The sequence below is a fragment of the Episyrphus balteatus genome, chromosome 4, assembly GCF_945859705.1.
Source record: "Episyrphus balteatus chromosome 4, idEpiBalt1.1, whole genome shotgun sequence".
NCBI lineage: Eukaryota > Metazoa > Arthropoda > Insecta > Diptera > Syrphidae > Episyrphus > Episyrphus balteatus.
In genome coordinates, this window is record NC_079137.1 from 8649454 (window position 1) to 8793632 (window position 144179).

A 144179-nucleotide genomic window follows, 5' to 3' on the forward strand; every position below is an offset into this window, starting at 1 on the left:
TGCTGCTATATACATAGGTACTATATATCAAGTTATGCATTCGTACAAAAAAAAAGTTGAGATAACATTTTTCTATTTTGTTTAAAAAATTCAATTGTAAGTTTTAAGAAAAGGTCTATCTTTCAATATTAACGGTACCTGCCATAAAAGCGTTTTTTAAAATCCGATTCGCTCCGAAACTACTAATTCGATTTCAACGAAAAAAAAGCATTCATGTAATTTCAATATAAGCCAAAATTTTGAAAAAAAAATAATTTTTGGATTTAAAAAAAAATTTGAAATTTTTTTTTTGAAAAATCAAATTTTTGAAAACGGGACACCTTAATATATCAAATAACACTGCATACGTGTTTTGGAGGGCAATTTGATTTCGGATTTTATTCCTTATTTTTTATTCAAAACGAGTTTTTTGTTTTGCTTTTTTTTTTTATAAATACATTTCCCAAATTTCTATGTAAAAAGTCTTAAAAATTTAGCAACTTGAACTCTAAGAGCAAGTTCGTGCGACCCAGGCGTACATTTTATTTTTTTTTTCTGAGTTTCTCGCTCGCGTCTTAAGCGATTTTAACGAACATTTTTGCACAAAATCGTTCAAGTAACCTTAATGTCAAAATTAAGAAACAAAATTCATAAAAACTAATTTTTGTATTAATAAAAAATTTCGTTCTTAAGTTTTTTACACATTTTGCCGTTTTAGGAATCAGACAGTTTTATTTACAGCTCGCTTTTCAAAGTATTTGCATTCCACCATTTTTAGCTCATGGGACAAAAAGCTTTAAAATTGTCTCATCCTCGTTCTCCAAAAAGCACAATAAAATCCTTTTAGAAAAAAGGAAATAAAAAAGTCTCTATAGAATTCTCACTCATCCTTCATCACCATCAGTCATAAAAGTGAAACATAGAGACACAACAAAATAAAAAAAAAACGTATTCATGTTTTATGTTGTTTTGTGTAAACAGAAAACGCGCGACAATAGCATTAATCACACATCCATTAGGGACACGTCACACTTGGTCCGAATGTCTCTATTTCCATTTAAAATGAAGGAAAAATGTACCACAACATAAAATCATTTTCCTCTTTTCAAGTTTGACTTTTCTCCATTTCTGCCAGAAATAAGAAATAAATAATATTTTCAAGAGAAGAGAGATGTCCCGTCCCTAGAATGAATGTCAAGGCTTCCAAGCAGAGGTTATTTTCTGAGATATGGTCGGGGTATAGATGTTATCCTCTTCAATTTTGTTTACATTTACTAGTCTGTCAGAATTTTGTGCTCCCACTTGGTGTGTGTGTATGCAGAATGTGTTTGACATTTTGACAAGATTCTTAGAAATATAAGAAGTTTGGTGGTGATTCTTTCAAAATAATGATGTGGGAAAGAAGATTCTGAAGTTATAAGAAGCACCTATTTTAACATACAAATATATAAACGCGTGTCTCATCTTAATCACTGTCGTAAAATGTCAACTCGTCCTTAACACTGTGTGGAATACACATACCTACACAAACTATGCAACATTGTCGTCGTTGTTTGTTCATCAATCTTTTTTCTGTGCGGTTGTGGATGGTGAGTGTTGGAAATCACTCGTTAAAGTTTTCATGTACACGTTTATGTGTCATATTTAAGGACTTTTATAACATGCTTTTGCATGTGTGTATTTACGCAGAATTTTAATTACTATGACGCATCTTTAAATAGTCCTTAATTTTCGTCTTTAAAGAGTTTTATAGGACTTTATACGAATAATTAAAATTTGTGTTAAATTTTAAGTGAGTATCTGCTTAAATTTAAAAGATGTTACCAGAAATTCTTTCGGGACTTTTATTATTAAAAAAAAAATTACAACTAAATTGCACTTTAATTTCCTAATCACTCCTCTATTAACTAACATATTTGCACATTTCATACATTCAATTCATAGACCTTTTCATTAATATTAATCTCACTCACATCTAAAAACGTTGGCTCTAGATTAATTCACTGCACAACAAGGTCTTGGATGAATAAACTATACAGTACTTTTCCAAAGGTTTTTGGTGTGCTGAACTCGAATCCGGTTTCAAAAATATTCTATCAGCTCTAGTTTTTAAAATATTGATTTTAGAAAATGCAAAAACACGTTTTTTGGCTGATGAATCTGGTCAACAAAATTTGACTATTTTTATTATGAATAAACCGAAGTATACTTTTCCAATAGTTTTTGGTATGCTTAACTCGAAAATGAAGTCAGAAATATTCTATCTATCTTAGTTCTTGAAATATTTCCGTTTTAATTTTCGAAAAAAAAACGTGTTTTGGCTGTTTTTGAGGTTATGATATGATGTGAGGTACATTATTTCAACAAAATTTTTAACGGTTTCTATAAGAACTGTTTTCCTTCTTTGAAAATCTGTTTAAATCTTTCCGATATCTGTTTTGTCATCCGAGATATCTTAAGTTTAAGTACATGTGTTTTGGCTTATTTTATCAATAACGTTATTTCAAACTGCATAGTAACTTCAAATTAAAATATATCGGATTGTAAAAAAGATATCGCAAAGATTTAAACAGATTTTTAAAGAAGAAAAGCAATTCTTTATACAAACCTTCAAAAAGAGTGTTGAAAAATATTCCCTCACATTGCAGCATAACTTCAGAATCAGCTGTTTTTGCATTTTATAACGGTAATATTTTTAAAACGTCAACTGATAGAATATTTTTGAGTTCGGATTCGAGCTCAGCACATCAAAAACCTTTGGAAAAGTAGTGTTTGGTTTATTCATCATATAAAAACTTTAATTTTGTTGTGCAGTGATCTCACAACTGATCAAAATTGTATTAGCAAATTTTTATCAGTTAAAAATTGGCAGTCAACGAAGTTTAAATCGCCTATTGAATTTAGTGCAACAGAATAGATAAATTTGCATTTAAATTTCTTTTATTACCTAAAAAAAAAAAAAAAAAAAATTGCTCATACACCACAGTGACCTTGGAAGTTTCCACTCCCATCAAAGAATAAAAATAATGATGTGAAAATAGTTCCTGATTTTCCATGACTCTACGGTTATTTTTCCAAATGAAAATTTTAGACTTTTGATCAGATTTTTGGCTTGGAAAAAACATGTAAGAATTTCTCTAGATGTTTCGATTAGTTATGTAAAAAAAAAATCCTCACTTTATTTGATGTTTTTTTAAACTTATAGAAATTATTTGATTCATTAAAAACTGTTATTCACTACTGAAAAAACAAACATTGATTTGCATGTAAAGGAGTTATATATTAGATAATAGCAAATAATGTGAGAGACAAATATAAAAAGTGCAATTAAGAAATGATGTGTTACATTAATATCGAATTTATAGGTATTAGCTGCACAAATTGGCTATTGTCAGCAATGAACTAATGCAATGGAAAATTATTATATCTAGAGTTTACTCAGTCAATATCTAGACAGTAGAAGAAAATTGTTCAAAAAGTTTGAAGCTCAATTGGAAATTGTACAAAAGCCGAAGAAGTTTATAATGATTTTTAAAAATTTCAATCTCATTGCAATTTTTGTAATTATTTTTGTTAATCATTTTTTAATGACAGAAGCTAAATTTAATTCAAAGTCCTTGAATTTCATTGAAAATATCAATAGTTTTGAGCATTTTGAAAGCATTTTTATTTTCAAAACCTCTCAAGACCATTTAACGAGTAGTTTCGATGACAAATTCATACAAAACCTTTCAACTAAACTTGGTATTCCAGTGATTCTTTCAACTGAAGAAATTTCACTTTATTTGAAGGAAAATTTCAATGATAACCTGCTAACAATTGTTCAATATAATTCAAGTGATTTATTTCTTCAGCGACTTTCAGAATATCTTAATCATCTTCGATTCTGTAAAATTATTTATGTACTCAATAATTCTTTAAGAACTGATTTGGAACTGAAAAGCCTTTTTGATTTCTGTTGGAAGAATAAAATGATCAATGTGATAGCAGTTTTACAGGATTTCACGACTTCTTCAGCTTACTACACCTATACTAACTTCAAAAGTCTTAAGATTGAAAAATTTATATGGATCAATAGAAATTCTAAGGTTTTTAAAAATTATATGCGAGACCTTAAAGGATCCATATTGCCAATTATATTTGGAGGGCCAGAACCAGGTGTTATTATTTCAAAAACTGATACTAATGATGTTGTTATTGGTGGAATCGTGGGAAATATCTTCAAAGCTTTTGCTATGAGGCTAAATGCTAAATTGAATAGTTCCAAAGTAAGAACCTCAATTTCGTGGTTATATATGCAAAAACTTGTACTAAATGGATCAATTGATATTGCTGCAAGTGGTGGTATGATTAAAAATTCAACCAAGTGGTTTTCTTATCCGTACAATGTATTCGATTTTGGTGTAATGCTGCCCATGGAACAAAACATCAAAACTTACAAAATGTTTGCATTTCTTTTTCATTGGGAAGTTCTCGTTTTAACCATTGTTGCATTTATTTTGCTATCCGCGTCGTTGGAAGTAGTTTATCAGACTTCAGGATCGAGTCAGTTTATCATTACTCATTTCTTCTTTAACATAGATTGTTTTTGTGGAATACTTGCACAGCCGTTCACTGAAGCACCGAGGGCTTCATGCAGTACAAAAATCCTCTATTCACTAATTTTTGTGTTGGGTATTATAATAGTTACTTTGTACGATGCATTTCTTCAGTCATTTATGATTGAACCTCCAAGAGAAAAAATGATTAAATCTTACGATGATCTTCAATTATCAGGATTAAAAATCTACACATTTCAAGGTTTTGTCGAGGAAATATTTTTTAAATTATGGCAGAATAATAAAAACTCATTCAAGTCAGAAATCAATTATGAACAATTTTTAAGAGTTCGAAATTCTTTGAACACCAATTACGGATATGTACTCAATAAAATTCAATGGAATATCTATGAAATGCATCAAAAAGTCTTTGGTCAAAAATTATTTCGTTGGTCTGAAGAATTGGTGCTAGTGAAAAATATTTTAGCAGCAATTTGTATAAATGAAAATTCAATTTATAAAAATGCTTTAGACTTTCATATTTTGGAAACACAATCAAGTGGATTGATTGATTTTTGGACAAAAAGTTCGTTTTACGAATTAGTTCGTTTGGGAAAAATGAAAAAATTAGATATTGGTTTTGATATGGAATTACAATCACTTAAAATTGAAGATTTGAGATGGATTTGGATAGTGATGGGACTGGCATGGTTGATTGCTGTTTTATGTTTTGTTGGAGAAATTTGTATTTTTAAATTGAAAAATTAATGAAATATTATATAGAAGTAATATAATATGTGTAAAAAAAAATAATTATTGATGTTAAAATAATGTGAATGTTAAATAAATACATTTTCGACGTTAGTGTTATCTTAACTCGAGGTTAAATATAAATCAAAACCTAAATTTTGTTGTTTATCCAAAAATGAATTTTTATGAATTATTATGAATCGGTTACGTCATTTACGAGAAACTAAGACACCAAGAAAAAGATTCTATGGTAGGTATTTCGCATTATTTAGTTAATTTTCTCTGTCTTTCACGTTGATTATTTTAATGGAACAGTTTTTGACAAAATAAATTTTAAATCACAAAATTTCAAAAAGTTCACTTTCACTTGGAATGTCAAATCGAATGATTACTTTCACAAGAATACATAAAGTTGCATTCAATAAAAAAAAAAAAAAATAGTTGCTCATACACCACAGTGACCCCCGAAGAATCCATTAATGTAATGATTTTCTGCCAAACTAAAGATGCAATATTTAACGAATTTTGTTATAAAAAACATTTATATAATTTTAATACAAATCAGAAATACAATTTTGAAAAAAAAAAAAATAATTTTTGGATTAAAAAAAAAATTGTTTTAGTTCTTGATTTGTAATTTCTACAAAATGGCATAGCTTTTTTTCAAAAAATTATTTTGGTAGGTATATATTTTTTTTTATTTATTATTTTTTAAAAAAAGTATTTATTTATATTTATTAATTTATAAATCGGCTCAAATGATTTTGTAAATTTCTTAAATAATTTCACTGTACAAGTTTTTTGAAAAAAAATTTTTGAGACAGGCGCGCTATTAACTGTTTCGCCCTATTTCGGACCCGAGAAATCCATTGGCATCATTAGTTTTTCGATTTATCGGTACGACTTCGAACAAAATTTTTTTTGAAAGTTTTTTCAATTATTTTTAGATTTTTCCACTGTTTTTAGTCATTTTTCAATCAAAAACAATTATTATATTGCTAATAATTCTGCTCAAACGTTATTTGCTACATTGTTAACAATTTTGAACAATTTAGTTGAAAGTTTAGTGATTTTTTTTGAAATTTTTTTAAAAAAATCGGAATTTTTTACATTGTTATCGTTTTTTCGCTGTTTTTGTTCTCTTTTGTACAAATACATAGCATATTTTCCATTAAAAATTAATTTAACTGTTAATTTAGTGTTGGTTAAACTTCGACAGTCTATCATTATCATCGATAACAAAAAGAATATCGAGTATATCGATCTTTCACAAAACTATCGATAGTTTCAATACTTCCAAATTATTTTACCACAAGGCTACCGATATTATCGATAGCTTTGAAATTAATTAAACACAATTTGAACTACAAGTTAAGTTTTCGTTTGACATTGGATGTAAACAACGAATTAACATAGTGTTTGGTAGATATCGATAGTTTCCATTGTCGATTGTATCGATAGTTTTAAGAAAAAACTATCGATAATATCGGTAGCCTTGTGGTATAATAATTTGGAAGTATTGAAACTATCGATAGTTTTGTGAAGTATCGATATACTCGATATTTTTTTGTTATCGATGCTATCGATAGTATGTCAAAGTTTAACCAACACTAAATTAACAGTTAAATTAATTTTTAATGGAAAACATGCTATTTATTTGTGCAAAAGAGAACAAAAACAGCGAAAAAACGATAACAATGTAAAAAATTTCGATTTTTTTAAAATTTTTTCAAAAAAAATCACTAAACTTTCAACTAAATTGTTCAAAATTGTTTACAATGTCTTTCTACTGGTAGCAAATAACGTTTGAGCAGAATTATTAGCAATATAAAAATAATTGAAAAAACTTTCAAAAAAAATTTTGTTCGAAGTCGTACCGATAAATCGAAAAACTAATGATGCCAATGGATTTCTCGGGTCCGAAATATGGCAAAACAGTTATTCGCGCGCCTGTCAAGAATTTCGACTTGCACAGTGTTTTCATTTCCATCTTCAAAATAATCTGCTTGCATTGATGGTTGCCCACAAAGGCTAATATTGTGTACGTACCTACTTGCTGATAAGAACTGATTTGAGTTGCGTTGTCTCATATTAAAACGAAGACACATGTTCACAAAAACAAAAACAAAAACAAAGTTAATATATATTTATTTATCTGTTACTAAATAACACAAATAACCTTAGTCTAAATTTTTATTTTCCAACTAAATCAATTTCGCTATTTTTCCATTTAAAAATACAAATTTCTCCAACGAAACACAAAATATCTACCAACCAGGCCAATCTCATAACATACCAAATCCACTTGAAATCTTCAACTTTCAGTGACTGTAACTCTTTGTCAAATCCAAAATTGAACTTTCTCATTTTTCCAAGACGAACTAATTCATAAAATGTAGTTTTCGTCCAAAAATCCATCAATCCACTAAGTGGATCAAGTCTTGATTGTGTTTCCAAAATATGAAAATTTAAAACATTTTTATAAATTGAATTTTCATTTATAGAAATTGCTCCAAAGATATTTTTAAACAACACCAATTCTTCAGACCAACGAAATAATTTTTGACCAAAGACTTTTTGTTGTAGTTCGTAAATTTTCCATTGAGGTTTATTGAGGACATATCCGTAATTGGTACTGAAAGAATTTCGAGCTTTTAAAAATTTTTCAAAATTCATTTCACTTTTAAATAAATTTGAATATTTTTGCATGAGAGTAGGCCGACGTTTGTTTAATATTTCATCGATATAACCTTGAAAAGTGAAAATTTTCAATCCTGACGATTGAAGGTCATCAAAGGATCTTATCATTTTTTCCCTTGGAGGTTCAGTCATGAAAGATTGAAGAAATGCATCGTAAGAAGTAACTATCATGTATCCCAACAAAAAAATTAATGAATAGAGAATTTTTGTACTGCAAGAAGCCTTTGGTACTTCAGAGAATGACTGTCCAAGTATTCCACGAAAACAATCAATGTTAAAGAAGAAATCAGAAATGGAGAAATGCCGATTTGATCCTGAAATCTGAAAAACTACTTCCAGCGACGCAGATAGCAATAAAAATATTACAATTGTTAAAACAAAAGCTCTCCAATGAAAAACAAATGCAAAGGTTTTATAAGTTTTAATATTCGGCTCGATAGGCAGCATTATACCAAAATCAAATACACTGTACGGATAAGTGAACCAATCAGATGAATCTCGAATCATTCCAACATTTCCTGATATCTCAATTGATCCATTTAAAATAAGCTTATGCATATTGTTAAACGAGATTGATTTTATAATCGGTATGTCTAATTTAGCATTGAGCCTTTTGGCAAAAGCTTTAAACATATGACCCACATATCCTCCGATTATCGTATCATTTTTAACGCCTTTTGAAATAATCATTCCTGGCTCTGACTTTGCAAACAAAATTGGTAATATGGATTTTTGAAGGTCTCGCATACGATTTTGAAAAACATTCAATTTCTTCTTGCTCCATATAACTTTTTTGATTTTAAATTTCTTAAAGTTGGTAAAAGTGTAAAAAACCGAAGAAGTCGTGAAATCCTGTAAAACTGCTACTACATTGATCATTCTATTCTTCCAGCAGAAAACAAAGAGGCTTTTTAGTTCCAAATCAATTTTTGGAGAATTATTGAGTATAAAAATAATTTTACTGAATCGAAGATGATGAAGATATTCCGAAAGTCGCTGAAGAAATATATCATTTGAATTAAATTGAACTATAGTCAGCAGGTTTTCATTGAATTCTTTCTTCAAATAAAAGGAATTAGCTTCAGTTGAAAGAATCACAGGAATACAAAGTGAAGCTGTAATCTTTTGTATGAAATTGTCGTTTAAATCCGTGTTGAAATGGTTTTGAGATGTTTGAAAAATGAAAATGCTTTCAAAATGCTCGAAAACTTTGATATTTTCGATGAAGCTCAACAATTTTGAATTAAATTGAGCTTCAGTTGTTAAAATAATTGCAAAAATTGTAAAAATGTTGATCGTTTGGTAATTCATTGCGAACTTTTTTAGTATTTACTATTTTCAATTCAGCTTAATGTTCTTTTTAAACAATTGACGTCTTATTTCTATTAATCGTCTTTGAAAACTGTAGCGAACTCCTGTTGTAGTAGTTCATCGTTGCCATTATACTAAAGTCGCTAATGCTTTTTAATGGAAATATTCGATTTGAAATTTATCAGTACATAATTGCTGTGATTTAATTGATTTTGTGCATCGCTTTCTTTTTGTTATATGTATAACATTTTCCATGTGTGCATCTACATTTTTCCATTAGGAAGCTAAAACGTTTAATAAATAATGCATCAAAATGAAATATAAATTAAAAAATTATAAAATTATTTTCCTTCGTAAAGATGAATCTATTCACTGTTTCACATTTAGCTTTTATTTGACAAGATTTTTTCTCAAAAAAGGTCAGTTTTTCGGATCGGTACTTTGTAAATTGCAGCATACTAAAATTTCATCTAAAAAAATTACGATGGATACGTTTTCGAGATATAATTTTTTAAAGTTTCTTAGTATTCGGGCTATTAGTACAGGTAAAATAGGCATTTAAAAAAAAAAAATTGTTACACTCATGAAACTAGGCAAAAAGTTTGCTTTTAGGATATGAACCAAGTACGTAAAAGTCTATAAAACCAAGTTGGGTGGAACAAGAGGGAGGGGGTGAAGGTCAAAAATATAATGAAAAAAATTGTTTGTCGAATATCATCATATAACCCATGTTTTTAGGTTATTTTTTGATGCTGAATCTAATGACATTAAAATAAAGTCAATACGATTGCTCTAAGAAAAGTTATTAATGATTAAAAACAAGAATGCTTGTTTTTTGACTTTAACAGGTAAAATATAACCGAAACCCATGTGAAAAACATGCTACACTGATAAAATTCGGGATGAAGGTTTAAGATAAAGCAGGGACAAAGGATTCACATAGTTTTTATAAATATTTTTTGGTTGAAAGGGTGTTTTTTGGGTGGGTTGAGTTGTGTGTGAGAAAGGTATCATAACAGCTGACTTGTATTTTATTAATTTTGGTGAAAACTTGGTGAAAAAGTTTTGTTTGGTATAAGAATTAAGAATCTATAAAGTGTACAAAATTATCTTGAGTGAAAGGGTGTTTTTTTTTTAAATATGATGAAATTCGGAATTAGTACCACAAAAAGTGGGAAAAAATTATTACACCAATGAAAATTGGTACAAATGTTTGATTTATAACACAAACCAAGAATCTAAGTAGTCTATAAAAATATTTTAGGTTAAAGGGTGTTTTTTTTTTTTGGGAAAATCCGCGATAAGTCCGATCAAATCAATAGTATAAAAGTTACCCTTACGAAATTTATTAAAAATGTTGTCTTTCCCATGGAAATTACGAACTAAACTAGGCTATACATTTTTTTTATGCGAAAGAGTGTTTTTTTTTAGGTGTAGAGAAAATATGGGTATATTTGAAAAAGTGTGTAATACTAGAGTAATATTAGTGGTACCCTATTGAAATTCAGCAATTATATTACTTTTAAAATTAGAAACAAGAATCTAAAGTGTTTATTAAAATATCATGGTTAAAAGGGTGTTTTTTTTTTGGAGTGAAAACAAAAATGATGGGTCACCCTCATGAAATTTGGTAAAAACATTGAATTTGGTATGAAAAGCAAGAATAAAGATATTCCATAAAAAAAATTTAGGTCAAAGGGTGTTTTTTTTCGAAGAGACAGTAAAATCTATAACTGGTCCCAAAAAGGCAATGATCCATTTTATTTTTAGTATGGATGACAAATTAAACGTTTATACTTAAGTTCTTAGACGTTTTGCACGAATCATTGGTTTTTTTAGACCAATAACAGATTTTACTGTCTCTTCAAGAAAACACCCTTTCACCTAAATTTTTTTTAATGGAAACTCTTTATTTTTGCTTTCTATCCCAAATGCATAAGGGTTAATTTTATTTTTTTTCTATAACTTAAAAAAAAAACACCCTTTTAATGGTGTTCTTATAGACACTTATAAGGTTTTTGTTTTTAATCGAAAAGTAACATAATTCTTCACTTTCAATAGGTTACCACAATTTCTCTACACCTAAAAAAAAACACCCTTTAACATGAAAAAATGTATAGATATGAATTTTCAGTCTTGACTGAAGAAGTATTGTGTTAAAAAAAGGCACCATTACATTTACCAACAAGTACTAAATTGTATTTATAGTTACTTAATTACTATCCAATTAACACCTAATGATAGAAAGACCAAAATATTTTTACCTTACTTTACTTCAGGAAACTAACTCATAGCTCACATTTTATTTTTTATGTAGTGTAAATCGTATTTGTCCATGTTCAAATCTATTTACACAAAAAAGGTGCTCTCTCATGACAATCATTAGTGTTAAAGAATTTATTAATAATATCGATTAAATATAAAAACAAGTAGACACAAACAATTTATAGCCCTTTTTTTAAAAAAAAAAGAAAGCTTTTCAGTCATAAATTAACCCTATACAAAGGGTGTTTGTCCTTCATCACGGAAACAAAAGTCAATTCATCATGACCTACACGTGTCACAATTTTAAACTAATTTTTCTTATTGCAATTCTTGGTGCAATAATTTCAAAAACTTTAGAAAACAAATTAAATTCAAAACTTTTAAGTTTCGTTGAAAATATTAATAAAATAATGCAATTTGATAGTGTTTTCTTTTTAAATAATTTCGATGATGAATTTATACGAAATGTTTCAAATTTACTTAGTATTCCAGTGATTTTGTCAAATTCGGAAGATTCTTCTTCATTTTACCTGAAAGGACAATTTAATGAAAACTTTTTAAACATTGTTTATTTCGATTCAAGTGATTTAGTTTTACACAAAAAACTATTGAAATATCTTCAACATCTTTGATTTTGCAAGACAATTTTTGTACTGAAGAATTCTTCAAGAAATGATGAAGAACTGAAGAATTGTTTCGAATTTTGCTGGCAAAATAGAATGGTTAACGTTGTAGCAGTTTTTCAAGATTTCTGGACTTCATCGGCTTATTATAGTTACAGCAATTTTGGAAATTTCAATATTGAAGAATTCTTCTGGAACAATGGAGATTCAGTAATTTTTCGTGATCGAATGCGAAATCTTCAGGACATTACATTACCAGTTCTTTTTGGAGGAGTCGAACCAGGAGTTATAATCTATAAAACCTCAAAGGGTAAAGAGAAAATCGGTGGTTATGTGGGACATCTTTTTAACAGCTTTGCTAGAAGACACAATGCCCGATTGAACGCTTCAAGTTTAACGACTTCGATTTCTTCGTACGCAATTCATAACCTTATTTTAAATGGAACCATTGAGATGTCAGGTGGAACTTTGTCGATAAAAGATGATTCAATAAAATGGTTTTCTTATCCGTACACAGAATTCGATTGGGGAGTGATGCTGCCAATAGAGCCTAGAATTCCAATTTATAAAGTCTTTGCATTTGTTATTGAATGGAAAACTTTTATCTCAATCATCTTGGTATGGAAATTGCTCTCTGTTTTACTTGAAACAGCTCTTAAATTCTCAGGAAGATATAGAAATTATTCCTTGCGTAATCTCTTCTTTAACATCGATTGCTTTCGTGGAATACTCGGAGAGCCGTTTTCTGAGGCTCCAAATGCTTCCTTCACAACGAAACTAATATATTTGCTGATATTTTTGCTTGGAATGATGATATTAACTTCATACGAAGCATTTCTTAAGTCTTTTATGACTCATCCGCCGAGACAAAGTTTTATTAAATCCTTTGATGATCTTCAATTATCTGGTTTAAAAATCTACATCCTTCAAGCTGATATCGATGGGGTATTGATTAAACAAAGACCAAATCTCATCAAAAAGTATTCAAATGTATTTTTCGGTGAAACCAATTATGAAACTTATAAAATCTTCAAAACAACTTTAGATTCAAAATATGCATTTGAAATTACAGAAATCAAATGGAAAGTTATTGCAAATCAACAAAATTACTTTAATCGACAGCTATTTCGTTGGTCTGAAGAATTGATTTTGATAAAAAATTTGCTAGCAGCTTTTTCGATAAATGAAAATTCAATATATAAAAATATTTTAGATTTTCATATATTAGAAACACAATCAAGTGGATTGTTGGATTTTTGGATAAAAAGAGCATTTTATGAATTGGCAAGTATGGGAAAAATTAAAAAATTAAATTTTGAAGTGTGTTCTTCGAAGCCACAACGAATGAAAGTTGAAGATTTAAATTGGATATGGAGAATGATGGTAATTGGTTTTGTGATTGCTACTTTGTTTTTTATTGGAGAAATTTGTGTATTGAAATTTAAGAAATGGTTGAAATATTGTTTAAATAAATGCTGGTTTTTATGAAATATAATTGTTGGACAAGTTTAATCGATTTGTGAATTGTTTTTTTTTTTTTATTATTATTAATACCCTTAGTCTGATAAAACCAGATGTAAAAAAAGGTAGATAACCACACGAAATTTATTAAAAATGTTGTCGTTGCCAAGGGAACTAAGAATAAAATATGTCTATAAATGTTTTTCATGTGAAAGGGTGTTTTTTTTTAAGATGTAGAGAATATGTGGGTAAATATGAAAAAATAATAATTTATAATAATGGTTACATATTGAAATTCAGCATTTATGTTAATTTTCAGAGAAGAAACAAGAATCTTAAGTGACTATGATCAAAAGGGTGTTTTTTTTAGTGAAAACAAAATTGATGGGCCACCTTAATGATGTTAAGTAAAAACGTTGCATTCGGGATAGGAAACAGAAGTAAGGAGGTTTCATAACAAAATCTGGTGAAAGGGTGTTTTTCTTTTCGAAAAGACAGCAAAATGTGTAATTGGTCCCAAAGAGCCATTTTTTTTTTTCAATTCAATTTATTTTTTTCAATTGTACAAATAACACTCGGTCTTTTATAGTGCTTAAGATAATGGATAATTTTAAATTCCAGATTATAATAGATTTTTGATAGATTCGCTTTTTGGGAGCAATTGCAGATTTTATTGTCTCTTCGAAACAAAACACCCTTTCAACCAAATCTTGACTTATAGGTTTTATAGACTCTTTTGATCATTGGTTCTTTTTCCAAAAGCAAACTTTTCGCCAGGTTTCATTTTTTTGAAGTGAAAACTTCTTTAGTATCGTAGTGATTTGAAACAAGATGAAACGAAAACGCGACACGACTTCAACTTGTTATAACTTTTTTGTTTTAATAGATAGATGAATAAAATTTGTACTGTAGATAGGTAATTAAATAAATTATAATTGTACAAAATTTCAATTAATTTCATATTCAAAATTCGGAGATAACGGTAAAAAGGTGTTCTTTTCCAACACACGTCATTTCTTTTGATCTAGTGCACATACAAATTTGATTTAACTTTGATACGCATGCTGATAATATGCTACAAGTTACACAATTTTAAATTGAAACAAAAATTTAAAAATACCTCAAAACACTTGTGGAGATCTGTTGGCGATGAACAGCTACCAGTGTAGGAAGTACCGTATTCTCAGTCTGGAAATACGACATGGTTGACTTTAAAAAATTCTAACTTCTCTTGTAGACATCTTTAAAATAAGATTTATATATCATTATACAAGGTGAAACAATAAGCTTTCACATGGTATTAAATTTTTTATAGGTTGTTCGGGGAAAAATGCATTTAATAGCGTGAGAAGATAAAAATACGTGTTTTTCGCGTTTTTGAAGTTATACTTCTTATGGGAGGGTGGGTATGAAAATTTACTTTTTGACAAGAATGTCAAAGGGATTATGACGCGATCACCCTGGGTAGCAGGGCTGTCGTTTCACCTTTAGAGTACGCAGTACTTTAGTATTTAAAAATGCAGTACGCCACAGTACGGCAAACATAAAACACACAACACGTAGCAAGTTACATGTTTCATGTGGCAAGTTGCATGTGGCAAGTTGTATGTGGCAAGTTGCATGTGGCAAGTTGCATGTGGCAAGTTCTATGTGGCAAGCTGAATGTGGCAAGTTGCGTGTGGTAAGTTGCATGTGGGAAGTTGCATGTGACAAGTTGCACGTGGTAATTTCCATGTGGCAAGTTGCCAGGGTTGCAAAAAGCTAACATTTCAGCTCAGCTCACAGCTCAGCTCAAATTTGAGCTAGGTACCATAGCTTAGCTCATTTGAGCTGAGCTGAAAGTGAGCTGAGCTGAAAGTGAGCGCCCCAACTTCCAACGCCTATATCTCGGAATTTTGAAAAAAAATGAAAAAAAAATTTTTGATGCATAAAGGTAGCGGGGACTCTAACCTACATTTGGGTACAACTTCCATCCCTGTAGGTACACGCGTTCTCAAACCAGGAGAACTTAAAGGTAAAAAAAAAGTTAAGCCCGATTCTGAAAAAATAGGCATGATGTGGCGGTTTAACATGCAAGGCGATTTTTTAAAAATCTGACAATGTGCAAAGCGTAGGCCCATGACACAAGCTATCATTTGGCATCACTCCCAAAAATTGCTCTCAAGCGGCTTAGCTTCCAGGAGCGTTCAAAGATTCGGGGATTTTTCGAAAAAAAAATTTACCCCAACTTTCAAACGCTATTTTCTCGGAATTTTGAAAAAAATCGAAAAACCGGATTATACCACTTTCGGGTAGCTGAGAATATAAGCTTTCATATGGCACCACTCCCCTGTCTCTAGATCAAAGCCTTCCAACGCCTATATCTCGGAATTTTGAAAAAAAATGAAAATAATTTTTTTGATGCCAAAAGGTAGCGGGGACTCTAACCTACATTTGGGTACAACTTCCATTCCTGTAGGTACACGCGTTCTCAAACCAGGAGAACTTAAAAGTAAAAAAAAAGTTAAGCCCGATTCTGAAAAAAAAGGCATGATGTGGCGGTTTAACATGGAAGGCGATTTTTTAAAAATCTGATAATGTGCAAAGCGTAGGCCCATGACACAAGCTATCATTTTGCACCACTTCCAAAAATTGCTCTCAAGCGGTTTAGCTTCCAGGAGCGTTCAAAGATTCGGGGATTTTTCGAAAAAAAAATTTACCCCAACTTTCAAACGCTATTTTCTCGGAATTTTGAAAAAAGTCGTAAAACCGGATTGTACCTGATTTTTTTTATGATTAAAAAAGAAATATTTTACTAAAAAAATAGAAATATATTTACTATTCCTAGAAAGATAATCTACGTCTGTAAGACGTATGGCGTGTAAAGAACTGTTTTATCTAATTCAATTCAAATTTCTGGGTTTTTGTTAAATTGATTTGATTTATTATATCACTTCTTTAAAATAATCTAAGTAATGAGTTAAATAAATATGACAAAAAGTGTTAACATAAGACCAAAAATCTTTTTTAGAATCATACGTCTCTGAGACGTATATTATGATTATCTTTCTAGGGTTAAAAAAACCTAGAGAAAGATCACAAAAAATTATCTATATTATATTATATTATAAAAATATCCATGTGTTAAAATAATTCCATTAATAACTGAACCAAACATCTTGAGCTATGGTGTTTTATAAAAGTTTAAAATATCTTCATATTTCATTATACTTTCCAAATAAAAATCAATGTATCCTCTCACCCATCACAGCTCAGCTCAGCTCACTTTACTTTAGCTCACCCAACAGCTCAGCTCAACCATCAGCTCAGCTGACTTTCAGCTCAGCTCAAATGATCTGAGCTATGGTACATAGCTCAAAAGTCAGCTAGCTCAAAATTTGAGCTGAGCTGTGAGCTGAGCTCAGCTCACTTTTGAGCTTTGTAGCAACCCTGCAAGTTCCATATTGCTACTACTAGTGCTGAAGCACACACAATTCTCATAAAATAACCATATCGCACATTTTATGCTCAATTCATTTAGTTTCGTTAAGCGTATACCGTACGTTCTGAACCGCACAACATGTGTAAATTTCACAGAATAAATTGAAAACTACATGGACGCAAGGAGGATGAAAGAATTAATTTATTGTTCACTTGATAAAAATGTAAAAAAACGATGTGTGGATTAATTAATTTAATAATAGAAATTAAAAATATCAAATGAAATTCATTTACATATACTGAATGAGAAGTATAACTTCAGTCGCGTGTACATGTGTACACACACTCTTTTTTTTTTTATGGAAATTGATCGAGTTCAAAAAATTCTAGCTCTTTTTGTAGATGTCTCATAGACCTGGTCGATATATATATTTTGAGCTAAGACAAAAAGCTTTCAGATGATATAAAATTTATATAGGTTGTCATATAAAAAACATGGATTTGAAGGTGATAGAATAAAAATATGTAGATTTTTTCTATATTTTTTTTTTCAAGAAAAATGATTTTTTAAGGTTTCACTTCTACCACGTGTGAATTGCACACATGATTTTTTTTTTTTTTTTTTGCTATTGTTTTTTTTTTTGTCTTACTATTTTACTGGTACCTACTAGAAACGAATAACCATTCAAAAACTTTCAATTTGAATTTTTTTTCCGATTAATTTTTCTCGACAAATTTCCATTCAGAGAATTGTCATTTAATGAATTGGTATTTGAAAAAGCGTTTTTAGATTATTTTTTTTTGACGTATTTCCATTCGATGAATAAATTGTTATTAGAAAACTTTTTTTTCGATGAATTGTGTTTGAAAAATTGTTTTCAATAATGTTTTTCAACGAATCGCCATTCAATAATTACTAATTTTTTAATTTAATTATTTTTCGACGAATTTTCATTAACTAAGAATAATTGTGTTTCTATGATTTTTTTTTTCTACGAATCGCTATTCAAATTTTTAATTTTCACAGAAATAGAATTGCGTTTTCATGAATTGTTTTTGATGAATGGTTATTCAAAAAACTGACTTTCGAAAAACTTTTGTTCGATTAATTGTTTTTTGTTTGAAAAGTTGTTTTCGTTGAGTTGCTATTCAAAGAATTTCAATTCAAATTTTTTTTTCTACGAATTTCTCTTCTAAAAATTGTTGTTCGATAAATTGTTTTATTTTTTTTTTTTTCAATGATTTGTTTTTGAACAATTTTTTGTCGATGAATTGTTTAACGAATCGCCATTCAAAGAATTTCAATTTGATGAATACCTACCCTTGAAACATTTTTTTGATTAATTTTTTTTGCGACGAATTGTCCTTCGAAGAAATGTGTGTCGATAAATTATTGTTTCGATGAATTGCGGTTCGAAGAACGATAAATTGTGTTTAAAAAAATGTTTTCGATCCTATTGAAGGAATTTTCATATTAGTACAGGTAAAATAGTACATAAAACCAAGACAAAAAAAATCGTTACACTCATGAAACTTGGCAAAAAGTTTGTTTTTGGGATAAGAACCAAGTACAAAAAAAGTCTATAAAAAAAAGTTGGGTGGAAGGGTGTTTTTTCGCGGACAAGAGGGAGGGGGTGAAGGTCAAAAATATACTGAAAAAAATTGTTTGTCGAATATCATCATATGACACATGTTTTTAGGTTATTTTTTGATGCTGAATTTAATGACATAAAAATAAAGTCAATACGTTTGCTCTAAAAAAAGTTATTAATGATTAAAAACAAGAATGCTTGTTTTTTGACTGTAACAGGTAAAATATAACCGAAACCCATGTGAAAAACATGCTACACTGACTAAATTCGGAATGAAGGTTTAAGATAAAGCAGGGACAAGGGATTCATAAGGTTTTTAAAAATATTTTTGGTGAAAGGGTGTTTTTTTGGTGGGTTGAGTTGTGTGTGAGAAACTTATATTTTATTAATTTTTAAAACTTGGTGAAAAAGTTTTGTTTGGTATAAGAATTAAGAATCTATAAAGTGTACAAAATTATCTTGAGTGAAAGGGTGTTTTTTTTTTAAGAAATGATGAAATTCGAATTAGTGCCACAAAAACTAGGACAAAATTGTTACACCAATGAAAATTGGTAAAAATGCTTCATTTATAACAAAAACCAAGAATCTAAGAAGTCTATACAAATATTTTAGTTTAAAGGGTGTTTTTTTCAGAAGTAAAGAAAATATGGGTATATTTGAAAAAGTTTGTAATACTTGAGTAATATTAGTGGTACCCTATTGAAATTTGATAATTATGTTACTTTTAAGATAAGAAACAAGAATCTAAAGTGTCTATAAAATATCATGGTTAACAGGGTGTTTTTTTGAGTGAAAACAGAAAAGATGGGTCACCCTAATGAAATTTGGTAAAAACATTGATTTTGGGATAGAAAGCAAGAATAAAGAGATTCTATAAAAAAAAATTTTGGTGAAAGGGTGTTTTTTTTTCGAAGAGCCAGTAAAAGCTGCAATTGGTCCCAAAAAGCCAATGTTTTTTTACAATATTTAAATTTTTAAACTTTTTCAAATTATCCATGTTGATAAAATAAACATTTTCAAATTCAGCTTGCCTTAAAAGTTACAGACAAAAACTCAAAAAGTAACAAAAGGAGTCGAAAGTTTTTATCGTTACGAAAATGGGTACCTACAACCTTATTATATTAGATTTTGAAGAATTTTATCTTGTTATCTTAGCCAGAAAGTGTAAAAAAATTAAAACTGCTAGGATTCAAAATATTTTGAATTTTTCTTTCAGTAGGAAAATTTTTCTGTAAATAGAAAATCGATGTTTTTTGAGCTTTAACATCTGAAATGGCACAGAAAAGTTATTCTAGGGTTTCCTCTGCTTATTTATTCAGCTTTCAGGTGTCGGTTTTTTTGTTCAGATTGATCATTTATTATTCGAAAGTCGCGATATAGTCCGAATGCTAGGTATGCTTTGAAAAACAACGATAAAAAACTTTGAAAAATCATATCTCTGTATTTTTTTAAATGTAATTTCCGAGTCCCTCAGGTTAAAGTAAAGTTAGAAAAAAGAAGTGATATTGAGTGTCCATTTTGGCTGAAAGCCAGTCAAATGGATAAATTTAGTAGAGACATCTACAAGACACACATGTGTCTAATAACCCTCGTGAAGAAATTAAGAAACCATACTTTTCAATCTATTTCCATTCACTCCCTTAATGCAGTTACAACATTTTTCTTTGAAGAAATTAACTAAACTGACAATGTGCTGTAAATTGTATTTGTATTTACACAAATAGGTGCACATGCCAATCATTAGTGTTAAAGGAATCGATTGATTACACCAAAAACAAGAAAAATACGTTAATATAGCTATTAGCTATAGGGTCTTTGTAGTTCTTTTGTCTTCGTTGCGGTAACAAGTGAATTCGTCATGACTTACTCGTTAAACAACTCAAAATTTATGTTTCTTATTACAATTCTTAGTGCAACAATTTCGAAAACAAACGCAAACAAATTAAATTCAAAACTTTTAAGTTTCGTTGAAAATATCAATAAAATCGTGCGATTTGATAGTGTTTTCTATTTGAATAATTTCGATGACGAATTTATACGAAATGTATCAAATTTACTTGGTATTCCTGTGATTCTGTCAAATTCGGAAAATTCTTCTTCATTTTACCTAAAAGGACAATTTAATGAAAACTTTTTAACCATCATTCAATTCGATTCAAGTGATTTAATTTTACACAAAAAACTATTGGAATATCTTCAACATCTTCGATTTTGCAAGACAATTTTTGTACTGAAGAATTCTTCAAGAAATTATGAGGAATTGAAGATTCTTTTCAATTTTTGTTGGGAGAATAAAATGGTCAATGTTGTAGCAGTTTTTGAAGATTTCTGGACTTCTTCGATTTACTTTAGTTATAGCAATTTCGGCGGCCATTTTGTAATTGATGAGTGCATCTGGACTGAGAATTCAAATATTTTTCCAAATCGAATGCAAAACCTTCAAGGATCAATGTTGCCAGTTCTGTTTGGAGGTCCAGATCCTGGAATCATAGTTTCACACAAGTCCAACGGTGATATGTTTATTGGTGGATATTTGGGTCATTTCTTCACTGCTTTTGCTAAGAGCTACAATGCCAAACTGAACTTCACGAATGTTAATACAACACTTTCATCTTTTTATATTGCAGAACTTGTACATAATGGAACAGTTGTTAATATCGACATAGCAGGAGCTGGTCCATCACTTTTAGAAGTTCCTTGTCAAGGATTTACGTATCCTTACCGAACTGCCGATTGGGGTGTTATGTTACCCGTTGAGCCTCAAATCCCAGTTTACAAAGTTTTCGCCATTGTTTTTCATTGGGATATATTCTGTTTGACAGTTGTGATATTTGTTTTGCTGTCAATATTCCTCTGGGCAGCTGGAAAATACTTACATCGAACTTTCAAAACCAGTGATATTTTTGATATTTTTAGTGGAATCCTGGGAAAGCCCTTCAACGAAACTTTGAATGCGTCTTACAGTACAAAAATCATCTACTTGATGATTTTCTTATTCGGAATTATTATAAGTTCAACTTCATATAATGCATTTCTGCAGTCTTTACTGACCAATCCTCCAAGGGAAAAAACAATAAAAACATTCGAAGAACTACAATCAGCTGGATTGAAAATTCACTTACTCCAAAATGAATTGAAATTATTGCTCAGGATAAATCCAATTTTTATGGAAAAATATTCAAGTGTTTTTGAAGGTCAAACAAATTTTGCAGCTTACACCAAAGCCCGTGATAGTTTAAATCCAAATAATGGCTATTCAGTAAATCAACCGAAATGGCAAGTTTATCGAAATCAACAAAATTTCTTTGGTCAACAAGTATTTCGATTGGCTAAGGAATTGTCTCCGCTGAGAGGATTACAACATACAATTGCAATAAATGAAAATTCAATTTTTAAAGAAATTTTGAATTTTTATGTTTTGGCAACACAATCAAGTGGTTTGATGGAATTTTGGACGAAAAGAGCATTTTATGAGTTACTTGATTTGGGAAGAATTAGAAAGTTAAATTTTGGATTTGAAGAGAAATTACAATCTTTGAAAGTTTCTGATTTATGGTGGATTTGGATATCGATTGGTTTTGCGCTTTTGTTAGCTACGTTGTGTTTTGTTGGAGAAGTTTTTATATTTAAATGGAAAAATAGACGAAATATTATGATAGAATATTATTAAATAAATAGTTTTTATTTTTAAATATTGTTTTAATATTTATAAAAGAGTGAGTTTTTCAAATACCTGGCAACCCTGTTCAAATGCTGTTTCTTTCGCAAATGTTCTTCCTATCAGGTCAGTCTCGACTTTTTTGAAGACATCTATGAGATTTTAATCATGATCTTGATATTTTATTATTAAATGTAACTTTGGATGAAAATATTTCGGTGACAAAACCTTCTAATAGATTTTTGTTTTTGGGGCTAATTAGAACAATCAATTCCCCTTTTAATGATAAGTAACATGACGTGTTTCTTTGAAAGTTTTTAGCAGCCTTCACTGTTTTAACACATTTACCTAAAATATAAAATTGTTAAGGAACGTCCACGAGGGCAACATACATTTTATAGCACATTTTTACTTGAGTAAATAAGGCCTTACAGTCAGTTTCATTATTTTTTCCAAAGAAGAGTAACAATGAAACAAAAATTTTTAAAATTATAACTTTGGATGAAAATATTTCAATGCCTAAGGGTTCTAATAGATTTCGGTTTTGACTACCTATTAGTAAATTTAATTTTGCTTTCAACGATATGTAACACTATGTGTTTCAGTGAAATATTGTAGGAGTATTCACTGTTTAAATACAATTACCCAAAATATAAAATTGTTAAGGAACTTTCGCGAGGGCACCATACACCTTATTTTGAGTGAGTTAATATAGCTGAACATTCAATTTCATTCTTTTGTCCCTAAGAAAAGTAATAATGAAACAAAAAATTAGAAAATTATAACTTTGGATGGTAATATTTCAATGCCTAAAGCTTCTGATAGATTTCTGTTTTCACTTCTTAAGAGAAGATTTAATTCTGCTTTCAACGATATGTAACACGATGGGTGTCTGATATAGCATAAAAGCGAATCGACTGCCTTAATATATTCAGCTGAAAACTTCAAGCTCTTAAATAAGGCCACCATAAGCCTTATAGGACATTTTTACTAAAGTAATAATAGCCACCACAGCCACACAAAAAAAAAAAGTTCTGACCTGGGGTTTCGAATATGTTAATCGTATGTTTTTTGGGTCGCTATAACGAATCCGAAGTTTATTTTGCCATATCACGATAGGTTTTTGAGATAACCTCAAAAATGTGTGATAAGAACTTTTTTTTTGGTTTTGACATTTTTTGAGGATATTTAAAAAACCTGACGTGATAAAGCAAAAAAGACTTCGGATTTGGTTTAAGCGACCTAAAAAACATACGATTAACATATTCGCAACCCCAGATAAGAAATTTTGTTTTTTTTTTTTGGTTTTGACATATTTTTGAGGATATCTCAGAATCCTGACGTGATAGGGCAAAATTGACTTCGAATCTGGATTCTGCGACCCAAAAACTATATGACTAACATATTCACACATCCAGATCATAGAAAAAATATTTTTTCATGACATTTTTTGAGGTTACCTATCTCGAAAATCTATAGTGATACGGCAAAATAGACTTCGGATTCGGAAATTTTTGTAACATTTTAAACTTTTCATTTTAATTTGGTTAGATGAAATAATGTCAAAAAATATTGCTCTCCATATTCTTGCCAACAGAAATATTTTCCCATTCCACGAAAAACGAGCGATGCATCAAAATATTTCTCGTTATTGTTCACCGAGAAAATCCTTCGTAGCCTTAACTAAATAAAATTTATGAAATTCCAGAAAAAAATTCTAAAAAGTAAATTCTCTGCATAATACCATTCCAAAAAAATTGGCAAAATATTTCCTCGCAAGTTTCCAAGAAAATTTTAATTTCAATTTCAATTTTATTGAATAAAAATAAACTGAAGTTCTTCATGAAAAACTAAACGAAGTAGGTACTCTGTCTCAAGGACTCCTCAGCGAAATGAAAATGAAATTGGTATTCGTCCAGGAATCTTATGACAAACACGCCATAGGGTTTTTTTTTTGGCTTGCTTTGCATCTATTGACTTCGACATGATAGGGATTTGGAATTGGAGAGAGAGACAGTCGCATAGTTGATTTTTCGAATAGAAGTACAAATTGAAGTGGTGTATCATTCTTTTTTCCAATGTTTTCAGATTCAATTTAAATTTCCATATTATTTTGTACAAAACTTACCTTTATTTGTCTATAAAATATACTTCTAAACCCCATCCCGCCATTTTTGTACATAAACAAATGCAATTCTTTTGTCGTTTGTGTTGGGGGGCTGAGATTATATGCGATAGATGATGCGCTCGAATCAAATTACTCTGTCTGCTGCAAGGATAATGTAATTTTTTACTTCCTTTCCGGCAATTTGACAGAGAGAGAGTTGCTGCCATCAACATCAGTGAACAAACATCACAACAGATGGCGTTCAATAAAAAAAAAAAAAGTCAAAGTCGCCTCCGAAAAGTTATTCCCTTTTTTTTCATTTTATATTGCAAAATTAATAAGCACACGAACTTTTCGTATATTTTAAGGAAAATCCTGAAGGAATCTTCTTCTTATGGGAGTGTGTGGGCAAACGACAGCAGGCAGAAGGAACTGAAGTTCTCACTGTCTCTTTCTTTCACTGATGGTGGATGTGTGTTGTTCCTTTATGCTTTCATATAGACTCGAAGTTAATATTAAATTCCTTTGTTTGATAAGATGAATTGCGTGTGTGCTTTATATTCTCGCGAAAATATACACAAACAAACATGAACACAAAACAGGTGATTCATCAAAGTCTTCTACATTCAAATTGAATAACCCTCCAGGGTTAAGTAATCTGAGCGCGAACCTCATACAAATACTTACCAGAAACATTCATACACACATTTATGCGACTATAAACGATGATATACTCAAGCTTACATATAGGAAGGTATTCACCGCGGAAAGGACCTTTCCAAAGTCCTTATATTCAAAAGCCCTACGTACAGGATGTTTTTCATTAATCTTAGAAGTTTGTTGGGCGCCATTTTCTTACACCTTGTTATTATTTTTATTTAGGAGTTTAACGGCTTAAGATCCTTGCCTTTTTTTTTTCTTCGCAAAGCAAGTTCCAATAACACTGGTCGGCAACGAAAATGGAGCTTGAACCAAACCATACTTTTCTAAAGGACTTTTGTGTGCTGATTCCGAATCTAAAGTCAAAATTTCACTGGCACATCAAGTTTTCGAAATATTTAAATATTAACAGGTCAAAAACGGGTTTTTGTGGTACTTTTGGAGTTGAATTTCATCACCGTTAAATTATTTTTCGCAAAACTACATAATATGCAATATTTAAAAGCTATATTTTATCGTTTTAAATACGTTTATTTTTATTTTCAAAATTATTTTTTTCTAAAAGATATTTGGTATAGAAATGTATGATATCTCAAAATCTTGGTGGTTAAGTTAACTTTTGGTTTTTGAAGCAGATTTCAGTTTTCGACTCCAGATTCCGTTGAAAAAATAGCAAAATATTACGGAAAAATAATAATTTTAGATCAAATGTCAAAAAACATTTAATTTAAAATTAGTTTTTGGGACTTTATAGCTAAAATTGTGATGAGCAGAGCTCAAAAACTAGACGTGATGGAAAAAATTTGTAAACTATTTTGAATTCAGCACACTCAAGTTTATTAAAATCACCTTACAGAGTTCTTGCTCCCGCCTTTTTTTGTTTTTTTTTGCCGACCAGTGTAATCAGATTTTGTATGTAAAAAAGAAGAAGTAAAAATGTTTGCATTCGAAGCCTTGGGTAATTGCTTGAGGTTTCCAAAGCTTATTTTAAAATAAGCGAATCACATTCTTCGATTTTAACCTCTTGAATGCAGTTTAAATTAAACTTAACCCAGGCTATTGAAGGTCAATTGCGTGTGACAAATATTTGGGTTAATATGTGATTTTTTTTTTGAATCGCATGAATCGCATGAATCGCAAAGTAAGATTTTGGCTGAATCACATTAAACGCATGACATTTTTACAGTAAAAAACTAAGCATAAGACGATTCCAAATAACGTCAGCTTTTAAATTGAAACAAAATCTGACCTGCATTTGCTTTGTTTTTTGAATCGCACAAAGCACAAACATTTGTAGTTTTTAAATAGAACAAAATTTATGCTTAAAAGAACTCAGAGCTAGAGTCATTTGCCTATGAAAAAAATTGGGACAACTTGGAGCTTCTTTTTTGAATCGCGCAACGTGATTTCTACTTTGTAGAATAGAACAAAATGTTTGCTTAAGTGAAAGCAGAGCTAGAGTCATTTACACATGAAGAAGTTGGGACTACTTGGAGCTTCTTTTCTGAATGGCGTGAATCGGGCAACATCATTCCTAATTTATGTTTAAGAGAAATGAGAAATATATTAACTTCATATCGTGAGGTCACTCAATAAAAGGAAAAGTCGATTGACTATTTTTGAATTACGTGAATCGCTCTTTTGACTTTGTTTTTATAAAAATACATAATATTAGCAATAGTTAATTTTGGTTTTTAACTTGAATGTAACTTAAAATAATCTTAATTAAAGAGCGTCAACATTTGAACCATTTTCAATTTTTTCTAGCTGAATCGCTCGAATCGCGTGAATCGCAAAATACGATTCTGGCTTTGTTTTCGTGATATGATTAGCATAAGTCGTTTTCAAAATCCTTTGTCTTTGTCTTTTAATAGATGAGTAACTTAGGTTACCAAATACTTTATTTTTGAATCGCTCTAATCGGACACAAAATTTTTGTGCACGTACAAATAAATTGGGAACATTCAGTGCTATTTTATCTGAATCGCGTAAATCGCTGAACCTAAAGATGGAATATCTTGCTCACTCTGAGTTTATTTCTGAATTGCGGAAAGGGCGTTATCAGGGCCCTAAAAAACCTGTCTTAACCAAACTTAACCAAAGTATTTTAAGTAACACCCTGTTCCACATTAAGTTCACAAGTTTCTAAACAAGAAAATGTTCTTAAAAGATTCATTATTAGAATGTCTCTTGAGAGAGAGAGAGAACCCAGAGAAACAGCAGCCAAAATCGTGTGTCGGTCGTCTTGAATGCGTGTGTCCTGTAAACATATTATAAAAGGGAGAAGTGGGATATTGAAGTGGATGGCGTTTTATTGTAAATATAACCTAGCCTCAAGCTAAAGTATAATGTTCGTCGTGTCATCTTGAGAAACTATATAGAGGGTTCTCTATTCTAGTTAATTAATAGTGCTTCGTATCACAATTAAATGTTTATATGTCTATGTCAAGGATTCGTCGTCTATCGCCCAGTCATTATAAATGATGAGCGGTAAGCGAAAACGGGGATAGTATAGATAGACAATATAGGAAGACCTCTATAAATAATTTTGTTTGCGGGTTATGGTTGATATAGTATACGTCTACATTGTTCCCTGATGTAATTCAAATGCCAAAATATTGGTTCGGTGATAGATAGTTTTGTGGTGGAAATATAGTTTCCTCAGAGGTTGAGTTTGTGATCGTATTTATAGACATGAAATCGGATCATCATCAGGTGCGAAAATAACAATGAACTGTTTGGTGGTGGCTGTATTAAAAAGCATTAAAACACAAGTTTTGAAAACAGCTTCGGGTATTTGAAAGGAGAACCTTTTCTCAGCAGCAGAAATTTAATGAATCCGCGAAGATTTTATTCTTTTAAAATTTATGAGAAAGGAGCTTAGTTTTTGCTCATAAGTTCCATCATTTCGTTTGAGCGAACTCACAACCAGCACCAAGCTCAAGCGACGAGTTCTAAAATTCCTAAATTGTTTTTGGAACTGCCATCTCTAAATTTGATAATCGCAGAACCCGAGTAAAAATAGAAATTGAATTTTTAAAGAAAAAAAAATAAAAAAAAAATCATGACCCCGCCGCACCACACCTGCACCACTGCCATCTGGGGGAAAATTTCTACGCACCACGGCCCACCACGACTGCAACACATCCGCACCACTTCATTTTGTATTAAAAATTAGTTGCACCATGATACATAATTTTGGATTATTAAAAAAAAAAAACATACTACCGACGACAAGGAGATTTGAACCTGAGCATCCAGAGCACTTTCAATTATTAGAAGTCCAACCACTCGGCCACCAAGTCATGTTTGTACGAACTGGAAATTGGTTGCTTAAGTCAAAGTAACTTTGAAGACGACTTAAAAATTTGTATAAGTACTAGAATATAATTTTTGATCATGGTGCGGCGGTGTGGTGCATCGAATTTTTCATTCAAAATGAAATGGTGCAAACGTGGTGCAGTCATGTTGCGGCTGTGGTGCACCGAATTTTTTTTTTCGGATCTATCGTACCGTTTCAGCCAACTTACAGAGAGCACGGATATGACAAGAAAGAACAATTAAGCACAATAAATCTTAATTAATAGCCTTCGCACCAAGACCTAGCTTGTAACTAAGAGTCTGAGTTATACATACGTACCTACTTAAAAAAAAAAAAATTACTGGGAAAAAGATGGCAGTAAGCAAATAGGGTCTAGCAATTTTGTAAAGGGCAAGGTCTAGTGACCTACACTTTTAAATATTTCTTTGTGCTTTTGATCGGAGAAAACTGTTGTGACTTACGATTTCTTTTCAATTCCAATTGGGCCTATTATTAAAAACATTTGCTCACAACAACATGCTTTACGAAAAGGCTTGATTCAAACAAAGACCTCCGGCGTGACAGCCCATCAAGGGCTTCCATCAAAACTTGATTACAACAAATTAAATTTTCTACCAGAACGATTAAACACAATCCTCTTAGCTTAATAACACACACACATACTCCTCCTTAAAAAAAAAAAAACGAAAACCTTTCAAATCGTCAAAGAAGTACCCCTCTAAAAAAAAAAAAAAAAAATCTTCCAAAAAATCTCTAACAAAATAACTAAAACAAACATTTATTACCTCCAGGAAAAGTAAACATTCAATTAAATTTAAATGTTCTTCAAACAGATCCTCTTCTTATGTTCACTGACCATGAAATCGTGTCTTTTTTTTACAAAAAAAAAACACAAACATTCCTTTTACTCACACAAATCAAAATCAACCAAACCCTACTCCAGTCTTCTTCTCGCTCATAAGTTAACTTTTTTTTGTAAACTTAAAAAAAAAATAACATTTCTGTTAAAAATTCCTGAAAAATCAACCCAGACATTCCCTAACCATTTTTTTGTATATATCTTTTATGTTTGCGTCCACCCTTAAAATATCCACCCACCATAGCAAAAAAAAACCAGGCGGGTGTATGTGTTGTGTACCTACCCATCAGGCCAGCCTTCATCTTCAATTTTCTGTATAAATATTCTTCTGTGCGTTCAACAGCGTTTTATAACAAAGAATATCAACACCAATGAACAAGGATCGTTCAGGCAAAGAGGCAAGGCACCCAGCCTTATAATATCATTGTCAGGGACGGATTTGATACAAATATTATAGAATATCAATTAATTGAAACCGAAGGGGGGCTCTAATTGTTTTTATCGACGTTAAAAAGCTATGTCTTGAAGAAACAAATTAGCGCCCGATTAATGGGAATAAGGGCCCTAGGTCAAATAATAACTTAAAAGGCCCTTATTCCACATTTACTTCATTTTAAATGAAGACAACTTTTTTAGATCGAAAATTTGATTTTTTTTTTAAATTTACTTAGGGCCCCCTTTAAAATAGGGCCCTTGGCATGTTTCTTGAGTATTTTCATAAGGTCACATAAATTATTATTCTAAAAAATGTTTAGATTACGAGAAGGGAGAATTTGAAAGCTTCCCTGAGTTATGAAGGGCCCTTTCAAGTTCCTTGCTCTGCTCCTTCAAGAATCCTCCACTGAATAAACAATCGCCACAGCACACCAACCGTCATCAAAAATGAATCTTAAGTTTGCAATTGAAAATAACAAAAGGACATGTGACGAGACACAACACAGGAGATGGAGGCGGCAAAAAAAATTGGGGGGTAGGTTTACCGAAGCTACCAGACCAAACCAAACTAGTTACTGACGGCGTGCTGGCTGGCGTTTGGGTGTGTGCTTCTTGATACGGTTGATACAAACCATGATGACGATGATGGTTAACAAAGTTGCGAACCACTTGAAAAAAAATTCGATTATCCTTTCAGTGGTTCTTCTTTGGCAATCGAATCCTTCCAACTGTTTCATTTTTTTGTTCTTTCCCCTCTCCTCCTTTTTCGTGGCTCTGTGTTGTTTTTTTTTTTTTTTTGAACAAAAAAAAAATTCTTGTTCAACTTTGATGTTCGGTACTACAATTTCGATTTGTGTTTCGTATCTTTCGCACAAAAAAACACACATTCACTTCATATATTCATGTCCTTTGAAGGACCAAAAAAATAAAAAAAAAAAACTGTTCTCCCTGAGACAAACCTTTTTGGACGCAAAAAAAAAAAAAAAGAAAAATACAAGAAGGATTCGTCCAATGTAAACGTATACCTTGTTCAAGTAAACATTCGAAACGTTCAGTATAGTGGGAAATTGTGTGTATTTTTCTTCTTATTTCGTAGAGAATCCTTTAACCATTCATTTTCCAAACCCACTCACTTACATACTTTTATACATACAAATATATGTGTATAGAAACCATGTCAATGTTGTGTGTGGAATATCATATATATACGAGTGAAAATCCTTCGGGTGGTTCAGTAAATGGAACAACAAACGCTCAGAGATTAGATTCCAATTCGTTATATGTGTGTGCCTTTGAATTGTTTCTCGTTTTTCAACAACCCAACTATACCATCCCCGCCCCCTTATAAACTGTCTGTTTATATTTTTGGCAAGAAGAGAAAAGTGTGGGTGACTTGCAACCACATGGCAGGCAGGACGATACCGATAAGGTGAATTATCAACACAAATATTTTAAGGACTTTTTAAGTTGTAACAACTTGATTGAATGAAATTCATTAATTTTTATAAAAAAGTCAAAAAAAAGGCAAACTTTGGGTCTTGATATCAAGGTAAGTTTTAGTAGTACAGAAGTTTTCGAACCTTTAAAATTGTAGCAAATTTTGTGCTCTATAAAACTGTGCTAAATTTTTTTTATAAAATATACCAGAAAAAAAACTCAGGCTGAAAAAACTGAAAAAAGTCATTATTTCAACGATTTTGATTAAATTTTATTCAAAAAATTAAACTAACTACCCGAATTTTTTTTTCTAATTTTCCCTCAAAAGAAACAGGTGAAGGCTTTTGAATAAAAAGCTTTAAAATACAAACTTTGGGACTTAGTATCAAGGTGAGTTTTAGTAATACCGAAATTCTAAAACCTTTAAAATTGTAGAAAATTTTGTGCTCTATAAAACTGTGCTTAATTATTTTTATAAAATTTACCAGAAAAAAATAGCAGGCTGAAAAACTGGAAAAAGTTATTTTTTTGATTAAATTTTCTTCAAAATAGTTTAAGTTACCCGAATAATTTCTATCATGAAACTTCTAATTCCCCCTCAAAGAAAACAGGTAAAGGAACTTTAAAATTCTAAAGTAACCACCTATTAAAGCTAAGGGCGAGTGGCGGGAAATATGTAGATATTGTGTCTGTCATCGTATGAGCGCATCCTTTTGAATATTGAATGCACCCAAGACCCCAACTCTACTATCAACACAAATACCTCCTCTGTTATGGGTGAGTTGTTGTAGGTACCTGTATGTAACAGATTTCCACTAGCAGCGAGTTTCACGGTTTCGCGGATGAAGAGGATGATGTAAAATACGCAAAAAAGAAAAAGTTTTATTTTGTAAAAGTCAACGAGGTTTTTGAACGTTAGCGTTCACTAAAGTTTCATTTGAATGTGAGAGGGGGAAAGGATTTTGAAAATAAAACCCACCCCAAATATCCTTTTTGGACTTTTGTAAATCTATACCTTACTCTACCATCGTCATCGGACGGTCGCGGTTGCCTGGCTGCAGTAGTGAGCGAGCGCGAAAATCGATTTGCATTTAAACGCTCAAATGGTGTGAAGGAATAATGCATATGGCAAGTGCAGGGATTTGATCACTTGCGGACTTTTGAACTGAACTTTTGGTGGTTCCACATCTAGAGCCAAGAACTTAATCTGGATGATGACAGTATATAGACAACGAATATACATACATACATATATTGGAATAGGAAGTTGTTGTATAAATCGGCATATGAAACGTAGACACGGTCATGAATTTTTAAAAAATGTACACTTTATCAAATGGAAGCAGTTTTGTTTCATAGGGACTTATGTGTTTAGTGGTTTTAGTGGTTTTTATTGATTTCAAATTATTCTGAACTATTATTATAAAAGGTAGCATGCGGAACCTATACTTTTGGTCAGTTTAAGATATATAGGAAAAGTTACTACGGAAAAAGTTACAATGGAAATGTCCCAGACATGTCCCAGGCATGTCCCAGGCATGACCCGGGCATGTCCCAGGCATGTTACGGGCATGTCCCAGGAATGTCCCGGACGTGTCCCGGACATGTCTCGGAAGTGTCCTGGACGTGTCCTAGACATGTTTCGGAAATTTCCCGGACATGTCCCCGACGTGTCCCGGACGTGTCCCGGACATGTCCCGGACATGTCCCGAACGTGTCCCGGACATGTCCCGGACGTATCCCGGACATGTCCCGGACGTATCCCGGACATGTCCCGTACGTGTCCCGGACATGTCCCAGACGTGTCCCGGACATGTCCCGGACATGTCCCAGACGTGTCCGGGACATGTCCCGGACCTGTCCCAGACGTGTCCCGGACATGTCCCAGACGTGTCCCAGACATGTCCCGGACATGTCCCGGACGTGTCCCGGACATATCCCGGACATGTCCCGAAAGTGTCGGGGACGTGTCCTAGACATGTTTCGGACGTGTCCCGGACATGTCCCGGACATGTCCCGGACGTGTCCCTGACATGTAGCAGACGGGTCCCGGAAGTGTCGGGGACGTGTCCTAGACATGTTTCGGAAGTGTCCCGGACGTGTCCTGGACATGTCCCCGACGTGTCCCAGACGTGTCCCAGACGTGTCCCGGACATGTCCCAGGCGTGTCCCGGACATGTCCCAGACATGTCCCAGACGTGTCCCGGACATGTCAGGGACGTGTCCCGGACATGTCCCAGACGTGTCCCGGACGTGTCCCGGACATGTCCCGGACGTGTCCCGGACATGTCCCGGACGTGTCCCGGACATGTCCCGGACGTGTCCCGGACATGTCCCGGACGTGTCCCGGACATGTCCCGGACGTGTCCCGGACGTGTCCCGGACGTGTCCCGGACGTCTCCCGGACATGTCCCAGGCGTGTCCCGGACGTGTCCCGGACATGTCCCATACTTTTCACGGACGTGTCCCGGACATGTCCCAGACGTGTCCCGGACGTGTCCCGGACATGTCCCGGACGTGTCCCCGAAGTGTCCTGGACATGCCCCGGACATGTCCCGGACGTGTCCCGGACATGTCCCAGACGTGTCCCAGACTTGCCCCGGACATGTCCCAGACTGTCCCAGACGTGTCCCAGACGTGTCCCAGACGTGTCCCGGTTGTGTCCCGGACATGTCCCGGACGTGTCCCGGACATGTCCCAGACGTGTCCCGGAAGTGTCCTGGACGTGTCCCGGACGTGTCCCAGACGTGTCCCGGACGTGTCCCGGACATATCCCGGACGTGTCCCGGACGTGTCCCGGACATGTCAGGGACGTGTCCCGGACATGTCCCAGACGTGTCCCAGACGTGTCCCGGACATGTCCCAGACGTGTCGCGGAAGTGTCCTGGACGTGTCCCGGACGTGTCCCAGACGTGTCCCGGACGTGTCCCAGACGTGTCCCGGACGTGTCCCGGACATATCCCGGACGTGTCCCGGACGTGTCCCAGACATGTCAGGGACGTGTCCCGGACATGTCCCAGACGTGTCCCAGACGTGTCCCGGACATGTCCCAGACGTGTCCCGGACATGTCCTGGACGTGCCCCGGACGTGTCCCGGACATGTCCCAGGCATGTCCCGGACGTGTCCCGGACATGTCCCGGACGTGTCCCAGACGTGTCCCGGACGTGTCCCGGACATATCCCGGACGTGTCCCGGACGTGTCCCGGACATGTCAGGGACGTGTCCCGGACATGTCCCAGACGTGTCCCAGACTTGCCCCGGACATGTCCCAGACGTGTCCCAGACGTGTCCCGGACATGTCCCAGACGTGTCCCGGTTGTGTCCCGGACATGTCCCGGACGTGTCCCGGAAGTGTCCTGGACGTGTCCCGGACGTGTCCCAGACGTGTCCCGGACGTGTCCCGGACATATCCCGGACGTGTCCCGGACGTGCCCCGGACATGTCAGGGACGTGTCCCGGACATGTCCCAGACGTGTCCCAGACGTGTCCCGGACATGTCCCAGACGTGTCCCGGAAGTGTCCTGGACGTGTCCCGGACGTGTCCCAGACGTGTCTCGGACGTGTCCCAGACGTGTCCCGGACGTGTCCCGGACATATCCCGGACGTGTCCCGGACGTGTCCCAGACATGTCAGGGACGTGTCCCGGACATGTCCCAGACGTGTCCCAGACGTGTCCCGGACATGTCCCAGACGTGTCCCGGACATGTTCTGGACGTGCCCCGGACGTGTCCCGGACATGTCCCAGGCATGTCCCGGACGTGTCCCGGACATGTCCCGGACGTGTCCCGGACATGTCCCGGACGTGTCCCGGACATGTCCCAGACGTGTCCCGGACGTGTCCCTGACATGTCCTGAACGTGTCCCGGAAGTGTCCTCGACGTGTCCCGGACGTGTCCCGGACATGTTCCGGACGTGCCCCGGACATGTCCCATACGTGTCCCGGACATGTCCCGGAAGTGTCCTGGACGTGTCCTAGACATCTTTCGGAAATGTCCCGGACATGTCCCCGACGTGTCCATGACGTCTGGGACATGTCCAGGACACGTCCCGGACATGTCCCAGACGTGTCCCGGACGTGTCCCTGACATGTCCTGAACGTGTCCCGGAAGTGTCCTCGACGTGTCCCGGACGTGTCCCGGACATGTTCCGGACGTGCCCCGGACATGTCCCATACGTGTCCCGGACATGTCCCGGAAGTGTCCTGGACGTGTCCTAGACATCTTTCGGAAATGTCCCGGACATGTCCCCGACGTGTCCATGACGTGTCCCGGTCATGTCCCAGACGTGTCCATGACGTGTCCCGGACATGTCCCGGACGTGTCCCGGACGTGTCCCGGACGTGTCCCGGACGTGTCCCGGACATGTCCCCGACGTGTCCATGACGTGTCCCGGACATGTCCCGGACGTGTCCCGGACGTGTCCCGGACATGTCCCAGACATGTCCCGGACGTGTCCCGGACGTGTCCCGGACATGTCCCAGGCATGTCCCGGACGTGTCCCGGACATGTAACGGACATGTCCCGGACATGTCTCTGACATGTCCTGAACGTGTCCCGGAAGTGTCCTGGACGTGTCCCGGACGTGTCCCGGACATGTCCTGGACGTGCCCCGGACATGTCCCATACGTGTCCCGGACATGTCCCGGACATGTCCCGGAAGTGTCCTGGACGTGTCCTAGACATCTTTCGGAAATGTCCCGGACATGTCCCCGACGTGTCCATGACGTGTCCCGGTCATGTCCCGGACGTGTCCCGGACATGCCCCGGACATGTCCCGGACGTGTCCCGGACATGTCCCGGACGTGTCCCGGACATGTCCCGGACGTGTCCTGGACATGTCCCAGACGTGTCCCGGACATGTCCCAGACGTGTCCCGGACATGTCCTGGACGTGCCCCGGACATGTCCCATACATGTCCCAGACGTTTCAAGGACGTGTCCCGGACATGTCCCCGACGTGTCCCAGACGTGTCCCGGACTTGTCCCGGACATGTCCCGGACGTGTCCCGGACTTGTCCCGGACATGTCCCGGACGTGTCCCGGACGTTTACTTTATGTGGAATATAAATTTAAAGATTTTCTAGAAACTGCCAATTTCCTTAAATTTTCTCTTATTCTATTGAATTTTAAGAATTCATTAATTACCTACAAACAATTTTAATCAGCTTATAATTAAATCAAACTTATTCCTTATTTTCATCTTAGGCTAAATTATTTCCCACCAAGCTGCCTCGATTTATTTTCTTAGTATCCACCTTCCCATCTTCAACTAAGCAGCAAAAATTTCACTTGTTTGTTTTTTTTTTTTCATTTTTGTATATCGCATCTGTCTTTTAATTGAAATTAACAAAACTTTACAAGAAAACCTATGGCAGGCTGCTGCCTCCTCTAATATCGTTTGCTTCCATCCTGTCTAATTTAATCCCCTAGAACTAATTGCCTCTTAGCATTCAAATTTATTCCAACATCTCATGGTAGAACTGAGCTACCCTCCATTCTTACCAAAATAACAAAAAAAAAAAAGTGGAATATTGGCAGCATTTTCAAGTAGAAAATGAAAAGTTTTTCTCCTTAATTTTTGGCCCACTCAAGTGCGTTAGAGTGTATCTATACAATTGTATAAAGTATGGCAGAAACTGACAACACTCTGGCTGATGCTCTCTTAACAGTTCGACGTAACTTTTCCACTTGACTTAACTATCCAATTAGTTGAATTCCATTTCTTCGACAACAAAACAAAAATAAAGAATATATGCATAAACCTTCTATTAAATGCTCGAAAATGGTATTCTTCTTCTGAAAATTAATAATATCACTTTTTGTGTGATAGTTGTTGTGTGCCTTTTTGCCACAACCAAACCGCTTTTCTTCCCCCCTCCTACTTTACCCAAATCTGAAAAAGAACTAGGCTCATTAGAAAACAATTGAATGGACTTACAGCTGAATGCCTGTCTGTCTTTCTTCCAAGAAAAAGGGCCAGAGCTTGGAAGTACTCATTCATTGTAATCATCATTATCATCATCATCGCTATCAACCCAAGTCGAAGAAGAAGAAGACGAGGTTGGATACCACACAAACACTAATAACTTTCATGCAACAGCTGGTGCAATCCTTACGACTGTTTACCACACACACAGCCACAGCACACTTCAACAATCAAGACCAGTCGAGTGAAATATTAAAAGAACAAAAAAAAAACTACCCCATTTTACCCCAGTCTCCCCTTTCTTATAACTACAACTTTTCTATATACACACCAACCACAGGAGCAGAGAAAAGAGATGAAACTCCTTGAGAAAACTTTCAAACAATTTTAATCTGAAACTATGCTTGTCATTTGAGAAAAGGATGCGTCCTTATTCTTCAACAAAAGGCTCTTCCCGCACATGGTAGGTGCTCCTACAGGAACAAAAAAATAGGAATTGTTCACTATTTTCCTTCCCCCCTCACCTCTTCTGTGTGCAAACAGAATGAGTAGTATTCTTTACAAAGAATTTTAGAAAAAGGATTCAAGGCCTTACAAAGACCCACCATCCACCCTTTCTTTTTATGTGCAGAAGCAGTAGATATTGCATATTGTACTAGTTTTTTTTTTTGGGGGGGGGGGGGGGGGCTTGAATAGGGGAAACAGTGGTAAATAGGCGTGTATAACAATACACCTGATCCCCATCAGTTGCATATTCACAAAATGTTAGGGATTATAAATGGCAGGATAAACAGGATATGTAGAGCGTGTTCTTTCAATGAAAAGAATAAATATATACAGGGTGTCCCACAGTCACCGCCCCAAATGAAAACCATAGATTCCTGAGGTCATTTTAAGTCGAAAAACTTAAGAGGCAATTTTCTCGTTTTCGTCCCGTTTTCGAGTTACCACGGTTTTTATGATTTTTGCTCTCTTGTCCTTTAACTGGCCTTATCTTTGCCAAACTACGTTTGATTTGAAAGATTTTTTTTACAACCAATCAGGAATTCATTACAGTTTAAGTTTGTCTCAAAACTTTTTTTTCTGCGGATAACCGTTTCTCCGCCATTTTGCATCAAACACAATTTTCTTCGTTTTTTAAGTTGTTGTTTACACTTTCATATCAATTAAGTAAAAAAAACACGTTAATAAGTATTACTTTTTTGTGCTTTTTATTAAAGCCCAATTTATTTCCATAAAAAAAATAAGTTTTATTTCATAAAAAAGGCTACTGAAAGTAATAAAAAAAAAAAATAAACAAACTGAGTGAATAAAAAAAAATTATTTTTAAATAAAAAAATAATTTAAATGAATTAAAACTTTTTCTGAGCTTTGTCTATTTGTTCTTTTCTTAACCACAATAGCTCAGAAAAAGTTTTTAATTCATTTAAATAAATTTTTTATTTAAAAATAATTTTTTTTTATTCACTCAGTTTTTTTATTTTTTTTTAATTACTTTCAGTAGCCTTTTTTATGAAATGAAACTTATTTTTTTTTATGGAAATAAACTGGGCTTTAATAAAAAGCACAAAAAATTAATACTTATTAACGTGTTTTTTTTACTTAATTGATATGAAAGTGTAAACAACAACTTAAAAAACGAAGAAAATTGTGTTTGATGCAAAATGGCGGAGAAACGGTTATCCGCAGAAAAAAAAGTTTTGAGACAAACTTAAACTGTAATGAATTCCTGATTGGTTGTAAAAAAAATCTTTCAAATCAAACGTAGTTTGGCAAAGATAAGGCCAGTTAAAGGACAAGAGAGCAAAAATCATAAAAACCGTGGTAACTCGAAAACGGGACGAAAACGAGAAAATTGCCTCTTAAGTTTTTCGACTTAAAATGACCTCAGGAATCTATGGTTTTCATTTGGGGCGGTGACTGTGGGACACCCTGTATATAAAAACCTATAGGGTAAAAAGGGAGACTGCAAAAAAATAGAAGAAGAAGAGATCGAGTGTATATGTTTGAGGAAAAGCTGAAGGAAATCCTTTTTGCAAGGAAATAATACTTTTAGGAGGAGACGTGTGTGTATGCCCACATTTTGTTGTCTAGGCTAGGCAGGATAGACAATTTTTTTTTTCTGAGATATTTTTTTTTTATTTTATTTTATATTTTAGGCAACTTGTGTGTGTGTTTGTGTTCATTCAATCGGATATGTTTTGTATTCAAGTGGAAGGACACAAGTTTTCTAGCAAAAAAAAAAAAAAAAAAAAATACAGATATGGTAGAAGAAATGAAGAATATTCCTTTGCTTTTTAAAAGGATGCACAGAAGCACACTGTATGCAAATTTTGGTATTTTTATTTATTTATAATTCTTTTTTGTTTTTTTCTGTTTCGAAGAAACAGAGACTGAGAAGGTTGGTTATATTTGAGAATGTATGTCTTTTTGGGCGAAGCTTTAGCTTTGTATTGGCTTAGCTCTGTTCTATATTTTTTTGAATATCTAATGATGGGACAGCTTCTATCTCCAATACTTTTTGTGTGTATTTTTTCTTGCAATGAATTTCTTGGAAAATTTAAAATCTTAAAATAAGGAATATGTGTTTTTGGAAAATCTTCAAGACTTAAAACTGCGAAATTGACGTTATGTACAGTTTTTTTATCACAAAATGTTGACAATACGTATCAAAATAATCTCTAAAAGTTTCTAGTTGCATTCTAAAAAATCTTTTTTCCAAAAATCTTCAAGCTTCTATAAACCAACTTCTCATGCAAATTACAAAAATAAGGATCAGCAGCAAGTCTTTGGATACATGCACTAGGTCTTTGTAAAGTCCCATTTTAGAAGGAAAGAGAAGCTCGAGTTTGAATAAGGTGTTTGGAAGATTTTTGACAGGCCCCTTACCTACAATTCTTATGTGTAGAAAACAGAGTTTTCAGTTAGTTTTTATGGAAAAAAACTAACTCAAAAGGAAAGAATTGGCTCCAACAGAATGAAGTCTGAATCAATACCTTTAAAATCATATACATATTATTTATGAAAACCATGGATTCCTGAGGTCATTTTAAGTCGAAAAACTTAAGAGGTAATTTTCTCGTTTTCGTCCCGTTTTCGAGTTACCACGGATTTTATGATTTTTGCTCTCTTTTTTTTGACTAAAATGATATGAAAGTGTAAAAAACAACTTAAAAAACGAAGAAAATTGAGTTTGATGAAAAATTGTATAGAAACGGTTGTCCGCAGAAAAAAAAGTTTTGAAACAAACTTAAACTGTAATAAATTCTTGATTGGTTGTAAAAAAAATCTTTCAAATCAAAGGTAGTTTGGCAAAGATAAGGCCAGTTAAAGGACAAGAGAGCAAAAATCATAAAAACCGTGGTAACTCGAAATTGGGACGAAAACGAGAAAATTAACTCTTAAGTTTTTCGACTTAAAATGACCTCAGGAATTCATGGTTTTCATTTGGGGCGGTGACTGTGGGACACCCTGTATATCCCTTTCCAATAACCCATATGAAGTAGAAATTCAATTGGTAGTTTGACGCAATTTTTACAAAAACTTATAATATTTACCTACAGAATCCAAAATGAAAATTCAGATCAAAGCAATTGATGAAATATGTACGAACACACGAAAATGATATTTTTTTTTACAACTTTTTTTGAAATAAGGATAATTTCCTTTACGATCATTCTGGGTTATAATCTACAAATCTCATATACATAACAATTTTTGAAAGCTTGCCGTTTCAAAATTATTTCTGAAAATTGATTTTTCGATGTTTGACTTTAATATTTTATGACAAAGTCACGATTCACTCATGGAATTTTGAGTAGATACGCATTTGAAATCTTCTAAGGCAGTTTAACAATTAATTTTTCATATTTTTTTTCAGAATTTTAACTTTGCAATTTTTTTTGAAGTGAAAACTTCTTTAGTATCGTAGTGATTTGAAACAAGATGAAACGAAAACGCGACACGACTTCAACTTGTTATAACTTTTTTGTTTTAATAGATAGATGAATGAAATTTATACTGTAGATAGGTAATTAAATAAATTATAATTATACAAAATTTGAATTAATTTCATATTCAAAATTCGGAGATAACGGTAAAAAGATGTTCTTTTCCAACACACGTTATATCTTTTGATCTAGTGCACATACAAATTTGATTTAACTTTAATACGCATGCTGATAACATAACCTTTAATTTGATATATCACACATAACGTTACGTGCTCTACAAGTTACACAATCTTAAATTGAAAAAAATTTAAAAATACCTCAAAACACCTGTGGAGATCTGTTGGCGATGACCAGCTACCAGTGTAGGAAGTACCGTAATCTCAGTCTGGAAATTCGACATGGTTGACTTTAAAAAATTCTAACTTCTCTTGTAGTAGGGGAGCCCGAGATGCTAAATTTGCAGTTACTCGAGCGCCATGGGGACCTATTGGATTGCGAAGATTAGGTTCTAAAACGAAAAAAAGTATATGGAAGTTTTCCATTTAAGTGGGGATAAGAGCTTATAAACACGTTAAGAAAATGTAAAAAAAAAAACTTCCACATTTAAATACTCGAGCGCGTCAGATATTAATAGGGTATACTCGCATTGACTTTGTGATAACCGATAAATATTAATCTGACGATAACACAGTGGTGGGTGGCTATAAAAAGCGGTAGAAAGAATTTAAAAAAAAAAGTTATTCGAGCGTGTCAGATTTTGAGAGGGTACGTTCAGTGAACTCCTAATAGTGTTCAATTTGAATAACTGACGATTTGGACGTGGCCTACACTTATAAATCATTTTTGAAAATGTAAAAAAATATTGTTAACTTAAGTTACTCGAGCGCGTCAGATTTTTCTACTGTAGGTTCAGCTCGATGTTGGAGTCACCCTAAATGATAATCTGACAATTATGTTAAGGTGTATTGCTAATCTGACAATTTAAAAAAAAGTTAGACAGTTTTTGAATAAAACAATATTTTTTGTTTTTTTCTGGTTATTACCTACTGGATGTAATACAAAATTTACATTATATACATATTATATACAAAGGTCAATCAATAATAATTTAATATTCATAATAACTGGATTCGTCTTCCAGGTTGGTTTCCACTTGTTCAACTTTGTCGTCATCTCGTGTTTCTGTAAGCAAAAATTGTTATGATACTTATACTTTATAATCTTTCTTTCGTATGATATTATATTATTAAAAAGTAAACGTACCTAAAGTCATAAGTTTTGCTCGTCTGGTCTTTAACGAAAGAAAAAATACCCCAAATCTAAGAACATTACGTAATAACCAGACGATCAGAGCTTCTATATTTATTAAAGATAGGGCTTTTTCTATAAAGTTAAGAATGTCACGTTATACCTCGATACAAAAATTTGAGTGTTAGACCGGACTGGATATTCTCCGATAGTAAATTCCATATAAAACGTCTTTTGGGGCTTTGACACGTTATTTTTTATCCAATTTAATGAATTCTTTAGATTTTTTTAAGTCAATCCGTATCCACATAATAAGTGTAAGTAAATAAGACAAAAAAAATTAAGATATTTCGACAAAAACGTTAAAAACTCAGCAACACGAACCAAAAAAATTGTATTTTTTTTTTACTGTACGTTCATGCTTTATCGATAATTTTGGCTATATTGCCCCATGAAAACCGTCAGATTATATGTTTTTCGTGTTCCTGATAAAATTCCCTTCAGAATAAAAAAAAAGTTAATCGCGCTCGAGTATTTCGAGGTGACGATTTTTTTTACAACTTTGTGCCTCTCCCATTTTCTTATGCCACGCTCAAATTGTCAGATTATTGAAATATACACTTTTCTAGATGTACTTAACCTACCGTTTCTTAATCTGACGCGCTAGAGTATTTCCGAGGATAGATTTTTTTCTACTAATCTGACGGGCTGCCCACAACGCAGACCACTGTATCAAGCTTTTATATTTGGTAGGAGTACATTACTGAGTACAAGCTTTCTCCCCATATGATTTTCTGACGCGCTCGAGTAACGCGCGAAATCCCTTCCTGGGCTCCCCTACTATTGTAGACATCTTTGAAAAAAGATTTATAGATCATTATACAAGGTGAAACAATAAGCTTTCACGTGGTATAAAATTTTTTATAGGTTGTCAAACAAAAAAATTGATTTAATAGCATGAGAACATAAAAATAAATGTTTTTTTGGCTTTTTTGATGAAATTTCTTCGAGTTTAAAAAATTCTAGCTCTTTTTTTAGATGTCTCAGACACCTGACCGATATATTTATTTTGAGCTAAGACAATAAGCTTTTAGATGATATAAAATTTATTTAGGTTGTCATATAAAAAACATGGATTTGAAGGTAATAGAATAAAAATAGGTAGATTTTTTCTATTTTTTTTTTTTGCAAGAAAAATGATTTTTTAAGGTTTCACTTCTACCACGTGTGAATTGCACACATGATTTTTTTTTTGTTTGTTGTCCAAACATTTTTCACAAGCAAATAGGTATTTATTAAATTTTAAGAAAATGTTTGTCAACAGTTAAAAACGACATTAAAAAAAATTTAACCAGTCGATTCCAAAAAATTGAGTTTTAAAGTTTTTTTTTTTGTTTAAAATCCAAAAAAGTTTCAAATTTTTTTTTGAGGTTTTCATATTAAGTGAAGAGAAATTCTTAATTTGTGTGTCCTTATTTTGCAGTTTCTGACTCTCCTCCATTTTGTGCATCAATCACCTCCAACTGTCATTTCATTTCAATTTCAAAGATATCATTTATTGAATTACACGAATATGAAATTTTTGTCTTATATCTATCTCTTCCCTTCAAATAGTCCTTACAAATAATATTGTTTGCTAAACTGTCATCTAAAAGTCAAGAGTCTTTGCTTAGTGATTCATTCGATAGCCGCACTACACGAATGCGAAATAAAGAAGCTGCTTTCAGTTAGATGGAAATACACAATTTTTTTTCATTTTTGACCCGCACTAAACGATTGTTAAAATACTAACTTGTCTTTTGTTATTCCCTCTAAATTTTTCGTATATAGTCTCACCTTATGAATGTAAGTTTTCCATTCTTAAAAAAAGCTTACTTGAGCCTCATGAGCATGAATGTGAAATTATCACAAAGTTTCATTTCATTTACCTTAAGAAAATCGAAAACCCAATATGGAAAAAAAGTACATTTTGTAGGAGCTCTATTGACTCTGAGTACCTTAAAGTTTAAGTTTTTGAAGAAGTTGCAGCAGTTTAATTGTTTTGAATAAAAAAAAAACAACATTTAATTTTTTTAATAAAATTCTTTAATATATTTTCTAATTTTTTTTTTCACCTCTTACTTTTTTTTATACTCATAGTTCCTATAATTAAGATTGCTTATGTTCCTATAAAAGAAATACTTTCTTAAACTTAATAACACAAAAACTAAAAAATTAATTTAGTTTTATTTATAAAGAAAAAAAAAAAGTTCGATTAAATCAAATATTTTTTTTTTCTTAAATTTTGTTTTTATAAAATTAAATAAAATTTAAAACAAATTGTTCTGAACTGATATGGTTTTTTTTTTCAAAGTTTCTGTTAGTTTTTTGTTATAAGCTTTAATATTTAGTTGCACAGTTTTTGTTTAAATATTTTTTTTTATTTTATTTTCGGTTTTTTTTTTGTATTAAAACAGAAGGCTGAGAAAATAGGTTACATATATTATATTTTTTTTCTACTATTTTTTTTAATCATAGACACTTAAATATTTTTTCCTGTTTTTTTTTTTTTTTAATTTTTAATATTTTTATGTATATAATTTATTTGCTTTTTATTTAATTTTTTTATGGATTTTTTTTTTATTTTTTGTTAATATCTGCACTCTTATGATTGTTCTGCTGTCGGACAATTTATTAGAATATTTTTCTTTTTTTGTTAATTGATTAACTGCAATGGGGTTTTAATACTATCTCAGAGATTAACTCTTTTTTTTTTGTTTTTGGATGGGAGGATAGAACCAATTTTGGCGAAAATTTAAACAAAGTTAAAAAACAATTTTAAATAAAAGTAAAATACAATTTTTTTATAACAAATCGAACTTCATATTTTTTTTCGCTCTGATAAAGAGTAGGATACATTTTTTGTGCTCATTTAATATATCAATTGTTTGGTTTTTTCTTATCTAAGCATTTTTTTTTTTATTTTAATTAATTTTTTTATTTTACAATTTTGTTTTTTTAATTAAAACTAATTTTTTGTTTTATTTACAAAGTACACAACCTAAAAGTGGTCAGGATTTAATTTGTTTTGGGCATTAAATTCCATTTTAAATTATTTTTTATTTTACAATTTAATTTAAAATTATAAATTAATAGAAGCGTTGAATTAAAGATTTTTATTTTATATAAACTTTTAAGGAAAAATGGCATGTGTTTGTTAGGTTTGCAATGAATTTGAGAATTTATAAAGGTTAAAGTTTTTTTTCACTTTGGGTTATTTTTAATGTTTTTTTTCTGGTTTTCAACTATAAAAAACAGTCTTCAATAAGCCTTCAACAATTTTTTAAAATTTTTGTTTTTTTATATTTATTTACAGTGAAGAAATTTAGTTTTTTGTTAGGAATAATACAGGATTAGGAGAAAGGAACACATTTAAAAGATTTAACAGATTTTATATGGATTTTTTTTTTGTTATTTAATTGATGATATGTTAAATATTGATATAGTTTTTATTTTAGAATTAAAAAAAAAATATAATAAATATAACAATAATAAAAACAATATAGAATAAAATAAAATACAAAAAATACAAGAAAACAAAAAAAAAATACTTAAAATGAAAATAAAAATTTGTAAATTTGAATAAGTTTTGAAAAGTTTTACATTCAATTCGCAAGACTACGTCTGTAGTCTTGAAAATTTGTGAAGTATTTGCTAGGGTTATAGATAACTAAAGTTGGAATTGGCTTAAATAATTTAATTGAACTCAATATGAGTTCAATTAAATTAATTCAAATTGCTTAAAATGTAGCTTTGGTGAATAAAAATCATTTTGTTATTCCACTAATTTGTATTTTTCATTAATAACATACCAGCTTACATTTACATTAGAAATCCATTCCATATCAAATCATTTTGATATTTTTGTGTCAAGAGAAAAATCCCAATTAGACTTGTGCCCCAATAAGAGTTTTATAGAAAAACATTTTTCAAGCTATTCAAAATCAAATTTGAATTTTGTATTGCATATTTTACGGGTATCGTCAACAAAAATGTTATTCTTTGTTGCATACTTTAAGGATTTATAAGAAATAGATGTTTTACTCAGTGAATATTTTCATCGAAAATATTTTTAAATAGAACCCCTTGCAACAAAAAGTATGCAACAAAATTCATCGATTGGTTGGTTCTAAAATGCTGCATACTTTTAGGCCAGTATTTATGAATTTGCTTATTGATGGTATTTGGCTAGGTGATGTTGTTGTTTGTAACGATTGAACTGAAATTTTTTTACCGTTCAGTTTTTTTTGTTGTATATTTCTAGGCTCATTCATTCTGCTGGATTTTCTTTATAAGCCTCAAAACTTCCACACAAAAAAAAAAACAACATTTTCAACAACTTGGTAACTCAAATAAATACAAAAAAACGGGTCCCATCCTTGCATCAGTCTGATCGTAATTAACTCCATAGACAGCAAGAAATTCGAACAGTTCGTCAGATAAAAATCAAATTCAAATTTTCATCTTTTTAGTTGTTTCTACATTTTTCTATCATCAAATTTCTATTTTTCGCTGCAAGCACACTGCATCTTGATAATTTATTAATACAGAGATACACTTCCTTGTGCATCATCAAATTTAAGTTTTTGTATTTTTTTGGCTATTGTTCTCCAGATGCAATATAAAATAAACGCAATGTTTAACGGTGTTACAAACTTTCAAAGGAAAACTTTTAAAAACCTCATTTTTTCAATACTCCCAAGAAACTCTAAAACAATAGAAACTGAAAATTTAAAAAAACTAAAATTAAAACAACTAAAAATTTAATTTTTTATAATTTGATTTGTTTTATTTTTTCATTTTGTTTTTTATTTTTTTTTTTTCGAATTATTTATATTAATTTTCTTAAAAAACTAAATTAACAAACGAAAAAAAAAAATTAAATTTTATAATATTTTCTCCTTTCAACTTAAATTTTAAAACAATTATTATTTTTTTTTTTAAATTAAAATCTACAAAATTAAATGAAATAACTTAAACTTAAAAAGTCTTCTTTTTAATTAATATTAAATGTTTTTTAAGTTTTTATTTAATTCCTTAATTTTAAATACATCACAATGTTGTCACAACTAAAATGAAATTCTTAATTTAAAATCTAAAAAAAATAATACAAAATAATATTTACAAAAAATAATGAAAAAATAAATTAATAAGGTACAAGAATAAATAATTGTGTTGATGGATTTTTGTAATAATTTTTTGGAAAAGGATATCTACTACAATAAGCTCTCACATTTCTTTTAATTATTTTTTTTTTATTTTTTTACTCATATTCACATATTTAAATATTTTTTAAATATTTTTTTTTATTTACACTAAAAAAGATAAAAGAAGAAAGGACACAAAAAAAGAAAAATCATGAAATAAAAAGAAAAAAAAAAGGATATTTACAAAATGTCAGAGGAATTTTAATTTATTTCATTGTTTCCTCATTAAATATTCGAAGAAGGAACTCTTGACTGTTTTATTTTTTTTTTTTTATTTTTTTTTCGTTTATTTCATTGAGGCTTTTGCTTACTTTTGCCATTTTTACTTTATTTTTTTCTTTGTTTGTTTTTTTTTGTGTTGTTGTATTTACAGGATCACAATATGTACAAATGTCCTTGTTTTATCTTCTCTCCACATCTCATTTTCGTTTTCACAAGAAAAAAAAAATTATCCTTCCTTAAGTCTATGGTTTTTTTCTCTTTTTTTTTTATTTACAATTTTGGATCGACTCCTTACTCGATTCCAACTCTTCTCACGCCTTGGCTGTTGTTGTATTACAGTTGACTACGTCTGTGCTGGTTGTTGTTGGTGTAGTTGTTGTTGCAAGGACTGTTGTTGGCTGTTGGATAGAGTCCGAGTTATTATTCGGACTTCGATCAACATTCATGTCCTTTGGACATGCAGACGATGATGTTGATGTTGATGATGATGATGATGTGGATGTGGTGGATGTTTGTGGGGCAGGGAGTTGTTGGTTCGATGATGGTTGTTGTTGTTGTTGCTGCGACTGCTGCTTTGACTGTCGTCGATTCCAGCCAAAATTTAAAGCAGCCGTTAGTTTGTTCTGACCACTGCCATTGCCACTGCTACCACTTCCTCGAATTCCCCCACCCACACCTCGACCAATTGATGAGGCCGGTGTGCTGCTGTGATGATGACTATATCCCGAATCGGAGCCAAAACTCGAATCACCCCCGCCGCCAACGCTGCTTCCTCCTCTCGAGTACAATTGATGGCTGTGCTGCTGATGATGATGGTGTCCTGTCGCTGCTGCTGCATGATGATGATGATGCTGATGTGTGTTCGGTCGATAGGAGCCCATGATCCCTGCGGAACTCGTATAGTCTGGAGCAATATATTCTGGATATGATAGTGGCCCACCGCCACCAACCAGTGCCGTCGCATTGCGTCCAACTGTGTTCGGCAGCAGCTGATGTTGTTGCTGTCGGGCACACGAGTCGTAGAGGTATCCTTCATGGAAAATAGGTTCCGCATAGCCGTAGGTCGGTTCAATGGGATCCATTGGAGGAACTATTCGTCGGCGGTCAATGCTTCGTGGATTCGTCCTGGAACGCATCGAACTCAACAAGTTACTGGCTGCATAGTACGGCTGGGGATAGCGATTCGGATGATTGACTATGTTTCGTTCACGGAAGATTGTCGCCACCGCCGAAGCTGGATGGTGGAGTTGATTGTTGATGCGATTACGCCGTTCGACTTCGTTCTCCAGCGTATTGTAGTATTGGGCACGATTGTTGTTAATGTTGTTTGTATTGTTGTTGTTGTTTAAGTTGTTATTCAGACTGTGATGGTGGAAGGTGTTGTTGTTGTAGGCCAATGACATAAGATTGTGATTCCTATTATCGTAGAGATGATTCTGTGCCATTGGCACAGCCATCATATCGCCGACTAACTGTTCTGACCCCGCTGATGTATTGAACTCGTCCATGCTCGAACTGACGGCTACCGCTGTTGGTTGCTTATGGCGGTTATTTTTGCGATTATTGTTCTGTCTGCCGGTTGTGTGCCGCAATACGCCTGACAGAATTCCAGCCGTTCGACTTGGTGCATTATTGTTTGTTGTTAGCGATGAGGAGGCTGATGTTGATGTGGCAGCAGATGTCACTGTTGTAGTGTCATTGTGTGTATTGGATGAAGACGAAGATGATAATAGGGAATTTCGTTCTTGACCGTTGCCATTGTTGTTGTTGTTTGGTTGCGACCCACTGATTCGTTCGTGGTAGATTGTTGAGACAGGTATTGTTGATGCTGTATCAGAGATGGATTTGTTAAAGGATCTCTCACCGGGTAGGGAGAGTTCATCTTCGGCAAAATCATCATCGGAATGCAGTGGTGGCTCGGATTCAGCGTCAGAATCACGTCCGGGACCGAGTTCTTCGTAGACATTGTCATTGGAACGATATGGATCGGGTCCGGGTGATGATGAGACTAGGAATGGTGGTGACCTCGTCATTGGATAACCGCTGGGATAGTGGATTCCTTTTGAATGATGCAACATCTGAAAGAGAGAACAGAAAATGGGGGAAATTAGATTTTTGGTAAAGAAACATAGAGACTTTAGTGATGTTTTGGTGGTGGTTTGATTGTGATGGGTTCTGGACGAAAACGAGTCTTTTGAAATGAAATTTTGTGAAAACAGGAATAATTGAAAAGAGCTGTTTTTTGTGTTTTCCTTTGAAAATTAAAATTTTTAGGTGAAAACTAGACAAATAAAAGTAATTTTTGGAATAGTAGTCTTATTATTGTCTGTATGATAAAGTTCTCTCAATTTATTTGTAAAAACTAACTTTTGGAGAGTTCCTAAAATTTTGGAGAGTTTCCTATTTTTAATATTTTTATAAAGATTTCATAACATTTTTTTAATTTTTGCTATCACTTTCATTCTTATAAGAATAGATACTTGAATAATTAGGTTTTTTGTATTAAAACTAGTCGTTTACTTTTTGGAGAGTTTAAAATTAAAATGTTCTTCATAAAATTTTTACTTTTTAGTCTTACTTTCGTTTTTTTTTAAGCAAAGTGGTTTTGACTTACATATGTATGTATGTATTACTTTTGGAGAGTTTTTATTTTTTTTTTTTTAGAATTGAATTTTTATATTTCGGGAGAGACATTCTTCTCTTAAATATCATTTTTAACACATTTGGTAACGTTTTCAAGGTTTTTATGATGTGATTGAAGTAAATTCTTAAACAAATTTGTGGAGAGTTTATAAATATGGAGAGTTTTTAACAATTTTGGAGACTTTTAAAAGCATAGCCCTGAGTAACCATTGAAAACTTAAACATTTTTTTCTAGAGATTTTTTTTAGATTTTTTTTCAATTTCGTCGAGTTAATGTAGAATTTTGCATGAAATTGTTTTGAAAGAAATTGAAATTTGTTGGAGAGCTTTTTTTTCAAAAAAATTTTAATCGAAAACCATCCCCTTTCTCTTCTTTCAAAAAAAGAAGACAAAATCGGATTTGAATTGACATATTTATATCTGAGATCCTTTTTTCCTATCAAAAATTTATCTGAAATATTCGTATCCTACTTCCTTTTTTCTTACACTTCCTTAAATCTCGTCCTGTTTGATGCAAGAGTGCACAAATGACATGAACCAAAAAAAAAAAAACAAATCTACTTGATCCTTGCATTAAAAAGCTGAGAAGAAAAAAATCACTTCTTTGTATCGAGTTTTATGCTTTCAAGGATTTGAATCAATGTAACGTTTTTTTTTTTCACAGATAAATCCCACTTGTCATGTCAATTGAATTTTTTAAACAAACATTCAATTTAATAAGTGTCAAATAATATCCTTTATGTAATTATTAGATTTTTTTATTTCTCTCTACTTGACATACATTTCCTCTTGGAATTGTATTTACACATAAGTCGACATTAATTGCACTCGAAGGCATATAACAGAAAAAAGGCAAATACACAAAAAAATAAAAATTGCATTGACAGGACATGTGAAGACAAAAAAAAATCAATTAAATCGAATTTGACAACATTCACAGGATTTGCGCTGAGAATGAATTATTTAAATATATTTATTTTTTTTTTTTATTTTTTGCTGTAAAGGATATTGGGTAGGTATGTTTTTTTTTTACATCCCTCTGGTATCAAATTAAATTAAATTAAAACGAGCGAAGGAGGACAAATAAACCAACTCAACATGAGCAAAAAAAAAAAAAAATGGATAAGAGCATTCTCGTTAATCATCCTTAATCACAAGCGTCATCGTATGCTCCTGAATGTTGTATAGGTAGGAACTACTACTCACAACAAAATAATGTATATCGGAAGGACATTGTCGATTAATGCAATCGCAGGATTTATTTATTTTTTTTTGTAATTTTAAAACATCAGTTTTGTTGATATTATTTTTTTTTTACATGAAAAAGGGGGAAGACAGGATATACAAAAGGGGTTGGTTGGTTTCGTTGATAAATAAATGTCAACCCTTATTTTTTTTTTTATATGTAGGTTATTTTTTAAACATAAACACACAAACTGGTTGATAAAAAAAAACACACACAAACACATTGATAAATTTAAATCGTCAACCTTTTGTCCTTTTTTTTTGCTTTGTCTTTTCGATTAAAGTTCTGTGTCTATTTTGTTTTTTTTTTTAAGGTTAAAAGTGTGCTTAAATTCAATAAGCAAATATATACACGGTTGGTAGTGTCAATATCCTGTCAATATTTACGATATTATCCGCACAACAGTTTGTGTTTTAATGCTATCCTGTCTTTGTTGATTGATTTATATATATTTTTTTTTATTCCAGAAAAAAAAAAATGGGGTCAGGATTTATATTATCCTTTTTTTAAATCGAATTTTAAATCATTTTTTGTTTTAAATTTAAATTAAATTAAAATTTTCCTGATAAATCATTTTTATTTAAATAGAAAAGAAAAGTCGTTTTCCAATAATTTTGTTTAAATTAATTAAAGGAATTTTCTAAGAATTAATTCTTTAAATTTATTCATGTATTTTTCTTGTTTTTTTTTTTTTTTTTAATATTCACCATATAATCAATGCAGAAAAACACAAGGACAAAGGATAAATTTTACAAAAAATAAAAAAAAAGCAGGAAAATTTATTAAAATCTCTCTCCACCCACGACGTAATATGGGTTCCTCATTAATATTCAAAAGGCTATTCGTTGCAAATAAAACAAAAACAAGGACTCCAAAAAAAGGACATAAAAAGACGAAACAACAAACACAATAAAAAAAAAATACACGTTGGCGTTTCATATTATTTTCCATTGAATAAAGAACATAACAATGCAAATAAAGTGCGTCCTTTATTCCTGTTTTTTTTTTTTTTTTGTTTTTTTTTTATTTTATTTATTTTCGTGTCTTTCTTGTTTCCAATTTTATGTATATATTTTTTTTTTCTGTTCAAAGCTATGTTATCTCTTCAAAAGGACATTTTTTTCCTACATAAATATACATAAATCTAATCCTCTATAGAGAGATAGATGAAGAAAAAAAATATATATTTTCAACAATTAAAAATAAATAACGATGTCCTTTTTATTCATTTGTCACTGAAGGATAAAAGCTTTTTCTTAAATTCTTGTCTCCTGTTTTTTTTTTTTTTTTTTTTTTGTTAAATTACATCATTCATCTCAACTCATGCAGATAGGCGACTCTCGGCCTTATGTTAATACTTAACAGAGACACAGTAAAAAAATAAAAAAAAAAGGATTAACAGGATTCTCAAAAAAAAAAAAAAAAAAAATAAGTACAGGTCTTCATTAAAGAGAAAAGACGAGGAAAACCCATTCATTTGCATAAACTGGTTGTACGACAAAAAAAAAAGGATAGGATAAGGATGTTTCCCCCTTTTAAAAGAAGGAACGTGTGTAGTATTAGCAACGGAAGAGGAAACAAAAGGCCACGGCCGTTAAAGAAAAAAAAATATTTTTTTTTTTTTTTTTTTTGAAAAGCGACAGTAATTGAGTATGAAATGTGAGGGATTTTATGTCATCACTTTCTGTGAGCTCCTTGAAGAAGGAAGAATGCACATTTTTATTCATTTTTCATATAAAACATATCTAGGTTATGTGAGGAAAGGCAACGCTAACGTATTTGTCAAAGGGGTTGAACTTTCAAAATAAATTGTCTTTAAATGTTTTTTTTTTTTTTTTAATGTGATTTTAAAATCCTTGACAAAAGGAAATTTACACGTGCAGAATCGGTAATCTTGATGATTTTTGTACTTTATCTGGTGTTTCCTGAGATTTAATTAAATGTTAGGGCAACGAAGACTTGTGAGATGGTGAAATCCGTAACGGAATTGATGGATTGGGGTAGAGGTAGGTAATTAAATAAAAGTAAACGTTCAAATAAAAAATACTTTGAAGGTCCTTTAAGTATTTAGATTGAAAATGTCGAGTTGAAGTTGCCTGAACAGCCAGGGGTTTAAAATTATTTTTTTAAACAAAAAAAACTAAAAAAATAGGTACGGTATAATAAACAAAATTTTTTTTGTTTAAAAAAAAAAAATTGTTGAAAAATAAATTTTTTTTATGAAAAAAAAAAATATTTTCTTGTAAAAGAAATTAAAATAATTGAATACTTTTTGAAAATGTTTTTTTTTCTGTTGAAAATAAAAAAAAATATACCAGTTTTTTTTTTTTTGAAATCTTAGAAACAACCTCAAGGAAAGAAGTCATTGTAAAAAACAAAACATTCAAACAAATTCTATTCTTGGCTCGAAAAGTTCCTTAACTTTGAGTGTTATTTTTGACACTTTGATGAAAATTCTGTGATACTTCCTTACCGGAAGCCATTTTGTTATTCCAAATAAAAATACAAAAACAGAAACAAGAAAATTGTTATTCTATTAAAAGGTTTTTCTCAAAAAATCTCGTTTAAAAATATTCTTAGTGTCTTTTAATTAAAGGTATCACAAGACTGTCATTAAAAATAAAAAATAATGGGAAATAATTTTTTCTTTATAATTTCTCTCCCCTTCAACACCTGCCACTGTCACATCCTGTCAAATCAAATTTCTCCCACAAAAACACACAATCCCTACTTCATTATCAAAGTAAAATACATCAAATTGACAAATAATTTTTGATCCTTAAAATCCATGAATGTCTCTCTTATTTCCTATCATATTTCTTATACACACCACACCATATACAAACAAGAAAAAATTAAATGACAAAAAAATAAATAAAATGATAAATTCAATTTCAAAGGAGCATTATTATAGCTTCCTTTTATTTATCTGTCTTTACCTCCTTTTTTTCTTTTCATTTTCTGTACTAACTATAAATTTCAATGTAATGTGATATTTTGATATAAACGAGAAGTGTGTATATAGGCATACCTATAATAATGTCTTTATAAAAAAAAGAGAATCCGCGTAAAAAGTCATTGACAAATAACAAATAAAAATATACACAAATATCCTTTGTCATAAAAAAGAAAAAAAAAAATGAACAATATCACACACAATAATGATAATAATAAAAATAATAATCATAATAATAATGATCATGATAAAGACAGCGAGAAGGAAATGTGATTCCTTGACAATTTGTATATTGCAAAAAAATACAAATAAAAATGAAAATAAAAATTAAATCAAAAGAAATGATCCAGGACGAAAATAATCATAACAATAAAATCGAATGAAAAAAAAAAAAAAATAATAAAATAATCATACTCATAGAAACTCATCCGTGTGTATAAAAGATATGGATACACGAATTTAACGTACCCATTATCCTTCTCTTTATCCAATCTTCTTGAACGATTTTATCTTTGCTTCTTTTTTTTTTCTCATGAATTCAATGAATTTGATGTTTTCAAAATATCAAATTTCACCTCTTTCTTTACTTGACTGACAACCAGATAGACATACACAATGACATACACCATTCAGAAGGAATGGAATATTTTGACAGGACCTGCCTAAATGTTTTGATTTCTATTATATCACACACATAAACACATCTATCACAAGAAAAAAATAAGAAGGATTTAATCGAATTAAACAATTAAATTTCGCAGAAGAAAAAAAAGGATATATCATCGCCACCGGATATTTGTGCTCATTTTTCAAAACAAAATTAAAAGGATATTCCACAGAATATATCCTTATTTTAACCTAAAACTATGGGTATCACAGAAAAACAGAGCAATCTTCTTCTTACAAAATCAAACTTGTGTCCTTCTGTGATGATGTATTATATAGTTGTTGTTTTTGTATTTGAGAGAAAACTAACCACAGTTTCCTAGAATATACTATATATATGTATATAATATTATCCCTGCAGCTACTTTCTAACAATCACAGATAACCCATTCATCCAGTTATCCTTTCAGAGAAAATTTCACCTCCTCCTACAAACCAAAGCTTTTCCTACATTTACACTCTGAATAAGGATATTTCTCCATTCCATATCATATACATGAAACCCACTCGATTAATAATTACAATTGCAATTAAATCCTTGTGGTCTTCTGTTGTGGTATGCAATTTCCATTGTGAACAATATGCATGTATGTGTTTTTGGGTTATATTGTTATAGTTTTATTCAGAAAACATAGAAATAGAAACATATACTGCGTGTTATAATTTCTATAAAACGAAAACAATGAAAAGGGATTGGGGGGATCAAAATCTTTTTAAACTCTGAATGTTTGATTGTTGTTGTTGGGTGGCTTGAAAGGGGTTTCTGCTGTGTGCATTTATCTTGAAATTGTCTTAAAACCATGATTGACCAGATAGATTTCTATTTTGTATTTATATATATATAATTTATATATATTTTCCTCTTTCTCTTTTTACTTTTGATGTTTGTGATATTTTGATATAATTGAGTCTCCGTCTCTTAAGGGTGATATATATTGTCTTTTTCAAGGTTTTTTGTAACTATGTACAACTAAAATGGCTACACAAAAAGGATATCATCAATTTTGATTAGGACTCTTGTAATTGCCTTTTCTATATAATATCTTAGATATCATTTTCAGCAAAACAAGTGGTTTGAATGGCAATTTATAGTATAATATTTTGAATTGATATTTTGAATGAAAACAAGATTTTCATTTCGAAGAAATTATTATGTCAAAGACATACAAAAAAAAAACTATTATCGATTAAAGGATATGTTTTTAGGATAAATCAATCTATTTTCTTTGAATGAGTTAATGGTTATGTCATTTTACTGAAATATAGGTCAGAATATTTGATTATCTATATTTGTTTAATTTAAATGACCAATATTTGTGGTGATAAATTTAAGGTATCACAAAAGTTAAGGTATTCAGTACTGTGTTTTAGCCTTATGATTTAATGGTTTGTGTGTTTTGAAAAATAGTCTTTTATAATTTGTAAAAATATTTTATTTAAAAGAGTCTCTAAGGTATCACAGAAACGTATCACAAGAATTATAAAGTCTGTATTTGATAAAAGAATGACTTATAAAAGATTCTGTTGTGTTATTTAAACTTTATAGGTATATCACACAAATTGCTGTGTATCACAAGTATTTATATTCATGTAATTGATAAAAAAAAATCCGAGTAAGGAAAATATAGCAAACTTTGGTGTTTTTTTTCAAAATTTTTCTTTGATTTTTCTATGTGATATCACCGAAATATATCATACAGTAAATTGTGAAAGACAAAATTATTTTGAGTTTCTCGATACGGTTTTCTGATACAAGTAAATTTTAAGGTATCACAGAAATGTTAAGCGTTTCCTACTATGTATCACAGATAAATTAATAATTAAAATTAAAAGATCTCTTGACAAATTCATCTGTGATTAAACAACAGTAAGTTCTTGTTGGTTTTTAAGATATATTAAAGGTATCACAGAAATATCGAGCCTTTTTTGTAATATATCACAAATTTATCAGAACTTTTTTAAAGGATCCCTTGACAAAATCATCTGCCCTTCGAAAAAAAGCTAGTTTTTATTGATTTTTCAAGTGATATTCAAGGTATCACAGAACTTTTCACCTTATTCTCTGATATATCACAAAATTACTAAAATTTATTCAAATGATCTGTGAGCAGATTGTACAGAAAATCATCTTTAATAGCAGTAAAGGAAATCTCGGTACATTTAATAAATGTTTTTTGAAGGTATCACAGAATCAATCATCACAATCATTTTTAGTTCGTATTTAAAAAATCTGAATCTTACCTCAACATTATGATGATGTCTCATAACCAACGGCCGATGTCCTAAATGCGCATCCGGATCTTCATATGTCACCGAATGTCCACCCGGCAATCCACCGTTCATATGTGGACCACGGGTTGGTGTCTTGCAGGGTAAAAAGTTTTGAACTTTTCTTTTATTTCTGAAAGTAAACAAACAAACAAAAATTAAATTAAAATCACTTTTCAATATTGAAGATATACAAGAATAGAATTAGTATTGTCCTGACAAAACATTTAATTTCAAAAAACCCTCATGTCCTTTCTATTCGACGTAGATATTTTTTGTAAATTGTATGTCCTATGATTTATGTGTGTAATATAAACACAGACTGTATATTAAATTTGACTTTTCCCTTACTCTCACTCCATTATTGTTGGCATTTTGAACGTAATATTAATTTGCATGTCATTGTTGGCATTTGAAATGGAGTATTACTATCCACCATAACATACAATGTAGACGCATAGACGACAACAACATGACGCACAATATTGTGATTGAGGGTGTGAGTTGAAATGGTGTGTTTTTTTTTTATTCGTTAAAAAGTGTATGTGTAGGTATATCTAAAAATTCAATCTTTAAATGTGAATAAATATTTAAATTAGCAGCGACAACAGCAGAAGTTTGAATTATTGACAATATACAACAACATCAACACAGAACACAAAAATCACACAACCCTCTTCAATAAAAAAAATTTGATTTTTAAATAAAACTCCTGTCTCGCACAGAATTCATTTCAAAAAGTGCCAACTTCGTTTGAATGCAAAAAAAAAAAGAAAAGTTGAGAAAAATTTTATTTTCAAGGGAAATGAGAAATATTTTAATTAATTTGAAAAGATTGACGAAACAAAATCGAAGAAAGGCAGAATCAAGAGGTTTTTTAAAAATTATTTTTGTTCTTTACTTCAATCACAATGATTTTTTAGACAGGTTAAATCGTTTGTATCCAGTAAGATAGATTCTTTTATAGACATTTGAAATCTATTAAAAAGTACTAATTGTGTTGATATTTGTCAAAAATATAGGTTGTGGAATGTATGTGGATCGTAAGTGTATTTTTTTCTTGCAGATATTTTTAGATATTTTTAAAGCTCCCCATGAAAACTATGTGCTTATGGCATAGGTGAGAAAACAGTTTTAATTTTCAGTGATTTAGAATATAAGTTGTTGTGGAACGTATGTGGATCGTACTTTGTTTTAATAATAGCTTTTAAAGCAATTTTAAATGTTTCAAAGAAACAACTAGATGTAATAGTCCCTAGAAAAAAAAATGTTGTTTGTCTATGATTTGCCAAATCTTTTCTTGTGGAATGTATGTGGATCAGTGTGGATGTTTTAATCAGTTCTAAATATATCTCAAAAGCCTTTTTGAGTAAGGATAAACGAAAAATGCATTCTTTTTTAATGATTTTCAAAAATATTTCATGTAGAAGATAATACAATCCACATATTATGTGGATCATAAAAAATTCTTTCGAAAAACTTGACAAATCAATTTGGTTAACAACATCAAACATGTTAAAACAATTATGTACGTACAAAATTCGATGACATTAAAAAACCACTTGTGTTATGAACAGGCTTCTAGTCAATTTTTTGGATAAAATTTGTTAAAAAGCAAGATGTTTATAGAATTATTGTTTGTTTGATACTGAATAATTTAGCCGAAAATTTTTTTTAGAAATTCCAATTTTTGAACAAGTTATGACCTGTGGATTCCATGTGGATCGTAAGTTATAATTTTAAATTTGCATAAAAATAGAGTAAAAGACTTTTGTAAACGTATTTGATGGTCGTTTTCATTTTGCTTAGCCAAAAAGGTCATTAATTTTAATAAATCAAAGTCCATTGGATAGGACATGCGGACTTTAGTTCCTCTTCATTTCAAATGGACAACTACTACTCTCTGATGTTTTGTAAATGTTTTTTTTTTTTCTTCTAATATCTCTATTGAATTATAAAGACTAAGTAAGATAAATCGTTATCGAATGGCACCATAGAGATATATCATTTTCTTTTGCCCTTATCATTCACCCACACACATATCCTTGACTACTTGGCTTTTTTTTTTCTTCATAGAAACATATCAGAAGAAAATCAAGGATGGGAGTGGGAGAGGTAAAATCACAACATTTTAATTCCATGTTTGGCCATAAATCACCCATAAAAGAAAAAGCAAACAAGTGCTATTCTTAATTTTCAATTTTGTGAATATACCCTTGGTGCCAAGGAGCAATAGCAACAGCAGCAGCACCACCAGGAGCATTGGAAACAAAATTAAATAATAATAGACGATGGAATATAAAATTAACTCGTAAGTGAAATTGTTCACTTTTTCGTTGTCGTCATCGTCGTCTTCGCTGTTGTTCGTGTTCTACATGCAATTTATTATCCTTTTCTTTATTTTTTTTTTTGTTCTTCCTCTTTGAAAATACAATGTATCCTTTTTGACATCCTTACTCACCGGTGTATTTTCTATATTATGTTTTATAGAAAGAGGGGTTGAAGAGGGCATGACACGAGGTGTATTGTATATTTTTTTTTTTTGAAGGAGTAAGACAATTTTAAATTGTATTAAGCTATAACAAGAAATTTTTTTTTTCTTCAAAAAAAAAAAAAAAACTCATACTCGCGTGTTCATGTTTTCACATAATATTTCCAAATACCTCTCTAAACATTGAGAATATACTCCTACTACATCCAAAAAAGTTGAAGATTTTGCTATTTTCTTAGCTCGCGCGAGATTGTTGGTTTTTTTGAGAAGGATGAGAAAAGTGTCAGAGAATATTTAACACATAGGATGCATGACTCCTTGTACTCCCCTTTCTCCCCCTCCCCTATTCCTTGAATTTGAATCCTTCCTTCCAAACTTTTGATACAGAGTATTCGTTATTCTTATATTCCCTGATGAGGTTAAAAGTGGGGAGGCATGTTGTAGAATGTATACCTTGTTACCTTCTCTAAGAAAAGTTATCCTTTTCATATATGAATATGGCAGGTTTCTCCCTCTCCTTTATTTTTTTTTTTTTTTTTTTTTGAGGACACATTTTCGAGTGTATATTTAATTAAAAATGCTTCAGATACTTTTTTGGCAATGGCGTGGTTGGAGCGCCAGAGTTGGTGGAGGATAAAGGAAAGGAACCATTGTACTCGCTCACTCGCAGAGACTATATGTTGTAGAGAAAGGTTTTATTATAAGTGAATTTGAATATTTTGCATTCATGTGGGATGAATTATTAAATTAAGGAACTCTTTGGAGCGCGATAAAATATAAGAATGGAAATATACACACATATACAACTACCTTTAACAATTTATAATAATGTACATGGAAGTTTAACGAGTTTTTTTTTTTTAAGAGACAGAGAAAGACAGAACAAGTAGGTAGATAAAGCTTACGCAGTGCGGAATAACGATGATAAATTGTTGATGGTATAAGTAATTGGTTAAGACAACTTTTGACAAAGAACACTTCTTCTTTTTTGAGTTGTTTTTTTCTTCTTTTCTTTTAATCATTATTTGAAATCACATTTTCACTCAAGAGGTTTTTTTTTTTGTTTTCATATAAATTTTTATTATTTTTTTTTAATGAAAAAAAAAGGAAATGAAAATAATGTGGGTTATAACTGAGATTGAATTGAAAAGTTTTTTGAGAAAACAATTTTGTTTTGACATTTTGAATATAACTTCAAGTTGAGTGAAATTTTGTACATGAATGATGGTTGGTTGTGATGCATTAAGTGACATTTGAATTGTGTGGAACGTATTAATTTTTTTTTGGCTCGATCCTTGAATACAAAAGGTCTGAATCGTATAATGTATATAAAGAAAGGGAAATGAATATTTTTTTTTCGATAAAATAATGTTTGTGGAACGTATTTCAAAGTAACAAAAGGTTGTGGATAGTTGTGGAATGTATTGAGTCTTCTTATGTTTTTACCTTCTGGCTTCAAAAAGAGTTACTTCCTTGCAATTGAAAATAAATGCTTGAATATATCCTTAGGCTTGATTCGGAACAATTGTGGAACATATTCATTTATATAGCTTTCCAAAAGATCAGCACTAAATTTAGAATCAGAAAAGTCACGCCTGGACTTCAGAATCAACTTTTTTCTATATATCCAGCATTGTGGAACGTATTTACAAATAATAAGTTGAATAATAAATACTTGTGGAATGTATTTAATTTGCATTTGTATATTATTTTCTTGAATTTAAATGGCTCGAAATTTATTCTTACTTAAATTTTGATAGAAACTTCTGGTGGAATAAAAAATGAATACGTTCCACAGAATATATTTTATCATTTAACTAATTTCTGAATAAGAAGCTTTAGAGATCCAAACACAAAATTGAATAAATTTCAATTTTAGAAGAACTTAGCTAATTTTTAAGTGATTTTAAAGTGTTTGGAAGACATAAGAAAGGAATTTGTCCAAACAAAGTTTTCTTACTTTAAGAAAGTCACAAAAAAAAAAAACTGAAGATGAAATTTTAATAGCATAAAAGTCCACTTGGAAAAAACAAACTTTGCAAAGTACTTACCCAAACCCTCAAGAAAAAAATAACGAAAACAACAAAATTAATTGCCAACAACTACTTAAACAACAAAATTCCATAATTTCTCTTATTCTTCCACTTTACTCTCGCCCAACTAAAGTAGGTTCAAGTAAGTAAGGGTACCTGTCTGTTGCGGTAGACCAAATCAGCTTATAACATAAAATCCCCATATTAATTTCCCGTCGGGAAAATTTGAGAGAAAAAACAAAATAAATGCCAAAAAAATAAAAACAAGAAAACCATCAACCCTCCTCAGCCATCGTTTTAATCATAACAAAGCGTATTACACTTCATAACATTACATTACACTTACTACCAACAAAAAAATAAAAAAAATTAATACCCCAACCCGACAAGTGGATCCCCCCAGTTGTTCTTGAAGAGCCTTTCCCTGACGAACTCTCTCTAGCTCTTTAAAAAAGCTGTTAAAGGGCATATGTCGAGAGTTCTTTTATTTTTCAACAAAAAATATGAAATAAAAGCCACTTCCACACCATGAATGAGAGACGGAACAAACATCTTCTTCTTTTTTTGTCCCGCAAATTTTGTTTCCACCCAAAAAGAAGTGCAGATTTTTCATTATAACTCAAGCCTCAGCCCTCTCAAGTCTCGCAGTCTTCAACCGCCTTTATTTTTTTTTTTTTCTTCCCTACAATCTATTTTGTAACTTCCTCTTCCCATTCACTTGCGTTACAAAATATTAAGATACAAAGACAATAATTGAACGTTACTTAATAGCTTGTAGAAAGACTCTACAAGGCAACAACAACGCAACGTTGAGGACTTGCCTTTGCCTTGCCTGGCTTGGCTTGGCTTTGCCTTCGTATGCTCATGGCTCGTTGTTTAAATGGTTGCAAGAGACGAAAATATGAAAAATTATGACAACATTATTCATAAATTGTTTAAGACAATGAATAAAAGTGTGAGTGTGTGAGAGAGAAAAAGGAGGGAAAAATGTATGTAGGGAACATTGGTTGGGTCCTAAAGGCATTCAATGCTGCCGCCATAAATGGCACCCATTCTCCACTTCTTCTTTATACATCCACTCTTTTAAAAACCCACAGACTCGTCTATAGCCCCCGAGCTTTTGCTAAAAGAAGCCAAAAAGCTATTATGCGGTACACCATGTTAGTTGGCGGTGGTTTTTCAAAAAGGCTCCATATTCTGTTCAAGCATTCACAAGAGGCGTCAACTACCACCAACCAACAACAACAAAAAACAACAACAAAAACGACAAGAATGACAGCAAAACGATGATGATGACTATACAACGACTTTGACTAGGACTTAGGACGACGACGACGGGGAGTACTTCCGGTTGTAAACATTCTTGTATTTGTGTTAGAAATTGTTCAGCAATAAAACGGGTTAAGGACATGAACTCTCTCAAACATAAGTCAAAGGACACTCTCATCTACATGATTTTGTTGTGTTGTGTTATGTGATACTCTGGTTTTCTTTTTATATTCTTTCCTTGTTTTTTTTTTTATTGTAGAAGGCCTCTATAAAAAATTTGCCTTCTTTCTAATCGATTCAGGACGTGTCAAACTGTATTCGACTATACTGAAACATTGAAAAAGGTTACGCAATAAAAATAAAATTTCATTTTTATGACACCCCGCAGGATATTCAGAGGTCCATTTTGGATTTTTTTTTTTTAAATTCTTGGACAGGACTAGGAATTTTTTGAAGAGAATTTATATTAAGTTAATCTTTTCGAATTTGCAGAAAATAAAAGGTATGCACTTAAAAAATTCAGAGAAAGAATCCTAAGGACTTGCAGACAAGAAAAAAAATATTTGATAAAATTAATGATGGACAAAATCCTATCAAATATTTAAAAGGATATCTTGGCTTTCTTTTTTTTTTCAAAACAATTTTAACGATTATACTCAAATCAAGAGAAGAAAAAATCGATTTATTATCCTTCACCAGATCCAAGGATATCGTCATTATCAACAGAAAAATCAGCGAAATTTTGATGTTTTCTTTTTGATTGTATGATTGTGTGTGCCTTTTTTTCGATTTATTCGTCCTTTTGCGTGTATATTTGCACAATTTAATCCTTTGAAAGCAATGTTCAAGCCCTAAAGGCATATTTTTTTTTCTTCCTGTTATTTTGATCACTAGCACACGAGTGAGAATGTCCTTAATTCGATAAAAGTGGCAACACAAAAGAAATGGCTTTGAAAAAAGGGGCAAAGGGAGAATAACATTAAAAAAGTAGCTTGCATGAAAAAAAAAATAATACAAAAAAAAAAAAAATAATGCAAAGTAGAAAATCCCTTTTTTATGCTTTATTGAAGGCAGGAAGGATATTCCCCTAAAGGCAATTCTAACATTATACACATATCTAAGTCTAAGGTATATAGTATCAAAAGACATGAGGTGTGTATAAAAAGTTGAGGCTTTCAAAGAAGAAGAAGAAGAAGAAAAAGGAAACGTTTACTCATTTGTGTTGTTAGTTTCTGGCAAAAAAAAAAAAAAAATAACTTGTTGTTGCTTCTAGTCTTTATCTAGTCTACCATCATCAGCTTCAAAGATGATGCTTTTTATAGACTTTTTTTTTTCTTCTCCTTGGTCTTTTGATATGGTGATATGTTATATCTTTTTTTTTTCATTTTATCCTGAGGATATATCAGAAAAAAAAATAAATTACACAGAAGCACAACATTATTGATATGTAAAGAGATGTTATCACTTGTGATTGATGTTTGAACTAAGGGGAATTGATTTTTGTTTATTTTTCAAATTTAATGTGTGCAAACTGATAGTGAACATTGAATTCCTTTTTGAGTTTATTATTATGATATAGAGCTAAGGAGGGGGTTAAATAGGTATTTTTGATGGAATTTTATGAGATAGGAAGCAAAGATAAAGAAAATAGAAAGAATTTTTAGGAATGAAGCACATTTTTTTTTAAAGAATGTGCTACAAGTTCTTTGGCTTAAAAAAAAATATATATAATCTTATAGAAAGTGAAGAAAAGTTTTTTATTGAAAAATATACTTCCATTGACTAAATGAAGCACATTGTTCTCTTTGAAATGTGCTAAAATTTCTGAAAAACTACTAATTTTCCATTTCATCACAAACTACAGAAAACAATTTAAAATGAATGATGTAAGATTTTTGTTTTCTCTCTTTCATTAAATAAGGAAGCACATTGTTGTTTTCAAAAAGTGCTTATATTTTTTCAAAGAAGCACATTTTGAATCGGAATTTTATATTGTTTTATCTAAATTCAGCCAAAATTAAGTAAATAATGTGATTTTTCATTAAAATTTAAAATATTTGCTGAAGCACATTTATGTCTTCAAAAAAGTGCTTCATGTGAGTGCTAACTCCTCAATCGGACCACAAAAAAACTGGAGCCCACGCATGTACTATTTTCAGATATTTCAATAAACAATATTTTTTCTATTTTCCCCCAAACAGATGGTTTGAAATGAAAGTATAGTGTTTTGTATTTCTAAAATGTGCTTCAAAACTCGTACATATAAAAAATCTCTCAAAATGCTTTTCTATTTTAAAAAACCCTCATGCAAATAAGTTTAAAAACAATTTTTTTTTTCTACCCATCGAATGCAGTAGTGTAGTAAACCATGATACAAAACTTCTTTCAACACCATGTCAACATGGGTTGAAAAACTTTTTGCTTATCGACAAAGCTACTTCAAAGTTTTAATCCATTTTTATTTTTTTTTTTTTTTCTGTTTGTCCTTCTAACTCCTGAGTGTATATAATTCCCACAAACCGATAAAATGACTTTTGAAAATTAACTTTTTGCGGATATCCACGAAAGCAATAATGAATCAACTCTCTCCCACACACAACAACTGGTGTGAAATAAATTACAAAAAAAAAACAACAACAACAAATAAACAGAATCAAGGATTTAGATAAAAAAAAAAAATCAATACCTACAGATCCTTCGTCCTTATTAGGAAACACTCTTACTGCGATATACTTTTTTCCAATTGAGGATTTTTTTTTTTAAATTCGAAAGTAATATTTATTGTGTCATTGGCTTTTGCTCGTTATCCCTAAAAACAATTGTTTACTTCAACATTGGTTTTGTTGTTTTTTTTTTGGCTTTAGATATATATTTTTTTTTTTTGTTTTAGTCCTTAAAAGAATGAAGAAGTAGGTTTTTAAGAGGATTTTTTTTTCTTTTTTTTTTTTTTTTGGTTTCAAGTCAAGACAATATTTTTGTGGGAGTTTGTGAACCATCATCAACAGAAAGTGAAGAGGAATTCCACTTCAATTAATTTTGAGTTGACAATTTCTTCAAGAAAGATTGTGCTTTTTTTTTTCTTCATTGATTTGATTGAAAGCAAATTTTCTTATTTGTTTTTTTTTTTTTTTTTTTTTTTGTTTTTGAGTAAAATTGTTGTGCGCAGATAAAAAAGTAAATAAATTAAAGATAAATGAATTATTATTCCTGAAAATGATGATGATGAATACCAACTTGATTTTGAAGAATTCTAAGAAAAACAACAAAAATTCTTCAAAAATTTTCTTCCAATTTGTCAATTTGTTTGTTTTAATTTTGTCATTTTTAAAATTTTTTGGATTTCTTGGAAATATAATCAGCGGTTGTGATATTAATAAATTTTTGTTATATAATATTATTTGTCTAAGAAGGAGGCTGAGAATAAAGCAATTTAACTTAAGAAGCACATTTTTTTATGTAAAAAAGTGCTTAAATTTGACTTACCTAAAAGAATATAGTTGGAAAATCAAAAAGATTGTAATAAACACATTTTTTACGGAAAATTTTTGGCATATATTTTTACAAATAGAAGCACATTTGCATTTTTATAAAATGAAAACAGACCTAGGGGAAAAAAAATTTTTTTCGAAACTTGGTACCTAAAAACTCGGTTCAATTTGAATATTTTGCCTGTTAAATTTTCTGAACATTTATTATTCCGAGGAACCAGTTTATACAACTAGATCGACAGTAGCAAAACATTAACAAGCTCTTCGTTGTCAAAATAAACATTTTAAATTTTAAATTAAAGACCTTCTGTTTAAATTAAAAAAAAAAAGATTTTCTAATAAATTTAAAACCATAAATTATTAATTTAAAAATCAATAAATTAAATATTCATGACAACATTAAACAAAAAAATAAAAACACATAACCCAAATTATAATTCAAACACTATAATTATTATAATAAGATCAACATTTTCAAAAAAAAAATACATATTTAATATTTCTATTAGTGAATAAAAATTAAACCAAACAATGTCATAAATCTTAACCCTAAGGCTTTAAAAAATATTCAATTTTCCACAAAAAAAAAAAACAATAAATATATTTAATTAAAACATGAAAACTTTGTCGATAAAAAAAAAATCCAGTAAGCTTTGCATAGCTAATTAAATGTTTTTTTTTTTTTAATTTTTTGGTTAAAAAAACAAAACAGGTTATTTTCCATGAGTTTTTCGATTTAATTAAAATAAATTTAAGATTCAATAAAAATATTTAGTTTTTAAATTGCCACCAAATTAAAAATGCATAAAAAAAAACACATTCAACTGAATGTAATCACTTGCATTATGACTATCAACTATGTATATCTCGATTAATTTATCAATGAATTTCAATTAGTAAATCGGTTAAAATCTCTCAATTAATTGTTTTTTATTTCTCTCTTTTTTTTCATGTAAATTGAAAAATTATTTTCCAGTTAAAAAAAAAAAAATATCATGAATATAATAGAAAAAAAAAAAAAAAAATGTATCTAATTTTAATCGGATATAGATACAAATGCTATGTAGACTTTTAATCTTCTTATCGTGTCGTGTCGGCTTTAACCTTTAAGAATACAATGAAAAAAAAAAAAAAAAAATATAACATAAAAACGTTTCACAACTTGTCACAAAAGAATCTATACCCATGGATATGTTAATTTGTTGTAGTTAAGCTTTAAGAGTGTGGGCATTCATGTCTTGAAAAATTAAAAAAAAAAAAAATCGTACCACTTACATAAATTTCTTATTTGTTTTTAATAAACCCGCGGATTTATTTTCTTTGTAGACAACTATCTCTTAAAGAGTTAAGACAATAAAAGATCGTAAAATCACCATGACAATAATAAATCTTTAAACTTTATAACAAAAGCAACAGACAAAAATGATGATATATTTAAATTAAAATTATATCACACAAATCTTGAATTGGATTTTTTTTTTTTAGATTTTTGTGAGCCCTCATGATGGCCTTAAAAAACGCCTATTTGTCTTGTTTACATGTCGTCTGAATCTTATACAAAAAACAGAAACAAATACAAAGCTATTTGAACTAGGTCTTTAAAGACTGGAAAAGCGAAAGTTATAAGCTTCTTTTTTCTCTAGAGATCTGTAAAATATCGATTAACACACTATTTTTAAGTGTTGAATAGATTTTTCTGTATAGGAAAAATATACTTTCATCGATTAATTCCACAGCTATTGAAAGAATACTTCCTCATTATAATTATTCACCTGTTTTTTTTTTTTATATCATTTTGTTTAAGTCAAACTAATTAAAAATTTATAACTATGCCCTATCTTCATGAATCAGTGTAAACTCGTAAAATATAATACTTTGTGATCATAAAATATATCTCATCGTATTTTTTTTTTTTTTAAACCTATTTCATGCAGAGTTTTCTTTAGTTGATTAGCATATATAAAAGATGCATTTAAGACCTCACAAGTTGATTAATTTTAAAGCAACAAACAAGATGTAAATTATATAGAAAAACAGAAATGAAATATGAAACATTAAAACAAAAAATTGCATAAAATATAAATTTATTTTTTTTTGTTTTTTGTTTTGTTTTAATTTAATATTTCCGATCATTATTTGAACCCACAGATTTGGTAGAATTTGACGGAAAAAGAAATTAGATATGCTTTTTTGGCTATGAATTGTTTGTATACTTTTTCTCAAAAGCAAATTAGAAAAAAGATAGGTATCACAAGAAAAACTTAAGAATTTCTTTTATCACAGAATTAGTTACGGGAAATTAATGATATCACAGGATTTTGTGATAATTATAATTAAGATATTACAAAACATGGTGATATCACAATTGTCTTTTGCAAAAATGTTTTATCACAAACGCATTGTGATACTTCATCTAAGGAATAAGTTTATCGCAAAGATTTATGAAGAATTACAGTGGTATCACAATTTAAAAAGGTATCACAAGAAGATAGATCAGTTTTCACTGTTTTGTCTAATTTTCTCGAAGGATTTTATAAATATCACAAGAAATGAACAAAAGAAAACACTCTATCACAAGAATATTAAAACTTAAAACATTCTGTGATAAAAAAAACTTAGGTTCCAACTGATCACAATTTATTGCAATCATTAAAAAAAAAGCATCACAAAAGGTTCAAACAAGATTTTAGCAATTAAATTATAAATAATATCACAAGAATTTGAGTCCGAAATTTCCAATTTCCAATGCAAAGTTAAAGCTTCTATGATATAAAATACTAAATTAAATAACACATTATTTTTTTATTTTTTCATTTTGTTATAGTTTCTAGAATTTAAAATTAAAAGAATGAGAAAAAATACCAAACTTTTCAAATGAAAAAAAAAGAGATAAAACTATTGCATCCATGGATAAAGTTTTTGCACGTAAATAAATTTTAAACGAATAATAAAAAAAGATGATAACATGAAATGAGATTTTTATTCTGAAAACAACATTAAAATTCTATGTTTTTTTTTTTTTTTTGTGGTTTGTTTTTCATATATAAGACAAAAACATCATAATAATGACAGAAATATACTCTACTCTCGAAAGAGGATATAGAAAAAGGAAAAAAACAACACAAAAAAGTGTTATGGTGGTTCATATCCTGTGTGTTTGAAAAAAAAAAAAAACATAACATAAAAAATGCAGTCATCATAATCACACACAATCATATCCTTGTGTGTTCCAAGTAGGTCTTTAGGGCATTGCAATCACACATATTTTTACACCAACAACAATTTTCTATTAAAAGATTAAGTTTTCACAAAAAAATAAAATATAATACGAAAATTTAATATCCTCATATCGTCGAGACGGAAAAATATGAATAAATCATTTTATTATTCAGTTTTGTGCAGTATTCTTTTATTTTTTTTTTTTTTTTGTTCTTCTTGTATTATATCCTTTTGCAGAGGATCCATGATGATGATTGTATGTGCTTTTTGTTATTTGTGGAAAGAGATTCAGTCTCAAATGTGGGTCATATTTTGGAGTGAATGACTGACTCCTTGTTCTTTTTCGTTTTCAAAAAAAAAAAAAAAAAAAAAACAGTCAGATATGATTGTACTACACTCCTACTGTCTTTCATCGTCCTTTTGTCCTGATGTGTGTGTGTATATATGCGTGGAAATATTGATCCAATTGCAGGAATGACACAGGACATATACAACGAGAGCATAACGAGTCTACATGGTTGGGAAAATTCAATTTTGGAATGAAACTCTGTTCGATTTTTTTTTTTTTTTTTTTTTTTTCTAAGAAAAATCCTGTAAATACAGGACTTATGCAGATTGGAAATGTTTCATGTTCTATTTTCCTGACAGTTGGGTATGAGTGTTTTTTTTTATTTCTATTAAGGGGCATGTGAATCCTGTCCTCAATTGATAAGATGATCCTTGTCTAGACTTTATTTTTACAGGTTTTCTCTAAGTTAATTACCTAAATACTATTTTTATTTTTTCTTCTCAATTAAAGAATTTTTTTTTTCTTAGTGAAAGTGTTGAACTGAAGAGTTTTTATCCTTCTTGAAGGAAGAAAAAAAAATCTAACGAAAAAAATCGAATTCAGTTGAGAGGCGATTAACTACTCAAGATTTTTAATGAAAAATATTACTCGAGTGCAATAGTTTCGCGTAGGGCTCTTCAAACTTTATATAATTTTTTTTTTTTTTAAGACACTCGAGGGGTTACTTTGAAGTTTGGAGAATTTTTTGATTAAATTGAAAATAAGTTGAAAATACTTTTTTTTTCTACTTGAAGTTTGAAGAGAAAAATATTGAACAAAAATTATTTTTTAGACTAAATTAATCATGTAACTCTAGAAAAGAATTCACAAAATCGTCCAGAAAAATATTAGTGCCTTTTCATTTTGATTCATAAAAAAAAAGACTCCAACCAACAATTCTCCGAAAAAAAAAATGACATTCTGTTTCATTAATAAACTCATATTTCCCAGCCACTTTAATGCACATTAAACCAATTTTTATTTATACGTAATATCTCACAGTTTTTTTTTTTTTTATTTTTATACCTGTGCAAATTCCATTAAATTTTTCAGGCCTACGACATAGCAGACATTTTTTTTGTTTCATGGAACAAAAATATTATTTTTTTAAAAATGGCAGAAAAAAAATTAAATAATAATAAAAAATAATCTGGTTAATTTACAACAGTGTGTCTCCATTTAAGTCGATATTAACCACAGGTATAAAAACAAAAAAAAAAAAAACAAAAAAAAAGATAAAAAGCCACACATCCTTCGTGAACCTGGATATTATAGGTAATTTTAAATTTTACTTAAATTTTTTTTTTATTTTTAATAAGCTGACAATATTTTTTTTTTTTTTTTTTTTTGAAGAATTTCATGTGGGAGGTTGTTTTCAAATTAAAACAAAATTATGTAAATAAAGTTGCCAATTAAAAATTCATAGCAAAAATAAAAAAAAATACAAAAATAATAATAAACATCATTTCGTAATAACATCTGTCTGATGGAAAAGTGGTAGAAAGTGATTATAATCTTTCACACTATGTATATAGTTAATGTATTTAAAAGTTTGTTTTTAAATATTATTTTTAAATATATATAAATATAAATACAATTAAGTAGTGGTTTCATATTGTCATGATAAGCTTAATTGTATTGTGATTGATTATAATAAAGATATACATTTTGAATTTTTTCAATAAATTTTATTTTTTTTTTTTTTTTTTTTTCAGAAAAAAAAACTCATGAAAAACACCTGTTAGGGGTAAGTGGCTTTTTATTAATTTTTAAAATTTACATAAAAGACAGAAATTCTTGGAAGAATATATTAATTTAATATTTGAAAAATTTCACATTGGGCGCCAATTTATTAAAAACTTCTGATTTTGTTGTAAACCAAATTAATTTTTTCAATAAAAAATCAACAATAGAGTCTTCACGTTGGGCGCCAGTCAATTTTTTTTTTTTAAAGGAACGTAATTGTTTTTGTTAGTTTGTTATGAGAGGTAGATTCGTCTAAAGTCCATGTGTTGTAGGGTATTGAATTATGTTTTGCAAGTTTCAAGTTGGGCGCCACTTAAGTGAAACTTATGATTCTGTAAATTTGAACATGCTTGTATGCAAAAATTAACACAAAGCAAATGTTATTTCACTTAAAATTGTTAAATTAAGTTGAGTTGAGTAGATTAGGCGTTGAGCGTAAAAGTGGCGCCCAACGTAAAACACAACAAGAATTAATTTTCATTCTAAATGTGCCAATAAAAACTGTACAGTATCAATTCAAAGGGTACACATTTCGATATAATATAATTTAAATCACACAATAATATGAAGGTGATTTTTTTTGCAAACCTTTCATAGAAAATAAAGGATAGAAGAACAAAAAAAAAGGTTTTCCTAAAATTGTTTGTAAGTGTTCGCATTCCTAAATCTTTTTTCCATCCGTTTTTCTAAATTTCCCTTTGAATTGGTATTTTTCTTTTTTTTTTTAAATTGATTGAATTGTATTTATTTTCATTTGAAATTATTTTAATTTATCTACCACAAAAAAAAAAAAAACAAAAAAATATTGTTTTTGATATTAAATTAAGAATTTAATAAAATAATATCAAATTCAATTGAAAAAAATGTACTCATCTCTTTTTGCACATAAATTCAATTCATCATCAAAAAGAGAAGGAACAAAAAAATTTGTTACATGAAATCCTGTGATGATTTCATGGGATTTACAACCATTCACTTGTTGGCAATTTTTTTTTGATATATTTTTTTGTTTTTATTTTGAGGTTTTTTAACAGAAAGAGATTAAATGGGCGTACAAAAAAGTAATAAAATTTTGTATTTTTCATAAATGTTTTTTTTTTTTCTTCTCTTGTAAATACATAAGTAGGTTAAAATTGAAAACCGAATATAATTGAACAAAACAAACAAAAAAAAATATAAAAGGGGAGAGGGGGAGGTAAGGAAAAATAACAATATCCAACAATTTATGAACAAAAATATTGAGTGGATTTTTTATTCAAATCGAAAAATAAAATACAATGAGTTAGATGTATATTTTTGTTTGTGATATTTAATCCATTTGAATTTTTTAAATCAATCAATCTACCTGGAATTATGAAGCACATTTTTTTGTACCTAATAGATTTAAAAATTTTATTTAATTTTTCTGTGTTTGATTGGTTGAAGTTACATTGTTTTGTTTACTTGTTAATTGCAAAAAATGTGCAACAATATTCACATGTTTGAAAAATCGAGTTAAACAACAAACCATTCAAATTATTGTTAAATCTATGGAGCACATTTCAAAAATTTAGTTCGGAATTCTTCACTATCAAACTATTCATACAATTTGTTTCCATTATTATTTGTTATTTTCAAAGTTATAGAGATTTAAAATGAAAAGTTTTTCATGCAAAGTGTTGAAAACGGACTAAAAATCTGCAGCACATTTCAATAATTCATAAGTTTTGCTTCCAAATCGGTCAGATTTAATTTAAAATATGAAAATTAATTTTTTCTTTGAATATGAACACAAATGTCCTGAGCATAAGTTAGTAATATCCTTTTAAAATTCTAAAAGGCTCAAGGATTATGTGTTTGTGGGGGGGGGGGGGAGGGGAGGAAGGGTTCAGAAAGCCCTTGAGTACATTTTCTTAGGAAAAATGCTTCTTCTGATCAAAAACATCAAGTAGACCTTCTCAATCAGGTTTATTTGCAGGTTAAATGGTTTCATAAATGACTGCACTTATATGCATTTCTTGATAAATTCTCTAAGAAACTTTATGATGTTTTGGACTTGAATAATAATTCTATAAATAAAATTCAATTTATATTTCTATATGATTTCTTTTGAATCTTCTACAAACTTTAACTCGCCTTTACTCTCATCCATATATAAAATAAACATAAAAAGGATATTTTTTTTTGTATAGAAAATCCTTTTGTCTGCTTTCGACATTTATTTCTATTATTCATGTACTCGAATATGTTTTTTTTTTTTTCATCTCTTCTCTCTATTTGATCATATATATTTACCTGCCACCTTTTGTATTTTTTCTGTATTTTTTCTATTTTCCTATCATTCAATTTGAGATGAACGAAAATTCTTCCTTTTTTTTGGAATCTGCCAAAAACTTCAACTCAAGAACCCATCATGGGAATATTTTTTTTTTTTTTTTTTTGAATTTGTCTTGAATTTTATTTGTGTTTTGTAGCAAAACAAAAAAAAAAAAAAAAACTTAAGTGAGGGTAAAATAAAACTCCAATAAAAAGAATCTAAAAAAAGAAAGGATGCGAATATCCTGAATCAATTTTTCAAGACCGTAGAGAAAAAAAACCATATCATGCGAACGAACGACTAAAGTCAGCTTAAATAAAAATCAATAATACACGAGAGTAGAAAAGATAGAGCTTGTGATAGCAAAAAAATGGGGGGGGGGGGCGGAATGGGTGCTAGTAGTGTTGGTGTGTGGTGAGATGATGTTGGGTAAAGGATATTTTTACTTCTTCGTGGTTTTGTGTTTTCTTCTTGGTTTAGTTTTTTTTTTTTTTTTTTCTTGTACATTGTCGTACGTATAAAAGTCCTAGAGATCCTAGAGAGATGAATAAATAGGTGTATACGTGTCTGCTTTGTTTGATGATGATGATGATGCAGTAGAGGATTCCTTGGTCTTCCTTTTCTAACACTATAATAGTAATTCATCCTTGAAGCGAATGCGTGCGTAACGACGTTGAGTTATAAAATAAAGTTACAAAAAAAAAAAAAAAATGGTCGCCGGAGAATGATGTATTTATATCTCGACTCCTTTTTTTTTTTTTTGTTAGGATTACGACTATCATGGTGATGATGAAGAAGATGGGTCTTGAGTTTTTCTACAAAAAAAAAAAAAAAAGACCATGGTTGGCACAGAGATATTGGCGTTAAATGAATGAAAAACGTTTTTTCATCTTGTCGTCTTCGTCCTTTTTCACTCTTTTTTCTCTTGGAAGGATTCAATGGAATTTATTCACATGTGTATGCGTGTTTGTCTGTGTTGGGCGAAGCGAAAGGGGGTGGAGATGTATAAATGTTGACCTAGTTTTATGTCATTGTCTTCTACTGTCAAGTGTACTGTACCTACTGCTCTGAATGCTCCTCTGCCATAGGGTAAGTAGTCGTCACTATAGTCGTATAGTATACATATGTCTGTGTCTGTAATGTATATTTATATGGCACTATGCATAATTATCCGGTTGAGTACAGATTGCTGATGTGTTTTCGCAATGGGACAAAAATACACTTTTACATAGTATATTTCCATATGAATGAGCATTATGTTGTGTGGTGGTATAGCTACACTGTTGCGCTTTAAAAGCAACAATTTTTAATTACTGCAAGTAGTGGGTGCTATTTTATTGTTTTCCCAAGTTTTTTCCTCGAAGGCATTAAAAATGTTACACACATCATATGAAAAATGTGTTAATGCTTCTCTAGTTGATTGGATGGTTGTTTGTTTGTTTGCACAAGTCTTAGAAGTTCATATAATGAGGTGGGTTTTTTAAGTTGAAAAAGACTATTGAGAACAAAAAAATCAGGGTCGAATGTATAGAAATGGATGTATCTTTCACAATTTTATAGAAAAAGTCTTAGTATGACATATCAAATAAAAGGTCATTAAGCCATCTTTACAGAGAGTATAATAAATATATATTTTTCATAACAATTTTTTTCAATAAACTGGACCAAACATATTTTTTCAAAAAAAAAAAAAATATTTTTTTTTATTAATTTTTCAAAATGATCATACAAGATATTAATTTAATCAAATAAGAAGGCGTTACCAATTTAAACCCCCTTCAGTAATTTTTGTTTCCCCTCTGTTTGCATATTAATCTTTTCAATTTAACTGTGGTATTTCCTTTTTTCTAATAAACGACGATGATGTATATATTATTATTTCACTGACATAAGGCAGAGGTAGTGTATCATAAATCTATCATACTGAAAGCGAGTTACAGCTACAGGATCGGCTGTGTGCACAGAAACAACACAAATTTAAGTCACGATAAACAAAACTCTCGCGAAGCCACACACAATTTAAGTACACGCCTTTGGATATAATTTTTTGTTTTTTTTTTTTTTTTTTAACCCCGCATCATCATAGTCGTGTTTGTTTGAGCCTCTTTTGGCATCATATGTAATTTATACACTCAAAGAAATACTTTTCCTTTTCATTTAAAAAAAAAAAAAATTGAGTAGTTTTTTGCTTTATTTTTGTATTTGAGATATTTTTGATAAAACAATTTTATAAAATTTTTAAAGTCATCTTTTTCGATTGAAAATTAAATTGTCTAAAAAAATTTTCTTAATAAAAATTTTCAAATTTGGTTTAGTTTTTGAGTTATATAATAAAATTATTAAAATTTGACTACTTTTGGGAAGTTTTATTTTTTTTTTTTGTTTTAATTGAGTAATATCCAAAGTATGTTCTACTTCTATTCAATGAAATGATCTCCTCTAATATCATTTAAAAAAAAAATGGATATTATAGACCAAAAAAAAAAAAAAAAATTTTTATTTTTTTTTGTATTTTATTTTTTTCTCCTTTAAAGTTTTTATAGAATTTTCAGAAATATAAATTTGAATAGGAAATAAAAAGTGTCTTTATAGAAATTGTCAAATTCGGCTTAGTTGTCAAGTTATACCACCAAATATAAAATGGTTGTCATTTTGATAATTTTCAAAAAAAAATTTTTTTTTTCAAACTTCGTTTTTTTTTTTTTTTGAGTGTACCTCCATCAAAAAGATCAGAAAGAGTGTGTGGCGTGCCACGCCTCCATTTTTTTCCATCCATCCAACCACACACAAACATCTTGATATCCGCGAAAAAAAAAATATTTTTTTTTCTTGTTTGTCCTTATAGCGAAACGCCTTCCGCGCGCACAATTATTTATTTTGCCAGCACAAAGCAAAAACTCAATCAACAAGAGTACGCGAGTATCTCATATAGTAAACTATCTTTTAGAGGGATTGTGTGTGCAAACTGTGTGCTGTAGATACTTTTTGGCGGCATCTAATTGAGTCATTTTTACCAAAAAGCATGAGAGGATATACGATGAAGTTATCTGTGCTGTGAGTTGCTTTGCGTGTGGATCAACAGTGAAAAGATAGGGGAGTAGAAGGGAGGGGGAAGACTAAATAATTGCTATTTCTGACGATGTGATGGGCAATGGAAGAAAAAAAAAAAAAAAACAAAAAAAGAAGAAGAATAACCCAAGATGTGGTCTTCTTTCATAGTCTTCACACATGTTTAACATATTCAATGTGTGGAGCTGCAATTCATTATCTACTGCCTTCGACTCTCTTGTGATGCTTAAATAGGCTTTAAGAAAATATATCTATCTTAGTTTTTTTTTTTTGTGTTTTTTTTTTTTTTTAAACTCTGTGCGGTGTTTTAATTGCATCTTTACGCAAAATTGTGACATTTGATGGCAACGGGCAATTTGTCTTATTTGACAGACGCGTTGAGGCTGATGTGAGCAGGCTCTATATAAGGAGGAAAAAATATAGATTGGCTTAAAGAAGTGTATCTTCTGTGTGTGATGGAAAATAAGATAGATGTAAAAAGGATGGTGTTTCGAAGGCAAATTGCTAAATGCGAAAATGTAGTGATCAATCTTTTTTATATGGCTAGTGAGAGTGAATTAGTGAATTGGAGTGCCAGCAGGTTCGCAATATAGACCGGTTTTGTTTTTCATCATTTCTTGTTGTTTGGATTTTTTGCGGATTTTTGATATTTATAGGAATTGTGTTATTGATCTGTGATTAATGATTAAATGGCTTTCACCGGTTCAGTTTTTTACATTTTCAAGCTCTAAATAGTTAAATTCATAAGGATAACGTTGTATCTTCAATAATTTATTAACTTTAAATACCTACTACTTTGGAAAGACCCTTTTTCATGGGGTCCCACTAGGTTGCATCTTAGGACCACTTCTTTTTATTTTTATTTTATTTTAATTATTTCATAAATGTATTAAAAATTATCAAATTTTTACTTACTTCCACACAAATAGCGATGATATAAGTACGACTAGAACTAATAATAATGAAAATACAGCAATTATCGCCGATGTCTGTAATGATTGACTGCTATATAGACTAGCATCCAGAATCTGAAATTGAAAAAAAAAAAAAAAATTAGAAATTAGAAAAAAATATTAAAGGATTTTGCTTAATTTAAGAATTTATAAAAAAATTTTCACAAAACTTTCTATAAAAACATCCTTCCGAAGGATCCAAGTTTAATATTTTCCTTCCATGTGGCTATATAAAGGTTATTTAATATTTAGAAAACAAATATTCCTACTCCTACACACATTCATATTGATGGGAAAAAATAGCAAAACATGTGTGTATTTTGTAGAAAAGTTTCGAAGCCTATCGATTCATCATTCGATGCATATAGAATATATATAGGAAAATATAAACAAATTGTTTAACAAGGACGAAAAGGAGAATATTGAGATCCTTGTGTAGGTGGTTATAGTCAACGTCCATCCACAAGTTCAAAAACCCCAAAAACAAGGAGTCTCATTTCTATACCTACTACGAACATGATTTTCAACATGTTCAACTTTTGGATTAAAGCCACCTACTCTTTTCGATCGATGATGGTGATGATGATGAGGATGATGATTTTCAAGGATATTTTTTTAATATATGTTCGTATAGATAGATAAAGAGGGTGTGTATAGTCAAAGAAAAAAAAATCAATGCTACTATGCATATTGTACAGCATCTATATCTTCCTAGATACAAGATTCATTTTTTCCTACTTATTTTGTCTGCTTTTGCAATGAAAACTTCATGAATGCAGCAAAGTTGTGTTTATTTTTTTTTTTCTCAGTAAAAAAGATAGTCGATAATATTTTTTTTTTTTTTTTTTTTTTCATTTTAAATAAAAGTAAAAATTCATTTCGCATTTTCGTACAAATATGCAGCAATCAAATAAAATGAAAAAAAAAATAAAAACTTTTCAGAATGCATACAAAAAAAAAAACTTTCCCAAAATGAAATGCATTTAATTTAAAGAGAGTTTTTTTTTTGCTTTGCCAGCCAATAATGTAAAAACTTTTCCCAATGAATATATTTATTTTAATTATTTGTACAATTCAACTGAAAAAAAAAAAAAAATATCTGAAATATCAAATAAGGTCAATTTTTTTTGTTGGTACATTTGATAAAGAAAGAAAAAGTCTTTGTGATTGAACTTTTTTTGCCATCACTTTCAATATAAAGTTTGGAATTCAATATAACCTTCAGTCAACTACTACAACAGTTTTCTGTTGAATCAACATTGATTTTTATTTTTATTTTCGAATTTGTTTGACCCATGAAACTGTAATATCACAAGAATTGTTGTATTTCTGTGATATTTGGCTTTTCAGTCGGCCTTATGAGTCTATTATAGGTTTTTCAATTTGAGAGCTTTTTAATTAAAAAAAAAAAAAAAATATAACAGAAAATTGTTTGTGATATTTATAATATTGCTGTGATATGTGAATATATTCTTGTGATATTTTACTAATTCAACTAAAAACTTTACGAAAATTTGAGAAAAGAAATACATTCATCAATAAATAAGTATAAATTTCGTGATAATTGTGAAATTTCATCTTTTTGGCTTTTGATTTATACTCATACTGTGATACCCTGTACTAAATTATTTATTTTATATTTAAAATTGTGATACCTCATCTTTTTATGTTTGACATAGTCCAACTAATTACAAACTGTTTCATTTCCCCAGAAGAAAGTAATATCATTGTTTTTACACAATATTTTCTTTGTGATATTTTCTTGAATACAAAATTAATTAATTTGTTTTTCCTTTAAAAATTGCATTTTTGTTTATTCTATTCTAAAAAGAATAACAATACACTTCTAAGAACAAACTAGGTCAATATTAATTTAAAATTCTTTTTGTATTTTTCCCACAAAGCCCTACTTGATCATTAAAATGAAATAATACATTTTTCCCAGAAAAAAAAAAAGAAAAACAAATAATAATTCCATTGTGGTATTCTGACTTTAATTCATTTTGAAAAAAAAATGTAATTTTCTTAATTGAAATTCAATTCTCTTAAGCTCTCAAAAGAACATTGCTACGTTTTTAATTTTCATTTTCATTTTTACTTTGTTTCTAAATATAGTAGGTCAAAACTATAGTTTTTTCAACTTAAAAAAAAAAACAACAAAAAAAAATTAAAACTAACTTTCAACAAAAGAAAAACATAGCTCAAAAGAAAAAGTTCAAAACGGCGACGACGATAATATTACAAACAAAAAAAAAAAAAAGAAAAGAGTCTGTTGCAATTTCTATTTTATTTTTTTTTTTTCATTGAGTATTCTTAATGTGCAGCGAAAGCCAGTTGAACTATGGAAGGAGTCCTCAAAAAAAAAAAAAAAAAAAAAACAAAAAAAAATAAAAAAAAAAATTGCAGTTAAAGGACGAATTATTACCCTTAGTCTATTTCTCTTCTCATTTGCTCCCTCAATCGCAAAACTTATTGTAGATTTTTCTTTAATAAGTCTTTCAGACTTTCAGTCTTTTTTTGGTATTAATTTTTTTTTTTTTTTATTTTGCTCTCAAAAAATCTTTTCTGTCAGACTTATTATTATTATTATTATTTTTTTTTCTTACTTTGTCTTCATTTTTTATTTCTGCGGTTAAAGAATGCATATAATGACCCTCGCACACAGTAAGGGGGGATACTTTCTAGGGGATGTGAATAAATATTGAAAAGTAAAAAAAGGGCAAAAACGAGAAGAAAAATCCTTCTTTTTTTCTTCTATCATTTTCTTTGTTATTAAGAAGAAACAAAGTCGTCCTTTGGTGTTGTTCGCGTAGGGATTGCATGCATTTAATGTACACAGACACCGAAAGAGAATGTACAAGTAATTGGGTTAAAAATAATGTTTCATAGAGATCGGGAAGGACTAGAAAACTGTGTGGGTAGAAGCGTCGTCCTCGTCCATCAGGACTAGATACATTGTAGATAGTAGAAACACGACTTGGTTACTCTTTCATTGTAATACAATTGAAAGATGTCAGAAGGGGAGTTGTAGACGCGGATAGTGGTGAGGGGGGGATGCTTTTTTGCCACTCGACTTTTATTGGGTTTACTTTTGAAGTATTCTGATGCTTGACATAGTAAAAGAGAGAGAGAGAGAAAAAGAGAGCAAGAAAAGTGAATGAATCTAAAAGGAAAATTTAATTTCTTTTTTTGCTTTTTTTTCATAAAAAATGCAAATATTAATTTGTGGGCTTTCATCTTGCAAAAAGGTTGTATTTTTTTTTTGTTCTTTTCATCTAAGTACAAGCAAGGAAATGTTAATTTTGAAAAGAGCCTGCTGTTCTCAACAAGGAGTGTTTATTCCATTTTTTTTTTATTTGGCATTGAAGTGGTTCTCTCACTCTAATTTAGATGGAAAATTTACTTAAAGTGGCTAATAAATTGTATTAAGGCCATAGGCAATGAGGTTTATTGGCGGCATAAACTTAATAAAATTTAATAGGCTTTTTGATGTTATACACTTGAAGTAACTTTTTTTTTACATTCTTTTTTATAAATATAATATTTTCATAATGATAATTGAATCTTATGGCACCGAAATATACTCAATATCACAAGAAATTTATGAGGTATCACAATTTGTTTTGACTCTATCACAAAGGATTTTTTTGATTCTATCACAGATTTTATTTGTATAATTGTAGTTTTGAATGAAAATGTTTTTAACAATAACAGAAAATATTTAAGATTTCACGAGAACGACAAAATATATCACAAACATTGTAATATTGATATTATTTTGTGATACATTGATTTTAACGTTCTATTTTTTTGTAAATGTTATATTTCATGACAATAATATCCACGAATTCTTAGCAATATCACAAGAAATCTAATAAAAAATGCTAAATTTAGTTGATTATCACAAAAAAAAAAATGCCAGATATCACAGGAAAATAGAAGAATATCCAAATTTATGATTTATTATTCGAAATTAAACGCAAAATCATTTAAAAAATATTTAAAACTCAGCGCAGTTTAATGTTTTTCAAAAAAAAAAAATTTGTGATATTTCCTTAAAATCTCCAATATCACCCTCTTTCAAGTAATTTTCATTACCAATATTGAATTATTCTTTTATCTACTTACCAGAAAATTTTAAACCTTGTCAATGATTTATTGATTTAGTGTTAATTTGTGTTTGTGATACATGTTGTTTACTTAAAAAATCCACCTTTAATATTTATATTTTAATTTTTTTCCTAAAAAATCTATTCATCCGCATGAAAAACAAACTGCCTTGAGTATATTTTATTCCAACAAAAACGACAAAACAAAAAAATAAAAAAAAAGATATCAATAGAGAAAAAAATCAGCATAATTCAAACATCAAAACAAAATGTTTGTCAAGATAAACAAATCAATTTCTTCCTATTTGCTGCTGCTCCCTCTCTCTAGTTAAGAAGTATAAAAGAAAAACATCATTTTCAAGGACATTCTAAGAAAAAGATGAAGAAAAAAAATCGAAACCAGGATAATATCACCAAACAAACAAAATAATTCCATTGAAAACGTGATACGTTGTCTTTCAGGACACAGTTTTTTTTTTTTTATATGTATATTTTTGTCAAAACCACACAACAACGACGAATAACAAAAAATTGCTAATGGCACAGATCAAATATTTAAGTTACACACAAAATGTTATATAGAGGACGATGACACAAACAATCATACAAAAACAAAACAAAAAAAAGGACATTTCAACACATGTCGTTCCCGCCATCATAAAGTAAACAAAAAGTTCTTTCAATTTTTTTTTTTTTTTTGTTTTTCCTACTTTTTTTTCTATGAAAAGAGAAAGTATATATCTAGACAAGTTTAACCACTTTGAGGAAGCTTTCGAGATGACTCTTTAGGTAGAGATATCATCTTTACTATCTATCGTCGTTATCATCATTTATAGACAATGATCTAACAAATCTAACGAAGGGAAAAAATTGTTACCACTTTTCGGTGAAATTGTTTGGAAACACTTTTCATTAATTTTTTTTTTTTTTTGTGTCCCTGTATGTATATATCCTTGGTCCTTATATTTCTCCCCTTTATGTTTTTGTCTTTTCTTTCGTTTTTTTTTTTCATTTAAAGACAAAAAAAAAGTTCAAAGGACATAAAGTTCACATGGTATCCAACATCCTTGACACATTCACACACACAACAACGACTCTCTGACATGTGTGTAACCGAGGAAGAAAGTTGAGATTGAAAATGAAAAAAAAAAAAAATAGAAAAAAAACTTCTCTACTGGAGATAATCTTTAGTGTCTGAAGTTAAAGATATTTAGACTTTAGATAAAACAAGAAAAAAAAAATAAAGGACGAAGGATTTGGGGGGAAACATACATACATATAGAGATGAATGAATATTCTTTGGTAGCTGTGAAATGACGCAGAAGAAAACACAAAAGTTATTTTAGTCCTTGCGTTCCACTCACTCTCTCTCTCTCACACCTCTTGACTCTTGGGAAGATTGTTGAAAATTGAAAGTAATTTTTTTTTTGTTGGTTGGAAAAGTTGAGAAAAGTTGTAAAGGTAAGAAAAAAAAAAAAAAAGAAATAATTCTTTATTATTTTTGTGATAGAAATAGATATAAATACAAATTACTTTCAAGTTGAAGAAAAGAAAAGATTATTCTTTATTATCAATTCCCTGTCTTATCAAAAATATTTATAGAAACGTTCTTTTTGTCTTACTTGACAACTTGTTAAAAATATACTACAATGAAAAATGGAACATAATATCACAGGATTGATTGGTAATTTTGAGAGCCATAGATCAATATCACAGAAATATCAATATGTTCGTTTTAAAATGCAAACATTAAAAAAAAACCTTTAATGAATTACAAAGCAAGAAATAAGAGCCTGATGTCTAAGCATAATATCACAGGAAATATTGGCAATATTAGAAATAATTTATCAATATCACAAAAGTGTAAATCACTCAGAATTTACTATTATTTTAATTGTTTAAATAAGCGTTCCTCTTTAAAAATCTTTGCAAACAACGAGCAAAGATAACAAAAAATAACAATATCACAAGAAATATGAAAAGTATCAAAAACCACAGATTAATATCACAGAAGAAAATGTCACTGGGAATTTTGTATTAAAGTTCTTAGGTTAAAAAATTAAGGAACCTAAGCAAAACTCAACCAACTTGAAATGAAAAAATTAGAAACTTATATGCAAGAAAAATATCACAGAAATTTAATCCAGTAATAAAGTTTTTAAACCAATATCACAAGAGTGTGTATTGCTGAAAAATTGAGATTGAAGTGTTTTGTGTTAATTTTTTTTTGCAAAAAACATTATCACAGTTATCCGTTTTTAATATCACAACAAATTTCAAAATCATAAAAAATGTTTATACATATTTAAATAGAAAACATCGAATCTTGAAAGAAGTACAAAGGAAAAATGAATAGATTTCGAAAGCAAAAGTTGGGTAGAACATATCACACAAAAATATACGCAATATCACAAGAAATTCTAAACAAATTTTTAAGCTTTTCTGCCAAATAATCTTATAAACTTCAATTTCTTTGTTTATTTCCAAAAAATATTTTGAAACTTCAAAGCAAAATATATCTTCAAACAACATTTTTGTTGAATTTAAAAAGTCATTTTTTCTGTTTTTGTGTGGAGATTACAACACAACAATAATAATTTTTTAAATTACTTCTTTTAAACAAAAACTACTTTGAAATTGAACGAGGTCAAAACAGAAGTCTAATTGTATCCAAATGATATTTATCTCATCAAGTAAACAAACAATAATCATTAAACTTGAAACAAAATAAAAAAGCTAAACAGTTGACGCCTAAAAAGTCAGCCTTGTGGTACCCCACCTTTTTTTATACGATTCCTTTTGTACAGACACATATCACCTGATAAAACAATGTACGTACAAATTTATTAATATTCTTCAATCACTATCCAAATAACTTGTATCTATATTTATCTCTTATTAGATACTTTTTTTGTGTCCCCAGTTTGTAGCTGCTTCTACATACACTTTGGTGTAATCAACGAAACCATAAATCCATCAAATAGATTTTCCTTGATCACTTGTTTACCTTATTATTACCAAAATATATATACTGTATCTGTATAAGCTACCTTCTGGCATTGTTTGAATTATGATAATTTTTTCTGTTTATTTTTTCTTTTTTGTTGTGTCTTGTTGTACGTTACGTATTGCTCCTTTTCATAAAGGAGGGAATTTTTTGTATCTATTTTATTATGGTATTTGGATCATGTTTACTCAGCAAAAGGTTGTTGGGATACCTTCCAATTGCGTAAACATAACGCATAGATATTGTATCTTTTATTTTTTTGTTTGTATATTCAGTAGCATACAAAATGTGCAGTTGCATTTTCAATCTATATACACAAAATACAATTTGTACGGATGTCATCGATCCCATTTTAACACCATAGCTACTCTGGCGTCAGTGAGAATATACAAAAAAAAAAATTAAAAAAAAAAAAATTGTAGATGACGATAAAAAAGTATCCAAGTTAAATAAATATCTTTCAAGCTTGATAATACGACGAGATAAGTGAAAAAAAATCTATGTCACATTGAGTGCTTGAAAAATAATACACACCATAGTACACATTAATCATTCGAATAAATGCATTATTTTTATTTCTATTTTAATTTTTTTTTCTCTATCGTATCGTAACTTGAAGAATTTGGAAATCAAATCGCGTTATGCTCTTGACTTTTCGACAGGGGCGGATTTGTAATAGAGCAAAGTGTCAATATTTTAAGGGCCCAAATTAATTAGGGCGCTGCTTATTTTATCGTTTTGATCCAATTTTTTCGATAAAGTTTATGTTTGACCATAATTCTCTTGATTATTTTGGGTAGATCTCACTTAAAAGGGTAGGAATTTAAGAACCTGATAAATTTTGAAAGACAAAAATTATAAAACTAAAAGTTTTCTTTAAAAATGTTCACTTTAAATTTGTTAGAATTAAAAAAAGGACTCTCTGATAAATCTCTTTTCACTGAAAAATCAAAACCAAATAAGGCCCCCTTATTTGTCAAAATCCGTCCCTGTTCATTATATCCATATATAGCCCTAACTTTGACTGTATTTATGTGTGCTTATGATCTATGCGACTTGTGTTCGACTATGACCTTAATCTTAATTAAACATAAGGATCAAGTAGATTACATTCCCGACGGCGCAGCACTATACAAAACACAGGGGAGATTAAAAACATATGCGATTGGTAGATACGACTCCACTTCAAACTCGTATATATGCAGTTGAGAGGGTGTTGCACTTACTAACTGGGTGGCATACTTACAATGCGCGTGTAAGTGATAAGTTATGAATTTTTATTTTATTTTTATTGATTCGGTAGATTTATTTTTGTTTGATTTTTATATGTGTACAAGAGGGGTATAAAAATATACCCTTTTTCGGATGCACTTTAGCTGGTTTTTCTGGTTAAATGACCGATGTTTATGGTCATAAAAATTTCTTATCAGTTTTTCGGATTTTTTTTTTTTTTTTTTTTTTGAATTCAGTTTGTTTTATTTGAAGAGAACTACTGTTTGTTTGCTGATGATGATCTAGAAAAAATAACAAGGATTTATTTATTACAAAATGATAACTTTTGGAAAAAAAATATTTGTTGTAGGCCTCTGATGATGATTTGGGGTTGAATTTTATATTTATTATACCCAATTGATGTTGTTATACACGTGAAAATGTCAAAAAAGATAAGCAGCAATTTTTTGATGTGAATGGGAAAATTCATATTTATATGAAATAGGCTGGTGCTTATCTTTTGATTTATTAGACTCATTCATTTTCTATTTTATGAGAAAAATTGACATTTTTGTGATTTAAAAGGATTTAATAATGGAAAATTTCAAAGTTATAAATTTACCTAATGAGAATTTATTTTTTTAATTTTGTAAAGTTTAAAGAGAAAATAAGCATATACCAATTTCCAAGAATTGGTACTTAAATATTCCGTGCTTAGTTCAGTGTATTCGAAGGATAAAACTGTGAAAAGTACTAAATTTCGAAAAGTACTAAATTTCTTCTATTCTTCTATTGTCACTAGAACCAGAAAACGAATTTTTTTTTTAATGATTTTTTTGATACTGGTACTGAAAAAAGTTTACTGGTATTCGAAAAACTTCAAAAAGATTGAGTTTTTTTTTATGTCTTTTATCTCAAAAGCTATATTAAAAGGAATAATTTTAATAAAAATAACCTAAGGGCTCCAGAAAAATCATTTTTTTTTTTTTTTACAAAATTTCAGAAGTCAAATTTCTTAGCTTTAAAATGACCAATCCATCATTAAGGAGAATATTTGTTATACCTCCAAGCTCATAAGCTGATTTACTTTTGAAATTAACAATCTCAATAATGTAATATCTCCTCAGAAAGATTTTACTAAAATAAACAAAAATAACAAAACAAAACAAAACAAAATAGTTAATCTGATGGTTTTTTTTTACAGAAGGCCTGTGTAAAGATAACGAATTACATACGTATAAGCAAATCAAAGACGTTCAGTGGTTTATTTATTTGAATAGAAAGCTTCAAGGCAAAAGTACGATATTTATAAACCAAAAAGCAAAACCAAACCAAACCAAAAAAAAAAAATTATATTCCTATCGAAAAAAGGACCCCTGTCTGGGAAACGGATATTGTCAGTGAGAGAGAGAGAAAAAAAAAAACTTTTTTTTTTTGTTAACAATACAATACCGGCCTGGCTTGTTATTCAGTCTGTTCCCTCTCTTCATTTGTATGATATCACAACGACAAAAAAAAGGAATAAAATAAACCAGAAAAAAAGTTTTTTTTTTTTTTCTTCCTTTTAACCAATGAATGAGAATGAGAATGTGAATGAATGAATTGTATAGAAAAGGATACGCTTGATTTGGTATTTTTGTGCTTTCCCCGCATTGGGCGCCATCATCCACTCACAATCATCCATTTGAATTCTAATTCAAGATTCAAATTCAATTTACCACCCCTCATGCCACAGCATCAATCGATACAAATACACACACAAAGGTGTACGCTCTCTCACAGAGCAGATCAGAGGCTCCATTCTTCTGGGTTTGCAATCATCTTTCCACATCGAAGGTAAACCATTGAAATCGTTTGGTTCATTGTTGAAGTTATATAAAAATATATAGGTACGTATGTTGAGTTTTGAGTGGGGAGCCCTCAGAAGCCTCTCTCTGAATGTATAGGTGATAAATCTCTGTTTTTTTCGTCCTTTTTACCAATTTTTTTTTTTTTTTTTATTTTTTAATACAATACTGTCGCATCCCCTTTAAATCCCTTTTATGGTATATATAATATCTATATCTAGTTTGTTCCATATTTTATCTATCGATTTTATTTTTTCTTGATTACTGTCAAGCTTATGTAGGTTCCCTTGACAGAATACAGGATTTTAAATAATTTTTTTTTTTGTGATCCTTCAGGAGAGAGATTCTCCTTTTTGTGTGGCAAGAGTGCGAGATAGAGATACAGGAAAGTTAATAAAATGATAAAACCATAATAACATGGATGAATGAATAAGTCTATTATGGATTGGGATTTAGATTTTGATGAGATTTTAAAGGTTTTCGATCAAAAATGAATTTGAGTATTTTTAAAGGAGTTCCCTCTGGTGTATGAGTATTTTTTTTTTTTTTTTTTTTTTGAAGGAGGGTGACATGACAAAATCAAAATCAATCAAAAGTTATAAAAATACGTGATGGTTTTGTGACAAAAAAAAAAAATAATAATAATCAGGATTAGGAACACTTTTGAAAATGTAAGGAACTGGAAAAAAAATAAAGGATTTATATTTAGTCTTAAAGTTCATTGAAATCTGAGAAAAAAGACAGAAGAAAACTCCCTTAAAGGCTTGAAATGAAAGAAATAGAAAATGTCCTTAAAAATTCTCAGACAAACTTTAAGTTAAACTGAAAAACTTCTAGAAAATAAATATTTTACTAACATGTGTGTCCTGTGAACAAAAAACAAAAAAAAACTCTTCCAACAACTCCTTGAATTTATTTTGTGTCGGAAACAAGTCAATATTCGAATTCAAGAATTGAAAAAGAAAAACATCTTGACCACACTTTAAAATAATATCCGTTTTTTTACTCCTTTTTCGACTTCCACAGAAGTAAAAAAAAAAAAAACTCAACCAAAATCGTAAAGAAAAACAAATAAAACCCAATCAGGATATATACGAGAATTCATCTTCAAATCCATTCATTCACTTTGGCAATATGTCAACAACTTCAAATATATTCAACCCAGGAGCTACCGTTTTAAGGATAACAAGAAAACTTCTTCTTCAAGTTGAAATTTAAAAAAAAAAATAACAAAAAATGCAATCCAACTGCATAAACTCTCTCTCTCAAAAAAAAAAAAAAAAAAAAAACAATAAAGAAATTTCTTCCTTTTAGAGAAAACAAAACAAAAAAAATCTAAATCTTTATTTGTCCTTTCTGTCACTATATCTGCTTCTTCTACTTCTATTTCTGGATGGTTCCTGGTTGACATCACATTTGAATAAGTTATTCAGTAGAATTTTTTTGAATTTTTTTCAGAATTTTAGTCCTTTCTAAAGGATAAAAGGATCTGTATGACTATCTCTCTTAAAGGAGTTTATTATGATGAGTGTGTGCACATATTTTAAGACTAAAAACAAAACAAAAAAATCTGAAAATATAGAAAAATTTTGTGAAGTCAAAAAAAAAAAAAAGAAAAAAAACCCTCGATATTGACTTTCTGCATACCAAAATACCTACTTACATTCCTCTAGAGATATACTACCTACACTTCTTATTCTTCTTTTACTTCAAAAAAAAAAAAAAAAAAAAAAAAAAAAAAAAACAAAAATGATATAAAGAGGGAAGTAAAAATGTGTGTAATCAAGTCAAGAAATTTTTATATACGACTCCCATGAGAGATGAGAGTGTTTGTGAGAGAGTAAGTGTGTCTTAAGAAAAAAGAAGTTACACAGGGACTAGATAGAAAGCTACTGTAGTTCGAAACAAGGAAATGAAATGAAAAAAAAAAAAAAAATCTTTGAGAGAAAATATTGTTAGAAATAAAAGGAATATATGGGTCTGGGGAGTTTTGTATTATTTTTTCTTTTTTTTTTGTTTCCATTCCATTGCCTTAACGTGTAAATAACGCAACACTCGATAGAGATACAATTTTTCCTGTAACAAATGTATAACTTTTTCCATTTTTTTTTTTTTTTTTTTTTTTTTTTTTTTTTGTTGATGAAAAGAACTTTTGAAGAGTGAAAATAAGAATGGAAAAAACATTTTATTTGGTTGGTTGAGTTATGCTGATTTGAAAATGTATTTTTGTATTTTTTTTTTTTCTGTTTAAAATGGTTGCAAGTGAATTTTATATCTTTTTCAAAACCGGAAGTTGGTATTTTGCGAAGATCTTTTAGACTACAATAGAATTTTTTTTTTTTTTTACTATTTTCTTAAAATAGGAAAAAGTTATTTTTGAACAAAAATCTAAATAAATGTGATAGCGTGGTAAATTGACTGGAAAAGGAATTCATGTTTCACAAATTAAATGTCTTCGTAAATAGACAAGACATTCAAGGTTCGAGTTTTATTATGAAAGTTGAAATTTGTTTTACTTATATAGCAAAAAACTAAAATTTTAGTGCCTTTAGTTACAAGTACCACAGAAAACAAATTTCGATTTCCAGTAAATTGTATGAAAATGACAACTGCATAAGGATTTACTGTATGGAGTTCCACAAGGTTTCCTCCTATGGCCAGTATTTTTAATACTTTCAGAAATAAATAAAAATGTCAATTAAACAAGAGGAGGTAAGGTTTTTATGATTTTTCTTCTTTCAAAATTGTTAAAATGGGATTCCTCAGGGTTCAGTACGTGGGCCACTTTTTTTAACCCGATGTACTTTAAAAAAAAAAGGCAATTACAAAAACTATTTATCGAGATGATGGTGAAAAATCATCAATGTTGAGTAAATAAAATTTGTATAAAACATTTAAACCTCAAAAAGCTTATAAAAATACAAAACTCTTGACCTAACAAAAAAAAAAAAACAACAAATTATGTACTTATCGATTTTTCTGAAGTACCTTTGATCTTCATTACTAATTGTCATTATATTCATTGATTAGGTAACAAATTCCCCTACATTTTACCATTTACCAAATAAAAAAAAAACAAAAATAAATTCAACAAGAAAAGTTCGTCTCAAGTTAGATTAGATGCTATACCCACGCACACTTTTCATGTATTTTCGTGCTTCATCTTCAACAAACTTAACCACATTTCATTTTTGTTTTGAGTATCTTCTTATTTTTATTATTATTTATTTATTTATCTATTTTTTTTTTTTTTGCTGGTAGGTTGTTATATCTCTGTTTCTCGAACAAAAACTCAAGAGTACTTAAGTGACCATGAATAAATTTTCATCATCTTTTGGAATAAATACTAACATCTATAAATCTGTCGAGTGTATATATTTTGTTTTATACTCGTGTCGTGTTTTTGTTGTTGCTGCTTCATTGCCACCCTTAAACAACAAAAAATCATGAAACTATTCATCACTATCATATCTCTTGAAAGGAAAAAAAAGGAAGAGTGAGTAAAAAAAATAAAGGAAAGCTGTTAAAAGTACTTTTCTTCTTGAATTTTCTTCTTATGGAAGATAGAAAAGTAAAGTAGTTATAATGAGATGATAAAACGGGCATGGAATCAAATAATCATAATTTTTATATTTTGCACAGATTGCAATCCTATTAAAAAAAATATAAATAACAAGGGGATGTACAAGACACGAAATAAGGAAAGAAAAAAAAAAATATTAGATCATCACTCATCATCAGTCATTTTGGGTGTTGCGCGTTGTTGTTTGGTTTTTTTTATCAACCACTTCATCCCTAAGAGATTTATTTTATGTTTTTTTTTTTTTCTTCTAACTTTTTTTTTATTTTAAAGGCTAATATGGGGGATAAAGGGATGATATAAAAAAAAAATCAAGAACTAAAAAAAAAGCCATATGTTGCGTCACATTTTTTTCTACCCTCTCCTCTCGTTTACCCTCTGTTGCGTTTTTCTTGACTTTTTGAGAAATCCTTATTTGTAAGTTTTTTTTTTTTTTAAGGTGGCATCTGTGTGAGATGATGACTTTTGGATATAGAATTGAGAAGAATGTTTTTTTTTTAAGGTGAAATGGGGTAGGGGTTAGATTAAACAAAAAAAAAAAATAATATTGTAAGAAGTTTTTTTTTTTTTTTTTGAGATGATAAATGACATCTAAATTGGAAAAGGTTACACGATGTGAATTGAATAATGTAGAAGGCAAAAAATTATCATAAAAATGTAAAACAGAGGATTGAGTTGAGATGTTAGTATAAATGTGACATTTATTGAAGGAGTTTCAAGGGATTCAAATTGACTTTTTTTTGACATTAAAACGTATTTAAATCATTTTTTGGTCGAAACCCATTTTTATATATTTTTTTTCGGGTCCTTTATTTATTTTTTTAATTTTTGTTTTTTTTTTTTATTTAAAAAAAATATTTTTTTTTTTTTTGATTTAAAAAAATTTTTTTTTTTCAATGTGAATTCAATATATCTTCAAAAAAAATTATTAATCCAGCTCAAACCCTCATTTTCGAAATTATGACTTCATTTTGAAAACTCGATTAAAATTCATGAATTTTTTTTTTTTTTAATTTGATCGTTTACTTCTGGGTCAATGGGTTTTCTCTTGCATCCAGGAACCTCAAAAAAAAAAAAAAAAATTGGTACATCAACTTTCATCACGACTTGGTACTTTAGAGAATATTTATTCCAATACACACCTTTTTTCAAGTTGAAAAAAAAAAAAACAAAGAAAACATAAAAATTCCTCTTCAAATACGGGCATCCCTCTTAATTTACATATAACCATACAATTTGCATTCTATTGAACAGAAAAAAAATTATTTTTTTTTTTGTTTTGAGGGTGCGAAATATGTCACCATATGCAACAACCATAATGATTTGGGTTGTGCCTACAGTTAACACCCCTAAAAATAGGAATCGCTCAATGACAGACATTTAAAAGAAATAATAATATTCAAAGAAATGAATAATGCAACCGAAAGTGATTAGGATGGCTTTGTATGAAAATGCATATGCACCACATGGTGTTTTTGTAATTGAGATGATTCTCAAAATGCTGCTGACAGTTATGGGAGAGATTGAAATATTCAACAAAAAAAAGGTAAAGTGTGCATAATAATTAATATTGATGAACAGAGGATTATAAATTGCATGAAAATGACAACTTTACAAGAATAAAGATGTGATTTTTGATTGATTTTATTTATGGGGTTCCACAGGATTCTCTTTTATGGCCTGTATTTTTTAATAATTTCAAATCAATGTCAATCAAACAAGAAAAGATATGGCTTCTATCATCCATCTTTCTTTTTCTAAAATTAAAAAAAAAAAAAAATGGAGTTCCTCAGGGTTCAGTACATGGGCCACTTTTTTTTCTTTTTTTTTTTTAATAAAGGCGTTTGCGTACTATTGTATTTATTTATTAGATTTTGTAGCTTTGAGTTATATCAAAAATATTGAAAATAATTGGAACTCCTCTAGTTTCGGTTCAAGGGCCCCTTCTTGCAGTCAACTATCAACATAGATTTTATTTTAAGGGATTAAACTACCAATACTAAGATTTTTGTACAAAAATAATTATTGAATATTCTACATGGAGTTCCTTTAGGTTGCCTCCTGAGACCAGTATTTTTATTTTGATTTTTTTATGATTTAATATGAAAAATAAAAAAAAACCTACCGGTATTGCTTCACACATATCACTATCCCAGCTTTGTGCTGATGCAGCTGCTTTCAGGGCCATTTCTTCTTCATTACAATTTGTATTTATAATACCATAATCCAATGATGGTGGTCTTGGTGGTGGTGGTATCATAAATTTTGGTGGGGGTCCTGGACCACCGCACTCATCACATTCAATATGATCTTCATACATTTCCCACATTTATTTTATATTTCCAAAATGTGATTTATTTCGAAATATATTATATTATATTTTTATTAACTCGTCGTTTTTTTATTTTTTGACAAATAAAATTTTTAACAAGATTGTCGTCGCGAGTTAAAATTATAAAGTTTAAAAATTTAACAAAAAAAAATTAAAAAATTAAAAAAAAAATTAATGAAATTTACGATTTCGTGTCAAATTTTAGACATCTTTTATTTTTTTTTTTTTTATTTATTTGGTTATTATTTTCTTCACAATATGTTATTGATTTTTATTGGTGGTCAGCCGGAAATGGTATCTGAAATGAACGAGAAAAGAAATAAATTTTAGAAATATTAAAAAAAGCAAAATTGAAAAAAAAATGTTTTTTTTTTTTGAAAAATTTTTTTTTTTTTTATTTTTAGCCAAAAGTTGAAACCTATTGATTTCAATACTTTAAAAGACTCTAATTGAAGAAAAAACAGACATTTTGAAAGAGTTCATGGAACACATAGGGAGAGAGGTCTAGAAAAGTTGAAAAAAAAAAACAAAAACCTATTCAGTCTTCGTCATTCTAAAAATAGACACAAATGGAAGATATTCTTGACCTTCTCCAATTTTCTTTAATTATACCAAAGCAGTTATGTCTTATTCATTTGTTTTTTTTTTTTTTTATCTGACAGTTAATTATTTAACTGTCATCTGAATCACCAACAGGTGCCCATCAATATAATTATTACTTCCTATCTTCCAATCCAATTAGGTATACATATTCCCTTAAACTGCCCACACACTAAGCAAATCAATTATCTATAAACGACTATATCCATAAGCTGAGTCAAAAGAAAAACCAAGAACAGAAAAAAAAACCCTCAATTGGCTACTGATTAATCACATTCGAATTATCGCAAACGAATTTTGTCGTCGTTGTTGTTGTCATTTGTGTCATTTCAATATCGATTCCGCCAATTGTCAATTAAATAACCAAATGTATATTATATCCCTCAAGTCAAGTCGTGACTTTAAGTAAGTAAAGAAAAAAAGATACTTCTTAAAGTATCAATGTCCATTGTGTATGCACTCTAACAAAAAAAAAAAAACACAACTCAAATGATCTAAAAGTTAGATAAAGAATCATCTTTATAAAAGAGAAGAAGAGAAAATAAAAAGTACAAACCACTGTGACAAAAAAAGCAAATGAAAATGAAGTTCAGTTGAATAGAAAAAAAAATATATAAAGATACAACAAAAAAAAAAAAATGAGCAAAAGATTTATACATTGAAAAAGGAAATCCCTTGAGATTTTTTTTTGTCTGTTCATCTCAAGGAAGATAGACAGAAAAAAAAATATCTTGAACAATTTAGATGATAAAAATCTATCTATCCCCGAATCAAAATCCACCCACCTTAACACGCGCGATTCTAAGCCTCATACAGACGATAATAATGATTATGATGATGATGACGATGACACTGTCAGACGAAGCACGACGACGACAGACAACGCACTATGTTAATTCAAAAGGTAAAATAGTATAAAGATGTATCTCTGTATCTTTTTTTTTTATTCTACGAAAGGAATAAATTCGTGAAGGTAGAATTTTTTTTTACTTTGTCATATAATATCCTTGATGTAATTTGAATAATTATGGATATTAGTTATCTAGATACTTTGTCAAAATATGTAGACTATTGATTTTTAATGTACCTAGCAATTTGAAAGCAAAGAACAAAAGCTACAAGGCCAAATTTAGACTTGAAATTAAAAAAAAAAAGATGAGGTCTAAGATGGGTTCCTTGAGGAACCCCAAATAACTTCTAAAATCAATAAGATAACGACAGGATTTTGGTGAATTTTATGAGGTATCTTGTTGTAGTTCCTTATAAAATAAAAAAAAATGAAAAAAATAATAAAAAGTACTGGTCCTAGTTGGTTTCCCTGTGGTACTCCATCAAATTTTGAGAAAAGAAGAATTGTTTAACATTTAACAGATAGTTTTCACAAATTTGCTTCAAAAACTTTTCGAAAATGAAGTTAAGTAAGAAAAGTAATACTATTTTATCAATAATAGTATTAAGCGCTTTATAATATATACGTAGTTCTTACAAACACGTTTGAAGTTGGAAACACTCTGTCTATTACTATTGTATCTTCATTGCTATGGCCTTATTTTAAAAAATAAACTAATGAATCATAAATAAAAAGAAGCAAAAAAGAATTAAAAAATGAGTAAAAAGTGTTGGTCCTAATAGGCTCTCTTGAGGAACTCCATGGAATTTCTAAACTAGAAAAGCTACGGTCAAAAAAAGTATACCATTGTTTTAGACAAAATAAAAGGATACCAGTTTGATTTTGAAGATCCATATATCTCTTTAAAATGTATCTTAAAAAGCTCTTCAAAGAATAAAAATCCAAAAGATGATAAATTCCCATAAAAAAAAATTCTTTTGATAAATTATAAAACAAAAGATACAAATCTTTAAGACTCAGATACAATGCCAATGTGCTAAAAAAAAACCCTCAAGCTCAATAACCAAAGTATCTTAACCCATTTATCTTATTTTACCATAAAATTTGTATTTAAAAGATACTTCTCTCAACAAAATCATTCAAATATACAAACTTCATTTTATAGGTACTATACCCAAGTGTATCTATCTATCTATCTATCTCATTGTATCTTTTCTACCTTCTAATCTTTGTCAAATCAGGTATCTCTTAAATGTTTATAAAATGAATTGTCATCAATTGAATTATCGTTTTGTGCTTTTGAAATGAAAAGAGTCAATTAACTTTTAGACGATATAGAAATTCAGTCAGCGAAGATATACAACAACATTATATCACGTCGTTGTCGTAGTCTTGTAGATTCATCGTTGTCGTCGCGCAAAAACTGTCTATTCACACAAATCCTCTTTCACAGTAGACGAGACATTCTTCTTGACTTTTCAATCCGATTAACAAAAAAAAAAAATATAAAATAAAAAAAAAGTTAAATAAACAAAATAAAGGTAGCGCAACATCATCAAGCTTCTTCTTCAATATCTATCTTTCGACAATAACAACAACAACAAAAAAAAGATACATTCAATCGATTGAATAGATACGATTAGGATTCATTAAAGTGAAAAGCAAATAAAAAAAAGATAAAAAAAAAATGTATACAAATCACATAGAACATGACACTGAATTGAAAAAGATACATTTTCAATTCTGAATTAACAAAAAAAAAAGGATTAAAATAATTTTAATTACACATTTAGCAATTAGATGCTTGAATTCCTATGAAAATAATAATTATTAAAACTACACAAAAAAAAAAAATAGTATCTAGATACAAATCTACCTATGAGGATTAATAATGTATCTAGATAGAAAATTTATTGTTTTAATGCAATCTAATTGTATGAATAATCCATGTGACACAGCAGTGCATGAAATTCCAAACCAGGAGGGACAAGGGACAGGACATATGGCTTGGCCATCCAGGAAGAGGTCATAAAAATTGTTGTTTGCTTGCTCTGTGTATAATGTTTGTTATCTATTTGAAATGGCAAAAGTCAGCAAAAAGGACGATGACGCAGCGTATGTTATGCATTTTATATCCCAAAAACGCAATCACAAAAATGGACACTTACAACAACAATTGACATTGTTATATCGTATTATGAAAAAAAAAGGAGGGTGAAGAAGTTAAGTCCTTTTGAATTTTTTTTTTAGGGGTGAATAAACGAGTAGCTATAGCTACACATATGGACTTTTGGGTTTATATTTCAGATTCATATTGAAATGAATATTCGTTTTTATTTCTTTTTATTTTTTTTTTCTGTTCAATCCTTGAAATGATAATAATTCTTACAGTTGAATGGGTAAAAAGGGATTTAAAGAAAACCATCAGGAGTCTTTCGTTTCTCCTTTTCATCCTCATCACCTGATAAATAAGCATGCGCCGCTTTTTTTTTTTGTGTTAAGATTTTGTATCTTTGTCATCCGTTGATAATCACACCAAAAGTTGGAAGTGTCCTTATGCTTCTGAAAAAAAAAAAAAAAATAAAAATCTTCTTCTTTTCGCCGACAACAGTGTAAGCAAAAATAGAAGATGAAAAAAACGTGACAGGAATTTTAATTTTGAGATAATTACTTTGGCCACACTTTGTCAACATGTGTGTTTCGGTGCTAAGCTGTTCTGAGCGTTGTTCATGCTTCAGAATACATAAATTTCTTTTTTTTTTTTTTGCTTTTTTGAATTTATATCTTTTTGTGTTGTTGAATCAGAAAAAAGATACCATTTATGTGAGATTTGAGGAAATTATCATTTTTAGCAGATGTTTAATTTTTATTTTGAAGTAAAAATATTGCAAAATTCTTGAGGAAGAAGAAGACTTTAATGGAGGATTTTGTTTGAAAATTATAAACACAAAAATTCGTTAAACAAATTCAAGTAAAATCTTCTTTAATCAATTTATTTAATTAAGAGTAAATAGTTGTGGTCCAAATGTGGTCTCTTGTGGGACACCATTTTAAATACATTTCCTTGTACTATATTAGTCAAAAATATTTCATTAACCTACATAAAAGATAGGAGAAATATTAATATAATAAGAAATTTCTTAGAACTAAATAAATACGGCCCTAAATGGGTCTCTTATGGGACTCCACTTAAAATCATTTATTTCAATCTTTTAAGCTTTTCCAAGAACAAGATATAACATAAACAATGATAAAAAGCTAAGATTATTTCCCAAATCCTTAAAATGTTTAACTTGTTGTTTAATTTTTCAAAAAGATGTCAACTTTTCAACGCCAAAAAAAAAACCAAAAGAAAATGTGTGCTAAATCCCTATTTTGATCCTCTTGGGATTATTTCAAATGTTAAATGTAAATTTTACACTCAATCATTCGCGTTTTTCTTCGCGAAAAAAATATCAACAAAAAAAGGATTTATTTTTTCTTGATATATTACAAGGACATTTATTTGGAGTCCTTGTTTCTGTTGTTTTTGATGAAAATATATAAAATTGAGTTAGAAAAATTGCACAAAAAAAGGGGGAGAATCCATCAAAAAGAAGATGATGTATCTTTAAGGATGAAGATTGAAGATTTGACTAAAATTAAATTGACCTTTAACACAAAAACATGACTTGTTCATATATAATACAAGCAAACTTTATTAAATGAAATGTTTACATTTAATTAATTTCTATATTCCAAATGACAGAGTGGGGTCGAATATATTTGTTTAATCCGCATCGTATAGAGTATATATAGAGATGGAAACCAAACATTGTAGTTAATTAAGAGAATGATGTTGATGATGATGAAGAAGATGAAATTACTTAAGCTGACTAATGTTTTTTTGCTGGTTTGAAAATAAGAGAAATGAAGGGTAAAATGTAGTGTCTTTTTGTTTTTTTCTTAGGGGAGCACTACTCTTGTTGTTTTAGTTTTTAAAAGGATTCATAATTTTTGTTGAGGGTTAAAGAGGGTTTTTTTTTTTAAGTATGAAAAATTGAATCTTGAAGGGTATGTGAAAGAAATGTTTAAAATATGGAGTCAAATGGCTTGAATAAGATTTTTAATATCCAACTTGAAAGAATGATAAATTGTTGTAATTTTCTCTAATTTTGAAGTCATTAACTTTTGAAAATGACTTTTGACATCCCCAAAAAAATGTTTTACAATAAATTTGACAGTATCTAAGTCATTTTAAAAATTAAAAAAAAGAGAGTGAAAAAAAACTAAATTTAATATTTTTCTTTGACGCAAAAAAAATAATTAAAAAAAAAAACAAATTGGTCTTAATCTTCAGTCTTCTGGTATCTCCTATTTTACTCATGACAAATAGTGCCTTTTTTTAACATAAATTAACTGAAATATAGGCGTTTTGATGTTTTAACAAAATGCTTTAAATATTCGTTGATATTAAAAATAATACAGGCCTATAGAATCAGCCTTTTGGCACTCCATCAAACTTCGCTATTTTCAATTAGACTTCAAAAATTCTTCAAAAAAATTACATGTTGCCTTGTTTTAAATATAATTTATTCAAAAAACCTTTAAAAGTTTCAAAAAAAAAAAAGGAAAAAACAATTAAAAACCCATTCAGAAACACAATTCAAATAAATAGCTTTAAATATTAAAAACAATGCTGGTCCAACAATTCATTCTTATGGCATCCCACCAGAAAAAAACTTTGCAGAAAGACTTTTTATGCATTTAAATTCTCCAAATGCTGACCCATTAAAAATTCATTCAAATAACTATTAAATACCACCAAAAGTTTTGTTCTTTAGGGAAGAAAATTTATCCTTAAAGTTTGGTCCTGCACAACTAATTAGACACCCAAGGATTTTTTTTTTGTGAGTTTTTTTCTTTATTTTTTGGTGTGTGCAGCAGCAATTCAAAATTCAAAGCCGAGAAGAACAAATTGAAAGTGAAGAAGAAAAAAAGAAAGAAAAAAAAAAGACCTGTAAGAAATGAGGTGGTTAGGTCTCTAACACATTCTTTTACACTCTCTATACCACTTTTTTTTCAAATGCCTTATATCCTTTATTTCTTTCATTTTCTTCTTTTAAGTGGATTTTTTTTTTATTTTGTGGTACACCTCGTTTAAAATCGTGCAAAATGAACACAATCAAGAAGCAAAAAAAAATTAAAAAAAAAAGAGTAAAATGAAGCAACAAAATTGTGGTAGAAACCAACTTGCCTTAAATGAACGAGTTATCCTGTGAACATTGTTCTAGCGCGAAAATTAGTTTCAGCCACTATACCATAGACTTTTTTTTCTATTTTTTTTTTTTCGTGGGTACCTAGTTTAAAGTTTTTTGTTTTTTTTTTTTGCTGCAGGATAAAAAAAAAATCCTGTCCGTTGCATAATATCCTTTCATCCTTTTAATTTTTGTTCACCATTATAGAGCGTTTTTCAGGTTTCTTTCTACCTCTCTATAGTTAGTAGGTAGAAGTTTTCTCCAAGACCAAAATAATGTAGGTAGTATAAGCAAAGCTAGGTGATGGAGAATAAGCACTTTTCCATTTAACTTGTGAATAATTTTTAAGGATTTTTCTCGGGTTTGCTTATTTTTTTTTTTTTCTAAATAGAAGTTATGCTGAAAGTTTTTCGTGTATCCATCAAGATAATCCTTGAGATAAGGATATTTTTAAGTTTTTTTTTTTTTATTAAAAAAAAAATTTTTTTTTTCTTTACTAGATTTGCAGTATCCTTTTTCATGCTTCTAGTTAAATAGAGAAAGTGAAGAAATCATAGTGAAAGGACGACAAAACTTTACTTGTTTTTTTTTTTTTCTTTTTCTTTTTTTTTTTAATGTCACTAAAGTTTGTTGCCTCATTCCTTAGTGTCCATGTCATAATATTAAAAAAAAAAGATACAAAAGTATCTTTTTGCTTCATTTCTTTTCGTCGTCGTCATTTCTTTCATGGTTTCTTGCATATCAGTGATTTTATATAAAGATTCTCTCTCACTTCTATATTACACCGTCACCACACCGCTATGTTATGAAAGATGGTGACAGATTGATTTTTTGTTGTACTAACATTTTTCTTTTAAATTTCAAAAAAAAAAAAAAAAAAAAAATCAGGATATCCTTTTTTTTTGTTGTTGCTCTTGCTGTTTGTTGTCTGTCCCATCAGATGATGCTTATTTTGTTGATGATGATTATGATGATGAAGGAAAATTTTTTCTCCAACACAGATCCCCAACTATGACTTTTGTGACGATTACTTTTCTAAGGATTATGCATAACTTTTGCCATTTTCTTTTTTTTTTTTTCATTCTCTCTGTCATAATTTACATTTAAAACTGGGGCTATTCATAAGGATTTGCGTGAGAAATTGTTGGAAAAGTTATTTTTTTTGTGTGTTCATTTTGGATTAATTTTACAATATCCTTTGAGCAGCAGGAAATGAAAGGATAGCTCTAGATAAATTAGAAAAAATAAAGAAAACAAAAAAAAAAAAGACAGGAAAAGGAAAGGAACAAAAACAAAACAGAAACTTGTTCAAATAATTCTCTGTAACTTTTAATCTATGTGAAAAGTTAAGGTTTGTTTAGTTAGAGTTTTCAAGGGACAGCAACAAAAAATGAGTAGGCAGCAATAGCAATGTAGGAGTTTTTCATCACAATCTGTCAGTTTCTTAATTTTTTTTTTTTTTTCTTTTAAATTGGACAAATCAACAAGATTATGTATGTTGGATTGCAAGGACTGAGAGCTAGTTCAAACGATACCTATAGATTTTGGTATACCTACTTTTGATTTTGAGTTGCTTTGTAAATTTAAAGCAAAATAATGTCCTGAAGATAGTTGTTTTGTGGTAGGTATCACCTAATTTTTTTTTTTTTTTTTTTGGCGATTGGAAAAAAAAATTTTTTTTTTGCTAAATATTTTTTTTTTATTATTCGAAAAAATAAGGTTTTTATTGAAAAATATAACAACTAGGACCAAAAGTCTAACGCCTTAGAACTTTTCATTTTACTTGTTTTTTTTTTTTAGGAGAAATTAGCAAGATTTTTCTAATTTATTCGAAAAAAAAAATCATTTTGAATGAGGATTTGAGTGATTTAAACTAAATTTTAAAAGTTCGAGATTATTAAAAAATGTTTCTGAGGTTCTTAAAAAAAATTTTTTTTTAATTATTTTTTTTTTTTTTTAATTTAAGTAAATCACCTAGAATTAATTACTAATTTGAATAGGTTTAGTTTTAATTAAAGAAGAGAATCAAATTTAAATGTTAGAGATACTGTTGAGGAACTCAAAAACTGGAACTGAATCTGGAGCCTACATCTTTTTTTTTTTATTTAACGAAATTCTTGTTAATGAAATTCAAGCAGCGTTACAAAAAATAAATAAAGATTAAAACTTTTACCCTAAAAGGGGTAAGGTTCTCAAGAAAAAAAAAAAGTTTTTTTTTTTTTTTTTTGTAAATCTAACCAAATTTGTTGCTTGGTAAAAAAGAAAGTTTTTTGTATGAGGATTCGTATTGAACTCCTTTTTTTTTTTAAATATGTATTAACAAAGGAAGCTTCAAGTTTCTTGTACCAATATGTCACTCCACACACAGAAACTTTCAAAATTTTTAAATAAACATGAAACATGAAAATTACAAAAGCTACAACAAACTAAAAAAAAAAACAAGTAAACTGACATTGACAAGATGTATCTATAGATTGTGTCTAATAAGACAGACAGTTTTTCATATCTCACCAAAAACATTATGACAACAAACACCTACTCTTGTTTAAATTAAATGTCAGTTTTGTCAAACATTTCCATTCCATGAATTTAATGACAAAAAGTCATAAAACACACATTTACCTGTGTGAATTCTATTTACTCAAATAAATAATTTCTTGTTTTTTTAGTTAAATGTCATGTCACTGTCATTGTGAATTTGTATTATATAGTCCTTGTTGTTGTTATTGTCTCAGAAGAAAAAACACATATTTGTGGTTTTTTAAATATTCTGTGAACCTTTATAAAGTTCAGTTGAGTTTTTTTTTTTTTTTTTTTTTTTTTTTTTTTGTTTCTAGCCAATTTACTAAAACGACAATATATCAACATACACAAAATTCAGGACACACAGGAGACATAAGAGAAGAAGTAGCAGTGTGGTGTCCTTAATTTTCCATTATTCTCACTTGTCGTTGTCGGTCGTATGTATGAGAGAAAAAAAAAAGAACATTTTTCTTCCTCTAGAAGTGAATATATTAAAACGCAAATATGTTCTCTTTTTATTTTTTTTTTTATTTTTGACTTGGCTTGGTTTTGGCATGTCCTAGTCTTCTACAGAATATAGTATAGTGTAGTTCAGGATGTGTGTATAACCAAATATAGCCTCTAGAGTGTAAAGAATACACTCACCTAGTTGGATAGGAGCCAAAAAAAAAAAAAAAAAATTGGTATTTGTAGGTAGGATATGCCAGGAATGGACTTAAAAAAAAGGACACACTAAACATTAAGATTAAATGGAATTTCCATATGAAGGAAGAAAGATGTGTGGGTTGAGAGAAGCAGTATTTATAGTTTCTGTCTGTTTGTACTCCTCTGGACATTGAAGTTATAAAATATCATCACCATAAGTGGTTCAGATATGAATTTTTAATTTTAATCACTTGAGGAGAGAAAATGATGATAAGAGTTCTTAAACTGATAGAAGAAGGACATTTAAGAAGGAAGATCTTGTCTTTTAACTAAAATAAAAAAAAAAAGTAGTCCATTAAAAAAAAAAAAATTTTTTTAGTATTGTCATTTTTTTTTTTAATTTTTTTTTTAATATTGTCAATTTTTTTTTAATGACTGCCTATGATAAATTGCAATTTTTGCAATTTTGTTGACACTTTTTTAAAGGATTCTCGTTGTGTCTGACATTGACAGAAAATTTATTAAAAATTTTTAATCGAATAAAAAAGTTAAAGTAATTTTTGTATAAAAAAAAAATTCTTCCAAAACAACTGAATAAATTTTTAGATAAGAACAAACGTACCCTTGAGAATTTAAATAAAGATAAAAAGGGTTAAAATGAAAATTAAATAAATTTATCAAAATATTGATTTGTCAAAATCTCAATTTGTATTCATTTAATATTCTACTAGGATACTTCTTCAAACGAATAAATTATAAACGAACTATGTCTACATCTGTCCCTTTTTGTCTTTAATTCAATTTGTATCTGATGTCTAAATTTTGTTTTTGTTGTCTTGATTGAAAATTTATTGTAACCACTTTAATTTTTTTAAGTGTGGAGTCAATTAAAAATGTAAGAAACGTTCCTATTTTTTTTTTTTTTTTAAAAGGATATCAATTTAAATGGTTTGACATTCAAAAATAGGGAGAAATAAACAACAAAAAAAAAATTAAAATATCCACAATGAATGACAAAAACAAAAAATAAGAAGAAAGGAACATATCCCTATACAAAAAGGAGATATCCCTTCTTTAATATAAGGAAATATTTCTCTTTTTTCCAAGGTTTAAGGTACAAACGGAAATAGAGTCCATGTCTGGGTGCTAGATAAAGGTAGGTACCGGAATACAGAAATATACAAAAGGTAGAAAATGGTTTCTTGCTGTGGGAATGTTTCTTATTGTTTTTTTTTCCTCTTGGGTTGATTTTCTTATTATTATTTTATTTTATTTTTTTTTTTTTTTTTGGTTTTGTTCATCTTCAAGGACTTTATTGAAATTTAATTTTATTTAAGGAACGAGAGAGAAGTATAGAATATAAATATGAAGGTGCTGAAGCTGATGATGATGATTAATTTATTTTAATTTATTATGTTTTATACGCAAAATACCCAATAAAGATAAAGAGATGCAAAGATGTGTATGAAAGATGTGAGAAAAATTAATAACCATAAGATAATTCAATTTGGTTGTGAAATGTAGACCGAAATTATGGGTTATTTTCATTTAAAATTTAAAAGATGTTTGTTTTCTATGGAAATTTGATGAAGTTGTTTTGTAGGTTCTTGAAAATTGAGTAATTTATGATGAATTTAATATAAGTCTATTGACATTTGAACAAAAAAAAAAAAATACTGGTCCTACAAATGAACCTTTAGGTACTCTGTTTTATTTTCCAAGCATTTTCTAATTAAACCTCACTAATTTATATTAAAAAAATACAGCCGGAACATATTATTTAATTATATTTTTAGACTGTGTGACCAATTTCAATCAATTGCTTCACAATTATTTAGTTTTTCGATATACAAAAAAAAAAAAAAAAACACAAAAATAGGAATTCATATTATGAACAAAAGCCAATGCTCAAAATTTTATAAAATTTAGTATTGAAAATAATTTTCAATGAAGTTTCATAATATAAAGTTTTTAAATTACAAAATAAAATGACTATTAAGGATTAAGGTCCTAAAATTTATTTTTCTTATACGAATAAAAATAAGAGTCAGATTTTAATTAAATGTTAAAGTTTTATAAAATTTATCTAATACCTACGTTCACTTAAAAAAAAAAATATTTCTGAGCATTTGCTTATACTTTTTACGTAGTTTGTTTTTTTTTTTACAGGAATGCACTTAAATATGACTTAGTTTTCAATGCAACCAAAAATAAGTTCTATCTATCAAGAAAATTTTGACATTTATATTTTTTTAAATTTGGAAGCACTTTTTCTGTTCTCAAAAAATATTTGGTTAACCCCTTTATTGAGTGTAAAATTAAGCATTTGCTCAAATTTTTTTCAAACTTGCTTATTGGATTATTTTCAATTTTATTAATAAATTTAAGAGTAAGTTTTAAATTTGATAGCAAAATTTTAATATAAATGAAAGAATTGACTGAAAGAATAAATACGAAAACTTATATGAACAAAAAAAATTTGGTTTTTCTTAATACTCTATATTGTTTTAGCTTGAGTATTAAATTGAGTATTTACTCATATAGGAACTCTTATGATTAAATTAGTTAGGACTATCACCGTTTCTTAAAAAAAAAAAAAATTAAACCAGAAGAAGTACCTACTAAACACAAATACTTGGCACAAAATTTTGTTTTGAAATTTGGAATGGCTATTCTTGCTCTAGAATCAAAATTGGTCACATAAACACGAGATCGACAACACTATGAAACTTGCATTAATACAATTCTAAGAATATTTTCGATTTTATTTAATATATTGAGGTTTTTTTTTTTTTAATAAAAGTAATCAAACACTTACAACAAGCGACAAATATTACAAATATTTATAAACAATAAAATAAATTGATAGTAAAAATCGTAAACATTTGAAATAGTTGAAGATTTAGTATCACTTTGAGCATTTACTCACTTTGTTTTCTATTTTTTTTTTATTTCAAAAACTTGAATATTAAAATGCTTTTTTTTTTAAAAAAGCAAGGTTACAACTATGGAAAAAGTAATAATATTCTTAAAAGTATCCACTATATTTATTTTGAGCATTTACTCACTTTTTGTTTTATTTACAAGAAGTTCTAAAATTCGGAGCATTTGCTCAGTTAAATTTGTATCTTTTTAAGATAAATTTATTTTCATATCGATCTTATTGCCCAAAGGTCACGAAAATAGGATCATCAACTAATTTATTCACATCTCACATAATTGTTATCCTATATTTTTTTCCACACAAAACCCTTAAAAAAATCTCTTGAATCAATTGAATTTTCATATCTGTATATCACTCACTAACCTTAAAAAAAAAAAAAAAACATAAAAATAAATGAACAACTTAATCCCAATCAGATTGGAATTGAAGGCCCACAACAAAAAAAAAAAAAAAAAAAAAAAAGGGAAAAACCATCAAGACACCTCTCACTGATAAGCAATAAAAATTAATAGACTCCTCTCTCTATCTCTTCTTCTTAAAGACACAAAAAAAAACCTAGTCGTTTATATTAACCAAAAAAACTATCTTTCGATCAATTAGTATCTTTCAAAAAATAATAAAAAAAAATATATAGTATCTTACAAAACACGACAAAATACCCTACAGCATCTTATAGTTCTGTCTGATGTTGTTAATGGTCCAAATCTTCTTCTTATTTTTTTTTTCCTTCCCATAGGCAGGCATTTGTGATAAGAGGAGCCAAACAGAACCAAAAGCAAAGCAGATTATTATGAAGAGAGAAAAATGGACTACATTATTATATTGAGGGCTATAAATCATTTTGATTTTTCTTCAAAAAAAAAAAAAAAAAAAAAAAAAAAAAAAACTGACCGATTTTTCATCTTGAAGAGATAAGAAGAAAAAATATCAAAAAAAACTGTATTAAATCCTCTTTTAAATAACATCTCTAAGGAAGATTTAGTATTTATCTTACTTTCCTTAAACATCTCATTTATTTCACCTTTTAGAATCAAGGTTGGATTTTTTTTTTTTTTTTTTTTATTTTTTTTTTTTTTAAAGAAAATTCTCAAAACTTATCCTGAGACTGAGAAGTCGTTTACTCATAACAATCTTCATTATTTAGACCCCTCTAAAAGTTTAAACATGAAAAACGCGGTTTAAAGATACAAAGATACTATGTTAAAAAAAAAAAAAAAACAAATATTCTCTTTATTTGTTGTTGTTTTGTTGGATTTATAATTACGAACTTTAAAGATAACACAACAACAATAACAAAAAAACCCATAATGATGATGATGAATGCACACCAAAAACTCAAGACGACTCATCCCTTTTTCAAAAAAAAAAAACTGTTCTGTTTGTATCTTTTAATATGTTAAGTAAATTTACCATTCACAAGTCATCATTATTATCATCATTACAAGGACAAACAAACAAAACAAAATAATACGTTATATGTGCGTGTTAAAAGGGCGGCGAAAGCTTGAAAGAAAGAAAGACCCTTGTGTCTTTATATATAATTTTATCTCGCGCTTCTAAAGCCCCCCTTAAACCCTCCCAAACACCTCCAAAACCCAGAATCTCATCCAGACACAGAGGAGAGCTCTTAGATACTTTGCGTATATCTTTCGGTATTTTATGTATTTAAACGACTTAAGTGTACTTTTTTTTTCGGGGTTAAGTACACAATAATGAGTGTGAGGATGTTTGCACATTGTTTTAGTCTTAATGATGAAAGTTTAAATAGTGATTCAAGACACATAGAGATGGTTTTTGGATATGGTAAGGTTATACAAGGCAAAAAGATACAAAGGGAAGGTAGGAAGAGTTTGGGAGGGTTATGGTGGTTATTTAAATATTAATTGCAGCAGTAGAACAGTGTTTTCGTGTTAGGGTATCTCTTGGATATGTGGGTAATTTGTACATTTTTAATTTATGTACGAGTTACGAGAGAGAGTAGAGATATGCAAGCAAAAAGGTTCTACTCACATAAATTATCCATAGACCGGTTAGAAGTTGTCGAATGTGATTTTAATCCATAATGTATTTTTAATTTTATTTTTTTTTTTTTCAATTTTTTTATATCACTTTTCCACTAAAAACTTTTGGCTTCACTTGAATTTTTTTTTCAAATTTTATTTCGATTTTTTTTTTTTTTTGTAATATTTTTCACTCATAAAACTGATAAGTACCAAAGATACTTTCCACGCACTCGTAGATACTTTTTCGATATTTTTTTTTTTTTTATAAATTTTGTTTTAAACTTAAAAAATTAATCCAATTTGATTTTTTTAAATTTTTCTTATCTTAAAAATTTTCAAATCTCAAAAAATGCACTTTGAGATAGAATTTTCTATTCAAATGGGAACCAAAAAGATATTTTTTCATATAATTCCAAAAAAGAACAGAAGAAGAGAACAAAAAACAGCAAAAATCCCGACGTTAAGGATGCACATTAACACACCTTTCTTCGGCGACTTTCAGTCAGATACTATTCGTTGTTTTGCCAGGGAGAAATGTATCTCTGGAAAATTCATAAAACCAGCAGCAGCAGCCAGAAAACCAGATCCGGTTGAATTTTTCAAGTTGGTATTTGTGTGATTTTGTATCTACAACACAAAATTGAGTATCTATGGGTTTTTGTTTTGATTGTGTTTGTGTTGGTTGGCAACATTTTATATTCATATATCATTTTGTTGTGTTTCTGAAAATTTGTTTAGTTTGTTGTTTTTTTGAAAGATTAAGGATTTTGAAAAAAAAAAATTGTACACAGGTAGATTTTTGTGTTAATTCAGAGAGAGGATTTTTGAATTTAAATTAGAATTTTTTTTCTTTTATGCAACTAAATTTGAGAGAGAGAGAGAATATTTGTATAGCAACATTATTTCGAAGTATAGATGAAAAATTTTAACATGCGCTTTAGATAGTGAAAAATGCCGGGTAAAGGTAATTGAGATATGTGAGAACTTCTCAGATCGAATGAGAGAGTACAAAATTTAATGCAATTTATACGTATATTTTGTTTTTATCACTTTTTTTTTTGTACCTATAGGTGTAAATTGCATATACGATTTTCTTGAGAGGGATTTCTTTAAAAGTGGGTAGATGATTACGTGGGAAGATGTTTCTTAAAGAAAATGAAAAAAAAAAAACACTCTTGAAATGGAAGTGAAAATAAAAATTTCACGTGGAAATATCAGAATCAGAATTAATCTTCATTACCACTTTTAAGGCATGGAGTCTTTCAACCCTGTTTTTGAGGATGTGAAATAAATATGGACTATTGGAAAATCTTTAGCTTAGACGAAATTTTTGCTAGGGTAGCTTCAAAATTCTTGAATACCTACTAGGCTTGAAACTCGACTATCTTTTAGTTTGAATCACTGCACTTTGAATGAAGAATGTTTTATTTTCCAATATTTTATCTATTTTACTTGCATTTACAACCTTATAAGTTGATCAAATAAGCCGTGAAATTTTGTGGAACCCGTTTATTATAATTTCTTAAGAGTGAGAATTAGACTTCGGCTTACAAATCTAAAATTAGATTAGTTTGCATTGTAATAATAATTAAAATCTCACTTATTTAATTAAAAAAAAATATTACACTAAAAAAAATATTGAATAAAATTGTGGATCGTATTCAATTTTTATAAAATTAAGAGATAAAAAGTGACAAAAATTGAAAATTCATTCCCTCTCAAGGAACGTAACACATTGTAATATATTAAATTTCAATGGAATTTGACTCTTTTTAGGTGGAGCTTAGTGAAAATACTGTGGATCGTAGGCATTGTGAATTATTATTATTATTATTATTTTTTTTTTTTTTAAGAAAAAGAAGAATAGGTTAATCCCTTTTCTTTCTAGAAAACCCCAATTTTTATAATAATCTTTTCAAAAGGCTTTAAAGTTTAAACCAATACTAAACAGATGTAACACAAAATCTTGATATGAAAACAAATGTTTGCAATTATTAACTGACGAGCAACTAATAAATCATTTTTAAACAAAACCTTGAAATAGATTTCAGTTAAATAATACTAAAAACCATCACAACCATCACATTAAAAATATCTGCAACATTAAACGTCGAAGGAACATGTTGTATCAACACTTATTTATGCTAAACACAACTTGTGTACGTTCCACAATGTTTTTAGATTCCACACGTAGAAACATCAACAAACTCAACAATTCATCTTAGCTACAAATTTGTATAAGAACCTACAAGACACAATCTACTAACTGCCATAGCAAAAACAACAAAATGTTGCTTGTGGCATATATCAATTCCGTATAGATAGTATTTTCTTTTATATTTTTTTATCTCTCGTCATTCAATGAAAAGTAAAGCTGAGAGTTTTTAAATTCCTTTCCTATTTCATTCTAAGGCTTCTGGTATCCAGTCATTAAAATTACCAAAGTAAACTAAAGTAAATTTGATTAATATCAGAAATCGATGAATGTGCTTAGTTCTTAGGCAATTTCTATAGAACCTTTCCAAAGTGGCGCCCAACGTGGATTAATTCCAACTTATGGGTGTTGGCATTATCTATCTCCAGTAGTTGGCTAATCAAAATAAAATTCGAAAGAATTCTTGACATAAAACAATTTAAATCGTCATTAAAATGGTTAAGACTTTTTGTATAGCGTCTCTATTGTGTTTTTTAGACCGTTAACATTAAAACAGCTTGCCTGCATGCATGCAGAATAAGCTAGATAAGTTAAGACAGTTTAACACAATAATTCGATGCAAGTGCTTAGTTTTAAAGCGGTTTCTATTGACCCCCATGCAAATGGCGCCCAACGTGAGTTTTGAAAGTGTTTTATTAAAATTAAATTGAAAACAAAAAAGTGGTCGATGAAACCAAAAAGTGAATTTAAAAATTTGGAGGCTTGTTGGTTAGTCCAGTAAAGCATGTGTGCCTTTAATGTGACCGGGATCCTTTTCAAAATGGCGCCCAACATGGGTTTTATTTAGCAGTAAATTTGTCAATTTGTGCTAGGAGGAATGAACAGTTTTTTTTTCTTTTTTCTAACTTTGAGGAATATTTCAGTCCTTAGACTCACACTTAGCTCGACCTTATTTTAAATACTCGTCGAAGCATGATTGATATCTGATTATCATAAAGTATCTTCTTGATGTGCTTCATCATAATAGGGTAACTTCGGGCATTATGGCGCACCGGGCATTATGGCGCACCTCTCAACTACCATACTTCCAATACTCGCATTTAAATAAAACCAATGCAGAAACTTCGGCCTTCGTCGAGCACTAGCCTTGTGACGATCGCAGGTCAGTGCTATTATTTTTGTGCCAAACAAAAAATAAAACAAAAAAAATATACCGGTTCTGGGTTCCAATATAATATCGCTTTGTTTTTGTTTGTGTGTATCTCGGTAAGTATACAGTGCACGTGTTTGTGGTGAAGAGTGGAATGCAGAGTACAGTTTTGTTTTTTTATACAACTTGTAGTATTTTAAATGAAGTTAGAATTGTGTTAAGTTTTTGGAGTTTTGTGAATATGTGTATATTTTGCAATATGGCGCAGATGTAATAAGGGCATTATGGCGCTATATTATACCCGACTGCGCCATAATGCCCTTATGTAAAACTAATTTCAAAAGTAACTCTGCATTTTTTTAAATTTGAAAATAACCTCAATTTAATGTTAATTTTATGAAACTTATTTACAATTATATTTCAGAAATGCTGAATATACATAAAAAAAGTAAAGGGTTCCGAAGTAAATGGGGTTCGCCATATTGCCCGTACATAGGGCAATATGGTTTTTTTTGGACTATTTTAAATTTAATTTATTTTTTGTTAAAAAGCTTGAATTTTTATTCTTAAATAATTTATTTATGTTACGTTTTTATTAAATTTAATTAAAAAAAATGATTGAAGTAAAAATTGTAGTGCGTAGTAAAGTTATTTGAGTTTGTGCTTAGGTATGCCATAATGCCCTAATTTACCCTAAATCAATAAATTTATTCTGTTTCTCTTCATCTTGTCTTCGAACATGAATATCAAGGTCAATGTCTTTTTGAATTGCAAAATTTCCCATTGTATCTAAACATATTCAATGCATTTATGGGTTGCAATCAAATATAAAAACCTTTATCAATTCTTGAAAATATTTCAAGAAGAAGTTGCATGAAAATATTGAAGAGTACCTACATTTCATTTAAGTTCAAAGATTCATTTCATTATAATGATAACTGTGTGATGGATAGATTTTCATCTTCATAAAATAGCATCTGCCAGAGATGAAAAACAAATAAAGTTGAAAGGAATCAAAGAAATGTTGCTTGCTCCTAGAAAAATAAAAAAATTCCCTTTGTGGTGAATTTCACCAATAAATTTCCCTCATTCAATTCCAATATAATGCATTTCATACTAAAACATCAATTTATTTATTAGACTCATGTTGCTATACATTGAGTCTATACTCAAAATTATAATCTCATTTTATGTTCTCTTGAAACCTTTTTGCTAATTTTCTGAGAAGAGAGACAATTGAATAAACTAAATAGAGAAAGTAGAAAAATGTTTTTTTTTTTTTTAACAGAAACAATCTGTCAGTGTATGTGTCTGCAACTTGCATACAAACTGTGTTGCATGTTTACAAAAATTCTCTTTCAACACCCTATCGATTCTGATTCAACGTTCATGAATCGTTAATTAAAAAAAAAAAGAAAAACAACAACATGTTCACAATGCATCGCGTTAATGTTTGTTTATTTTTGAATTTTTATTTAGATTTGTTTTAAGAACCAGCAACATTATGTTTACATTAAGGTTTCACTTCTGGGGAATATTGTAAGAATCGTTTATTTTCAAAAAAAAAAAAAAAACAACCTGATGGAATAAGTAAGTTATCCATACGGAAAATCAGGAGTTTCCGTACTTCTTTTTCTTATGGTGTGGGCCCTCTCTCCCTTAATTGATGACGGTGATAATTGAGAAACAATGTCATCGATGTAATTAGAGGCGCATTCTTTGTTTATTGCACCAAACAAATGCACACGTGCATTATTAGAAGCCACTTGAAATATTTTATGTTAATACGTGTTTTCTATTGTATATTGTTTGAAATCTAATTATAAAGTCGTTAAGAGTTTTTGATTTCCTACTTATTCTGACTCCTACACAACACACAAAACAACCTGAATTGAATGATGAATGTATTTTAATTTCGGTTAAATGAACTTATTTTGTGTGAGGAATGTGAAAGGGAAGAAATCGTACATAATAATGTAATTAAATATCTATTCATAATAAATTTTGTATATATGAATATTATTTAATGAAGTAGTTCACATTCTTGAAATGATTTTTGTTTAGGATTTTTCGACCTAAAATATTAATTCTCTTGTTTTGGTGCTAGTTTTGATGGAGTGAGAGTTGGCTTTGGTCAGGGACTGCAATTGCTATTGCTATTGCTATTGCTATTGCTATTGCTATTGCTATTGCTATTGCTATTGCTATTGCTATTGCTATTGCTATTGCTATTGCTATTGCTATTGCTATTGCTATTGCTATTGCTATTGCTATTGCTATTGCTATTGCTATTGCTATTGCTATTGCTATTGCTATTGCTATTGCTATTGCTATTGCTATTGCTATTGCTATTGCTATTGCTATTGCTATTGCTATTGCTATTGCTATTGCTATTGCTATTGCTATTGCTATTGCTATTGCTATTGCTATTGCTATTGCTATTGCTATTGCTATTGCTATTGCTATTGCTATTGCTATTGCTATTGCTATTGCTATTGCTATTGCTATTGCTATTGCTATTGCTATTGCTATTGCTATTGCTATTGCTATTGCTATTGCTATTGCTATTGCTATTGCTATTGCTATTGCTATTGCTATTGCTATTGCTATTGCTATTGCTATTGCTATTGCTATTGCTATTGCTATTGCTATTGCTATTGCTATTGCTATTGCTATTGCTATTGCTATTGCTATTGCTATTGCTATTGCTATTGCTATTGCTATTGCTATTGCTATTGCTATTGCTATTGCTATTGCTATTGCTATTGCTATTGCTATTGCTATTGCTATTGCTATTGCTATTGCTATTGCTATTGCTATTGCTATTGCTATTGCTATTGCTATTGCTATTGCTATTGCTATTGCTATTGCTATTGCTATTGCTATTGCTATTGCTATTGCTATTGCTATTGCTATTGCTATTGCTATTGCTATTGCTATTGCTATTGCTATTGCTATTGCTATTGCTATTGCTATTGCTATTGCTATTGCTATTGCTATTGCTATTGCTATTGCTATTGCTATTGCTATTGCTATTGCTATTGCTATTGCTATTGCTATTGCTATTGCTATTGCTATTGCTATTGCTATTGCTATTGCTATTGCTATTGCTATTGCTATTGCTATTGCTATTGCTATTGCTATTGCTATTGCTATTGCTATTGCTATTGCTATTGCTATTGCTATTGCTATTGCTATTGCTATTGCTATTGCTATTGCTATTGCTATTGCTATTGCTATTGCTATTGCTATTGCTATTGCTATTGCTATTGCTATTGCTATTGCTATTGCTATTGCTATTGCTATTGCTATTGCTATTGCTATTGCTATTGCTATTGCTATTGCTATTGCTATTGCTATTGCTATTGCTATTGCTATTGCTATTGCTATTGCTATTGCTATTGCTATTGCTATTGCTATTGCTATTGCTATTGCTATTGCTATTGCTATTGCTATTGCTATTGCTATTGCTATTGCTATTGCTATTGCTATTGCTATTGCTATTGCTATTGCTATTGCTATTGCTATTGCTATTGCTATTGCTATTGCTATTGCTATTGCTATTGCTATTGCTATTGCTATTGCTATTGCTATTGCTATTGCTATTGCTATTGCTATTGCTATTGCTATTGCTATTGCTATTGCTATTGCTATTGCTATTGCTATTGCTATTGCTATTGCTATTGCTATTGCTATTGCTATTGCTATTGCTATTGCTATTGCTATTGCTATTGCTATTGCTATTGCTATTGCTATTGCTATTGCTATTGCTAAATTTCCATCAAATTCAATTTTTCTACTTTAATTGTTAAATAACCTCCAAACTATTTTTGAAGTCTTAAATTTCTATGTAAATTTCAATCCCAACAAAAATCTAACTAACCCAAATGTTCAGAGTACCACCAGATTATGTTATAAGCACGCTTGAACTCTAAAAGTCTAAAGCCTTTAAAAAATATATTCAATTTCCATATAGCCCCGGTTAGATAGTAAACTATTTTCTATAGAAAATAGAAAAAGGACCTATATTCTCTTTCGGAACATGAATTTCCTTCCTTCCTTTCTTCTGTAGTATTATATCCTTTCTGTATATTTACCACAATATTTGCATTCGAATTCCTGAAATTGTACACGAAAAATAGGAAAAAACATTCATATCCTTGTTTTCTATGTTTTTTTTTTTTTTAATTTTATTATTTTGTGCCACAAAACTACCTTTAAAACTAGGTCAATTGAATGTTGTGTGCAGCTAGGTCGTCTCATTCGGTCGTTTGGTGTACTATATTTTCTACCCCTAGTTTCCTAGTGTGTATAAGCTTATACCTGGGTAAAAACGATTTAACTTCCACTTCTAAGGCTAATCCCAATGCTCAGCCATAAAAATTATCCTTTTTTGCATTTAACTATACCTACGAATATTTCCATGTGCAATGTGTGCTAGCTATGTGCATTGTTTAGTGTGTATAGGGATATCCTTGTAATAGCCCCGCACATACCTACTCTCTCTCTAATTGTAGGTGTTAATGTTGTGATAATTATTGCGGTATACCGTCCTATTATGTTTGGGTAGCTATATGGTGCTTGTATGCTAGTATCCTTATGCAAATTGCATCCTAAGCACCATCATCATCGAAAAGGATATGTGCAATGGTGGTATATGCACATATACGAATATGTGGGTCCTTTGTGTTTTGTAACATTTGTTATGAGTTTGTGTTTTTATTATTATTACCGTTATATTCGAGGTTTTTTTTTTAATTTCATATTCAAAACGCAACTTAACCAAATAAAATCCTCTCTCATGAAAACACTCATATAAAAGTCACATCCTTATAATAATGTGGAATCTGATTATATTGAGATCCTTTTTGATTTGTTTGTGTCTCAAATTCTCATTTAGCATTGTTTAACCTGCATTTTATTATAATATTTATGCATTTCTCTCTCTTTGCATGAGAAATGGATGATAGAAATGAGAACAAAATACTTAAAGAAAAATTCATATAATAGAAAAAACAAGGATAAAGGAAGTAGTGAGTGCGAGTACTCTTGGGCGCGCTTCATAGCACGCAATCGAGAGTAGCGCAGAAAGGATGCTGCATGTTTTTCAAGGACGTGTATCCTTTTTTTGAAAAAAAAATATTTTAAGTTGTTCCCATTTTTCTTTTGTATTCGCATAGTAATTTCATACACACATGAATGGTGATAAGAATATAATTATTGTTCACACACAATTCTCAATTCTTGTTGCGAACATCGAAAAACAAGTAAAAGAGGAAGTGGGTGGTATAATGTATTCCATAACGCAGCTTTTATTATCCTGCTTTTTGCCATATTTATATCACTCCTACTCCCCCAACAACCGCATACAATTTCTTTTGTTCTCTTTCAAAACTATTTGCATATCCTGGTTGATTGTCGTTTGCTTGTTTGTTTGTGTACTTACACTCGTTGTTTCGGTGTGTGTGTGTGTGTTTAGTGTGTTCCTCGCTGTTGTGCATGGATTCTAGATTTGCATGCATTTCCCAAAGTTTATTCGGCAAGGATTACAATCAGGATAAAGCCGGAGGACTTTTTGAGTTGGTTTTAGCGTTCAGCGCGCACGTAGGTAGTTGTGGTGGCTAGATGATGCTAGTTGACGGAAGGTAGCGTTGTTGTGACACGATTTTGAAAGAGGATAAGAACATATACTTAGGTACTACAGCACATCATTTAATTATGGTTGAATGTTAACTTGTGAATCACTATTATCAGATGAATTCGTGATACGAAAAAGATGGATGAGGAATAATTTCAATATGTATATTTTCCAATGAAAATCTTGTTGTTGATTTTCTAGCAAAAAATCTTTGCTATTATTTCTGTAAAAAAAATTGTCTCCGAACTTTTATAACCAAAATTTAGTGCTCTGCAAAACCCTTATTCTATTTCTTCTAGTTCTAGGCACTAATTCGATGATGAAAGTTGAAAAAAGGGGTTTTGCGAAAAAATTTCGAGGAAAACATTTTTGAGCGAACTCATTGAGCTGCATAAAAATATGGCAGTACCAAGTAAAAACACCGATTTTTTGTGATAACATTTCTCTCCTTGAAAGCGACTAGCAGGACCTTACCTCAGTTTCCAAGAATTTGACGTATTGATCCTTACAGCCACTGGCGAAGATAACTTTAAAATAATTGAGATGTTTTTTTGACTTATTTTTTTTTTAAACTAGAACTTAATTTGTTTCGATTTCATGCTTAAACCAACAAGGAACATTATAACATTCCTTAAAGGCTTTCTAATTGAGCAAAAAGTTGATGAAAATTTACTTGGAAACATGGATTCTTATGAACAACCTTATAGAATTACTTCTGTAAGCCCCATTCTTCTAACAGATTTTTTTTTTTAACAAAAATTTTTTTTTATAGACCACATCCACCATAACCAATCCTTAGATTCATTGTTGTCTTTTCAATTTTCCACTAAAAATTTCCACAAAATTTCCCCCACACTTAATCTGTCGAATCAAAACGAATTTCACACCCAATTTTTCCTGAGTCATCATCATAATCGTCATCATCCCGATGTCGATGTGTCGTCTCGTAAATTGTCATTTACAATAATCTAAAACGCTTGTGTCTAGAGCCGCCACCTCTTTGCGGTACCGCAAATCAATTGATTAAAAATCAAAAACGATCAAAGTCGGTGTCAAACTCAATAGAATCAATTCAGGTGTCATCCTGGTCTAAGTCGAAAGTCTTAAGCCAAGCCGACATGCATTACAAAATTTGACAGGTATATCATCCGCTTAATGAAATTTTTTTTCGAAATGTAACACAAAGTATTACAATTTACACAAAGAACAGAAAAACATAAAAATCCTTGGGGAGAAACAAAAAAATTCAAAGATCAAAAGCAATGTCCTTTGGTCTTCTTTGGTGACTTAAAGATTTTATGGAAAGGAGAAGGCTTTTTTGTTGCAAAGATTCGGCAACAATTAGGTGACATTTCATTGTTATCCTGTTGCTTTTGTCCTTTCATTCTGTTCTTCTTTTTATGTCATAGTTTGTCGGTCCTTTTTTGGGGCGGCTGTTGTTGAAGGTTTTGTAAAAATGTCCTTTTGCGGACGGTATGGTTTTGATCTTCGATGGGAAACACAGGTTCTTGCGGTACATTTTTTCTTGTATTTTTGTATTTTATTTTTTTTTTTGCAAAACAACAAAAACAATCATTGTAATGATATTATTAATGTTATTATCCTTGAATTGAACTCATCGAGTTTTATTGTGTTGGCAAAATGTTGCGCCTTCTTTGACTGTCGATGCCGACATTTAGGAGGGAGGTATCGACTTTTATTTATATTTTGTTTCTTTTGAATACAAAAAAATTAACTTTGATAATGAGAGAAAATATCCTGTGGGAGGATTTTGACTTTGACTTTGAATTTTCATTTCGTTTGTAAAAGAAATATGTTGAAGCATTTTTTTCTTCACCCGCCTGCTCTCCTTCATAGAGTGAATAAGATATCCTTGAAAAGAATGATAATGATGATGGTGTGAAAAAGGACACCCAACCTTCAGCCCATCAAGAATGAAGCAAATTAAAATTGACAGAAAAGGGCATAGAAAACGCGATTTGATTTCCTTTCCGAAATTTTAAAATTATACACGTATAGATTTATCCAATGGAAATCGGATGAAAATTTAATTAAACCAACACGACGACGACGACGAGAAAGTGTAACAAATTCTTCTTTTTTTCTTTCATTGTTGCTGTGTGGATTTATAATTAAATTTTCTTTTTCTTAATTTCAAGTCCTTTCTCGTTTTTGGCTGAAATGAAATGAAAGGTTGGCTACTTGACAAGGGAGATTGGGTGAAATATTTTTTGCTATTAAGGGTATCTATATCTATAAGCGTATCTACATCTACTTACTCTCATATAGATGAAGAAATAATAAATAAATTTCAAGTTTTTCATTTTGTGTGTTTCTGTTTATATATGTGCAGAGAGGGTTTAGGAATACTTCGTCTTTCATTTAAGTCCTAGAAAGTGTTGTAAGGATTGTGTGGATATAGAAAACTTCAAAGGGAGATATGGCTATTTTGGATTCACGCCAGGAATAAAGTGGCGTAAATTTCAGTTATTGCAGCTGGCTGCTTGGCATATCCTTTTTCGGTATGAAGAAACAATTTTTAAAGGAATTTCTTGAATAGAAATGCTGGCGTTAAAATGTGTTAGCGAAAATTCGCAACACAACATAAATAAATGAAATAATTTTCTCGATTAAAATTAGACGGAAATGAGGGGTCTTACATTAACAAATGATGCAGAATTTTCGTTCATTAAGATTTATTTTTTTTTTAATATTTGTCTTAGCTTTGCCTTAACAAGTCATTCTAAATATTTCTTCAAAATTCTTTCTTAAAAAAAATGCTGTTATGAGGTCTCAATTCTCAATATTGATTTTTATCTTTTCTACCATACCGTTCAGTTCACCTTAGAAGGATAGGCTTGCAAAAAGATGTCAAAAATATTTGTGTTCATATGCTAAGGTCTGAATGGGTAAAAATTAGTGGGAACCCTTGTGAAAGTAAGGGTCTCAGATAACAGTAACCGAAAATCGAAGACAGATCGAAGTTCATAAGCACAACTGATCTAAGTTGTTTGGTTTTTGCTAGAAAACCCAACTTGAGGTGCTAACCAAAGATTTAAAAACACACAAAAATACCTACTACTAGGACCCTATTCTACATAATCATGTGTCTTACTAACAATTTGAACCTAACTGGACCTAAAAAAGATAATTTCTACAATTTTAGTCAAAAATCCTTGTTAGGGTCTGAACGGAAAAAAATAAAAATCGATCGCATTTCACATGTTTAAGAGCATAAGAAAACCAATGGCATAGAAAGAATCCGACAATGTATTAAAATAAAAATAATAACAGTTGAGGTCCTATACTAATTTAATTTGTAAGATCTAAAAGTAAACGAAAAAACATTCAAAAACTTTCCCAAAATAAAAGCTTTTCGAAAAAATCTTAAAACCTTATTTTAAAATCAGAACCATTTAAATTAATAAAGTTTGTGAAACAAGTTTAATAATCACTGCAAATTGACCTGATTTTTTGTCTACAAATCCTCCAAAGGTCTTAAATTTAAATTTTCAAATATATTCTAATATCTTAAAGGTGTTGCTAAAGAATATTGTTGATATCTTTTTGAAAGCTAAGGGGTTTCTTGTGCTAAGGTCTGAATAATAAAAATTAGCTAAGACCCCATGTCACAATATGAACCATATAAATTGATTGAGCTCTTTCACCAAGAGAAGACGATGACAAAGTCTTTGAGTAAAAACTTTAACTTTATTTTGAAAATAACTACTACAATTTCTACTTGAGGTCCTAATCCAATTTTCTTCTTCTTGATGCTGTCTCTCAAAGTGAAGCCTAGATCCTACAAAAGAACGTACAATAAAAAGCTTTTTTTCTATTATTAAGAATCTAGTCTCAGCTATAGAATATTGGCTTTTTGCATCAAAATTTGGAAAATAAGTTTAAGGTCTGAAATAAAAAGTGCAGGTATGCAAGACCACATAATAAAAACAAAAAAAAAACATTGGGATTTTCAGAAATTTTGGAATACCTATTTTGACATGAATACAAAAATTATTGCAAAGACCTCCTTTAAGGTCTCAAAAAAAAAATAACATTCATTAAATTTCATTGATAAAATGACTCATAATAAATTCCCACCTCTCCATTCAGCTTAGTTATAGAAACGATAACATGTCGAACCCCATAATTTAGTTTCTGGCAATTTTTGGTGGTCATACAAAGTAAAATTGATTAGGGTGTCTAAGAGAAGTCAAATCCGGTAAATTAATGAAAATGGCTAAATAACGTGAATATGTAGGTAGCTTTTTTTTTTTTCTTCCACCATCGCCTTCCCAAACTAAGTATTTAAGCAGAGTTGAGGGATTTTTTTTGTGGGGGGTGTGTGGAATTTGTCTGCATTATAGGAAACATTTGGCCTTTTTTTCCACAGAGTCCTGGGGGATTTGAAATGTTTAGGTTATCCTTTGCATAGAATGAATATATACAACACCATATCGCCCTAGGACACTGTTTTCAGGTTTTTTTTTTTGAGAAATCGAAATCCAACATCCCAATTGCGCGAAGTGGTCGGCAGAGGCATAAACTGATGCATGGGGTGGAAGAATTTTGTGTTTTCTTTTTCATACGCGATGACGCCTTCTTGTGGTTTGCAGAGGCAAAGAACCAAAAAAAAAAAACAACAAATATAGAAACAATTCAATATCCTTATGGCCTTTCACACATTCATTCACCACAACCTCACTTATAGCAGAGAAAGATATGGTAAAATTGGAGTAGGGGGGCGCGGTAGTCGAGTACATATTCTCGGATGCAAAAGTTTCAACAAACGGATCCTTTTGTCGGATGGAATTGGAATAGTTTTTTTTTTTTTTGTATTTTGTTTTACTATTTCTGATGTTGGCCAATTCTCGAAAACAGTCTGGGCTTTTCCGGAAAAAAGTCCTCTCTCTTGCACTCTAAGGATACGCGATAATAGTGTTTGTGTAATTGCCAAGGAGGATGGTTAATTTAATGGATGTTTCGTTTATATGGAATCAATGAAAAGGGGGCTACACTACACTCACTTCAGTTGCTAATATTTGTTGTTGTTATTGTTGTTGTAGTTTTGTGATGATGTCTGTAGAATTGAGATGGCGTTTTGTTTAAAGGAAGAGAGGCTGGATTCGTTTGTATCGCAATTGACTAAAAACGAAGAACAACATGCACTCGCCCAATTCGAAAATCGTTTTTACAACCAACTCGACTGCACTTTCGAAGCTTGTATCGTGTCGTCCTCATCTCGTCCGTCGTGTCGGTGTGGACCTATGTATATGGACAAAGTGATAACTACGAAAAGCCATTTGTGCAATTATTTGAGGTTGAATTGAAATTTATTGCACACACTGGTGCAGGTTCTGTGTGATGGGGTGGCTACTGGCTTCTGGCACTGGCTCTGGCTTTGACCATGTGGCTAGTGGCCGACGCGGTGTGGTTGGACCATGGAGTGATAAATAGGAAGCAAAGGTCATTTGTTGGGTTGGTTTTTCGTTTGGACAGTTAAGTTTTTTGGGGGCCTGGTCAAATGATAGATATTTGGCTTACGAAAGGGGAGAAAGTTCTTTATATTTCGAGTGTGAATAAGATATTGCACTAAAGTGTCCATTTAGCGTAAAGCTTATCGAATAATTATCTAAACAACAAAATTGGCTATAAAGAAGAGACACAGGATACCTCCAAAACTCATTGGAGGATTTTTTTTAGTGTCAAGGTTTTAAAAATACTTTGATAAAATGTTTTAATTTATGGGAATTTATAAAAAAAAACTCGTTGAAAATTGAGACTCTAAGACCCCAGAAACTTGAGATTTCATGGCTTACAAGTCTAGAGCATGTTTCAATGCTACCAACTAGCTTTAATCAGTCCAAAACCCATGGAAAGTCTCTATTTGAGACATAAAATATTTCAATTCCATAAAATTTAAAAGTCGCATCTTCACCAGGACCTCTAAGACTCACGATACTTTGTTCTTGGAAATAGAGTTTTGATCCTGCTTGTCGCATTATAATAGAAGACTAAAATTATAAAAAAGTGCTATTTTTTTAAACCCCTTCAAGAGTTTGATAGAGCTCAATGAGTTCGTTCAAATTTTTTTCCGTAAAAAACGAGTATTTCCTTAATGTAATCGCCGGAAAATTGGCGTTTTAAAGTTAAATTGCAAGAATAAAAATTATTTAAAGAAAAAGTGTTGCCACTTTTGGTGTTGCCAAAACCAGAAATGCGTACACTACAGTGACCTAATGTACTTCTCCAATGAATATTCGCTAAGAATTTGTTAAGTCAATAAAAAAATGTACCATCTTGCTTTTTGAAATCATGGTTAACCTTCAAGATAAACTTCTCCACCATGGTTAACCAAATCAAAGCCAAAATTCTAACCGTGACAGCCATATCCATTAGCATCCAGCTGGTATCTTACGAAACAAATTCTCTCAAAAAACGCAGAGATAACGCCAAAAAGTAAAAACAAAAAAAAAAAACAAAAAAACTTCAAATGAACACTTTCGAAAATAAAAAAAAAATATAGTTTCAAAAACCATATCCTTAATGCACTCACTGCAGGCATTGTCATCATCTAGTAGAGTACTTTAGGTAGTCTAACAAATTTTCACTTGGCACCCTGTGGTCCTGATATAATACACCCAATGCGGATAGTCATAAATAATATTGTGTCTCCAGAGAGGCAAAAAAAGAGAAAAAGAGAGTGAGTGAGAAAAAAAGGACATTCGCAAAAAATTTCGTCGCGTTAATATAATTACTGCATTAAGGACCGAAAAGCATCAGGAGAGAGCAAGAGTTTTCCCTATCCTTCTATGTAATCCTGTTGAATTTTTTTCTTCCACTATGATTGTAAGCAGAGAAAACACAAGCTAAGAGCTCATACAAGGACAAATCCAGCCAACAGGACTCTCAAAAAAAATAGTGTGAAGAATTCTCTATTCTAGTTGATTTATGATACCCAACGGGATATCTATGGACACCTACACATGTGCGAATTTGTCCATTTAACTACTGCATCCTATTTCGGATGGATGGTAATTTGTATACCTTTGCCAATAGAAACCGAAAAAAAAAAGGATACCCAAAGTGATAAGGATTCCAATAGAACAAGTGACCTCCGCCACAGGTGGTGTTGGTTTGGTTGGTTTGAAATTCTTCAAAGAAAACCAACAAAACAAAAACTCCGATGATAATTCGTTAACTGCGCTTTTTTGTTCCGCCATTTATGTCATCTCCCAAGGACACATCAAGGTTTGACATTTCGAGTCAATTTTTAGAAAAAAAAAAAGATCCATCATAAAATAACTCAAACCGTGTCGAAAATTTACAACAACCGCATATTGATCCTAGAGAGAGATAAAGAGAGTGAGGAAAAAAGGATGATTTTATGACAGGACATTATAGCATGACATTTATGCTCTAATGTCCTTGCATTAACCGTCAATAATCACACAAATTTAACGGCAAAATACCAACAGATTACACAAAACTCAGCTTGAGGTTATTTTTTGGTTCATGGTTTCATATCGTTCAGAATCATGAAAGGACCAGAGAAAAGGATCATTCACAGAGGGCAATAAATTTGTTACGGTCATCCGAGTTTTTGGTTTACGATGTTACCATATAGCTGTCAGTTGGACAATAGACCACATTAGTGATGCAGTATTATTTCTGTGTGTGCATTTTCCATAGAATATTTTGATTGACAGTTGATCTCTCTCGTCCCGGGAGAGCAAATTGTAAAAGGATTTTCTTTGGTTGTAAAAAAAGGGTGGGGGAGAAAATTTCCATTTTTTAACGAGATAAAATTTCGACAGACAAAACAAAAATGTTTAGTTTATTTTTCAGAATTTTTCATTTTTATTGCTTGTTTTTGTTTGAGGGTGTGTGAGTGTGTCAGTCATGTGATAAGTAAAGTGTTGTTATGACAATGTGAAATGAGAGATTTAGAATGAAACAACACGACTTGACTGACTCGATGATGATGATGAAATGACGCCACCACTTAAAAATACGAGAAGGGCACTCTTAAAATAAAAATTTGTTTGATTGTCTTGAGACAATCCTTTGATATGATGTTAAACATTGATTTTTTTTCGAACTCACTTGGGGGATGTAAACAAAAAGCGTTTTTCCATAAAATTTGTTGGATTTTTTTTATGGTTTTTGCTTTTTAATATGATTTCTTAGAATGAGAACTATTATATGATTTGAGGTTTTTGGGGAGACAAAATGTTTACAAGCATTGTCAGAAATCAAGTGATAAATGATAGCAGATGAACTATATGACATTTTTGTGAATTTTTTTTTTTGATAAACAAAACACAATAATGTCAAAGTTATTTGTTGAAGAATGATTAAACAACAACTACAAGATTATTATGATTGGCAGTCCGTCTGATGTCTGTCGACATCAAAATTGGTATGTATCATTTTTTGGAGATTCTCCAGAGGTGTTTGTTAGAATTAAATTTTTTGGACCAAAAATAACGGTATCTGTCATACCTATACTGATTTCGGAAAAGTTCAGTTTTCTAGAAAATGGCTTCAACGATTTTGTTTAAAATTTTAAGACAAGGCCTATCTTTTAATGAAAAAAAAAATTTCGAAAATCATTACCGTTTTTTTTCAAATCTGATTTTCTGACAAACTTCTTCTTCTTCTTCCTTTTTCTCGGCGCTGTTATGATCTCGATGTCGAGGGGATCATAACCTTCCCACGTTATTGCTTCACACTAGTGATCCGCCTGTGGGGTTCGCCGGGTTGACCTCAGAAATCGGCGGCAAGCCTCCCGGTTTTGTATTGTTCCGTTTCTGAGGCCAACTGAATGCTGGTGTTTTTGCATTTGCTTGTACCAGGAGTTTTTAGGCCTACCTTTCTTTTTATTTCGTGTTGGAACGTTATATGATAGTGCTCGTTGCAGGGATATCGGGTCTTCACTTATGATGGCTCCATCGTCAGCAAAGAATAACTGATGCACTTTTGGGTCCGTCACTTTGCCTTCGAGCAGGTAATCAAGAACGGTAATAAAGAGCAGAGGACTCAAGACGCTTCCCTGGTGTACACCTACTGTGATTTCGAATTCTTCGGTGACTCCAGCTGCACATCTTACTTTAGTAACTGCTCCATCATACATGTCCATAATTATCCGCACATAGGTTTCCGGAACTCCTCGTTGTCTGAGGGCCACCCATATCAGATCTCGTGGTTGTCGATCGAATGCTTTTTCAAAATCAACCAAAACCACATGCAAATCCTCCAAGGAATCTCGATGTTTTTCCATAATGATTCTGATACTCTGGATTGCATCTGTGGTTGATTTACCCGCAACAAACCCGCACTGGTCATCAGATAGCCTTATTATTTTTCGCAGTCGGCTACCCAAGACTCGCTCAACGATCTTCATGGTGTGTGACATCAGCTTAATCGAACGGTAATTATCACAGCTTCGAGTATCACCCTTCCCTTTGTATATTGGAAGAAGATAACTTTCCCTCCATTGATTAGGCATTCGATCACCTCGTATAAGCTTGGAAACAAGAACCATGAGCCATCTAGACCCGATGTCTCCCATCTTTTTCCAAAACTCTGAGGGTATTTCGTCTGGCCCAACAGCTTTTCCCTTTTTGGAGTATTTTACAGCCTCACTAACTTCTTCGACTGTGACATCGGATACTTCGCTTAAGTTAGGTGAAGCTATTGGAAAATGTAGCCTTGGAAATTGTTCATTTAGAAGTTCGTCACAATACTGTCGCCACCTGTGGAGGATTTCTTCGTTTTCCACAAGTAGTTGGCCTTGAGCATTGTTAATAAACTTTGGCGAACAGATCTCCTGAGCATTTCTTCTTCTTTGAGCGGCTATTTTGAAGATGGTTGCGCCCTTATTCACGTTTTGTCGTAGCTCTTGAATAGCACCAGCAGTCGGGGAAGAAATTTCATCTAGCTCCCGATACAGGTCTTCCGTATTCTTGGCTTGAATTTGGGCACATATCTTCTTCGCTTCTTTCTTGCAGTTTCTGTATTCCACTTCGAGGCGTAATTTTCTGACAAACTAATAATTTCATTTCAACAAAATTATTTTAAACAAAAGCACTTACATAATTTTAATATAAACCAGAAACAAAATTTCGAAAAAATTTTTCGATTTTTAAAAATTATTTGAATTTTTTTTTTTTTTAATCAAATTTTCGAAAACGGGACATTGAATTTTTTTGAAATTTTTGCTTTAGATGTTGTTTAGCACAGTACACATAAAAAGGTAATATATTCCGAACTGACATTGGGCGCCAGATTGTCAAAACATGACACTTTGGCGACCAATGTCAGCTACCTAATTCTTAATTGTTTAAAATACCGACGAAAAACGCACAAAAACCGATAACCACGCACACCACTAATTTTTAAACAATTATTTATCATTTTCCGCGATGAAACACGAAGAAAATTTGTTATTTTTCAATTTATAATATTTTTAAATGACATTTTATAAATTAAAACAAAAACAAATTTCCTGTTTACTGCGATTGAAATATAAAAATTGAAGGCCGACCTGACAGATTGGTGCCCATTTTTGACAAACAAATTTTGACAACGTTCGGAATATATTACCTAATTATGTGTACTGTGGTTGTTTAGTGGTTTCTACCAAAAAGGTTAGATACCAATTTTATTTTAAAAACTTTTTTTTCTAAAAAATTAGTTTTTTTTTAAAGAATTATTTTAACGATTTTTTTAATTTTTTTTTCTAAAAATGCATCTTTAGGTATAAAAGAAATTAAACTGCCAAATTTTTTTTAGCTCGATTTCATTTAAAGAGTTGTTCTTTTTTTTCATTTGAAGAACGAATTTTATGTTTTTTTTTATTTTCATATAAATTTACCAAATTTGCATTTGGTGGGTCAGAAAACTCGATTTTTTTTTTGTTTGATTTTATACTCTGAAAAATCAATTGATAGACACCTCTAGAATATACTCACCAAATATGAGTTCTTAATAATATTAATGGGAAGGTCCTCCGCTTCACAACTTTAAATTTTTACATCAATCTTCTACTAAAAAAAATAAAAACATTTTTTTTTTAAATCGACTTTTTAGAAAATTTGTTAACATATTCTTGTACAAAAAAAGCCTTTAACACTTTTTCGTTTATCTAAAGAAATTTGAGAAAATCTTTAACCCTCTGTCGGCACACGGGTGCGAATTTGGCAGGACAAAAATAAAAAGTGGTCACAAAAGAGTGTCTTTATAAGGGTGAAAATACAATTTTTGGAATTGTGCATATAATATTCGAATTCCTCGGAAAATTCTACACCAATTTCATATATGATTCTCTATAAAATAGTGAGACCGAAAAAAGTTCTAGCGACATGAAAAAGTGTGAACCAAATTCGCAAAAAAGAGGTGTGCCTACAGAGGGTTAAAAATCGTTTTTTGTTCTTAATTTTGTAACAAATTGAAAAATTATAATAATCAAACGGAAAGGACATATTCTTGTAGGAAATAGATTGCTCCACAAAAAATGTTTTATCAACTTTTTTCATTAATCTAAGCATTTGAAAGATATTCGAGATCGAAGTTAAAAAAAATTATACAACATTTTTTTACTCGAATTTTTATATTGTTGAAAAAATAAAATGCACGACTATAGATCGAGAATATGGTAACTGGAATATATTTAAGCAGAAAACTAACAACCGTACCAATATTTGAGTCCTATATTGCAACTTGATGTGTTGTCAAACTAACTTAAGCACATTTTTGATTTTTTGTAATATGAAAAAATAGCATAAAAGTTTTTAATTTCAGTTTAAATTTCAAAGTTTAAGCTATTAAATGATATAAAAAATATTTCAGCAGAAGTCAAGTCCTCTAACACAAAGGCAATTTGGTAGGGAAACCCAAATCCTGTGTCTGAAACTCAGATGACTAATCTTCTATGACTACTATGTACCTTTCAAAAATGTAATGTTTCCCGTTCTCACCAACCCGAACTAATACTCCCTAATCACATTTAAATCAAACTAAAGCCCCCCAAGAATCACTTTATCAACAGTTAGAACTGTCACGCTTATAAGCCTTTGTAATTGGATCAAATGATAACCGAGTCATTTTCCATTTATATTCCCCAAAAAATATGAGAATATGAAGTAACCAAGAAAAGTTACGATAAAACTCAAGAATCTTTTTCTTGTATTTTTTTTTTATCGGATTAAAAGTAACACCACAGAGCCTCGAATAAATAAGGCCACGTCAAAGCAAACCATTGTGGTCGGGGACGCCTCTCGCTTTGGTTATGTTCGATTTATTGTTTACACACTTCTTCTGGTTACGTTTCAATACTTTTTTTCTACCCTCTTATTCTGTCCCCCCCCCCCCATCTCTTCTCTCAAAAAAATTATTCAGTAGCACAATTGACAGTTATCCATGTTGAAGCAGCCAGGGCTAATGCCTAAGTCAATAATAAAAATTATTATTATTAGATGTCATTGCAGCATCATAGTCATCATAAATGGAAGGAGTGGGGAGACATTGTTGAATATTCAATTTGTTGACGTCTATTCTCGATGACATTTACATTTTGTGCTATGGCCACCCTACGGCAGAAAACTGTTGCCGCCACCGCTACCAGCGTTACCACCATCGGAATCGAAAAACCAAATTCATGTCAAAACTGTCATTCGAAGTATGGTAATCGTGATGGTGAGCATGGAATTAGACATAGCATCGATTTGAAAAGGGTTTGTTGTTGTAGGTATGTATGTTTTTGGGGGCTATATTCAAAAGGTAATTCGAGTAAAAAAAGGATTGTTTTGAATTGTGGGTAGGTAGAGCATATTGAAGCTAAAATTCATAACGGTAGTTGAATATTGGTAGCTGGATTCTCGCTTGTACCTAACGTAAACGATATTTTGTTTTGTCAAAATTTGACATGATGCATCCGGTGTTAGATTTTTTGTTGTTGTTGTGTTTCTTGTGTTTTTTGTGAAGGAAGGCATACTGGATTTGAGAGGATTAAGTGGGTGCTTGTTTTGAGACTTTCCCAAGCATAAATAATTTGATAGGCACTTTGTTGATTGGGAGAAGTTTAGAAAAGAAATTTTGAAGCCTTACATATACCTACTATATACATATAGTCAATGGAAAGAAAGGCTTTTTGAAATTTGTATCAAGATGGTTATAACAAAAGGGTTACCTAGTTGAAAAATTAGAAAAAAACAGTGTATCTACCTACTCAATATTGAAAGTATTTTATTGGCAAATTTGAGTAGCAATTTAGTTTTAACATCACATCTTCCCTACTTTTAAACTCTAAGGCCTTTGAATTTAATCCTTCAATATATAAAAATCTCATGAGGCAGTGTTTGTTATCAAACTCCTTCGAAACGATTTTTATGAAATTTTGTCCACATATCGGGTAGGTCTTAGAATCGGCCATCATCTATTTTTCACCTCTAAATTGCTAGGGTGGTCCAGCCAAATTTTTTTTTATATCTTCTTGGAACGATTTTTTGGAAATTTTGTGTGTATGTATGGGAAGTCTGAGAATCAGCCATTCGACCAACATGAATTTTCATATCATTAAATCGTTAGGGTGGTCCAATCAAAAAAATTTCTATATTTTATTGAAATGATTTTTATGAAATTTTGTAGGGATATCGGGAAAGTCTAAAATCGGCCAACATCTATTTTTATAGTTACCACTAAATATTTAGGGTGATCCAACCAACCAATTTTTTTTTATATACCTATTTTTGGAACGATTTTTATGAAATTTTGTGAGTACATCGGGTAAGTCTAAGAATCGGTCAAAATCTATTTCCATACCATAAATGGTAAGCGTGGGCCACTCTAATTTTTTTTTGAACGATTTTTTCATGTTCTGGCTTTATGTTGATTTCAAGGGGTTCAATAAAGTTAGCTTTCCAAATCATATGAATAGCCTAAATTCGTAATATTTCATATTCTAAATATAGAAACTTTAAGCCTACAAACATCAATTTTGATAATGCGATCAATAGAACTAAAAAAAAAACACATTCTTTTATTTATAAAGACCTGGGGTCGAACTATGGCAAACGTTCGTTAACGTTTTGACTATTGCTCTCTCTCTCTCTATTTAATCAGAAGAAAATGATAGAGACATAAGGCGTCAATACGTTAACGAACGTATTGACCCGATTTTTTTTTTTTTGCAAAAGATTGAGACACTCCAAAATTGGAAGTAAATAGCCGAAGAGGAGTAACGAAGTCCGCCGGGTCAGCTAGTAATGTTATAACTTAATTCCTAAGGTCCCAATCGAAAGTTCAAACTTTTCTTTGATATAGAACTACATAGGTGGTTTTTGTGAATCGTTCCTTCTTTAAAGCCAACTCCGCGGAACTTCAAAACCTCTTATCTTATTTATTTTCTTTATTCGTAACTCGATCTCATCCACTAAATACCTTCCCACGAAAAATTTGTTTTTTTTTCGAATAAAAAACAACCCATAAGCATTTCGAGTTATTAAAATTCAACTGTATGCTATCTATCTATTGTATATATTAAAGTTTGGTTTTGTGTACGTTCGCTAACCGGCCACACCGGCTGACTTATTTTCTTAATTTTTTTTTTAAATCAAAGAGGTATAAGAGGAGAAGGTTTAAGGCAAAAAAAAATTTAAAATTTTATAGGGTAAATAGGGGTAACACCACATTGAAAAAAGAGGCTATTTTCTAAACGGTAAGTCGTAAAGAGTTGACTTTTCTTTTAAATGATAGACAAATTTATTCAATAGTTAAAAAAAATATTGAAAAAATTCAAAAAAATTTCAAAACCAAGTTTTGAAGGTTTTTTTGCAGTCATAGACAGTCATAGACATTTTGCACAGAAATTTGAGTTACACCATGAGAAAGATATTAAAAAAAAAAATTAGGGGTCTAAAATGGATTTTTTTCATAGGCCCTGTATTTTGAAATAAAAATTTTTGAAAAACAACCTAATTTTTAGGGACATTTTTTGAGTAGTCTTTTATTTTTTTAGAATTTTTAAAAGTCTACAAAAAATCTCAAACTTATAGGAAATTATAGGAAATATAGGTTTTATTTTACCATATTTTACATAGGCCACTTTTGCTAAAAGTTTAAAAGTGAATATTTTTAAACTCATTTTACGAACTTTTCAAGTTTTGATTCCCTTTTTCATTTAAAATGTCAACTAATTACAGAGTCGAAAATTAAAAATAAATACAACAAATGGCGGGACGAAGTCCGCCGGGTCAGCTAGTAATGATATAAATTGTATGAAATTTTGGTCAACTTTGTTCGCAATTTTCTCAGGAACCTCTTCTCCGATTAAAGTAAACTCAATTTCATTATGTTCTATAACAGTCGGAGGTTTGTTTAGGCTCAGTTTTCAAGCCTTTCAAATTAATTTAGTCATTTAAATTATTCCAAGCGTAACATCATGTCACTTTAATAAATTCACAAAATTATGATGGCGCTTCTTTTAACCTTTTTTTTTTTCATTTTCATTAATTCTTCGCATCAAATTCTATCTAACGGAGACCATTTTATCATTATGCATACCAAAATTCTAGGCGAACTAATTTTTTTTCACAATACAAAAAAATAGGGGAACCTTTAGGTATACTAAATTCCACATTTCCCTTTGTTTCATTTTTTTCAGTCACAATTTTACATTAACCGTGCGTCGCGCCATCATAGTACCCATTACCATAATTGCCAATTATGTCATAATTAGTCCGCATTCCTATCTAGAGTGCACACAAAAAAAAAAACAACAACAAAAAAAGGGTTGCCCTTAAACATAGACAAACAACTTTATCAAAGTGCCTGATGTACCTACTTAAAATGAAAATTGTCCCCTTATTTCATTTTATTCAGCACCTGCAACTCAATGATCTCCATATGCGATCGTACGCGTCGCCTTTTCAAAGTCAAAATATTGATCAGTCAAAAGTAGGTACATCTTCTCTCAAGACTTCTAATTATATATTCCTCCCCTAAAACTGCTCTCAATTCAAATTCAATTGCAATATATTTTTGTCTCCATACATTGACAACAAAGACTAATTGAACTATCATCATGATCATGTCCTTTATGTGCCTTCTTTTTCTTTCAGTCACTTTATGGCTGTTATCGATCTTTGGCATTTAACGTCTCCGTTTCGAGAAAAACAATTGAAATCGCTCCTCTGAGTTACTACATGTCTGTCCTCAAGTGACACCACTCATAAATTCCAATGTCCCTGGATATCGGACGCCTTCTCAAGATCTCTGTCTCTCTCTCTTTTGGCTAATCTCATCGATCGATCGCGTTTAATGTTTTCAAAACATTTCTCAATTTGGTCCAACTGAAGCCAGAAGCAAGCAGCAGAGGACATTCCATGTCACACATTTTGTCAGCTTTGGACAATTGTGCAGCACACATACTTGACAAACAGACTTTTTCCACACAAGACACAAATATCCGATTGCATCATATCGACAAGAAGGATCAGCCACATCAGGAGAGAGAGGATCATTGATCTCAATCTTGCACTTGCCTCCTATAAAACGATTAAACTGCTGGTTGAAACGAAGACTCTGCTGGCAGAAGATGCAGGTCAAGACAGAAGGAGACAGAGAAATAAAATTTATGATCCTCTGATCCCGATCAGTGATCTTGATCATCATCCTCATGGCAGAGAGGCTCTATGTCTCTTGATTTTTCGTTGGAATCAATTTAATTGGATTCGTTCATGGCTGCTTGAGTAGTTGATTACACTCGAACGACCTTTCTTTCCCTCTCTCTCTCTTTTTGTTACTTTTTGTTCAGGGAATTTAAAATAGGACGATGACTTTAAGGAACATAAAAAACCGTCAGTATCCTTTGCTCCATATCAAGATTTGAGAGTAGAGAAAGATCCAGTACTCATTTTGAAGGGACATTTTGACATAAAATGACATTCGTCGGACATCTTTTTTTTTTTCGTAGAAAAACATTCTTGACATTGACATTCGAATGGCGCGACACAACACATTCAGAATACACAATCGGCTTATTATATCTTTCTCGAATTCGATGGTCTTGAAGGTCTCCGAAGAAGTCGAGGGCAATTTATAGCCTAACGATGGGTAATTTATTGAGAGTTTGACGTTTTGGACTTAGATCAAACATCACAATGACCCACATCTTGTGTCAATTTCATTGGAAAAAGTGACCTTTATTTTTATGGTTCTTCTTCGTTTTTTCTTTCTTTTTTTTTTTTTTGTTTATTTTTATGGAAACACATATCAAGGAGCCAATTAGATTGAGTGTTCTTTTTTTTTTAATTCCTTTTTTTTCTGTAGATTGGTTGGCATCACACGTTAATTGCTGGCTGACGATGACAGACGAACCGAACTAAACGAACAAAAAAAAAATAAGAGAAAACAAAAAAAATCAAACGAAAAAGAAGTGCAAATTAAAGTTAATTGAGACATTTGCTTAATTTTTTTTTTTTTTTGCTAAAATAAAAATAAAATTCTGAGAAGGACGATATAGAGCATTCATTTGTATAATATTCGCTCGGTTGGTTTAAATAATTTGTCATTTAATGCATCTGACGTATGACATGAGTTTATCTTTTCTTTTTAATTTTTTTTTTTTTTTTGTTTTATTTGCAACGGAAAAATCAAATGAGGCAAAAATTTTGTATGTTTTTTTGTGAATGACTTCTGGTAATGTCATATCTTCGAAGATATGATATAAACAAGTAATTTAAAATGACAAATGAGTTTTGACAGCTTCCGTTTGGCGGCATTTAACTTTGAATTGATTTTAATGATGCATGTTACATGTTTGGTTTTGTCATATTGGATTTAAGATAGGTACATCACATTTATGGTATTATCTTAAAAAGTTGTCTTTGGTTATGGGAAAAGGGAAACATGATAAATGACAGCGGAAAGTTAATTAAGTTATAAGACTTAGTTTTGTACCAATAATTTTTGTACGAAAAATCATAATTTGTCAAAATTCGTGTCACTCTTGTTGTCATAAAACATGATTATAGGAGTCTTATAGAAACATTGCTGAAAAACAAATTGTTTCAATCGCAAATTGAAATAAAATATTTAGTAGAGTAACTAAAGCTTATTTTATTAGCGAACCCGGCCGAACAGCTCTGATTTTGACAATTTAATTTAAGGAAAAAAAAATATAAGAGACAATCTTCCATCGTTTAAGCGATAAATGCAATTTTCTCACATTCTGACTTTCAAACACACAAAAAAAAAAAAAAATATTTTATATACAATATTTCAAAATACATTTTTAAAAAGCCAGAAGCTCATTCTTATCTCTTAAATTTAAATCCACTAAATTTAATTAAGAGTTGAAAAAATGGTCCTCAAATTCAGAATTAAAAAAAAAATGTTATTGAAAAAATTTAAAATGACTTTTTTCCAAACTTTTTCTAATAAAATATGATTTTATTTTAAACAAATTTTTGGCCATAAATATTATCAGATGAATTGCTAAGAGGAAAAGAAAATATTTATTACCCTTTTGAAAAAAAAAAAAAATTAAAATTCCTTCAATTTCAATGTTTTTTTTTGATAAAAACTGAATTTTTGCATTGAAATAATTGATTTTGTCAAAGACTATGGCAAATAAGAACTTTAAACTTTTGCTATTTGACTTTCAACAATAAGGGCTATTGAATGAAAAAAAAAACCAACTTTATATTTAAATGTTGAACTTAAAAAAAAAAATAAGCTAAATTTATTTTGCCAAATTTCTATTAAAAAAAGTTCTTCGAAAATGAAATACTTTTAAATTTTTTTCATAAACTGTAATACATAGTGACATTTCCTTTTATAATTTCAAATCATTATGAATGTGACAAAAAAAAAAAAATTGAAAAACAAATGCATTTTATTTTACGAAAATTTTTTAAAAAGGACATGTTAAATTTTTTTCTATAATTTCTTATTTCAAAAATCTGAGTTAAATTACAATTTTTTTCAAAAACCCTTTCTTTCATTTATTTTATTTTAATTTTACAAATATGAATAAGTTTCTAGATTTTTAAAAATGTGTACTTGAATATTGTAGGTGTTGCCGTTGCGTTGTATTTAATTATTTTTTTTTTTTTGTGTTTGAAGTCAATTTGTGAGAAAATTGCATTTGTTGCCTAAACTATGGAAGATTGTCCTTAACTCCCGTATTGTTGTTTTCCTTTAATTTTCTAGACAATCTTTTGAACAAAATTTTTTTTTTTGTTCACAAAAATCTTCAATTAAATTTAAAAAATCAAAACGGCAACACCGGCAATTTTAAATCTATAGACTTTGAAGTAATTTTAATTATTAACGTTTGTAAAAAAAAGATCATCAAAATCTAAGCTGTTCGGCCGGGTTCCCTAATATTGCCAATTTTTGAGCTTTAGTTACTCCACTAATTAGCAATAACAAAAAAAAAAATTAAAAATTACAGAAATGACTAAAATAATTAAAAACTGAATAATATGTCAAAATTAAAAAATCTTAAATTTTATTAATTTTTTTGAAATTGTTAAAACATGACGATGTGGGTACTTTTCAAATTGACACTCTCATTCTAAAACTCCGAAACTCACTCTCGATAACTTTTGGGAAGAATTATCCAGTTTTTTTTGAAAAAAAAGTTTTGAAAACGATATTTTCTAAAATTCAAATTTTACATCCTCAATGTTTAGGAACATTTTTTAAAAGTAAAAAAAAAACAACGAAAACTTAAAAAATGAATAAAAGAGGGCCTATAAGTTTTTTGTTTCCGGTCATTTACTTTCGAAATCTAAATATTGGAAACCTTGTTAGGAACAGTTCTTAAAAGCTTGACAACCTTTCAAACTTCTATTTTTAAAAAAAGAAGCCTATAGCTCAAAATCTTGTATATTGAGTTGAAGACGTCCTTTTTAAAAAAATTTGGAACATTCCGGAACCATCTTTAAAAATAAAAATAACAAAAAAAAAAAAAAAATGGAAGACAAGTTCACACAGAACAGAACAGAAATTATAGGCTTTGTAGCCTTTCAAATTATATCTGAACTAAAATTTAATGTTTCAAGTTTAACGACTATGGTAACCCTATTGCGTCACCGTTGCTTCTGTCGTTTTGTTTCCTGAAATTATATTAACATTTGATATATTATTATTAATAATTTAGCAATGTCTTATCAAAATATTTGTGTATATTATGTTCTTGATAAATTTTGACTATCAGTGACTTATGGCAGCCCTAGTGTACTCACTTTTTTCAGTAAAAATGTCAAAAATTTAACTCTGGCAACTATTTTGATTTAATTTAGTTTTAATTATGTTAAAAAGAGCTATTGTTTTACCAAATTTAAGCCATCTATTTTTTTTTTAATTTTCTCTAATTTTTTTTAATTGTTCCACTTTCCTAAATTACTGATGGCAACCCTACTCTCGGATCCACCAGCACTTTTACTAATTTTTTTATATTTAACAAATGATCTAATGGTATTAACTTTAAGCCTTAAGTATATGTATAATAGTGTTTTTCTTTTATCTTTTAATATTTTTTTTCTCAGACACCTGGTAACCGTTTGTTTCCATTTTGACTTTTTTAAGCTGAAATTTTTCTAAGTTAACGTATGTTTCGAAAATCCAGTGATAATAAAGCACATTTGCAAAAAAAAAAAAAACAATTGATTTGTGTATTTTAATGTTGGTCATACTAATTCATGAGAATCAACAAGAACGAACTCTTTTTTACTTCTCATTTGAAGTTATAATATCTGAAAGGCGACCGTCAAGTTACTTTACCTTACAAAGGTTAAAGGTAAAAATTGTTGTCAAACAAAACTGAAAATGAAAAAAAAAAAAAATAAAAAATAGGGTTGCCACTTTTTCTATACGAACCCTATTTTATAGGAAAGAAGAAACATTATTTTTCAAACAAATACAATAAAAACTTTATTGAAACGTTTCTTTCTTAACAAAGCACTTATTAAATCTACAGAGAATGCAGTCACAATCATAATTCCCAGCAAAAATGTTAACAAATAGATAATTTTTGTGGTGAAAGATTCATTTGGTGCTTCAGAAAATGACTTTCCGAGTATTCCACGTAAAAAAAATCGATGTTGATGAAGAAATCACAAATGGAAAAAGGTTGATATTTTTTAGTTTGGACAACTTCAAGGCTATTGAGTGTAAAATAGACATCATAATTAAAACCACGATTGTAAGAAAAAATGCATCTGTAGGAAAATAATTGCAAAACCAAAAAAAGTAAAATGGGTACGAGTAGGTAATAATAATATCTCAAAGGTTTTTTTTACTGCCGTGTTGTGTATTCAAAGCCTTTAAACAAGCTCTGAACAGTTAAACTTAAAGACACAAATTTCTCCAACAAAGCACAAAATAGCGACCAAATACGCCAATCCCATCAATATCCAAATAAATTTTAAATCTTCAACTTTCAGCTGTCGGAATTTCAGTTCGTTGGTAAAATTCAACTTTTTAATTCTGCCAGCATCAATTAATTCATAAAATGCTCTTCCTCTCCAAAAATCCACCAATCCAGCTGATTGTAATTCTAAAATATGAACATTTATTATATTTTTGTAGATTGAATTTTCATTCAAACCAATAGAAGCTGGTTTATTTTTTCTCAAACACAAATCATCTGACCAACGGAATAATTGTTTATAGAAGAAATTTTGTTGATTTTCATAGATCTTCCATATTTCTTCATTTGCCGCATATGCATATTTGGTATCTAAGTTATCACGAGCTTTGATAAAACTTTGAAAATTTGGTTCACTTTCAAATGAATTTAAAAATTGCTTAAAATATGGTCTTTTCTTCAGCAAATAATTGAAGTCAGCTTCAAAGATGTTAACTTTTAGTCCAGATGATTGAAGATCTTCGAAGGATCTTATCATATTTTGTCTTGGTGGTTCAGTCATGAAAGACTGAAGAAATGCGTCGTATGAAGTTACAATCATGATTCCAAGCAAAAAAGTAAGAAAATAGATGATTTTTGATGTCAATAAAGTTCCAGGAGCTTGAGAAAAAGACTGTCCGAGTATTCCACGAAAACAATCAATGTTAATGAAGAAATCACGAAGATTCAAAGGTCGATAGTATGTTCTGGAGAATTTCAAGGCTAATGAGAGTAATAAAGACTGTATAACTAGCACCAAGATTGTTAGAACAAAGGCATCTTTATAGAAAATTAATGTAAACACCTTGAATGTAGGAATCTGAGGCTCTATCGGTACCATTATACACCAATCATAAATGATAAACGGGTACGAATAAAATTTAAGTGCAAAATTAATATCCAAGGGAAAACAACCAGCTATCTCGATTGTTTCATTTAATACAAGCTCGATGATGTCAGTATGTGCAATTGAAGTACTAATGCTCGAAGTATTTATTCTGGCATTGTGTTTTTTAGCAAGAGAATTGAAGAAGTGCCCCACATAACCTCCAATAATTGTATCACCTCTAACATTTTTTGAGAAAATAACTCCTGGTTCAGGTCCTCCGAAAAGAATTGGCAATGTAATACCACAAAGATCCTTCATTCGATCTGGAAAAACATCTTCATTTTTCCATATGATTTCTTCAATTTTTAACTCTCCAAAATTAGTATAGCGGTAGTATGTTGAAGAAATTGAAAAGTCTTGGAAAACTACAACAACATTGATTAATCTATTTTGCCAGCAAAAATTGAAAATATTCTTCAGTTTTTCATCATTTCTTGAAGAATTTTTGAGTACAAAAATCGTTTTACAGTGACGAATATGTTGTAGATCTTCCAATAGTCGTTGAAGAAGTAAGTCACTTTCATCATATTCCACAACAACCAGATGATTTTCGTCAAACTTTTCCTTTAAGTAAAATGAAGAATCTTTAGTTGCCAAAATAACTGGAATACCAATTGAAGTTGTAATGTGGTTTGTGTACTTTTCGTCAAAACTGGTGTATTTGGATGATTTCAGAATGAAAATGCTATCAAAATTTTCAACTTTGTTAACATTTTCTATGAAATTGGTAAATTTTTGTTTGATTTTAGATTCTATTGGTCCGAATGTAACAAATAATATTGCCACAAAAACAACAAAGCTTGGAGTGTAAAAAATCATGACTGATAAAATTATTTGAGTTTCATTATAGTTTTGGCATAGAAATTCGCAATCAATCAGGAGGTTGAAAACATGGTCATGAATTGATTTTTACATTTGTCTTCATTAAAAATGCTTATATTGACTTTTAATGATGTAAATGTCAGTATTAAGACTATTATAATTTTTTTTTTATTGAAATCTATTAATAGACACACCTATTTTTTTTTAGTTAAACTCACAGACTACCATAAAATGACATCTTAAAAAATCAAGGTTGAATTTTGGACTCAAGAAACAAACCTCTTTAGCGAGTCCTAAGTTGGTACTATTTCATTTCATTTAAGGCATTTTATTTTTTATCTAACCATCATTTGATATTAATTTTGAAAGTTAAATGCAAAAAAAAGTTAAATGCAAAAGGCGTCTACAGAAAAAGTGTCTACAACTTTTACTCAAACCATTTTTTTTTTATATAACATCAAAAATAGAGTCAGTTGGGATAAGTGCGCTCACTTTTCACTTTAAGGCGAAATTGTGAAGATTCTGTAAGAGATATCAGCATAATTTTTTTTAGATTTGATCAACCTATACTTTGGGAACAAGAAAACACAGAAAAAAAGTTTTTTAATTTAAATATTTCATATGATTAAAAACAAAAACCTAATGAAGTCGAAGTGCGCACTCTTTCCCCAAAGTCAGGGTAAGATCGCTCAAAATCTTGGGTAAGAGCGCGCACATAATTTTAATAGGAATCTTGACAGTTTACGGCAACTTAATGTCTAAAAACTTAATGTTATACTTAGTTAAACAAAACTTTATTTCAAAACTTTCAAGTTTTCACTAAAATGAATGAAAATGTTAATGAAAAAACAAATTAAGTTCAAATACAAAAACTTAAACTTTATTTATAAAACAAAACAAACAAAAAAATTTTTCGAATTAAATTAGAAGATTACGGCCTTTCTTTTTTGGAATTCATGAATAACAGCCTTCGTTTTTCAAAATTCAAGTTTCAAATGTTTCTGTCCTGTTGAAAAAAGAAAAGTTTAATATGGGGAGAAGTGCCAGTTCTTACCCACAAATGGACTGCGCGATTTTACCCACAAAGGTACTTTTTTTTCTATTTACCAAATTTATAATAAAATACAACAAAATCTAACAAATTTTTGACTTTAATCAAATATAAATATGCACAATTCCAAAATATGTACTACTCTCGGTATATAATGCTCCCACGCCAACGCTACACACTTTTCCCGCACAACTTTTTTTTTTTGTTTTGAGCCGGGTGTTTTCAACCCGCTTTTAAAATAAAATGAAGCTGAGCACACAATCGCGAAGGTCATCATTTATTGACGTCTTACTAAGCGCTGATTTACTCATTTTTCGATTTAGTTTTTTTTTGACACAACTTGAGAAATAAGCACTGCGCGCTCTTACCCACTGAGCGATCTTACCCCAAATGACTCTAATGAAAAAAATGCAAAAATACGATTTTTTTTCTAAAAATTTTTGGATTGTAACAAAACTTTGTTAAAAATTACTTTGTTATGTTTTCTATCTATTTTAAATGTTTTTTGAGCAAAAAATTAATTTTTGATTTTTTGACGAAAAAAAATATTTTTCAATCAAAAAAGTTACCGAAAAAAATTTTTGATTTTTGAAAAGTTTGGAATGCAGTTATTTAGATTAAAACCTTTTATTTAAGATTGTGTGGAAAAACTATACTTTTGTTTTAGAAAATATTGAGAAAAGTTTAAAAAAAAAAACGATTTAAAGATCGATTTTTTCATAAATGACAGTAATATTGGCGAGAAATATTTTTCCCCAAAAACCAAACTATACTTTTCCAGTGGCCTTTGACCTTCTTAAAGTTGAATCTAGTATAAGAATAGTTCTTACTTGCAACGTTTTTGAGATATTGAATTTTGAACGTCCAAAACACTATTTTTGTAATGTTTTTGCATGGTACTATCTCAAAAACGTTATGTGATAGAATTTTTCTGACTTCGGATTCGAACTCAGCGCACAAAAAACCATTAGAAAAATATACTTTTATTTCTATAATAAAAAAACTTTTTGACTAGTGAAATCGAACAAGACATTCAATTTTGTCTGCCCAACCATGCTGCATTATTATTAGTTAGATATAACACTGGTCGGCAACGAAAATAGAGCTAGAACCAAACCATACTTTTCTAAAGGACTTTTTTATGCTGAGTCGAATCTGAAGTCAAAAATTCACTGGCACGTCACGTTTTTGAAATACTTGAATATAAACAGGTCAAAAACGAGTTTTTTTGGGTGCATTTGACGTCAAATTACACCACTGTGAAATATTTTTTTGCAAATCTTCTTACGCAATTTCAAAACACAATATTTTATTTTCCCAAATATATTTTACATTAGTTCAAAATTAATTTTTTTTTCAAAGATATTGCGAAAAGTAATTTATGATATCTCAAAACCTTAGTAGGTACCTACATATCATAATGAATGGTTATTTTGATCCAAATTCCAATTTGCTACTTCTGATTCGGATTTTAAAAAGCAACATTTAAGTGAAAAATGTATTTTTTCGATCAAACATCAAAATCCCATACCTACAAATTTTTTGAAGTAGGTATTGTAATTTTTTCTTAGAAACTCACATACTGGAAAAATGTCATTTTTCGATGTTTTAATACCTAAATAAAATTCTGTCAAATTTATTAATATATTTAAATCCATGAAGACTGCTTTTCCAATCTAAAAAATTAAATAACATAAAAGTACTTTGAACTAAAAATGTGTTTATTATTCAGGAACCATTACCATACAACAAAAATAGTATTTCAATACTTTTTTCAATTTAAAG

General features: G+C 30.2%; 3 protein-coding genes across 3 annotated transcripts; 2 read left to right on the forward strand and 1 right to left on the reverse strand.

The window, feature by feature from the left end:
• Window positions 1–12262: 12262 nt before the first annotated feature.
• LOC129918084 (uncharacterized) lies at window positions 12263–13313 on the forward strand. The gene is made up of 2 exons (XM_055998434.1): window positions 12263–13156; window positions 13212–13313. Exons 1-2 carry the CDS (start codon window positions 12263–12265, stop codon window positions 13311–13313), a joined length of 996 nt encoding a protein of 331 aa, XP_055854409.1.
• Window positions 13314–20935: 7622 nt separating this feature from the next.
• On the forward strand, window positions 20936–43974 carry LOC129918086 (uncharacterized). The gene is made up of 2 exons (XM_055998435.1): window positions 20936–21955; window positions 43858–43974. Exons 1-2 carry the CDS (start codon window positions 20936–20938, stop codon window positions 43972–43974), a joined length of 1137 nt encoding a protein of 378 aa, XP_055854410.1.
• Window positions 43975–47778: 3804 nt separating this feature from the next.
• LOC129918352 (probable serine/threonine-protein kinase DDB_G0282963) lies at window positions 47779–109767 on the reverse strand. Its single transcript, XM_055998828.1, has 5 exons — window positions 109279–109767; window positions 94263–94767; window positions 78345–78457; window positions 57464–57623; window positions 47779–49789 (listed from the first exon to the last, which is right to left on the reverse strand). The coding sequence occupies exons 2-5, from the start codon at window positions 94464–94466 to the stop codon at window positions 48023–48025; spliced, it is 2244 nt and encodes a 747-aa protein (XP_055854803.1). The 5' UTR covers window positions 94467–94767; window positions 109279–109767; the 3' UTR covers window positions 47779–48022.
• Between the last annotated feature and the right edge of the window lie 34412 nt (window positions 109768–144179).

What these genes read in the sequence shown, in the direction of transcription:
- LOC129918084 (XM_055998434.1), top strand. Translation starts at nt 12,263, where the DNA reads ATGGTTAACGTTGTAGCAGTTTTTCAAGATTTCTGGACTTCATCGGCT. An exon ending in TCATCAAAAAGTATTCAAAT is followed by an intron (nt 13,157 to 13,211) that starts GTATTTTTCGGT and finishes AAACAACTTTAG; the next exon opens with ATTCAAAATATGCATTTGAA.
- LOC129918086 (XM_055998435.1), top strand. Translation starts at nt 20,936, where the DNA reads ATGGTCAATGTTGTAGCAGTTTTTGAAGATTTCTGGACTTCTTCGATT. An exon ending in AAAATTTCTTTGGTCAACAA is followed by an intron (nt 21,956 to 43,857) that starts GTATTTCGATTG and finishes CCCTTCAAATAG; the next exon opens with TCCTTACAAATAATATTGTT.
- LOC129918352 (XM_055998828.1), bottom strand. Translation starts at nt 94,466, where the DNA reads ATGTGGGAAATGTATGAAGATCATATTGAATGTGATGAGTGCGGTGGT. An exon ending in TCATCGCTATTTGTGTGGAA is followed by an intron (nt 57,624 to 78,344) that starts GTAAGTAAAAAT and finishes GTTTACTTTCAG; the next exon opens with AAATAAAAGAAAAGTTCAAA. An exon ending in GACATCATCATAATGTTGAG is followed by an intron (nt 49,790 to 57,463) that starts GTAAGATTCAGA and finishes TCTCTCTTTCAG; the next exon opens with ATGTTGCATCATTCAAAAGG.